At 43.5% G+C, this 144,179-nt stretch overlaps 1 protein-coding gene across 1 annotated transcript; it reads left to right on the top strand.

Annotated features, from left to right (window-relative positions):
- Positions 1 to 48,870: 48,870 nt before the first annotated feature.
- Positions 48,871 to 123,190, top strand: LRIG2 (leucine rich repeats and immunoglobulin like domains 2). Its single transcript, XM_060231213.1, has 18 exons — positions 48,871 to 49,195; positions 83,067 to 83,138; positions 86,085 to 86,159; positions 87,921 to 88,055; positions 89,542 to 89,685; positions 90,419 to 90,562; positions 92,061 to 92,204; positions 92,432 to 92,575; positions 96,507 to 96,587; positions 97,201 to 97,272; positions 97,400 to 97,468; positions 101,476 to 101,639; positions 104,253 to 104,573; positions 105,772 to 106,053; positions 113,513 to 113,962; positions 114,687 to 114,836; positions 118,214 to 118,498; positions 119,596 to 123,190. The coding sequence occupies exons 1-18, from the start codon at positions 48,978 to 48,980 to the stop codon at positions 119,823 to 119,825; spliced, it is 3,180 nt and encodes a 1,059-aa protein (XP_060087196.1). The 5' UTR covers positions 48,871 to 48,977; the 3' UTR covers positions 119,826 to 123,190.
- The last annotated feature ends 20,989 nt before the right edge of the window (positions 123,191 to 144,179 follow it).

The following is a 144,179-nucleotide window of genomic DNA, read 5'->3' as shown; positions in this document are numbered from 1 at the left end:
TTCTTTCCACCTCCAAACATCTCAATAAGATGGCATGTTCCACAATGTCAAATGCTGCTGATAGATCCAGTAAAAGCAATAGAGAAATGTGGCTCTTATCCACATTTAAATAGAGATCATCAGCTGAAGCTACCATCTATGCACCCTAGTCCATGCTGAAGCTAAACTGTAAAAAGGCCTAAAGCAGATCAGTTATCCAGGAAGACATCATGGAGTCATTCTGCCACCACTTCCTCTATCCTATTGCTAAAGAAAAGCAAATTAGAGACTGGGAAATAACTGACCACATTTTTCTCTAGTGAAGATTTTTTTTTAAGCAATGGGAGGATGAATGCCTGTTTTAGCAACTGAGAAACCTTGAAGAATTGTTGAGAGAGAGAGATAATTACTCAGCCCTGTTTGTCTGGCCAGAACACAGAAAGTGAACTGCAAGATTAGCGCCATTGCTCAATTACCATACATACAGGCTTCACATATGCTCAGATAACTAGCTAGAACTTCTAAGAACATAGTTTAGGTTGAAGCATGCAAAGTATAACAAGCAACCTTCTCTTTAATTACAAAAAAAAAGAATGAGGGCCCAGTCAACTCTGATTCATGAATGGGTCCCTAAATTAGACCACCCCTACAGTTTCCATGATGACATCAGAGATGGATAATTTTGATATCATCCCAGCCATTGTTACAGTGTTGTACGTGCACTTTGGGGAAATAATGTCCTCATAACAATGTGCATAACAGGGAAGTGTATTTTTCCCAGTCACTAACTGGTTCTCATTTTGGTGCAACAGACAGCTTAACTAGTAACTTGGCAACAGGGTGAACTTGTGGTCTGCTGGGCTTTGAGCATTTTATTAGCTACACTGGAGTCTCTCCATCTTTTTGCCTTGCTCCTTATTGCTGAGCCCCTCATTAGCGCAATTAATAAGCTGCTTCTCTCAAGGCAATCAAATGTCGGGCTCAACAGCAGCCAAAAGCTTTGGCAGTTCAAGCTGGGGGGATTCCGGGTCACACTGGGGAATTATAGGAACTGCTTTCATCTCTCACCATGGGTCCAAACAGGACTGGAATTGTAGGACTGGGATTCTCTCAGGTCATGATTATTTGTTGCTGCCTCTTTAGTAGAATAAATTGCAGACACCACTTGTCACAGGCTCATTGGAGAGACCCTGGCAGGACAAGCTGATATTATTACTGATGGGGTGCACAAAGCCCCATGCAAGACAATGTATTGGACTCATCTTTCCTTCAAGATCATACTCAGCACACGTATACACTTGCTGTGGGCACAATAGGCTTGTTTTGTTGTGGTTCATCCCAGGGCAGGGCTTGAAAGGTGTTGGGGGACTCAAAGCTTTACAGTGCCACAAAAGTGCATGGAAATGGTGGAGTGCTGAGCAATGACATGTGTCTTGGAGACTGACCTCAAATAGCACTGGCTCAATAACCCAGGCATCTCTACCTACCTAACTCATACCTTGGAAAAATACAGACATGGTAAACATCCTACTAACTCCTAGGAATCTCCAAGCTACAACCCACTCAAGTTGATCTGCTGTCTCTGAAGTCCAGTCTCCTCAAAGAAACCAGCTAATGTGATAATGTAACTTCCTGTACAACACTGGCCACATAGCCTGGGCCTTCCTCTTTCTCCTGGTAAGTCTCCCACTTGCCAGCTGATCAGTGGCAGGGGGCAGGGCTTGGTGGTATAGGACCCTGCCTTGCAACCCTAATGTCTCTTTCCTTAAAAACCCTACAGGGTCACCATGAGTAGGCTGTGGCTTGAAAGCAAAAAAAGGAGGATGTTTCAAGTCAAGATGTTTCAAATCTGGGGAGGAGACTTTAGCTCCGTCACCCCACATATCATTGTCTTAATTACGAACTGGTCCATATTTCCTGCGCATGGAACTCCCACAGTTTTTATGTTTATATGTTTTTATTGAATTATGTTATAACCAGGAATAAGGCCCATTGTGAGAAAAAATACAGCGGGCTCTAGAAAGAGGCTCTGGGTGAGTGCCTCCCCCACCCTTGCTGTCTTTCCACCCATCCAAAGTGGCAGTTTTCTATAGGAGAATTGATCTGACTTCAGCCATCTCCCCCCCCCCTTCCCTGCAGCCTCTACCTACCTACAGATTTTCTCCAGAGTGTGGACCAAAGCAACTTATATCATTCTCCTCTCTCCCTTTTGATCTGCACAACACCCCTGTGAGGTAGGTTAGACTGAAAGTCTGTGACTGGTCCAAAATCACAGTGTGAACCAAAGCAGGAGGGAAGCAACCTCAGCAGGGTATAATGACACAGAATCCGCCCTGTAAAACAGCCAGTTTCTCCACAGGAAGTGATTTCTGCCATTTGGAGAGCAGCTGTAATTCTGAGTGATCTCCAGCCCTCACCTGGAGATTGACAACAACGGTTCCCCAGGAGGAAGTGGCTGGTTTAGAAGGTGGGGTCTATGGCATTGTACCTGTTTGAGGTCCCATCCCTCCTCAACCCCCCCTCCAGGATACACCCCTCAAATCTCTGAGAGCCAGTTTGGTGTAGTGGTTAAGTGTGGGGTCTCTTATCTGGGAGAACCGGGTTTGATTCCCCACTCCTCCACTTGCACCTGCTGGCATGGCCTTGGGTCAGCCATAGCTCTGGCAGAGGTTGTCCTTGAAAGGGCAGCTGCTGTGAGAGCCCTCTCCAGCCCCACCCACCTCACAGGGTGTCTGTTGTGGGGGAGGAAGGTAAAGGAGATTGTGAGCCGCTCTGAGACTCTTCGGAGTGGAGGGCGGGATATAAATCCAATATCTTCTTCTCTAGGAATTTCCCAACCTGGAGTTGGCAACCCTATCTCCCTCAATTTATCTGCCCCCTCTGACTTCAGCTTTCCATCTCCTTTCCCTCCCTGCAGTCTCTACCTAGGAAAAGCACAGTCTTTCTCCACAGTGGGGAGGTGAAAGCAGCTTACATCATTCTCCCCCCCTTTACTTTGCACAACAACCCTGTGAGGTAGCTTGGTCTGAAAGTCTGTGACTGGTTTAAAATCACCCAGTCAGCTTCCACAGCAGGAACCTGGGTCCGGCAGCTCCCGTTCTGAAGTCCTAACTCCTATGCCACACTGGTTGTCATAGGGAGGGGGGAACCAAACAGTAGCAAGCACCCAGGCCTAGATAAGTCATGCCAGTCTGGTGGCATCAAGTAGCCCAGAGGGTGCTGCCAGGGCTAGGGTAGCCAGACTCTAGGTGGAGCATGAAGAACTCCTGGTATCACAACACAACTCCAGACAATAGATCTGTCCCGCCCAGGAGAAAAAAACTGCTTTGGAGGGTGGATTCTATGGCATTCTATTCAGCTGAGGACTCTCCCCTCCCCAAACCCTGCCCTCCTAAAACTCCAGCACAAAATCTCCAGGAATTTCCCAACAACCTGGAACTGGCAGCCCTAGTCAGAACCGGGCCCAATGAATTCTCCCTCAAATGCTGTTAGTGATAACTTTCAGACCAACACTGTCTCTCTGATAACATGGTTGGTCTTAAGCACAGGACTTCATTCTCTCTTTTTGTCTCTCTTGCTTTCCCTCCCCCCTTGCTCTTCCTTTCTCCCCCCCCCCCCCGCCCCATATCTGGTCTGCTGCTATAGAACACTATTTCTCCCCCTGTCTCTGGATGTTTCCCTTCCAGAGAAGGAGAGAGAGGAGCCCTCAGCCAATCAAGGGAAGGTTTTCTCTGGCTTTTTTCCTCCACCTCTGTCAGCCAATCAAGAGAATGCTTTCTCTGGTTGTTTCCCTCCTCCTCCTCCCTCCCTCCCTCAGTCAGTCAACGGAAGGGTTTCTTTCTCTCCTCTGTGAAGCAATGGCTTAGTCCTTGTCTGTCCTGGGGCTGGAGGGTGAGGACTGTTCTCCATTGGTATTGTAATGGTATAGTCTGATAAAATATGTTAAGAACAGCCAACAAAAATGTCTTTTAAAGTGAGTCCTGTAGGGCTATTAGAGATTGTAGTGACTAAAAAACACAAGCCTTTGTTTAGGGCAAGATGACATGTTTTGATGAGGTCTAATTCAGCACTTTCACATTGTAATAGTATGTCATCATGGGAGATAAGAATATCCCCCACAGGTTTCTAAATGTTGCTGTTTCTGCTGTTCAATTTGCTTTTATTTATTCTCTCATGCAGAAACCAGCACATTTGTCTAATATAAGAGGCTATAAAGTCATTGTTGATGTATGGCAGCATATATTAAACTGGATGGCATGCAAGTGGATGCTGGTCTGATCCAATAGGATTTCATGTTCTTTTCCATAGAGAAAAAGATGGGTGAGAGGAAGGTTAGAAAGCAGATGTTAAAACCTCTAGGACCATGTTAGAGGATAAGGACAGCAAGTAGCTATGTTGGTCTGTAGGCAAGTTCCAAGAACAAAAGCAATTTAGAATCTGTTGTGAGGAGTGACCAATATAGTTACAAAGCTGCAGACATCTCAAAATAGTGTGTAAGCTTCTGAGTTCTCTAGAGCTCTTCATCAGACTAGATGAGTAGTATGAAAATCCAAAGGGGGATGGGGAGAGCAAAGGAATTTTCTAGGTCATAGTGGCAAAGATGCAGCTCTTCACGTATTGTCTTAAAATGGAATTAGGACATGCCCCTCAGGCTACATTGGATGAGATTGTTCTGGGTACAAAGCAGGTTTCATGTCGCACTGATGATATTCTCCCATTGGGACTAATCAAAGCCAGCAGTTAGTCAGGCGTCTCTTCAGCCCTAAAGGAGATGCACAGGTCCCTTATAAGGCAAGGAGCAAAAGAAGGAGGAAGTTTAAACAAAGTCATGGGGCTGCAATTCCGACCATTAATCTTAATTACAGAGAGCTACAGCAGAGGATTTAAAAATAAGCAGAGCTAGATTTTTGTACAGACTAAGGGTACTACAGCTTAGAGCCTATATACAAAAAACATGAAATGTTTTAAATTACCATTTTGGGAAATGCTATGGAGCCTCTTAAACACAACATGATTTAAGGCCTCAGCGTATCTTAATCTAGCACTGTACTGAGGGGGAGCATGGCTACCAGACTCCCTCCACACATCTGGAATGTCTAACCCTTGCTTCACTCCATCTAGTTATGTATTCTGAAGGGACCTCTGTGTGTGTGCGCATGCGTGTGTGTGTGTGTGTGAGAGAGAGAGAGAGACCCTGATTTTTCTGATTTCCTGCTGTACATAGTATCTATGATATTATTTTAATTTTAATTTTACATTAATATAATAGTTAATAATGTATTGACTGGTTAATTGGCTTTTACCAATTAATTGGCATGTATCTTACTTTTATTGTATGCTGCTTTGAAATTCTATGGAAATTCTGTAAATAAATGCATCTGTTCATGAAAAGAGGGGAACAGCTAAGAAGTGCACCTGCTGCCACTGAGTGACAAATCTATTATATGGTCCTGCTAACACCAAGTGTTACATTCAGGCAATTCCCTTTCTTTGTCACAAATCTTCACCTTTTTTGCCTTTGAAGTATGAGATACTTTATGAGCCCATCTGATTTACACAGCCTTGTGCATATCGAAGGCAGGCTAGTTTAGTTTTAACTCAGGTTTTTAATGGAAACAGATCAGTAAAGAAACAGAGAAGTCAAAGGCAAGTCTGGGGGGAGAAACTTTATAAATATGACAAAATGGTCTCTGTTTTTAAAAATATTACACCATGATAGATTTGTTAGTATCTTGGTACTCCAAGATCCTCTACCTTTGCAGTATCCCCAGGTGGGGAGACATAATTTCCTGTCTCCTGGCTCCACCACCAAAGTCTCCTGGCTCCACCCCCAAATTTTAGTGGGCCAGGAAGGAGCAGCCTGGCGGGGTGTTTAAATGGGGAAGGGGCAGATTGCCTGCCTTTGCCCTCTCCCCACCAGGTGGGGGATGACAAAGGCAATTCCCAGGCTTCCTTCCCCACTTAAACACCCCCGGGGCAAGATGTTTAAATGGGATAAGAGAGGCAGATCCTCTGCCTTTGCAGTATCCCCAGGTGGGGAGACATAATTTCCTGTCTCCCGGCTCCACCACCAAAGTCTCCTGGCTCCACCCCCAAATTTTAGTGGGCCAGGAAGGAGCAGTGTAAAAATAACCAGGCCACGAAGGGGAAAAGTTTGGGAAACCTGCTCTACATTGTCTGTGACTTGATGGCACTTTGCACACACACACAGAGTGGACTTGCAAAGGTATCCTAAACAGACATGCACTCTTCAAAGCTCTATAACTTCTAAGAACACAGAATGGTGTAAGTCTGCTGAGGACTGTACACAGCTACCCCTCAGGAAACTGAAGGTTACTTGGATCCAGGATCCAGTGGGAGGCATCAATAGTTGCAAATCTTCCCTGTTTTCCCTTCACCTCAATAGTACCTTCTGACCTCAGGGAAGTCAGAAGGAAGTCTGGGATCCAGGATGACTGTGCTATAATACTGAGGGAATAAAGGCTGAAGTGAGGGAGTAAAGAAGCAAAATTGCCATTCCAGTCTCTTGCTTCTTCTATCAGTGGAGCTGTGCTGATAGAAGAGGTTGGAGGAAGCAATTTTGCCCCCTCCTCAGTGCAGTCCATCACCCATGTAGCTAGTATTACAGGAATCATCTTTCCCAGGGTCAGACGATTCTGCTGCAGGGAGAGGGCAGCATCAGCTGAGAATATCTGTGATCCTTGCACAAGTTAATATGTTTTTAATACTAGCAATGAGCTATGGTTCCTTGAAAACTGAGACTGGCCACTTGACTGATTTAGGAACTTGACTGGTGTCTGATGATGGGTCTTGAAGTCTTTCCAAGTAAAGCATATAGATAATGTAGCACAAAATACAGCAATCTCTGTACACATTCCCAGTCTATGAATGTTCACCAGACTGTATAACCCCTTTGATATAGTCAGTGAATGAACAGGGGTACAGCCAGCCAGACAGCCCCAGCAGGCCTGGATGGTGCTGGGGTTGCTCCTGAAAGTCCAGCTGGAAGCAGGGCTTTTTTTGTAGCAGGGACTCCTTTGCATATTAGGCCACACACCCCTGATGTAGTCAATCCTCCAGGAGCTTACAAGGCTCTTATTACAGGGCCTACTGTAAGCTCTTGGAGGATTGGCTACATCGGGGTGTGTGGCCTAATATGCAAAGGAGTTCCTGCTACAAAAAAAGCCCTGGCTGGAAGTAAACATGGCTAGGTTGGAAGGGGCACACAAGTGCCAGGGCCTTCAAAGAATAGAACAGGCCAGAAGGGGCGGGGCCAAAGGAGCAGCCCCAGAAGTGAAGGCCAGGGCTGCGAAAGGCCTACAGAAATAGGCACAGCAAAGTTCAAGAAAGCCTTGGGCGGAAGTGGCTCAGCAGGAGGTTCTGAAGATCTCACTAGCAGCAGAGTGAGAGAACATTGTATGGACCAAGAAAAGTCAGGGGAGTTACAGTCCAGGAAATGCCTCAATAGGCTCAGGGCAGGTATTAGAAGCCCAGGGACTCCCCACCCCCCGTCCCTAGCAAAGAGAGGATACTGAGGGGAAAGGGTACTGGCCTCTCAGACAGACTCTTGCTGAAACTATGGACTTATCTGGGAGGCAGTGGTCCCCATGATGTCACATCCTGTAAAAGGAATCCAAGAGCAAGGAAAAAGTGAATCATTTCCAAGGCCAAGGAGGAACCACTGAGAACCTGCTCAAAGCAAAGAATCTGGAAACCCTGTCTGAGGACACAGAAAGCCTAACAAGGGGAATGAAATGTGTGCCTCCTGTCCATGTGGTCTGCTGTCCATGCATACAGCTGAATATGTGTATAGACACGTGCTACCATGCTCAAATGCTACTGTGCTCAAGGAAAGTTCTTTGACTGCATAGACAGAGGGTTTTTTAAAATACAGTTTCAAATGCCATATAGAAACCCTGCATGCATACAGTTTGTATGCATATAAGGACAAAAACAAGAGTGTGTGCTATCCCCCCCCCCCCATTCTAAATATAATACACACATTTGTAACCCAGGGCAGGTAATTTCCCCCTACTTAGGGTTCCTTAATGCTCTAGTGTACACAAAGCTGATAAGTACAGGAGTGGTGGCTGGTCCAAAGCAGAAAGCCAAATGAACAGAAGCCCCATGGTCTTTACAAGATGCTTACATTTTCCCACTCCTGGATGATCTTTCAGCTCTTTCACGTATATTTTTGTTACGCAGATTGGGAGTTTGTTATTGCAAACATTGTACCTAACAAATTAGTCTGGACTTGCTGATGTCAAGGAAGGAAAGGTTAAAGCCCAAAGGTCAGCTTCTAGTGCAACTTGTATAATGTTTAGCATTTGGACTCTGATAAGCAAAGTTTGGTCACACTCAGGTCCAGAGGGAAAGGAGTATTCTACTAAGCCAGTGGAAGCAGAGGGCTGTCAGGACCAGCTTGTTTGTCTTGGGGTCAATGCTGAGTACTTTGTAATTGCGTTCTCAGGCAGTAATCATCGCTGTTTCTGCATCTAGCTCATGCCACCCCTGTATCCTATGTTCAGTTGAACTTTGCTCCAGCTTTTGAGTTTGTGGCCTTTGGATCATGTTGGAGCTTCAGGAAACTTTTCCACTGAAGGGACTGACTTTACCTCTCTCTGTCCCTGCCAGCTTTCACACGTCTACCCTGTAGCACAGTTGGATTGCTGCCTTTACATCAAAGGCATATGAAGTTTGCTTGCAAAACCCCCAAAACAAATTGAAAAATAACTTGTCTGATGCTTTTCTGGCACAGACTTCCTGTGTGTAGTTTGCATTTTGTGAGAAATAATTACAGTGCAAATTCTCCCATGCAAGATCTCTGGCAGGATACTGAACTGGTACAAGACTAAGATACTCACATCGATAATGAAATTGCCTCGCTTATGTTTGATTATGAGCAGTATCCACAAATTCTGAAAGGTTTTTCAATTCTTAATTTTTTTCCCTAAGCTGTATTGGAAATGTCCATGTGCATTCTCACAATGCTTTCCTACAGCTATCCCTATATTTCTTCCCCAGTCACCATCCTCTCTACTTCCTCAACATATATTTATTCATTTATAAAAGAAGTGCTTCTGTTTTCAAACCTGCTTGTGGGGGACCTCTAATACTCCTGCCCTGAGCCTGCCTTTGGTGGGGAGGGCAGGAAATAAATTAAATTAATAATAATACTCCAGGATTGCCAATTTTGTCTGCCTGACTTCAGGCATTCTAACTCAGATCACAAATACTTTGCACGTTCTAGCAAGAAACTCTTTTTCAATTAGGGGTCCCAAATCCCCCGCTAGGCCTGGAGACCTCCGATTTGGAGCCTCCTCCTCCCGCTGGCCATAAAAGGGAAAGCGGGGGGGGGGGAGGGGGAGAACGGCAGCCCTTCCCACCCAGCCCCGATCGCAGCAGCCAGAGCTCTTCCGTTTTCTCAGGCTGCTTCCCGCCCCCAGTCAGCTGGCCGGTGAAGGGAGGGGAGCCCAGCCACGCCCCCAAAGGACCATGTGCCTTTGCACCTCCGGAGGTGAGTGAGTTCTGTCTCCTGCATCAGATTTCCCAGAAAGGGGGGGGGGGCGGGGGGGGAGGGGGTGGAGAGGGAAACGTCTTCTCATAGGGTATAATGGGGAATTGATCTGGAGGTTTCGGGGGCTCTGGGGGAGCTGTTTTTTGAGGTAGAGGCACCAAATTTTCAATATAGTATCTAGTGCCTCTCCCCAAAGTATCCCCCAAATTTCAAAACGATTGGACCAGGGGGTCCAATTCTATGAGCCCCAAAAGAAGGTGCCCTTATCCTTCATTATTTCCTATGGAAGGAAGACATTTAAAAAGGTGTGCTGTCCCTTTAAATGTGATGGCCAGAACTCTCTTGGAGTTCAATTATGCTTGTCACACTCTTGTTCCTGGCTCCGCCCCAATGTCTCCTGGCTCCACCCCCAAAGTCTCCTGGCTCCACCCCCAAATTCTCCTGGCTCCACCCCCAAAGTCCCCAGATATTTCTTGAATTGGACTTGGCAACCCTATTTTCAATCCAGGAAGCTAAATATGCAACATGATAAATATCACCAACCAGTTAAAGCTTATGACTATCCAGGTGCAAAAGCAGTACACAAATCCAATTTTTAGTTGACCCTGTGCATACATAACCCAAGTGATGGGATGACACAGGTTCAAATTCCATTCAATCATGAAGGTCACTGGATGACCTTGGGAGAGTCACTCCTTTGGCCTAAACTATACCACAGGGTTGCTGACAGGAAAAATGGCAAAGAGGAAACTTGTGTATGTTGCCCTGACTTTTTGAGCTTCTCAGTGAAATTAAAAAAAAAAATGTGATACTAGCAGTTGCCCATTTTGAACACTGATCTTGTGCAAATGTAAATATTCAAAATGCTGGTTCTTTTACATTGCTATTAAATCATATGAAGTGCTGAGCTCAAGATCAGTGTGAACAATGTGAAAAAGTAAAGTTGATTTTAAAACATTTGGGGAAAAATAGGAGGGGGGATCAAGTCAATCCTGCATCACATGGACATAAAGTAGGAATGCTAGGTTCCAGGTGGGACCTTGGAATCCCCTGGAATTCTAGCTCATCTCCAGACTACAGAGATCAGTTACCCTGGAGAATATAGGTGCTTTGTGATCTCTATGGCATTTTACTGTGTCCTACCCAGGCTCTAACCCTCCCCCCCCAAAAAAAAAATCTCCAGGAGTTTCCCAGCATGGATCTGGCCACCCTACTCCCCCATCTCCTGCCAAGGGGACCAGGTAACCCTGGAACCCAAAAAGGAAAGATCAATATACAAAGAGAACATGCCCTTTTCTTCTTCAGTGGGATGTTTGGATTTCCAAATGTTTATCTTTTTTTAAAAAAAATATCTTCCTAGCACAATGAGCACTTTGTGAAATTATTTACTGCAGCCAAGTGTGTGAACTGATGCAATAGAAGGCAAGAACACAACTACAATCTTTATATAATACCATTCATAGGAATGAAAGTAAGCCCATAGGAGCCAGTGTGGAGAACCAGTGAGACAGTGGCCAAAGGGAGACCTTCCATCTTCTGCATCAAGCTTGCAGAGAGAGACTAGTATAGGTGATAAAACCTACAACTGATCTTTAAAATGGTGCTGCTCTGCATAGCAGGTGTCCAAACATGTTCTCTAGACCTGCTTTATGCCATGTATCTATTTATAGAATAATTTGGTCTTGTGAGTAGTTCAATGGGTGCTAAGATCTCAATTCACCATATTCTATAGACACATATACTTCAGTCTGTCTTCTAAAAGTGTTTTACTGTGTAATGTGGTAATATATTAGAGTATTTATCAGATTGGCTTCACCGTGCCACATTTTCCTGTGAAATTTATCTCCTTCACTCTATACAAAGGGGTGATATAACTCGGACTTCAGAAGCCCAAAATGAAATGAGGGAGGTTCAGTATTGTGAGCAAAGCAAAGGACATGGAAGATTGTGGCAATCATATATGTGAAGGTTATGCATATGGAGTGGCAGGAAAAAAACCACAGTATGTTCCAACCAGACCTGCTTTTAACAAGGACTTCAATAGGAAACTGTTTTCAAAGTCACTGTTCTCAGCATTCCTGTTGGATTAGGCACCACACCAGAATAGCATAAAATGATCTATCTCTGCTCTGAACCACATCAACATCCATTTAATCTCCAATGGACTGGTAGAGCGAAAGTAATCTACAGATTTTTAAATTTTGATGGGTGTTCTGGGAAATTGTTTTTCTAACAACTCCTTTGACCAATATATCTCTGAAGAATTATGAAATGGCCATCATACTTCATGATGAAATTTGCTGTAGAACTTAATCAACATACCTGGGTTATTAAATTATTCCTAATTTATTGTTTTTAAAATCTAATTTTGAAAGATCATTACTTTTTAAATTTCATACTCTGCCAAGATGACTTTCCCCTTAACAACAAAAACATACATAGCCCAGGTGCTTCTATATGCCAAATAATCTTCCTTTTCCATAATCTCTTGTCTAAACTGCCATAGAGAGGAAAGAAAACAGAGGAGTCTTACAGTACAATCCTAAACAGAGTTACTGTAGTCTAAACCCATTCATTTCAATGGGCTTAGACTGGAGCAACATTTCTTAGGATTGCACTGATAGTATTGTGTCATGTCAGCAACAGATGAATATATCTGAATGTCTCTTCTACTTAACAAAAAATTCATTTATTTACATTAAATGCTTGGAAGCTTCAGGGCATATGAGGATTATCCATATTGCTGCAGCAAGAGCAAAGGCACATGCATTGGAAACAGTTTCTACAAATTCTGCCTGCACCTTCCTCCTTATATCTCCATAATAAAATGACAACTGTGATTGCAAAGGAACAAAAATTTGAAATGGGAACATGTTTAGATTGTACAGCTCAATTTGCTGTCACTCAGTCATTTTCCATTGAAGAAAATACCTGTGCAATTATCGTAACATTTTTCAAAGTACACAAAAAGTCAGGCAGCAATGTTGATCTGTTCTAACCAGGCTAGTCTGATCTCTCATCAGATCTTGGAAGCTACACAGGGGCAGTCCTGAATCCTGATCAGTATTTGGAAGGGAGTCCACTAAAGAATACCAGGGTTGTGATGTGGAGACAGGCAATGGCAAACCATCTCTGAATGGTTTTTGCCTTGAAACCTCCACCAAGTTGTCATAAGAACATAAGAGAAGCCATGTTGGATCAGGCCAATGGCCCATCCAGTCCAACACTCTGGGTCACACAGTAGCAAAAAAACCAGGTGCCATTAGGAGTTCCATCAGTGGGGCCAGGACACTAGAAGCCCTCCCACTGTGCCTCTCCAAGTACCAAGAATACAGAGCATCACTGCCCCAGACAAAGAGTTCCATCAGTACACTGTAGCTAATACCCACTGATAGACCTCTGCTCCACATGTTTATCTAGCCCCCTCTTGAAGCTGTCTGTTTGTAGCCTGTTGCAGTGAAGTCCATGTGTTAATCACCCTTTGGGTCATAAATCATCTGTGACTTGATGGCAAAAAAGAAAGAAACCTGCTGTATTGGAGGGAATCCAAACAGGAATAGGGGCAATACCTTCCAAAAGACTAGCTTAAAATCACAGAGCAGTAAGTACTTTTAAAGTTACAACAATTTTTTTCTGAGGCTCAGTGTTCATCATAAATTTGACATTTCCATAGAACTTGTTGCTTCTTTGTTTCATTTTGTTTTGTAGTAATTTCCCCTCCTGCCTAAATAAGAATATGAATCCAGGTGAGCAGATAGTTAAGTGTTTGTAAATTGGATAAGAATGGTTCTCTCCCCCCCCCTTTTCGCATTCAATAAATGATTTGCATTGGTAAACATAGGAAAGTGGGCTAGTAGAAAAAGTTGTGGACCACTAACCTTTGTGGATCACTTGCTAGGGTGAACTATTACATCCTGGTTTAATTGGGACAGAGCAGCATGAGAACAAATGTGTAGTGTCTGAGAAACAGGCAGGGGCAGTTAGTTCAACTGGAATGTGGGAACATAGAGAATCCCCTGCAAGCTGGCTATATTTGTAAAAAGTTTAATTTCCAAACAGATTTATTTAGTGAAACAAGGCAGCTCACAATAATAGTTAATTGTTAAATAATTGCACAGGTCAAGCCTTTGTAGCAGACAATACATACCTTTGGATCTTGGAAGACATCCTTCTCACAATGGAACAGAGAGAATGGACACAATTGTCAATGATAATGACAATCAGAGATCCTATCTGAGGCATCAAGACATACAGAGACTGAACATGCATTTTCTCACCCTATGCAAATACTTGGATGTGCCACTGAGTCCAGAAACTTCAGCTATTTGCTCTTTTCATCCCCAAACCAAACTAGGTTGAAGTTTCAGAGTCAGAGAGGAAAGTGCTTAGGGTGCGCTGGCACGAGTAAACATGGCAGTCAATGTAAATTGACATTTTCTCAGTTCACTTTGTCTTTTAAGAACATAAGAGAAGCCATGTTGGATCAGGCCAATAGCCCATCCAGTCCAACACTCTGTATCACACAGTGGCCAATATATATACATACACACACACACACTGTAGCTAATAGCCACTGATGGACCTCTGCTCCATATTTTTATCCAATCCCCTCTTGAAGCTGGCTATGCTTGTAGCCGCCACCACCTGCTGTGGCAGTGAATTCCACATGTTAATCACCCTTTGGGTGAAGAAGTACTTCCTTTTATCCGTTTTAACCTATCTACTCAGCAATTTCATTGAATGCCCAAGAGTTCTTATATTGTGAGAAAGGGAGAAAAAGATTTCTTTACTTTCTCCATCCCATGCATAATCTTCTAAACCGCTATCATGTCACCCCGCAGTTGACGTTTCTCCAAGCGAAACACAAGTGTTATGCATAGGTTATATACAAAAGGGAGACTATTTCCTCTCCTGTCCCACACCGCTGATCAACCATAGAAAGCACTTTGGTGAACTTTCAGCAACCTGGGGGGGTTGGGGCTGAAGCAGAATATAAATGCATTAGTACTCATTTGTGGAGCTGGCATCTGGATGGGCACCATGAAGTTCTAAGGAACCATAAGGTGCTGAAAGACATAGGGCCTTCTATTATCAGCCATAATGTCAATGGATTGAATCCCACCTGCCGGGGTCTTTGAAGATCCACACACTGGATTTGATGGGGTAACTGTATCCTCAGTGTTCTATCATGCCAATCACATTTGAAACCAACGGATCTCGAAAAGAGCTGTTTGTTAAGATGCTTATCTGTGCTTGATTTTAGAAAGGTCTCAGCAATATTCTCTTCTATTCCTCTTCCAATTCTAGGGTTGTCAACTGTTTGGAGAAAAAAAGTTCTGTCCCTTTAATAAAGGCATAATGGGATATTTTTAGTAGGTGATGTTATTTATCTCTAAGCCATGATGTCTATTGGCATCCCTGTCATTCCTAGAATCCAATTCCAGTGTTCCAGGCCACTTGTATACATCTGAAAGCTCTGACAGTATACAAAGGTCTGAACATTCATCTGTGGAACAGATTATATATGCTAGGTTGGGGAAGCTCTTTATAATTACATAGCGTTTATGTACTTCAACTATTGAGTAGAACACTTAAGAATGTAAGAACATAAAAGAAGCAATGTTGGTTCGGGCCAATGGTCCATCCAGTCCAACACGCTATCACACAGTGGCCAAAAAGCTGGGTGCCATCAGGAGGTTCACGAGTGGGGCCAGGACACTAGAAGCTCTCCCACTGTTGCCCCCCCCCCCGCCAAGCACCAAGAATACAGAGCATCACTTGCTCTAGACAGAGAGTTCCATCTATACATTGTGGCTAATAGTTACTGATGAACCTCTGCTCCAAATGTTTATCCAATCCCCTCTTGGAGCTGTTTATGCTTGTAGCTGCCACCACCTTATGTGGCAGTGAATTCCATGTGTTAAGCACTCTTTGGGTGAAGAAGTACTTTTTAAAATCCATTCTAACCTGACTACTCAGCAATTTCATTGAATGCCCATGAGTTCTTATATGGTGAGAAACGGAGAAAAGTACTTCTTTCTCTACCTTCTCTATCCCATGCATAATAGAATCATAGAGTTGGAAGGGGCCTCCAGGGTCATCTAGTCCAACCCCCTGCACAATGCAAGAAATTCACAAACACCTCCCCCTAAATTCACAGGATCTTCATTGCTGTCAGATGGCCATCTAGCCTCTGTTTAAAAACCTCCAAGGAAGTAGAGCCCACCACCTCCTGAAGAAGCCTGTTCCACTGAGGAATCACTCTAACGGTCAGGAAGTTCTTCCTAATGTTGAGCTGGAAACTCTTTTGATTTAATTTCAACCCATTGGTTCTGATCCTACCTTCCGGGGCCACAGAAAACAATTCCACACCATCCTCTATATCAGGGGTGGCCAACGGTAGCTCTCCAGATGTTTATTGCCTACAACTCCTATCAGCTCCAGCCAGCATGGCCAATGGCTGGGGCTGATGGGAGTTGTAGGCAAAAAACATCTGGAGAGCTACCGTTGGCCACCCCTGCTCTATATGACAGCCCTTCAAGTACTTGAAGATGGTGATCATATCACCTCTCAGCCGCCTCCTCTCCAGGTTAAACATCCCCAGTTCCTTCAACCTTTCCTCATAGGACTTGGTCTCCAGACCTCTCACCATCTTCGTCGCCCTCCTCTGGACCTGTTCCAGCTTGTCTATATCCTTCTTAAAATGCGGTGCCCAAAACTGAACACAATACTCCAGATGAGGTCTTACCAGAGCAGAGTAAAGCGATATCATCACATCACGTGATCTGGACACTATACTTCTGTTGATATAGCCCAACATTGCATTTGCCTTTTTAATTTTGTAAGCCTCTATCATGTTATCCCTCAGTCGAAGTTTCTCCAAGCTAAAGAGCCCCAAGCATTTTAACCAGGCCTTGAATTCAGCAGAGGCTCATAGGAGCACTGCTCCTGAACCTTTCTGAGGGTTCCCCCTCCTCCTCCCCACCTACCTACCTTGTCCATTGAATAGTAGGTGCAGCTGCATAACAATCCCTGGATGAGCTCCACCACCCTGGTTTTAAATTTTCTTCATAGGGTAAGTGTTCCAACCCTTTAATAATTCTAGTTGCCTTTTCTGGACTTCATATAGATTATCTTGTGGCCCTTACAACAGCCTCGTTAATTAGGGTAGAATTATAACCATAGGGAGTTGAAAGAGAATAGCTTGCTTAACACTACTTAGTGGTTTGTAGTAAAGACATGATTCAGACTAGAGGCCTTTGATCACAGTTAATTCTTTAGCCAGCAGAACAAAGTATGAGTCCAGTTGCACCTTTAAGACCAACAAAGTTTTATTCAGGGTATAAGCTTTGTTCCACTGCTTCAGACTAACACGGTTATCCACCTAAATTATTCTCTATCCATCCTATGAAAGAGCAAGCTATGAATATTATAAAGCTATGAAATTCGAATACTCTGTCAGACCTTTATATCAAATTCTCTAGTGCCCTCTGCTGGTGCCTAGAGGAATCAAATCATCACAATACGAAAACATAGGACTACTCTGCCTGTTATATTTTTACAAAATATATGAAAACTTGTTTTAAGACATTCCCATATCTAAAATTGTTGCACTATGTATTATTAGTTTTCAGGGGCTGGATAGCTAGGTCAGCAGTGGTAGACTTCCTCAGAGACTGTAATACCTACTAGCAAAGTAACTAATTAACTGAGAAATTCCATTAACTATTGAGTTATGAAACTACAACTGGAAGCTAGGGGAAAGCACTCAGATATATCCCTCAGTTATTAAACTTGTTTGTTTAATTCCAAAATGTTTGTTATTCTGAAATATATTTCCCCAGTAAATGGACCGCAATCATCATAATCAAGAGTTTCCAAGTCTATAGGGCTAAACAAAGCCCTATAGGGCTAAGCAAAGTGTCTCAGCTGCAATAGGAGAAAGTGCTTGGATCTAGAACAGAGCTGCTGGTAAGGTGAGTGAGACCTGATTTGCTTTTCTAAAACTTCTGGGGAGCATTACCTAGGCTTGCTGTGGGAGGTAACTGTGTGTGTGCTTGGTGCCTGCTGGAGAGGGGTTTCTGATTGCTTTTGTGCGTCTTTTGTGTAGCTGTTGCTGAGTGAAAAGAGAGGGGTTTCTGATTGCTTTTGTGCGTCTTTTGTGTAGCTGTTGCTGAGTGAAAAGAGCTTGTTTACCTGGGGGTAATTGCTGGCCCCACCCTCTGCTGTTGCTCTGGCTGTTGAGTCAGAGGTGGGTGGGGGCTTGAGTCTTTAATTTGCAAGGCTCATCCTTGCCAGAGGCGCGAGCCAAAGGGCTCTTGGCCTGGGGGTCTAGCTTGGGGGTTCTATAGATAGGCGGGTAGTTACCCACAAGTAGTTTCAAGTGGCAGTTGGTAGTGGGATTTAAAGATACGTGAAGATAAAGAAAATTTCGAAATGGATTGCAGCAGTATGGCTGGTGAGGGAGCAGAGGCAGTGACGTGTAAAGACTGTGGGATGTTTGTATTTCTACCTGAGAGTAGCACAAATTACACTTGCAGCAAGTGTAAGTTAGTGGCCCTGCTGGAGGAGAAGATACAGGGACTGGAGGCACAATTGTCCACACGGCAGTGTATAAAGGACGGTGAGGATTTTCTTGACAAAACACATGAGGCGCTCTTGAAAGGACAAGAGGAGGGAGAGGAAATGGTATCTCAGCAATTAGAAGAGAACCCAACACAAGTGGAGGGTTCCTGGAAAAATGTAACCCGAAGGAGAAAGAAAATCAGGAGATGTTCTGAGCCCCTCTGCTCAGCAATAGGTTCCAGGATCTCCCCACAGTAACTGATTTTGAACAATTGGAACAAGGCCTACTTCCCCAGCCTCCATAAAGCTTGATTCTGTGGATAAGAAGCCTGGAACTTCTGCTCCCTAATATAGGAAGAGGAAGGTGGTGGTGATTGGAGACTCCTTGCTCAGAGGAGTGGAGCCCAAAGTGTGCCGACTGGACTTGTCATCCCGAGAGGTCTGCTGTCTGCCAGGAGCACGCATCCAGCATGTGACAGAAAGGATTGGAAGATTTATCAAGCCCACGGATTACTATCCTTTTTTGCTGATCCATGTGGGAACGAATGATGCTGCCCATCATAGCCCTGAACGTATTAAAAAAGACTATGTGGCTCTGGGTCAGAAGGTGAAGGAGCTGGGCATACAGGTTGTGTTCCCCTCAGTGCTTCCTGTTGAAGGCTGTGGCTTAGGACGAGAAAGAAGAATACTTCAAATAAACGACTGGCTACGTCGATGGTGTCGTCAGGAAAGATTCGGATTTCTGGATCATGGCTTACGCTTTCGAGATGGTGGTCTTCTATTGGGAGATGGTTTGCACCTTACGGGTAGGGAAAAGGGTGTTTGGTAACAGCCTTGCTAACCTAATAAGGAGGGCTTTAAGCTAAATTGTATGGAGGAACGAGACAATAATTCAAAGCCTCGTATGATGCCAGAAACTGGGGATAAAAACATTAAAGATTTGCAGAGAGTGGCGTATACGCTAAGTAATGTTAACTTGCAGGCTTGTACAGAAACCAAACCCTTGGGATGCATAAAACGTGGATTCCGATGTCTCTACACTAATACACAGAGTATGGGAAACAAACAAGAGGAACTGGAAGTCCTAATAAAGGAAGGAGGCTATGACATAATAGGCCTTACTGAAATGTGGTGGGATGACACTCACAACTGGAATATTAGGATTCAGGGGTACAACTTATTTAAAAGAGACAGGCAAATGAGAAAGGGCGAAGGTGTAGCAGTATATGCAAAGGAGATATATACTTGTGATGAAATATGTGAATCGGAGCATGGCAGCTCAGTTGAGAGTCTCTGGGTAAAAATAAAAGGAGTAAGACACAACAGTGATATTATTGTGGGGGTTTGCTATAGACCCCCAAGTCATGCAGAAGACTTGGATGAGATACTTCTACAGCAGATTGCAAAGTTCTCCAAGAGAAGGGATACAGTGATCATGGGAGAGTTCAATTACCCGGACATCTGTTGGAAGTCCAACTCTGCTAAAAATGAAAAGTCAAATAGATTCCTGACTTGTCTTGCTGACAACTTCCTTTCCCAAAAAGTGAAAAAGGAAACAAGGGGAAATGCTATCTTGGATTTGATTCTCACCAACAAGGAAGAATTGATTGAAGAAGTGGAAATAGTGGGCACCTTGGGCAGTAGTGACCATGTGATTTTGGAATTTACAGTCTTAGGGAAGGGAAAAGCTATACGTAGTCAGACTTATAGGTTGGACTTCAGAAAGGCAAACTTTGATAAACTTAGAACTATGCTGGGTAACATCCCATGGTCAGAAATACTTAGGAGGAAGGGGGTTCAGGAGGGGTGGGAGTTTCTTAAAAGTGAAATACTGAAAGCGTAATCACAGACGATTCCTATGAGAAGAAAAAATGGAAAAAGTCTAAAGAAGCCGAAGAGGCTCCATAAACAGCTCTCTAAAGACTTGAGAAATAAAAAAGACTCCTTTAGGAATTAGAAGGAGGACCTTATAACCAAGGATGAATATAAAGAAATCACCAGTGCTTGTAGAGAAAAAGTTAGGAAAGCTAAAGCTCAGTATGAGTTTAGGCTGGCCAAAGATGCTAAAAACAACAAAAAAGGGTTCTTTTCTTATGTTCAGAGTAAGAAAAAAGAGCAAGGACATGGTAGGTGAGGGCAAGAAAGTGAAATTGTAACAGGTAATGAAGAGAGGGTGGAACTGCTCAATTCCTATTTTTCCTCAGTCTTCTCTTCTGTGGGAAACAGTGCTCAACCATTGTAAAAAAAGAACATATAAGGAGGGTATGAAGTTCCAACTTAGGATCAGCATAGGGGTAGTACATAAACACCTAGCTTCTTTAAATGAAACTAAGTTCTCAGGGCCAGATGAATTGCATCCAAGGGTTCTAAAAGAGCTTGCGGATGTAATTTCTGAGCCTCTGGCTATTATTTTTGAGAATTCTTGGAGAACAGGAGAGGTGCCGGAAGATTGGAGGCAGGCAAATGTTGTCCCCATCTTCAAGAAGGGGAAAAAGAGGATCTGGGTACCTACCAACCCGTCAGCTTGATGTCTATACCTGAAAAAGTTTTAGAACAAATCATCAAATCATTCCAGTCCTGGAGCATTTAGAAAGAATGGATGTGCTTACTAAGAGCCAGCATGGTTTTCTCAAGAACAAGTCATGTCAGACTAACCTGATCTCTTTTTTTTTGAGAAAGTGACTACCTTGCTGGATCGGGGGAATGCTGTAGACATCGTTTATCTTGATTTCAGTAAGGCTTTTGATAAGATTCCACATACTATCCTTGTCGACAAGTTGGTAAAATGTGGTTTGGATCCTGTTACCGTTAGGTGGATCTGTAACTGGTTGACAGATCGCACCCAAAGAGTGCTTGTGAATGGTTCCTCATCCTCTTGGAGAGGAGTGACAAGTGGAGTGCCTCAATGATCTGTCCTGGGACCTGTTTTGTTCAACATCTTTATCAATGATTGGATGAAGGAATAGAGGGAATGCTTATTAAATTTGCAGATGATACTAAATTGGGAGGGGTTGCAAACACAGAAGAAGACAGAAACAGGATACAGGATGACCTTGACAGGCTGGAAAACTGGGCTAAAACCAATAAAATGAATTTTAACAGAGATAAATGTAAAGTCCTGCATTTAGGTAGGAAAAATCCTATGCATGGTTATAGAATGAGGGAGACTTGTCTTAGCAGTAGTACGTCAGAAAAGGATCTAGGGGTCTTAGTGGATCATACGTTGAACATGAGTCAACATTGTGATGTGGTGGCTAAAAAGGCAAATGCAATTTTGGGCTGTATCAACAGAAGTATAGTGTCCAGATCACGAGATGTGATGGTATCGCTTTACTCTGCTCTGGTAAGACCTCACCTGGAGTATTGTGTTCAGTTTTGGGCACCACATTTTAAGAAGGATATAGACAAGCTGGAACATGTCCAGAGGAGGGCGACGAAGATGGTGAGGGGTCTGGAGACCAAGTCCTATGAGGAAAGGTTGAAGGAGCTGGAGATATTTAGCCTGGAGGCGGCTGAGAGGTGATATGATCACCATCTTCAAGTACTTGAAAGGCTGTCATATAGAGCAGGGGTGGCCAACGGTAGCTCTCCAGATGTTTTTTGCCTACAACTCCCATCAGCCCCAGCCATTGGCCATGCTGGCTGGAGCTGATAGGAGTTGTAGGCAAAAAACATCTGGAGAGCTACCGTTGGCCACCCCTGATATAAAGGATGGTGTGGAATTGTTTTCTGTGGCCCCGGAAGGTAGGATCAGAACCAATGGGTTGAAATTAAATCAAAAGAGTTTCCGGCTCAACATTAGGAAGAACTTCCAGACCGTTAGAGCCGGTTAGTGGAACCGGCTTTTTTCGGGAGGTGGTGGGCTCTCCTTCCTTGGAGATTTTTAAACGGAGGCTAGATGGCCATCTGACAGCAATGAAGATCCTGTGAATTTAGGGGGAGGTATTTGTGAGTTTCCTGCATTGTGCAGAGGGTTGGACTAGATGACCCTAGAGGTCCCTTCCAACTCTATGATTCTATGAAAGAAGGCATGTAAACAAGGAACAAAAAAGAAGGAAAGAAGAAAAAAACCCATTTTTTGCAACTTTAGATAAGATTTTCTGATATCTTCTCCTTTTTATCTGCACAGCAAACCTGTGAAGTAGGTAATGTTGACTAACCTAAAATCCCCCAGTGAGCTTCTACAGGAGAATGGGATTCGAACCTGGGTCTCCTGGACCTTCCTCTAAAGCTGCAGGGGTATCAAATTCATGACGGCAGGATCTGATATAAATGAGACCTTGTTGAGCTGGAACATGTCAGGTTGGGCCGGGCCATGTGTATACCTATTTAAGATTAGGTAGCAGAGATATAAACTTTATAAAGGACCCAGACAAACACAACTAAAACATGCTTAAAACGTTAGCACTTCTTAAAGGTTGGTCTTTAAGGTGCTCTCTTTGTATCTCTCCCATGGAAGTATAGATTTTTTTTTTACTACATTGTGACTTGTCATGCTATTATTTCTTGTTTTATATTTTCATATTAAGCAATGTCCTTGAAATGTGTTTAACATTTGCATTTTATTTTCCTTTTTACCCCTTTTCAATTCTGTATGCCCTTAAATGGCAAAATAAAAATATATTAGTTTTCCTATGTGGAGGCTACTGGGGGGAGAGACAAAGCTTAAGACAGAGAGGCAGATAAAGGTACTGTGAGGCAAAGTGTTTTCTTCCCCCCTTCTCTCTGGTTGCCCTTAAGGGTTAATATGGATGGTTTGGGGTCTGAACTGTTGTGTAGGTGCTGTGAATTAATTTTGGCCTGCATTTCTCTTATCATCTTCAGGGTCATAGATGGAAGACTGGTACTTGGATTCTCAGGTAGGCTTGCCAGTCTTCAGGTTTTGTAGGCTCCTTCCCACTGCCGTCCAGCTGGCTAGTGGGGGAAAGCCCCTCCCCAACAGCCACTATGTGCCTTTAAACCTTGGCAGGCTTAGAAGATGCTTGTGACTGTGAGTTTTGGGACATGTATGTGCCTTTAAATCTCAGCAGTAGGAAAATGGGAGCAAGACAAGCAGGCAGAGCCATGAGTGTGTGAAGCTGTAAGAAAGGCAGAGAGCAGAGTTTCTCTGTTTTGCATTCACTTCAAAAGTCATTTCTACAGTAAAATGAATAGGAAAGAGCTAGAACCTGACTATGGAATGGAGAAAAACTCCACCCCCTAGGCTGTTCTCCTTCCCTGTTCCTGTCTGAAGAAGCTGGTTGAAATACAGCAGATTGTTATATTCAGTAACTCTCATGAATAAATCGCCCTAGTGAGGTCACAAAACTGTGGGCTTGCAAACTCTTTATTTTGGCTGCTTTGTGAGTGGGTGTGCATGTTCCTTTAAAAAGCCATGCTTGGAAATGCTTCTGAAGTCTGACAAGGGGATTTATGGGGACGTGATCAAGTTTACTTTCATTATATTTATTTATTTAAGGAATGGGAAAGTCTCCTTGTTCCACCCCCAAAGACCCCAGATCTGGCAACCCTATTCTCAGGGGAACTTGTGGTCTGTGCTGGGAGGGGAGAGGTTGAGAGTTGTGAGGTAATTTCCCAGAGAGTTTGCTTGAAGACTTCTGATTGGATGTCATCATCTCCTGATATGCATGGCCAGAAACTATAATTTCAACTATGGACCAGAATAGAGGAAGTTAGCAGAGATTTTAATTATTATAGGTTGCAACTATGCTTTGCAATTGCTAGGGATGTAGATAGGGTTGCCAAGTCCGACTCAAAAAATATCTGGGGACTTTGGGGGTGGAGCCAGGAGCAAGGATGTGACAAGCACGATTAAACTCCAAAAAGAATTTTGGTGATCACGTTTAAAGGGACCATGCTCCTTTTAAATGCCTTCCTTCCATAGGAAATAATGGAGGATAGGGGCACCTTCTTGGGGGGTACATAGAATTGGACCTCCTGGTCCAATTATTTTGAAACTTGGAGGTAGTTTTGAGGAGAGCCACTGGATGTTATGTTGAAATTTTGATGTCTCTTTCTCAAAAAAAACATCCACTCTGGAGCCTCAGATACCCATGGATCAATTCTCCATTATACTCTATGGAATCAATCATAGGGTATAATGGAGTGCCCAGCGGCAATTTCCCTCCCCCCAAACTTTCTGATGACCCTGAAGCAGGAGTAGGGCCTTCAAACCGTGGGATCCCCTGCCCCCAATTGGGGACTGGCAACCCTAGATGTAGACCACGCTGAATTGAGGCTTTCCTACAGAAACTAAGGTTTGTGTCACCTAATACAGTTCTTTTGAATAACAGGTAGTTAGAGCTAGCTTTAGTTATTTTCTGCTCTGTATAATTTCAGAGTAATGTGCTGGAAATAAATTTATCTTTATTAATATTTCATAAATAAACTTTATAATTATTTTTAGAACAGCAGTCTGGTTTTTGTGTGCTTTTGCCCTGGGAACCCACCAATTTGGTCATTGGCTTCCTTGCCAGGCAGGTTGGCTGTTGAGTGGGAAGGAGATACGGTTACCAACTTCAGGCTAGGAAATTGCTGGAGTTTTGTGGGGTGGAGCCTGGGGAAGGTTGGTTTTGAAGGGGGAGGATCCTAAGAAGGGTACTATGTCATAGACTCCACCCTCCAAAGCAGCCATTTACTGCAGGGAAAGTAAGGCTGCCAACATCTTGAGAGGCTGGCAATCACCTGGAATTACAACTGATTTCTAGATGACAGAGATCAGTTCCCCTGCAGGAAATAGCTGCTTTGGAAGGTAGACTTTATGCCATTATACCCAGCTGATGTTGTTTCCCTCAAGCCTCACCCTTCAAAGGCTCCATCCCCCAAATCTCCAGGAATTTTCCAACCTGGAGGTGGCAATCCCAGAAGGAGAAAAGAAGTAGGAGAAGAGCAAAGGCTCTGCAAGCTTTCAGGGAAAGGAAAGAGGAAATAGTGGAAGGGGGATAGGGTTGCCAGGTCCGACTCAGGAAATATCTGGGGACTTTGGGGGTGGAGCCAGGAGTAAGGTTGTGGCAAGCATGATGGAACTCTGAAGGGAGTTCTGGCCATTAATTTAAAGGGACCACACTTCTTTTAAATGTCTTCCCTCCACTGGAAATAATGGAGAATAGGGGCACCTTCTTTTGAGGCTCATAGGGGCCCTGGTTCAAACTTTTTGAAACTTGGGCATGTTTTGAGGAGAGGCACCAGATGCTATGCAAAAAATCTGATGCCTTTAAGTAAAAAAACAGCACCCCCCTCCAGAACCTCAGATACCCATGTATCAGTTCCCCATTATACCCTATGGGAACTAGTGGAAGAAGAAGAAGAAGAAGATATTGGATTTCTATCCCGCCCTCCACTCCGAAGAGTCTCAGAGCGGCTCACAATCTCCTTTACCTTCCTCCCCCACAACAGACACCCTGTGAGGTGGGTGGGGCTGGAGAGGGCTCTCACAGCAGCTGCCCTTTCAAGGACAACCTCTACCAGAGCTATGGCTGACCCAAGGCCATCTCAGCAGGTGCAAGTGGAGGAGTGGGGAATCAAACCCGGTTCTCCCAGATAAGAGTCCGCACACTTAACCACTACACCAAACTGGCTCTCCACAGGCTATGATGCAGTGCTCAGTGGCCATTACCCCCTCCCACACTTCATGATAACCCTGAAGTGAGGGAGGGCCTCTAAACCTGGGGATGCTCTGCCCCAATCTGGGGATTGGCAACCCTGGAAGGGGGGGGAATGAGATGCCTCCCACAAGTCCTTGTGGGTTCCTGCATGTTTAGGACTAATTCACATTTTCCAGGCACAAGATTGTTCCATCTTTGTTTTCTCATGTGGGGAGAGCATCTTTTTCCCCTCAAAAAATGTTTAAAAGTTCATGAGGAACATCTGTGTGTTTCTCCTTCATTTCCCTCTTGAGAGTCCTGGCACCTCTTTTTCCAAAAAAAGAAAAGACTCTGTGGTTTTCATTGATTTTATGAGCCCCTGTCAATTTTATCTCCTGCTGTCAGCTACCCTAGGGCACAATAGAAATCTTCAAATCAATAAAACAACCTCTGGCCATGAGTGGCATATGTGGGAGAAAGAAATGTTGTTGGTTTTTAAGTGCTTTTGTTTACTCTGTGTGTGAATTAATGGCCATGAAGGTCTCTGGGTAACCTGAGACCACTTTATGCCAGCATCATGTACCTCACAGGATTTTTGTGAAAAAAGAAATGGGATTGCTCCCTAAGCACATTAGAAGAAGGATGCATAATTAATGAATGATGGGAGACTTGGTGGGGAAAGAATGACATTTGCCACTTCACCCATAGAAAAGGTGCTGAATCCACATGAGTTTTTGTCATCAGAGCCATCACAGATGCAATCTGTCTACCAATCATGCCTCTCTTTTCCTCCTGAGCAGAAGCAACTGGATGATATGGAAGTGGATTCTCTGCAAAGGCTGTAGAGACCAACCACAGCATTTCCATTTTAGGGAGAAAGTATACGTTAGGAATAAACCATAAAATAAATGGGAGAAAACACAATAGATTTGTGGGTTTCGAAAAATACAATTCAGACCAAGTAGTTAATGGTGATATTAACAGTAAAATGCAGGGTGTTTCCTTTAATGCACATGGAATGCAATGATGTGCAGAAAATAATTGCCCTACTTCCATGCAGAAAAAGACTGCTGTGCAAAAAGATTGAACAATTTGCTTGTGCACAACGGTTCTGGAGGCAATCTCTAGTTCTTACAGTTCACTGCTTGAGAGCTTTCTGGGGCTCATGCATGAAATCACCTGTATACTACATTTAAATCAGGAGGAAACGAAGTACCCCTCCCCAAGTGCATCAACTTAGATTTAAGTCAGCCAGACAGGCACTGCCACTAGGCATTTGTACAGTGGGCCAGCTCGTCTTATCAAACAACAAACACAAAGCTGCCTGCTTGATTTTGATTGGAGAGCAGTTGTGATTGATGAGCTTTAAACTAGGCAGTGATGTCTATGGATGCCATGATCTTTGCAGTCTCCATGCAGGTGAACATGCCATTTTTGACATCGATGATCACTTGCAAACCGAGCCTTGGATCTGTTTAGCTTATAATTATCCTAGTTGGACATCCACCAAACAACTTTGTGGCTGAACAGTGGCAGCAGTGGTGAAATTTTGCTTCCTTGTCTTTCTGAAGTTTTGTCTACTTGCCTAATGGGTATTTTTGCATCTCCTTAGTAAATGAAATCGATTCTGTCCCAGGGCCATGGATGGCTAGGTCAGATAAAGGAACTATGACTACTATAAAGGCTATGCAAACAAATGGACATGCAGGACATAATCTTAATAACCCACATTTTAATGAACATAAACAAATATTCAAACATCCTTAGGGATGCCATTTGCTCAGATCCAGCAACATGATGGAAAGCATTATCAGCACCAAGGCCATTTTTTTGCAGGAGGAATAGAGGGCTGCCATCCATTGATCTAGGACTTACTTACACAATGCTTATTTATAATCACTGACAGACTGATTGATTTACTTCCTCTTTATTTAAATGATTAGCTGTGGAGTAGCATGCAGTGACAGGTCTATGTGGGAAGGATGAAACAAGAATTCTCATTGGGCTTTGTGACAAGGTGCATGCATGAAACACTGTACTAGACTTTGGGCATGCAAACAATAACTGGGCAAACATGCTCCATCTGCTTGCCAATAGCTAAACTGACTGATGAAAATTGGCTCGCTGGTCAAGATGGCCAAATGGACCAGTAGACAAACCAACAAATATTCAAAACATCCTTAGGGATGCCATTTGCTTAGATCCAGCAACATGATGGAAAGCATTATCAGGATCAAGGCCATTTTTTTGCAGGAGGAAGAATAGAGGGCTTCCATCCATTGGGCTAGGATTGTTTTCAGCCTATTACGATCTTGAAATAATCTGTTAGAATTGAGTCATTTATAAATACTTTTTTTTTTTGCAGTACAGGACCTTGCTTGGTCACATCATGTATCTGGGACAAGAAGGAATTCCTCTCCTCAAGTCAGTGGGGGCGGGGGGCAAAGATGACAGCAATGCTGTGAATGTGACATGGTCTGGTGCAGACCCACCTTTGCCATAAATCCACTGGCCAAGTCACTTTGAGCTTCAGTTTTCCATTTATAGTTGGGGAAAGTACAGTGATAGAGGTGAGAACTAGTGTGGTACAAATGATAAGAGTGTTGGGCTTGGACTGGGGATATCTATCTTGAAATTCCAACTCAGTCATAAAGTTCACTGAGTGGTTATATCTCAGTTTAACTGACTTACATGGTTGCTTTGCAGAAGACCCCAGCTTCAACACTCACATTTTCCAATTAAAAGGATCATGTAGTAGCTGATGTGAAAGACTTCTGCTTAAGAACCTAGAGAGTCACAATCAGCCAGAGGAGACAATACTGGCCATGATAGACCAATGGTCTATCTCAATATAAGAAAATCATGTGTTCAACCTCATTGGCTCTTGAAGAGAGGCAATGGTTCTGTGATAAAGCATCTGCTTTGTGTGTAGAAAGTCCCAGGCTCAATCTGTGGCATCTCCAGTTAAAAGAATCAAACATCAGGTAATGTGAAAATCTCTCAGGGAAAGAAGAAAATCCCATTTGGGCATTTCTAGTCATCAGGCAAACCCACAGATCTCTCCAGACAAAGGATCACAAAAGTTTTTCTTGTGTGAACTACTGGGCTGTAAAAGAATTTCCATTCTTCTGTGACAGCACTGGCTTCTGTGTTCTTGATTATACCAGTAAAATCATCAGTCTACCAGGTAACTGAAAGACAACCTAGACAAGATGGAGGGAGAGCTATAGTTTGATTTCTTCTTGTTTCTGAACCACCAAAGGAAGGCCCAAAATCAGAGTGAGTCAGTAATACCTCAGGAAAAAGGCATAGGGAATGGGATAACCCCTCTCCTCAAGCACCAGTGCTTCAGTCTGATTTTGGGCCTCCCTGTGGTAGAATCCCCCCCCCCCCACCTGCAGCTGATATTTGTCCCACAGAGACATACTGGCAGCTATGTGATACGTCTTTGTTTTCCCTCATGGACATAGCAACTCCAGTAGGAACAATTTAAATCTGCAATATGGTGCAGAGGTAGTGAATTACCCCTTACTGCCACAGCCCATGTCTCCCCACTTTTGTAAAATAAGCCCACAAAGAACCTGTCCATTGATCTCCTGCTACTCTGATGATCAGCATAAGTAAAACATGTTGGCCAGTTTTAATTGCTAACATAGACCACTGGGTGGCAGAGGAAGCCCAGACATCTCTCACTGGTAGCAAGCTCAAATGATTCATTGCTCTCCTTCAACCAAAAAAAAAAAAATAAACCTGCACCCACACAATGAAGAAATTTGATATCAGGAAGAAAGTATCACTGTACCCTTCTCTTGACATACTAATCTTAGGGAAAGGCCATGGCTCAGAGGAGAACATTTCAACCTTCCAAGACATTTGATGAGGGACCTCAAAGTAGCTGTTTTATTGCAAAACAATTTCAGAAACAGAGATTGCCTAGTTACATTACAACATTCAAGACAATGGAACTTCCAGGCTGTAACAGAAATACTGGTTTCTTATCTCACTACACATCCTAATGTCATTTCAGTTCTCATGTCTGCTGTGAACTTCTTTATTATACTGTATGCTAATTTGCTGTTATTCTCAGTTCTTACCAATCAATTTCATCCATTCTTAGCTATATTTACTGCTCAGTTACTTATGCATCTTGACTCTAATTGGCCCTACCTGGCAACAGCCTCCTTACCCTCTACCAGCCATGTAATGGCTGGTGACTTCTGTTTCAATGTATCTGAAGAAGTGTGTGCACACAAAAGCTTATGCCCAGAATAAAACTTTGTCGTAAAGATGCCACTGGACTCAAACTTTGTTCTTAAATCTTCTATGTGTATGGTTTCCGCCCCCTTACAATCTGAATGGTGGAGCCCATATACAGCTTTACCACATCAGTGAAAACTAGGCGTAAGGCTGCTATTTTGTGTATGCTTGTTAGGGAGAAGAATGTATTAAATTCAGCAGAATCTGCCTCTATATAAACACGCATCAGGCTGCGCGTCTCATAACCTTTAGGAGGTTCAGGATGAGAATTGTCAGTTGACATTTCCTCAGTCCTCATCAGAGATGGTCCCCTAATTCAAGTATTTATATATATTCTTTTCAGTTTTTCATACTTCATTAAAAAAATTAAAATATACAACAATAATAAAACAATTCAAAATAAACCAAATTCACTACATCCTATTTAGTCACCATGGTTATATTTGCAAAATTAACACTTGTTTTACAGGAGGGCTATAAATTTACCATTTCTATTATTTTTATACAAATTTGGATTTTCTCAATTCAAGTATCTATGAAAGTTAGGAGGAGATTACCATGGCCACTTGAAAAGAATAAGAAAGCAGGGGAGGCATTTGTGTGCTTGTGTGAGAATGAATGCATCTAGCTTTACATTTGGGAGAGAGAAAAGCAGAGTGCTAGAAGCTGCCTGAAGTGCCTTGGAGTGTTAGAACTCTCTCTTAGAACCTGATGTGAAATAGCAAATTTGCTGCCCTATAGGAGTACTTGTTTGCTTTGACTCTTGGTCTACTTGGACACTTGTAAATAACACAAATACCACAAAAGCACAGGAAGTCACCAGTGCTCCCTCTTCTTCCAAATGGAACCAAACCAGATATGCTACCATTTAAAATCAAATAAAATTCAGATGGGAAGAGCATAACATTATGGTGGATATTGGCTGACAATTACTGCTATGTGAGGTTGAAGCTTCTTTTGCAAATATGACATGGAATATGCTTACAATTTTTGAGATAATGTGTATATATCAAATGGGTAAACAATGCAGTCTAAGCTAGCAGAAGAACCATCTGCACTTAGTCATGTGTTCCTACACAACTGTTCCATGCACAACAGCAACTGGAAGTCATTGTTTCAGATCCTTATGGCATGGGTCTTAATGTATCAGTCAGCATCACTTCTGAATGCTGAGAGTTGTGTCCACACTGGCACAAAATATATCCAAACTTCATGTAACACTCAGTACAAACAGCAGCATGCAGATCATAAACATGCCACCTCGGTGCCTCTTCAGAGGGCTGACAATAAACACCAGCTACAGAATTGGAGAATAAGGAGAGAGGAAGTGAACACATATGAAGCTGCCTTGTACTGAGTCAGACCCTTTCTCCATCACAGTTATTATTGTCTACTCAGACTGGCAGTGGCTCTCCATGGTTTCAAACAGAGGTGTTTCACAACACCTACTGTTAGCTTCTTGGAAATGCCAGGGATTGAAACTTGGACTTTCTGCATGGAATATACTATGGTTTTAATAATTGCTTAATGTTTTATTCTAATACTGTTTTATAACAGATTATTGTATTTTATGATGTGAATTTGCTGTTAGCTGCCCTAAGCCTGTTTGCATGGAGGGCAGGATACAAATAGAAAACAAACAAACAAATGCCAAAAAGGTGCTCTGAGCCCAAGCCACATCCCCTTCCCAGGAAAGGTGAGGCCAGGATGAGGCAGGAAAAGCTTTGCTGGAGAAACCCATCTTGTAGAAGGTCATGGAAGAGAAGGAAGAAACAGAGATGGGGAAACCTTAGGCAAGCAACAAGTATGGGGAGAGAAGGAAGGAAGAGTAGGAAGCAGTTAAGTAGCCAGCAGACAGACCTAATATAGTAACAGGAGGAAAGCGCATACAAGAAAAAGAAAGGTGCAACACAAAGAAGAAGATATTGGATCTATATCCTGCCCTCCACTCTGAATCTCAGAGTGGCTCACAATCTCCTTTACCTTCCTTCCCCACAACAGACACCCTATAAGGGAGGTGGGGCTGAGAGAGTGCTCACAGAAGTTGCCATTTCAAGGACAACTCTGGGAGAGCTATCACTGACCCAAGACCATTCCAGCAGCTGCAAGTGAAGGAGTGGGGAATCAAACCCGGTTCTCCCAGAAAAAAGTCCACACACTTAACCACTACACCAAACTGGCTCTTGCCTGCTCTTACAAATATTTATTTATTCAAATTAGTTATGTTATACCTTTCAACCAATATTAGCAACCAAAGGAGCGTACAAAACCATAAAAACAAAACCACCACCACACATTTTTCAAAGAAGTGATGAGGCTAGCTACATTGGTTTTCTTTACATTTAGCCAATATCCTCACCCCAGCCTTCAGATGAACTGGCTGGTGCTGGAACTGTAGTATTTAAGGTTCTTTAGTGAGCCTGTTTCATATAACCCCTCCTGCAGTAGTACTTGCTGATAGGTGTTAACAGTCACTGAGAGGTGTGGTTTCTTTTCACCTAGGTCACATGCCCAAAGCAGACCTAGCAATTCCTTTTCTTGGCACTGATAAATCTAGTCAAAGCTACATCACAGCGCTCAGGATGATCTAAAAGCTGCTACCTCTTTATAATTGCAGTGGTCTAAGGTGATTTACAGTGCCATCCCAAGCAAGGGTTACACTCTTCTAAGTCCACTGAAGTCAGTGATCTTAGAAGGATGTAACTCTGCTTATAGTAGTAATGCTAGTCCAAAAGACCAATGACCAGAGCACTAAGATACATCCCACTAAAGGTCTGCCCAGCCACATATGCCTGTAAACGGCAACAGAACTCACTCTGCAAATTCTGTGCATGGAAGAATAATCTATGGCCATCAGAAGAGGAATATGAACTTTGGATTATCACACAAAAAATTGCTTCTTGCAGTTTCCATTCCATCCACCATGGCAAGAGAACAAGCCCAAAGGCTTTATGGGTACTGATAGAAATTGAAAGGTTTCCATAAATAGGTTCACAGGCTTGGTGGGAGCAGATTAGCAAGGAATGTGACAGGACAGGGAGGAGTTGTACTTCTTTGATTCCAGTAATTTATCAGACCTTATCACAGCCTGGGGAAGAAAAAAAAACCCTATATTATTACCAAGCTTTTAAAATGTCAACATGCCTTTAATTTAGGGGAGAAATATAAAGCCTGCTTGTCAGAAATGGCTTGTGCACTTCGATCACCTCAGGATCAAACATATATTTTCAGCTCACTATTTTCCATAGCAGCCCCCAAAACTGATGGACTATCAGTGATGTTTATGGTTACAGCCAAGACTGTTCAGCAGAAAGCTGGCCTCTAATGTTGCCAAACTCCAAGTAAGTGCTGCAGATCTCCCAGGATTATGACTGACCTTCCAGTTCCCCTGCAGAAAATGGCTTTTTTGGAAGGTGTTTTGTATGACATTATACCCCACCAAAGACCCTTGCCTCCCCAAAATCCACCATCTCCAGGCACTAGCCACAAATTTCCAGGAATTTTCCAACCTGGAGTTGGCAATCCTAGTTTCCTAATGTTCATTTCCCACACAACATCCAAAGAGCTAAAATTCTGAACAAAAAGGAAAGGTTCCAACATAGAATCAGTATAAGCATAAAAGAAAACAAGAGGCCCAAACCCATCCATTTTCAAAAGTATACAAAGAATGCATTTCCTTTCTCAGTGATTCAGAAAATGCAAGCTTTTAAGAAGCCTTTATCAAGACTCACAAAAGATGCCTTACTAAAAAATGAGGAAGAAAAATTGAGACTGGGGCAGTGGGGAAAGAGAGAGAAATCAGATGGTAGAAAAGGATTTGGACTACTGAAAGCTTCCAGTGGAGTCAAGCATAATCAAAACAACACCGGAGGCAGGTGATCAAACAGAGGGTGCAGTCACATCCTGGGTGGGTTACTCCCGCCCCTGAGAGGACCTGAGGGGGGTTGGCCTTTTCCTGTGTTTTGGCAACACCTGTCTATCCTGTCTTGCCAACAAACACTTGTTGGGAACTGTATGGAATGTTGCCTGGGAAGTTCCTGATGAGGCTTGAATACAGGAGGAACCCTGGAATTACTAACTATCCTTCCTGTGGGCAACAGGGAAGACTTTTCAGTGAACATCATATACAGTATGTCACAGAAGTGAGTACACCCCCTCACATTTTGTAAATATTGAAGTATATCTTTTCATGTGACAACATTGAAAATATTACACCTGGCTACAATGTAAAGTAGTGAGTCTACAGCTTGCATAACAGTGTAAATGTGCTGTCCCCTCAAAATTACACAACACACCGTCATTAATGTCTAAACTGCTGGCAACAAAGTGAGTACACCCCTAAGTGATAATGTCCAAATGGGGCCCAGGTAGCCATTTTCCCTCCCTGGTGTCATGTGACTCGTTAGTGGTACAAGGTATCAGGTGTGAAAGGGGAGCAGATTATCACTCTCACTCCCACATCCTGGTCACTGGAAGTTCCACATGGCACCTCATGGCAATGAGGATCTGAGGATCTGCAAAAACAGATGGTTTCTCTATGTAAAGATGGCCTAGGCTATAAGAAGATTGCCAAGACCCTGAAACTGAGCTGCAGCACAGTGGCCAAGACCATGCAGCGGTTTAACAGGACAGGTTCCACTCAGAACAGGCCTCACCATGGTCAACCAAAGAAGTTGAGTGCACGTGCTCAGCGTCATATCCAGAGGCTGGCTTTGAGAAATAGACGTATGAGTGCTGCCAGCATTGCTACAGAGGTTGAAGGGATGGGGGGTCAGACCATACGCCGCACCCTGCATCAAATTGGTCTGCAGGGCTGTTGTCCCAGAAGGAAGCCTCTTCTAAAGATGATGCACAAGAAAGCCCGCAAATGGTTTGCTGCAGACAAGCAGACTAAGGACATAGATTTCTGGAACCATGTCCTGTGGTCTGATGAGACCAAGATAAACTTATTTGGGTCAGATGGTGTCAAGCGTGTGTGGTGGCAACCAGGTGAGGAGTACAAAGACAAGTGTGTCTTGCCTACAGTCAAGCATGATGGTGGGAATGCCATGGTCTGCGGCTACATGAGTGCTGCCGGCACTGGGGAGCTACAGTTCATTGAGGGAACCATGAATGCTAACATGTACTGTGACATACTGAAGCAGAGCATGATCCCCTCCCTTCGGAGACTGGGCCGCAGGGCAGTATTCCAACATAACGACCCCAAACACACCTCCAAAATGACCACAGCCTTGCTAAAGAAGCTGAGGGTAAAGGTGATGGACTGGCCAAGCATGTCTCCAGACCTAAACCCTATTGAGCATCTGTGGGGCATCCTGAAACGGAAGGTGGAGGTGCACAAGGTCTCTAACATCCACCAGCTACATGACATCATCATGGAGGAGTGGAAGAGGACTCCAGTGGCAACCTGTGAAGCTCTGGTGAACTCTGTGCCTAAGAGGGTTAAGGCAGTACTGGAAAATAATGGTGGCTACAATAAATATTGACACTTTGGGCCCCATTTGACAGGACCTGATCTACGTTTTTTGAGGGGGGGGGACAAAATTAAAAGATGCCCCCTTTTGGGCCATTCTATCTTATGGTCCCATAGAATACAATGGACTCCATATCCAATTTGGCGCCCCCCCCGTCAGTGCCCGGGGCAAGCACCCCCCTCTGCCCCCTCCTAGCTCCGGCCCTGCCATTTGGACATTATCACTTAGGGGTGTACTCACTTTAGTTGCCAGCAGTTTAGACATTAATGGCTGTGTTGTGTAATTTTGAGAGGACAGCACATTTACACTGTTATACAAGCTGTAGACGCACTACTTTACATTGTAGCCAAGTGTCATTTCTTCAGTGTTGCCACATGAAAAGATATACATATTTACAAAATGTGAGAGGGTGTACTCACTTCTGTGACATACTGTATGATACTGAAGAGCAGCAACTCCCTTTATTCTATTTGGCATTGTTTTCCTCTATCTGCCACCCACCCACCCAACCCTAGCCCCTTCTGAAGACTCAGACTTATGAATGACAAGTGTCATGGCCAACCAGCAATGCAGCCCCACCTCCACCTCATCATGTTTCCAAAGTTCCATGGCAGCAGGATCGTAGCGCACACACATAATCCTGTCTTCCTAGTTTTGTTCTGCATTCCTACCTTTTGCAGGGGTGAAGGAGGAACACCATTTTTTTCCAGTATACATGGGATGGTGCCATGACTCAGTAATAAAGCATCTGCATTACATGCACCAGGTCCTTTTTCCAGTCCCCAACATCTCCGTCATAAATTATCAGGTTGCAGGTGATGGGAAATCTTGGCCACTGCCTGTCAGAGCAGACAATACTGACTTTGATGGACCAATGATCTGATTCAATAAAAGGCAGTTCCATGCATATCTGACTCCCCCCATATATGCAGAATCCTCCTTCATGTTTCTACGCAGTCCTGTTTTGTTGCTCTAGTGATGAGTGCCACCCAGTCTACAAGAAGAGGAAATGGCGATGACACTTCGTTGCATACATTAACTTATGTCATCCCTTTGTCTGAAAAAGAGTTATGGAAACAAGGAATACAAGGAATTAGGTCAGCAAAAGAGGTAGATCTCACAGTGACATACAGGCATCTTTCCCTCCCCTGGTTATCTGTATTCAGAGATGGGAGTGATTTGTAGGAAACATGTGAAGGAGAAAATGGTCCTGTGAGGACATGTTGTATGTCTGTGTTAAGTTTTTCAAAAGTTTTATTTTGAAATTAAACAAAACTAAGTTTGTACTTTATTTAATTTGTACCCCTCTTTCCCCCCCAATGGGAACCCAAAGCAGCTTACATCATTCTCCTCTCCTCCATTTTATTCTCACAGCAACCCTGAGAACTGAGAGACTGTGACTAGTCCAAGGTCACCCAGTGAGCTTCAACGGCATGAGTGGAGACTGCAACCTGATTCTCCCAGATACTAGTCTGACACTCTAAACCATTATGCCACACTGGCTCTCTAATTTCCTAACTGTAGCAGGTTTACAGGTCCTTTTGTCATCCCTTTTCTCACTCTCATATGATTTCCCTCCTCCCTTCCATGTTTTAGCTTTAGGTCAGTACTGAGGTTAAAGTTAACTGAGATTTGCTGTCATGGAAGGAAGGGGAGAGTTCATGTGACATGATACAGAACACACAAGCCTAAGCAGAATGCAGCTTACCTTCAAACAGGGTTTTTTTAAAAAATTATTGAATATACCTTACTTGAGCTATCTTGAGGTTCTTGGGCCTGACCTGTACATATATATGAAAAGTAACCCAGACAATAATCAACTCTCAAATCACTTAATGCATTTACATCAAATTATAAATTCTATATGGATTGTGGTCCTCAATGCATCAATACATCTTCTGTGGCACTTAGGACAGTCTGCTGCTGTCCTCATAGCCCTTTGAAGAGTCTCTGCATGAAACAGTGAGTTATTCTTTTGAATGTCAAGAGTCCTATCTTGCCATGAATGTATGACTCATGCTTTGCACCTGCAACTCCAGCTTTCTTTTGACTGTAACATATATGTAACTCTTTTGCCCTGGACAACAAGCAGGCTTCTCAGACAGTGAGCATTTCTCCCTTTTCATGAAGGCCATATGTTATCTGTCATACCAGTGTTTCTCAGGTTCTGTTTTTAGCACACTGCTCCAGGTGGGGATTCCTTTCTCTGGGAAAGTGTTTTGAATCTTGGTTCCCACTTTGCAGACCCACCAAATTTTGCTTACATAGTAAGGTAACAGTATAATTGTATGAACTGACCCTGAGAGGTCAGTTCTTCCAGAAGGTATCCTGGCTGTATCATGTCTCAAATAAAGGACCTTATTTGATTTACATCACAGAGGTGTGTTTTTGAGAACTGTGCAGAACTTGACATAGAAGCCCAAGTGAATTTCTAGAACAGGGAAATGATCTTGATGGTTGTGACCACTGATCCTAGCACTTTTTCCTGCTGAACAAAGCCCAGTTTGTCCCATGATATATTGGGAACCTTGGGGTGAAGAGATCCCAGGGACAACAAATGTCAGTGGAGTAAATTTTGAAATGATTATGATTGAACACAGCCCACTATACAGCCGACTTGGTGGCTGAGATGGCAGTCAAGAAATCTCACTTCAATGAGATGTACAGCTCCCCAATAGCCTAAACCAGCCTGATCTTGTCAGAGCTTGGAAGCTACGTAAGGCTGGTACTAGGGTGAGAGACCACCTAAGAAGATGGAGGCTGCTATGCAAAGGAAACCAATGGCATACAACCTCTGCTAATTTCTTGCCTTGAAAACCCCATGAGGTGGAACTTCATAAGGTTTCTGTGCATTGGTCGTAACTCAGCAGCACTTTACCTAATCAATATATAATGCAGAAAGTAGATTAGAAGGTAAAAACAATGCAGGAAAAACAGGGAATACCCATGATAATCATTACAGAGGACTATTCCATTATAAAAGTAGGTCTCCTGGGCTGTTCATACTACTATAGCTCCAATCTCCTTTTTTAAAATCCCCTCTTGAACATTATGGATTTGCACATTCTGCAGAATGGCAGAAGTTTGAGAACCTTCCTGTGGATGCTATGGGGAAACAGGGTGTACAGAGCGAAAAAGGTACACAGCCATCTCGATAACTACCCAGTGAGCCTTCTCTTTCTACTCTCCCAAATGCACTCTCTCTGGGTATTTTCACTGGCACCAGCTAACCAATTTTCCTTTAGGGTTTCAGCTTGAAGGTTCAGCTCAGGCACTCTCTACCACTTTGCTGATGAAAGTGTGGCCAGGAGACGCTGCCTGCCTCTGTGAGAGCACCCCCCAGGAATAATGGGGTCCCCAGCTCTGGAAACAAAATGGATGCTGCTAGTCAGAAACAGGCCAAGGGAAGACACTCCTTGCAAAATGTCAGAAAGACATAGTTTGAGCTGTTCTGATTACCACATAGGCATCCTCCTGGTCTGGTCTCCCCCCCCCCCCACCCAACAGAATGCATAAGAACAATGGGGTTCACAGGTAAGTATGACTCATGACTTAATCCTTGGCTATTGATTGATGGCCCATCCCCAAGGCTCCTTACTCCAACTCAGCTCCTTCTAGTTACTTCTATGCTAATGTCTGCCATATTGCACAAATTCTCTGTCTTCTACACTGACTCCCTTTCATAGTGTCAAAATCAAACAAATTAAAAACATTAAACTCATCATGACCCATTCTCACACACATTACTGTGTCAGCCTCACCTATTGTTTCAAGTTGGGAATCCATTCAGGTGCCCAGGAAAAGTCCATCAACGACCATTAAGGTCTTCATAGTTACAGGAGGATCTCACCCCTCAAAACCCTATATAAACTGGGTCTAAATCACATTACAATGTGCATTCTGTAGGGCACCATTATACAGTTTGTACCCCCCCCCCCAATTACTCTCTGTAATTGGGTCTATTAGGAGTGTCATGTTAGTCGTGCATGCCCTTCTCTTAGTTTTTCTGCTGAATGGACGTCTGCACTTCTGGACCAGGTAGTATCACCCTCTCCAACAATCCTTAAAAATCCCTATTGATCACCTCTATTTTTCCTAGCCTCTTGATTGTCTGTATTGTACTGCTTGTGTGTGTGTGTGTGAATGTATTTTCTACATATTTTGATAGTAAACATTTAAAAACTATTTTTGCTCTGGAGTTTTTCTTTCTAAAAGAGGACATCTGTATTATTGGAGAAAATATGTGTCCCGCCCGGCCTGGGTTGGGACTTGGGTGGCCACCCCCACGTGCGGCCAGCAGACCTGCCCCCCCAACACCCCTGCTGGCCCGAGACTTGGCCAATGCCAAGCCACCACTTACCTGCTTGGGGATTGGGGAGGCAGCCAGCGCGAAGAGGCAGCTCCAGCTCGCCCCCTCCCCAGGAGCCGGAGAGGCATCATCGCAGTAACCAGCTGGCTGGGATGCCTGTCAAGCAAGGCTCCAGGCCCAGGGGAGAGTGGCTGGGGATGGCCAGCAAGCGAAAGGAGGGAGCACATGGGCCCCAGGAAGGCAGGTGGGGGAAACACTGACCAGGAGCCAAGCTTGCCACAGTGGCAGCTTGTGCCTCCACGTCAGAGTCCTCCCAGGTCAGAGGGGCCTGATTGCCAAGCAGGCAACGCCCCCTGCGTCGCAGCTTAAGTCTGGGGCTGGAGCCCAGAGGGGGGGCCCAGGGAAGGAGGGAGGGGCGGGGAGAGCACAATAAAAGGACAACTGTTGCAGGAGGTCAGGGAGGAAGTGAGACTAACGCAAGGCAAGGGCTGCAGAGGGAGGGGGAGAAGAGTCAGTATCATAATGCCCCTGTATAAATCAATGGTGTGGTTTCATTTGGAGTACTGTGTGCAATTCTGGTCACCGCACCTCAAAAAGGATATTATAGCATTGGAAAAAGTGCAGAAAAGGGCAACTATAATGATTAAAAGTTTGGAACACTTTCCCTATGAAGAAAGGTTAAAACGCTTGGGGCTCTTTAGCTTGGAGAAATGTCGACTGCGGGGTGACATGATAGAGTTTTACAAGATTATGCATGGGATGGAGAAAGCAGAGAAAGAAGTCCTTTTCTCCCTTTCTCACAATACAAGAACTCGTGGGCATTCAATGAAATTGCTGAGCAGTCAGGTTAAAACGGATAAAAGGAAGTACTTCTTCACCCAAAGGGTGATTAACATGTGGAATTCACTGCCACAGGAGGTGGTGGCAGCTACAAGCATAGCCAGCTTCAAGAGGGGATTGAATAAAAATATGGAGTAAATGTCCATCAGTGACTATTAGCCACAGTTTGTGTGTGTGTGTGTGTGTATTGGCCACTGTGTGATATAGAGTGTTGGACTGCATGGGCCATTGGCCTGATCCAACATGGCTTCTCTTTAAAAAAAAAAAGTCCAGTAGCGTCCAGCTGGGGAGGGGAGTTTTGGGTGACATAACCCACTCCCTCCCAATTCTGAGGCCTCCTCCAGCCACAATGGAGAGGGCACCCAGGGACCCACTGGGTGACAGCGATACCAGGACCCCCGAGGGGACGCAAGGGAGAGACTGACTAGATCCTTGTGCTATTAGCTCTACCTAGGTCTCCCTCCTGCTAATTTCCCCATAAAAAGAGGAGACTCCCAAGGATTTCCAGTAACAAAAGACTTAGCTCCATGTTTCATCTCCCCCTCCTTTCACAATCATTACTGAGGGGACCCAAAAGGTTTATTTGAATACAGGAGAGTAGGGTTGAAAACTGCCATTCCTTGCTTCTATTCCTCGTATGTATGAGCAGTGCAAGGGGCACTATGATCAGAACAGCTGCACTGAAGATGAGAAGTTTAATAAGAAAATAAAAGTCCCACAGCATATTTGCATGCACAACAGACTGAAAAAGGATGAAGAGAAATGTGAATAAAATGCAAATACTCTAAATCCTGATTATAAATTGTAAGAAGAGATAGGCACTATAATTCTTGGAGTTACGAACATTTAGAAATCGGCCATTATGTTGTTTTTTGGTATACAGACACCATCCTCTGTTTAGTATCGAGAGACCATGTGGTTCTGGCTACTTCTTGGAGAAGGTGGATTCTTTCTCCCTCCTTAGTGTGTACAATGGCCCTAAGCTCAAAAGGCTGAGAGTGCTTAAGAGAGCTTCCACCATGTGCTCAGGTATTTTATTTTCTGCCTCACCCACCCTCTGGCAGTCTGTCACCACCACCCCCTTTCTCTTCTGGTTTGCAAGAAATGTCCAGTTTGTCTCCAAAAGTTCTATAGTTTAGGTGGAACTCTGGCTGTCCATTGCCCTTCTTGGACCAGGGGCATTTTCCATTTTAAATGCTACTGACTGGCTCTGAGGTGCCCATTCCTAGTTTGTTTCTCCACTTTCTTCCAGTTCATCGAGTCCATCATGGCCTCTGTGCCTATGGTGGTAGAAAGTGCTGTCAAGTCACAGTCAATTTGTGGTGACAGACTGCAAACTCTAAAATTATCCTTTGAAACAGCCAATTTTGGCATTAATCCTGGGGAATAAGACATTTCACCACAGACCCTAATATTTGTTCTAATTATTAGCTGCTCACAAATTTGCCCTTTCTAGGCAACATGAATGAGTGGTACTAGGTGGGGGCTAGGCACTTTTGGACGACACATCATCTGGACAGTGGACCCATGTCAGTCCAGCTTCAGACCAGGGTTTGGTTCAGAAATTACTTTAGTTGCTCTGACACATCATCTATATCAAGGAAAGGATCTCTTGCCAATGTTTTGTACCAGCGATTGTATCATCCTTTGGAATGCCTGAGTTGTGGCAACATGCTACAGTGGTTCCATTCAGGCCTGGAAGATATATCCAGCAAGGAAGCACTGAAAGACTGTAACTCAAGCGCATGGCCCATAGAGCTCTGTTTTGTCCCCCATGCTATTTAACATCTACATTGCAACTGCTAATAGCACCTAACTCTTATTTCTTCTTTTCATTACAATCAGATGAGGTGGAGTAAGTGCTAAACAGGTTTCTAGAGTCATTAATGATCTAGTTGAGATTGAATACATTGATGCTTAATCCAGAAGATAGAGATGCTGTGATAGGGTTTTTATCTGACTAGGGAGATGGTATTCAGCCAGTGCTAGATGTGTTGCACTCCCTCTCAAGGAAGACGTTCACAACTTAGACTTTTATATCAAGTCTTATCTTTGAGTGCACAAGTAAAATCTGTAACTCAGGGCACTTTTTATCAACCCTGCGCCCTTCTTTGAAATGAATGACTTCCAAAGATATTTACAGTCTGGTTGAATCAGGGACAGATTACGGTACATGCAGTGGTGTGTGGGGCTGCCTTTGAGGACTACTTGGAAACTTCATCTAGTTCAAAATGCAAGTGAAGATCCTGTTAAGACAGACACAACACAGTAAACAGATGATGCCCATGTTGCAAGAACTATACTGGATCTCAGTTTGTTCTCAAGTGCAATTCAAAGTGCTGGCTTTATCCTATAGTTTTCAGTGGCCTGGGCCCAGAGTATCTGAAGGAACTCCTGCCATCAGACTCTTTTCTGTACCACTAGCATCCCACTCCAGCATTACAGATAAGGCAGTGGCAATCAGAGGTAGGGCCTTTTCTGCTGTCATTCTGTGCTGTTGGAATTCCCTCCCTAGAGAGGTCTGACTGGTACCTTCATCCAGCACTGATCTTTATGTAACTTTTTAACAAACGTTTTTACCTAATTCCTCAGTTATAGTTTGTTCTATGGTTCTGGATGGATGGTTTTTCAGTTGTATTGTGTTTTGACCTTTGGCTTTGTTATAATAATAATAATAATAATAACTTTTATTTCTATCCCGCCCTCCCCGCCTAGGCGGCTCAGGGCGGCTAACAACAACTTACACATTAACATAATTATAAAACTTTAAATTTAACAATTAAAATTAAACATAAAAACCAGTCAGTTAAATTAAAATACATGATTTTCATTGGACTAAATATATATGAGTATATCTGGCAGCGATAGAGCTGTTATGGCGCTGGTTCTGCCAGTTTAGATAGTCTTATGGATGGCGGTTCTTACACCAAGCAACTCAGCAGTCAGTGTCATTATAGGCTTGCCTAAAAAGGGCGGTCTTGCAGGCCCTGCGGAACTGGCCGAGGTCCCGCAGGGCCCGCACCTCCTCCGGAAGCTGGTTCCACAATGCCGGTGCAGCCGCTGAAAAGGCCCGTACTCTAGTATGTTGGAGTTTGACCTCTCTCGGCCCAGGGATGGTCATTTTGTTTTTACCCACTGACTCAGTGCCCTCTGGGGTTCATATGGGGAGAGACGGTCCCTTAGGTAGGCTGGTCCTCGGCCATATAGGGCTTTAAAGGTGATAACCAACACTTTGTACTGGACTCGGTAGATAATTGGTAGCCAGTGCAGTCCGCGCAGCCCCGGCCGTATGTGCTCCCATTTCGAGAGCCCTAACAGTAGCCTGGCCGACGCGTTCTGCACCAGCTGTAACTTCCGAGTCCGGCACAGAGGTAGCCCCAAGTAGAGGGCATTACAGTAGTCCAATCTTGAGGTGACCGTTGCATGGATCACTGTTGCGAGGTCCCGGCGCTCCAGGAAGGGGGCCAACTGCCTTGCCCGCTTCAGATGGAAGAATGCTGACTTGGCAGTGGCTGCTATCTGGGCCTCCATTGATAATGAAGGCTCCAGTAAAACACCCAGACTTTTTACCTGGCGCGCTGGTTCCAATGGTGCGCCATCGAAAGTTGGGAGAGCTATTTCCCCTCCCCGAGCGCCACGACCCACACAAAGGACCTCTGTCTTCGCTGGATTCAATTTCAACCCACTCAATCTGAGCCACGTCGCCACAGCCTGTTAGCTGGTTTGTCTGTTATTGACCACTCTGCCATGCTATTTTTGGTATTGTGTTTCCTTATGTTGGTTTTTCATCGTATTACCTGTAAACTACTTTAAGATGTTTGTACTAAAACAATGAGATAGCAATATTTTAATTAAACATTATCACTCTGAATGGCTGAATCATGAATTTGAGAACACACTGAACACTTGTGAAATCATAACTGTCTAATGAAACTGCTAGATTTAATACCAAATATTTATATCCTATGCAGATGGCAGAGGAAAAACTGAAGTACCCTTTGTACTATTCCTTTGTTACAGTTCCATCTGTTACAGTTTTAACACAGGAAATCACAAATCCTAATTAAGACATAAGAGAGAAAAAGCACACAAACTTGAAAAATGAGGAAAAGAGCCAATTTAGCTGCGAAGGAACCACTATGGGAGCGAACATGTCAGAAAACACCAATAAAGTGACAACTGCATGCCTGCTAAGAGTAAAATATAATGCATCATTGCTCAGTAGAAACTAAAGCCAAGAGCAATTTCTATTAAAAACAAATGGGAGATATTCAAGTAAGTTTGGAGAATTTGCATTATCTCAAATCAAGTATTAGTTCAAGCTATACCTCTGACACAAAGCAAGATTTTCATGTCCAAAAGTATACAATGCCTTTGGTGATCTAACAAAAGTAAATCACTTGATTTCATTAAACAAAAATAAGTTATGCATTTCATTTTCTTCCACAGAAGCCAACAGTACACAGAAGTGCTCAACTTGAGTAGATAGATTATAGCTACTATTAACAGCTCAGTTTGTGCTATCTATAAATTCTTAACCGTTGTAACCATGATGGCTGCCATTTTATTTTCTCGGTAGGGATCATGTGCCTTTAACAAAGACAGATCTAAAAAATTCAAGCGCAGGGGTGCTGGGATGGGATATGTAATTTGCTAAATTTCTTTCTGACATGCAGCAGTTAAAGGTATGTGAGCCCTGCCAACCCTTAGCATAGGCTTTGTTCTTACTCTAAAACTGGAGGATGATAATTTAAGGTACAGCTTTTCTCTTGTATAATACTGCTTTGATCCAATGGCTTAAAACCAAGCTCAAAGGTTTATCAGATATGTTCCAGTGTGAGTTCATTCCAGTACACTCTTATTACAAGTTACACAGGCACACCTGAAATATTAAATGAGGACACACCTTTCTGATGACTTCCCAACTATACATCACATCTAGCATTTGAGATGGATCTGCTATCCATTTGGCATAATTCTGTTTTCCTGTTTCAGTAAGGAAGTTATTTTGCATGTCCTTTTAAAAAGACTAAATCTAAATTACCACTGTAACATGCTACTTTCTCAGGACATCCTATAAGAACATGAGTAGCCCTACTGGGTCAGACTCATCATGGGTCTTCTAGTCCAGAATCCATTTTTTCCCAACAATAGCCAGACAGATGCCAGAGGGAAGCCCACAAGCAAAGCCCACAGACAATGCCTTTACCTGCTTTACCCAGCATCCTGTGATCAGAGGAATTCTGCCTCTGAAAGTGAAGTCCCATTCAGTTATCACAGCTGATAGCCAAAGCTATATTATCCAACAATCTGTCTAGTGCTTTTAAAGCCATCTAGGCCAGTGTCATCACCACAGCTCATGGCAGTGAATTCCACAAGTCAACTACCTACTGCATGAAACAGTAGTTCCCTTTGTCTTGAATCTACAGCATACTTTCTTTGAGTGAACCCAAGCTGTAATATTTGGGAAAACAGGGAAAGACCTCTGGCTATCCACTTTCTCTCCACCATAAATAATTTCATAGTCCTCTGTCCTGTCTGTCCTCATTCACCCTTTTCCTAAACTAGAAAGTCCCATATAGTGTACCCTTGGAGTTCCAACCTCATCGTTGTTTTGGCTGCTATTTTTCTAGCTCTTTAATATTAATTTTAGATGCCAGGACCAGAACATTATACTCTATTCTAAATGACCAAGCCTTGTACTGCCATACTGACAGTGTTATTCTCAACTACCTTTTTTTAAAAAAAAAGATCCCTTGCATGGAATTAACTTTTTTTCTTGGCCACTGCACACTGAGTCAACTTTTTCATTAAGACATCCAACAGAATCCAAAGGCTTTTTCCTTGGTCTGTCACAATTACTTCAGCCTCTATTTGCATTTATGCAGAATTGGGATTTTTCCACTGTACTCCTTTTTGCACTTACATTGAATTTTTTGTGCCATTTCATTGCCTTTTCATCCACTTTGAGAAGGCCCTTTCGGAACTCCTTTCAACCCACTTGTGTTTTCACCATCAGAGGATGGAAGGGAGTGATTTTCCGCCACCCCCCTCCTTGCAGACTTCATGTTGCTCCAGAGAGTCATTCACCCTGGAGCAGTAGCTTTTGGGTCATATATTGGGCTGCAGTGGGAAGGTAAGGTGGGGAAATCCCACTCCATATCCTAAAATCCAACCACAGAAATCTCTGGTGGATCTAAGCCTAAACAAGTCTAGCAAGAGCACCAGCAGCAAGCAAGATATTTATTTGCAAGGCTGCTTCCTCACACGTTTGCTATCTAGGATAATCTTGTTGGATTGGAAGAGCATAGAGGCTTCTGGTTTGAGGCCTGGCTCTGCATAGCTGAGGGACAGCTGCCCTTGGGATTAGAATCTTGACACTGTTGCCTGTTGGGGCAGATTTCCTGGTTGAAGCCTGTGGATCTAGTAGTTTAAAGTCTGAGGGGATTCTAGTAGCATGAGGGATCTCCTGAGCCTCCAGGTCTTCATCAGAAATGATTCCCAGACCTCCTACTCTCCCTCTGCTCCTGGGTCCAGCCCTGGATGGGACTTGAGAGGCAGTTTGGAAGCAATAACAATGAAATAATTGTCTTTTCTCAAGAAGGTCTTTTTGGCCACTGCTGTAAAACCACGTTCATGTTTGGTCACCCAAACATGTATCACAAACAGACTTTTCCCCCTGGACTGACTCCCCATGTTTCTTGTGCACAATCAGTATTTCTTGCCATCTACAAAGTATAATTGCAGCAATATTTGTTTAAACATACAAACGTCTTTCTGCTTGCATCCAGAGCAAAGAATAGTGAAAACACCACAGCTGCAACACTGATGTCCAAACATCTTTTTTAAAGTAGACTTGCGCAATTTCAAGCTGTTACGGACTTTAGCAAAATACTGGCTGCATCTTACCTAGCACTTTTACATATTGTCAAGACAGAAAGCCAATATGTTTTGTTTCAGATTAGCAGGCAAGGGATACCACTGTACCACATACACATGCTTTGTTTGCTCTAATGCCATTTAACTAAATAGTAATTTTTTTCTTTCAAGCAGCTGGACTCTGAAGTATGGTTAAGACAGGCAGTGCAGGCTAATTTCAACATCCCACTCCTACATGTTTACTCAAAGCTGGTATGGTGGTTAGTGTCAGATTAGTACCCAGGCCCATAGCTATGGATGGGCAGGCCTATTCAAACCTCCCCTTCCCTCTGTAGGGTCCCTGTATTGGAGAGTGAAGGGGAGAGAGAGAGAGAGAGAGAGAGAGAGAGAGAGAGCGCAACAGCGATAGTGAGGGGGAAAGCGAGATCGAAAGAGCAACAGCAAAGGGGGAAGCCACAAGAAGAGGGGAAGAGAGAGAGAGCAAGAAGGACAGGGAGGGGGAGAGCAAGAGAGTGACAGTGAGAGAGAGCAACAGTGGGAAAGAGAGCTGGGCCTGGGCGGGCTGGCCGCTGGAGGGAAGAAGCAGCCAAGCCCTAAGGCCCCCTCACCAAATTTTTAATTAATCTCCCAGGCCCCTCCACCCAACATTTTCTGGCTATGGGCCTGGGGTACCTGGTAAATCCAGGTTCAAATTCCTATTCTGCCAGTGATTCTTGGGTCAGCTGCACACACACAGCCTAATCTACCTCACAGGGTGGTTGTTGTGAGGGTAAAACAGAGCAATGGAGAACAGTGAAAACAGCTTTGGGGAGAACAGCAGTTAAAGAATAGAGTTCAATTGGATTTAATCCCAGACCTTAAAAAAAAACAGCATCATGCGAACATTACAGGCTAACGAATTTATTGCATTGTAAGATTTCTGGGGCTCTGGCCAATGAAAAGCTTTACCTCTTAGTACCAAAGGTGTCACAAGTCTCCATGGTTCTGAGAATACGATGCTAAACAACAACGCTTTTCGATTACCGTATGGGCCCAATCCATGATCTCCTTCCCTATGCTCAGGCTACAAAACCAACCGGTGCATGGCCCATCCTCCCGTGTCCGTCGCAAGGCCAACAGAGCGACGTTAGAAAAATTGTCACGCAATTGGGGGGAGGGGAGATCGGGCTATTGATTTTGGAACCCCCCCCCCCCCGAAGAAATGGATAAATAAAGGCTGCACGCTTTAAGGAAGACAGGCTCTTCAAAACTGTTGGTTTACTTCCGAGTAAACGTGCACGAGGAAGAGCAACCTACAAAGCACCCTTAGCATAGCTTATATTTCCCGCTGCAGAGAACATTTATGCCCTTTCTATGCTCCGCCCGTATTCACTTTATCCCGCCTCCTCATCCCAGCAGCCGCTTTCTTCCACCCCGGTTATGGCTTCCTGGGGCGCATGCGCAGAGTCGATCCAGGCCCTAGCTGTCTCCTCCTCTCGGCGCTCGCTCTGCGCATAGGCGGGGGGGGGGGGGGTGAAGTCGAGTTCGTAGCGGGGCGGCCTGGTTGGGCCTTTGGTGCGGGGAAGAAAGGGAAGATGAGGCCGGGCTCGGGCTTTGGACTGGGGGCGCCCGTGCCGCCGCCTCTGGCGGTGCTGCTGCTTCTCCTCTTCCAGGAGGCGGCTGGAGAGCCCTGCGCCAACGCCTCGCCCTGCTCTTGCCGGCGAGGGCTGTTGGATTGTAGCCGTCTCGGTCTGTCGGGCCGGAGCCTGGAACCGGGCCTGCTTTCTTCCTTGCCTCTCGGCACTACCGCGTTGTGAGTATTTTTCCTGCCCGGCTGCGCCTCCTTAATTCTCTAGCATTGTGGGGCTGTGAGTTGTCTGAGGAGTTGTATCAAGGAGTAGCCGTCGACACGGCAGGTGCCTTCCCGTGGCTAAGCAGAGTCATGGTCTGTGAAATCATGTTCCTTTCCTTTATTATTGATGTCTTCACTTGGGGGGGCCAAACTCTAGAGAATAGGATTGGGTATTTGTTTTCACACGCACGGGCATATGTACGCACCGCACGGAAGGCAGGTGATTGTGTGGATAAACCTCGATGTGTCGGGGTAGGATAGCAAGTGCCAGCTTCCCCAAAAATGGAATCTCTTTTATTCTTTCTCTCCCCCCCCCCCCTTTTCATTCTGTATGGAGGGGTTTTGATGTTTGTTTTGTTTGAATATCTGGAAGGATTCGGCGATCCAGCAGTCTTAAATGTGTTGCAGCAAAGTAGTTTGTCGCGTTGTGGCATCTGTAATTGGCCTTTCAGACCACCGGATTTCATTTGTCTCCTATGGAAGTTCATATGGGCTTGTTTGTTGGCAGTGGTTGAGATTTGCACTAAAAGTATTCTAAAATAAAACATGCTGTTCTTTTCTGTGGGGTTGTGGAGTGCTAGAAAATTGGCCAGTAAGGGGTAGCTGTCAATGGTACTTCAAGGCTACTTGGTGAATGTTACCAGCTACACGGGAATCTGAACATACCATGCATTTGTAACTGAATGTCACTAAGGTTGCTGCTTTTAAGCATATTAGGTCATCTGTGGCTGAACAATGAATTAAATGTATATGATGGTATTTTTCATTAAGTAGATTACTGAATTGTTGTTCCTTTATTTACAAACCACCTTGAACAGGAATCTGGAGAGGTAGTACAAAAATGTCCTAAATCTACTCTGTGCCCGAGAAGCTGAGGTTGGCCACATGTTTATCTCCCTTCATTTTGTGCTCATAACTACCTTAGGTGGCTATAGCAGCTTAAAGTTAAGAGTCTGTGACTGTCCTAAAGTCCCTGGATAGATTCCATGCAGGGCCAGCTCTATGGGGCTTAGCGCCCTAGGAAGCCTTGCTGCTCCCTGCTCCCCAGCAATGCCACATCCGCCGCCCCCCCTGCAGCACCGTCCCCCACCCGCAGCACCACCTCATCCCTCCTTGTCTCTCTATTTTAATGTCTGGAACCATGGTAAAGCGCCTTGCTCGTCCGTCCCGCTGCTGCTAACCTCACGCTGATCGTGAGTGCGCCAGAGGGTGGCATAGGAGGTGGCAGCCTCTGGCACGGTTTTACCCACCGATTAGTTGATTGGCGGGGGGGAAGAGGCCTTTCAAGAGCCCCAGAACCCAGCACTTTACCGCAGTTCCAGGCATTAAAATAGAGAGGGAGAGAGGGAGAAGGAAGCTGGGGAGGCAAATAGGTATTTGCCTAGGGGATGGGGGGGGGGAGGCCAAATTTGGTTGCCTAGTTTGCCTAGTGGGCAAGCTGGCCCTGACTCCATGGCAGAGTGTGGATTTGAACTGTTGATCACTCTTGTCTGTTGCATGTCTTGGGGTAGAAGTTAGATGGGCCGTCAGTTACTGGTGCTTAAGGATATCTTAATGGATATTGGGGTAGATCATGGTATTTTTTCATTTTGAAAAATCTATTAAAGTGGCTTGGGTCTCAGTTTTTACTGAGTGCTTCAACCTCTGTGGCTCTGATTCCTAGTTTCTGAAAGGCAAGCTTTAAAGCATTTTCTGAAAAGAAACATTAATCCTTCTGTACTTTTCAAGAAATATCCCAGTTAGTTGTCATGTAAACATGCAAACTTCCCCAGAGTATCCTTGGGATTGTAGATTGGTAAAAACGTGATTAATTTTATGTTTGATCTCTACCCCCCCCCCCTTCACAGAACTACAGTTCCCAAGGTTCCCTGGAGGGAAGGAAATGACTGTTAAATTAGTATGTGCCCAGAGTATACAATGCATTTATTTTGTAAATTATGTAGATGTCTCATTGGTGGTTAAAAGAACCATGTGCTAAGTACTGTTGAATAATACAAAATAATGTTTTTAAATCTCATATGGAAAACTAGTCCGATAGTGTTGGTGTGCATTAGTGTGTTTGTGACGCATGTGAGTATTCATACTCCTTTCTGCAGAATGCTATTTGTCAATTCTATTCCCAATGCTACCATCTATATAGATATCACATATGCAGTATTCCTAACCTTTTATATTCAGATTAAATGAATAGGTTCACATATGCCAAGTTATGTAAAACGTTTAAATTTTGAGACTGGTTCTTAATAGTGTTTCTTCTCTTGCCACTATTTGCAGAAAGTAGTTGCTAATTAAAGGACATGGAATAAATCTGATGCACTCTAGGAAATGTAAGTCAAACCAAGTGACTGAGTTGATCATGCCTCTGAACATAACCAGAGAGCAAGAGGGTAGGATAAAGTAACCCCCTAAATAAGAAAATGTCTCACAGCCCTTTAAAGAATAACAGTTGTTTTGCACATCCTTTGTCACATTCTCTTGCCATATTACATGCACATGTATGAGGGGAAAAATTGCAAACAGTTGGACAAAAAAGCACCCAGAGTGGTAAGAAGAATAAGAGATTGGATATATATCCTGCCCTTCACTTGGAGTCTCAGAATGGCTTACAATCTCCTTTCCCTTCCCCACAACAGACACCTTATGAGATAGGTGTGGCTGAGAGAGCTCTGACAGAAACTGCTGTTGAACAGAACAGCTCTGAGAGATGTGTGACTGACTTAGTCATACCAGCAGGTACAAGGGGAGGAGTGGGTAATCAAACCCAGTTCTCCCAGATAAGAGTCTGTGCACTTAACCACTACGTCAAACTGGATCTTCAGTAAGCAGCAGTACTGCAGTCCAAGCTCTGCTCATGACCTGAGTTCAATCATGGCAGAAACTGAGTTCAGATAGCCAACTCAAGGTTGACTCAGCCTCCCATCCTTCTGAGGTCAGTAAAATGAGTTCCCAGCTTGCTAGGGTAAAGTGCAGATGAATGGAGAAGGCAATGGTAAACCACACCATAACAAAACGTCTGCCAAGAAAACATCATGATGTGATGTCACCCCATGGGTTAGTAATAACTCAGTGCTGGCACAGGGGACTACTTTTACCCATATTTGCCATATTAGAAGTAACATTTCCTTTAGCACGTGAGCACCAAGAAGTACTTACAGAACAATACACGTGACTGTATTATAGTCTAATTTTAAATCTACCATGTCGATGCTTTGATTAGGATATTTGCAGTCTGATCTTGTGTGTGTTTACTTAGAAGAATGTCCCACTGAGTTCAGTGAAAATTGTTCCTGTGTAGGAGTACATACAGTTGCAGCCATAAATGCACAGCATGATAAATACTTTCTGCCCTGTTTGATTAGGTAAATCTTGAACAGCTGTTAGCCATTCTTTAAATTTAATTGGAAAAATGGCTTTTCCTTTTAAAGTGCCATTGTTGCTTATGATTCCTATTTCAAAAATGGTGTGCTACTAAGTGTAGGTCAGAGATGTCAAACTCATTTGTCACAACAGCTAGATCTTACATAAATGTTACTTCGTTGGCCCAGGCCATGTGTGCTATAAAATGCAATACAAGATACCAGAGATATAAACTTTATAAAGGTGACTTCAGATGCCAAATGGCAATTGCAGGTGAATGACAATAGCAGGCTTGATTGGATTAGATGTGATATACAGAGGAATAGTAGGCATGGAGGTAATGCATTGGTAACGAGACTGGAAATCTTGGTCTCAGTTCGGTCCAGGAGAATTCAGTCCAGCAGGTTGCAAAGAATAAATGGGAATAAGTCTGATATTAGAAATTACAACATTCAAAAAACATTGGGAGAATGTTTAACCTTCCAGGATGTTCAGTTGCTGACCTAAGTAGTTCTCTTACAAAGGAATTTCAAAGGGGGATTAGAAAGAGAGACTGCTAAATTGCAACTGATAATGAAGCTCAAGACAGTACATCCTCCAGGACTGAACTGAGAGCTAGGTTTCCTGACTCATTACCAATGCCTGCTATTGTCATTTGGCATCTGAAATCCCTCCATTCTCAAAGTTATGAGGACCAATGAATTCACATTCTAGCTGTATCTGAAGAAGTGAGGAGTGAGTCATGAAAGCTCACACCCTGCCACAAATTCCATCGTGTGCTAATAGACTCTTGTTCCTTTCCACTAATAAAGATTGCAATTTGTGCTGTTAGGTTTCTTTTTTTTCTTCATCTGTTTAAACTGGAGAGGGGGATCTCCCCAAGTGAAGTAATGTGTTGATTTCAGACTGATCAAAATCTACCCAGTGCTATTGATAATAATGAAACAGTTTTAAAAAAACCAAGGAGGAAGGAAGAAGGGCAGCCAGCAAGGTGGGAGGGGAGAAAGGGAGACGTGCTGAACTGGAACATTTGGAACCATAGATATATATATTTTAAATACCTAGCCATTTATTTACAGTAATTAAACAATGGAATCCAATCCAGGTGATCTAATCCTAATCAGGGTCTTTTTGAAAGAAAATAAAAACAGGAAAATCTAATCTTTTAAAAAACTTTTCAGAGTAAGGCAAAATATTTTCCTTTTAATTCTCATCCCAATGCACTCAACGTGCGTGTGTGAGAGAGAGAGCGATCAAGTCTCAAAGAAAACAGCAAAGCACAATGATCTCAGTGTAAATTGTGCTTGTCAGAAGAATCTTCCATCCCTCAGGAGGAGGTGGCGGAGGCATTTAAAAGCACTCCCTTCCCTGCCTGAGTCACCCTGCCATGGTGGGGTGACTTAGCAATGGAGGGGGAGGTATGGACTATGGATCAGTCTGTTAAAAAGGTCTGTGGAAATTTGTAGTCTGTGAAGCCCACGGGCCACGAACCTATGCAGGGCTGGCCCTAGACTGTCTGGCAATACTAGGCAAGGCTAACTTCTGGTGCCTCCTCACCGCACTGATAACATCACCAAGTCACATGGGGACACCCAATTCAGCACTCCCAGAAGGCCAGCGCCTTAGGCAGTCGCCTAGTTTGCCTTGTGGCAGGGCCTGCCTGCCTATAGACCATTTTTCTGGTCCCTGCCCATCCCTATGCACATTAAAATTTGAGTGTAATTTTGTATTCTTGTTTGAAGCCTTCCGTTCAGTTAAGAGAGCTGTAAGAGCTATATTCTATTTTTGTTGGTTTAATTTTTTTTTTTACTAGTTGTCCTTGATTGAACATGGTGATAGTTTCTTCTCTGTCTCATGGCTAGATAGCCTCATGGATGGCTGCTTCAGTGGTAGTATGTACTTATGGTTATAGAGGTGCTATAACAGTGACTATTGGATTCTTTTGTCAACACACAAGTGATGTTTATTTTCTACTGGTTCTAAGTCTTTAACCTGTTATTCACCTATAAGAGGGCTTAGTTCTCTTATCTCAAAAGCTCCTAAGTAAGAACATAAGAAAATTGCTTTTGGATTAAACCAGTAGTTCCATCTAGTCCAACATCCTGTCTTACATAGTGGCCAACCAGTTCCTTGGGAAGACCAACAACAGAGCACTGAGGCTAATGCCTTCCACTGAAGCTGCCTCCTGGTGCTGGTACTCAGAGGTGTACTGCCTCTGAACGTGGATGCTTCCTTTTAGTCACCATGACTAGTAGCCATTAATAGACCTATCCTCCATAAATCTGTCTAATCCCCTATTAAAACTGTCTATGCCTGCGGCTGTCTCTGAATCCTCTGGTAGTAAAGTCCATATTCTCCCTCTGAGTCGGAGGCCATCTTGGGTGCTTTCCACCATCTTGTCAGGGGGGCAGGAAATAGAATAATTCTTCTTCCTAGACCCTGGAGCACCCAGATCTCCTCGGTTTCTTTCCTGCCTCTAGAGCAACTAGCTAGTTTAGCTTTTAGAAGATAGGAACCTAATTCTTCCTTTTTTCCCAACCTTACTCCTCTAACAGTCTTCTGAAATTCCAATCGGTTACACTGAGCTACTTTCACTTTCCATCTGCCTTCACACCTCCACAGTAGCTGAGAGAGCGGCGCGGCTGCTTTTAAAGCGGCTGACTTTTTGTTTTCCTTGCCTTCACATGCGGAGTGCGGCAAAGAGCGGCAGATGGAAAATTTCAGGGATGAGTTCCTAGAAGACGCGTCCTCCGTAAGTCCTTGCACTGAGGCTGTGGGAGTGGACCCCGGGACCGGCATGTCTTTCCAGCTTGCTGCGGTTCCCGGCAACGTTGCCCGTTTTAGTGACTTTAGTCACCATGGGCTGAAATGTCCAGGGGCTTCAACGGAAGGGTTTGAAGTTCCTCCCCACCAGAGGCTCGAATCTGACAGCAGCCATTTTAAAGGAGGATTTTTGGCGCGCATTTCGCCAGACAGGCGCCAGGAGCCTTATGCTTTGCCCCTTGGGACAGTTACCAATCTTCCGGCAGGAGACAATACAGGAGGCCACCCCCTATCGGAGCACGCCTCAACGATCGACCCAGCCCTAATACAACGAAGTGGTAATGTACTGTACCCTAAAGTGCCATTTTCTATTGAATTTATGACTATGCTGGGTAAGTGGGCGTCAACGTGGCAGATGAGGTTCAATGTGGCCAAGTGCAAAGTAATGCACATTGGGGCCAAGAATCCCAGCTGCAAATACAAGTTGATGGGGTGTGAACTGGCAGAGACTGACCAAGAGAGAGATCTTGGGATTGTGGTATATAACTCACTGAAAATGTCAAGACAGTGTGCGATTGCAATAAAAAAGGCCAATGCCATGCTGGGTATTATTAGGAAGGGAACTGAAAACAAATCAGCCAGTATCATAATGCTCCTATATAAATTGATGGTGCGGTCTCATTTGGAATACTGTGTGCAATTCTGGTCACCACACCTCAAAAAGGATATTATAGCATTAAAAAAAGTGCAGAAAAGGGCAACTAGAATGATTACAGGTTTGGAACACTTTCCCTATGAAGAAAGGTTAAAACGCTTGGGGCTCTTTAGCTTGGAGAAACGTCGACTGCGGGGTGACATGATAGAGGTTTACAAGATTATGCATGGGATGGAGAAGGTAGAGAAAGAAGTACTTTTCTCCCTTTCTCACAATACAAGAACTCATGAGCATTCAATGAAATTGCTGAGCAGTCGGGTTAGAACGGATAAAAGGAGGTACTTCTTCACCCAAAGGGTGATTAACATGTGGAATTCACTGCCACAGGAGGTGGTGGCGGCTGCAAACATAGCCGGCTTCAAGAGGGGGGTAGATAAAAATATGGAGCAGAGGTCCATCAGTGGCTATTAGCCACAGTGTGTGTGTGTGTGTGTGTATATATTTTTTTACCACTGTGTGATACAGCGTGTTGGACTGGATGGGCCATTGGCCTGATCCAACATGGCTTCTCTTATGTTCTTATGCTCCAACAAACTATTAGAGCAGAAATGTTTAATGCCTGTCAATCAGAGGCTATGGGCATGGGGTCAGTGGGATCCAGATCTCCTTCCCTTCCTTCTTCCTCCTCAAGGCCCCCAGAGAAAAATCTTTCCAGAGAGCGCAACTAGCCAACTAAGGCAGCCAGAAAAGAGATCACTAACTCTAGATTGTTTGAGGAACATTCAGAGGAGAATCATTTGGATGTGGAGTCACAATCCAAAGATCAAGAGAGTTTTATTTCAGATGAGGAGGTGGAGAATGTCTGTGTCCCTGAGCAGTCAGTTCACTGCTTTAAAGCTGATTACTATCAGTATTTGTTAACCAGGGTCATGGCAGCACTGGCGCTCCAAGATTCTGCCTCTGGGGAGGAGAATCCCAGTACCGATACCAATCCCAGGAATAAAACTACTGGGGATAGGGAGTTTTTCCCAGGCTCACACGCACTACCAAGGTTTTCCCTTTTCCACAATTCTTTGAGAGACAATTAAAAGCTGAATGGGGAAAACCTAACACTAATCGGCAGTTTCCTGCCTTTGTAAAAAAGTTATATGATTTGCCTGTTTTTGCAAACGAAATGTTGCAGGTTCCAGTAGTGGACGCACCAGTGACGGCTCTTCAAAATCCGGGTTTGGTGTCAGAAGACGGGCATAGTTCCATTAGAGACAACTGGGACAAGAAACTTGACCTAGCACTAAAAAGATCACACGAGGCAGCAACTATGGCAATTAAGGCATGTACTGCATTATCTGTTGTATCTAGAGCAGCCATAGTCTGGGCTAGAAGTCTCTCTCAACTGCTACCAAAAATAATAAGAAATTGATGGAGGGAACCACCAGACTACTTAAAGCGGCAGAGTTCACGGCTGACCCTTCTCTAGATGCCCTCACCTTCTGTTCCAGAGGTCTGGCGTCAGGGGCAGTAGCCAGAAGAGGCATCTGACTTAGAGCATGTCCTGCAGACAACCATTCCAAACAAATCGTGATATCGTATCCATTTCAAGGAGAAAAGCTCTTTGGTAGTGCCTTAGATAAGATCTTAGCGGAAACCAAAGACAAAAAGAAAGCCATGCCAAGGAACATTCGCAGAACTGACAGAAGAAGCTTCTTTTCTCGGTCCTTTCGTTCCTCACACACATTGGCCAGATCAAGATCCTATGCAGATAACAAGAGATCATCCTGGAACCAACCAAGACAACCCTTCAGAAAAGGGTTCAATAATCCTAGATTCAACAAGCAGAATTCAGAGCGTAGAGACAAGCAGGACCGTGAGCCAAAATTCAACAAGGTGTGACCGGACTTCAACTCCAGTAGGGGGAAGACTTCAATATTTTCAAGACGCTTGGGAGGCTTCCCAAACAGATGGCTGGACATTAGAAATCGTGTCATGCGGGTATGCAATAGAATTCAAAAGCATTCCACCGGAACGTTTTCTGGTGTCCCCGATCCGGAAGAACTCTACAAAAAGATCTATAATGAACAAGGCCATCACACATCTCTTAGAGATCAATGCCATAGAACACGTTCCAACAGATCAGAGGGGTCGAGGTGTTTATTCAGTATTCTTCACGGTTCCCAAGAAAAACAGGGACTGGGGAGCAATACTTGATCTAAAGTTTCTCAACAGATTCATTCATCTACAACACTTTCGTATGGAGACCCTGAAGTCAATCTCAGAGGTCTTACAACCAGGAGAGTTCCTCACCTCACTGGATCTCACGGAAGCTTATTTGCACATTCCGATCCAGCTATCTGATCGCTGGTTCCTTCGGTTTTGTGTGGGGAACAGACACTTTCAATTCAGAGCGCTTCCCTTCGGTCTAGCCACGGCCCCCAGGGTATTCATGAAGGTGATGGTAAATGTTGTGGCACATCTCGGACAACAGGGGATACACGTTCATCCATACCTAGACGACCCCGGAAAGCTCTGTTGGATGTCCAAGCAACTATGCAGTGTCTACAGGAACACAGCTTTCTTATAAATATAGCCAAGAGCTCTCTAGAACCAACACAAAGGTTGGAACACTTGGGGATGATTATAGATACACGAAAGAACTCTATCTTCCGAACGACAAGATACAGAAAACCAAGCAACTCGTGAATTTAGTCATTTGGAACACTCACACTCCATTATTGACTTTAGCCAAATTGATGGGTTTGCTCATCTCAAACATAGGTGCAGTTCAGTGGGGCAGATTACATACAAAATCGTTACAAAGGTTAATCCGCCCTTACAAGTACCAGATTATGACAAAACAGAATCCACAGATCAAGGTCACATTAGAGGTCAAGAAATCTCTGATGTGGTGGTCCAGGAATTCCAATCTGCGACAAGGGAGAGTTTACTATCTTCCCAGAGAGATGCAGCTGTTCACAGATGCCAGTCTGTCAGGTTGGGGAGCAACGCTCGACAACATACCAACACAGGGTCGATGGTTACCGTCAGAAACCCAACTGCCGATCAATGTATTGGAACTACGAGCAATACGCCTAGCCCTATTATTCTTCACCGATCAGGTACAGAAACAGCATGTACTAGTAAGAACAGACAATGTGGCTGCGAAGTCCTACCTGAACCATCAGGGGGGCTCGAGGTCATCAGCTCTGTCCAGGGAAGCAAAGACATTATTCAACTGGGCGGAACACCACCTTCTTTCCATCAGGGCAGAACACATCAAGGACATTGCCAATGTTCAAGCAGATTGGCTCAGCCGAACAACCATAGAACCAGGGGAATGGAGATTAAAGACGTCAATATTCCAGCAGATAGTCGAACAGTTTGGTCAACCTATAATGGACCTGTTTGCTTCTCATGACAACTACCAGGTAACAACCTTTTGCACCAGATTTTTTCACCCGGCTGCGGCAGCGGTGGACGCACTGACAGTGAGTTGGCCTCAGGGCCTACTGTATGCCTTCCCCTGATTCCAGTGTTATCAAGGTTTCTTCAACAGGTACAACATCAGAAAGCACGGGTCATATTAGTAGCCCCGTGGTGGCCACGACGCCCATGGTTCTCATCTATCCAAAGGCTATCAACCACTCAGCCTCTCCGGCTAGAAATCATTCCAGACGTGTTGATGCAGGGTCCAGTTTGGCATCCACATCCAGATTGGCTGCAGTTGACCATGTGGAAATTCAACGGTCTACATTCCTGAAGTTAGGTTATTCTTCAAAGATCACTGACACATTATTGGCCTCAAGAAAGAAGTCCACCATTAGAATTTACAATACCACTTGGAAAGCTTTTCATAGGTGGTGTCGCAGAAAAGCAAAAGATCCACTAAATCCATCATTTCAAGACATATTGGAATACCTACAAGATGGATTACAATCTGGACTGAAACCAGCCACCTTACGGAGACAGGTAGCAGCTCTACCTTCCATATTGGGACTGATACAAGGTAAAGATCCCTCCAAGCATGCACATGTACAGAGGTTCTTAAGGGGAGCCACCCTCAAGCACCCTCCGCAGACTCAAAGGTTTCCGACATGGCGTCTACACACTGTCTTGTCCGCACTCACTAAAACACCCTTTGAGCCTATTCAAGGCATTTCTCTAAGATGGTTACGCTTAAAGACAATCTTCTTAATAGTGATCACTTCAGCAAGAAGGGTGTCGGAGATCAATGCACTGCCTGTAAAGAAAGAACTTTGTATTTTTCACAAAGACAAAGTAGTTCTTTGTACAGATCCTACTTTTCAACCCAAGATTGTGTCAAAATTTCACAAGTCTCAAGAACTTCACTTGCCATCATTTTGTCCAGACCCTAAACATCCTAGGGAGCGAATGTGGCATAACTTAGATGTCAGACGCTTTCTAAAAACATATTTAATCAGGACTGAACCAATCCGGAAAACGGATGCTATGTTCATTAACATTGCACAACCAAGATTGGGCCAAAAGATGTTAACTTCAGCCATCAGCTATACTATTAAACAATGTATTGCGGAAGCCTATAGAGCAATGAAATTAGAAGTAACCAGAGGTATTACAGCACATTCAGCTAGAAGTAGACGAGGTGTGCAGGGCCCTAACATGGTCCTCTATCTCAACATTTGTCCGATACTACAAATTAAACTCCTACAGTTCAGCAGAAGCAGCATTTGGCAGAAAGGTTTTACAACATGTGGTCCTAGAAGAGAGGGATGACCCACCCAGTCATTAATTTACTGCTATAGGAGATCCCAAGATGGCCTCCGACTTAGAGGGAGAATGACCATTGGTACTTACCGTGAGGGGTCATTCTCCTCTGAGTACAGGAGGACATCTTGCCCACCACGTTGCATCGCTCATTCTAGGGTCTATTCTGCTATATATATTCCATTTTCTTCTGCTGCTCTACAGTTCTTTACAGTTCTTTATAGTTCCTTATGTTATGCTTTTTGCATATTAACTGACTGTTATTACTGTTTCCTTATTGTGAGTAAGGTTGATAGTTTAGAGACTGCTTATCGGAGTATCCCAACTGAGGAGATCTAGGTGCTCCAGGGTCAAGGAAGAGGAAGAAGAATTATTCTATTTCCTGCTTCCCTGACAAGATGGTGGAAAGCACCCAAGATGTCCTCCTGTACTCAGAGGAGAATGACCCCTCACGGTAAGTACCAATGGTCGTTTTAATCATTTGCTGTGTATGGAAGTATTACCTTTCGTCTGTCCTGAATCTATGGCTCATCAGCTTCACTGGATGCCTTCAAGTTCTAGTATTTTGGGAGGAGAAAAATTTCTCTTCATCAACTCTTTCTAGTCAATTTTTAATCCACCAGAGAACCTGTCCTCTTATCCCATGATTGCTGAGTTTATTCAGGAGTCTTTGGTGAGGTATCTTGTCAAAAGCCTTTTGAAAATTCAGGTATATAATGTCTATTGTGTCACCATGATTTAGAAGTAATGGCGTAAAAAAAGAAAGGTCCTCTTATGGATGGGTAACTGGTTAAAGGAAAATAAACTGAGGGCAGAAGGGAAGCATCCTATTGTTTACTTCCCTCCATTATGAAAATGGACTTTTCACTTCCACCCTCAGATAACTAATAAATCAGAACTGAGCAGTGAAATAGCTGTATAAAATACCCAGTAATTTAGAATGGTAGAAACCATAAACAGTGTGTGAAAAATTCCAGAAAGATTTCTCATGTGCAGATTGGGCAATAAAATGGCAAAGAAAATTCAATGTAAGATTCAGTGTAGGTAAGCTTATAGTGATGCGTGTTGGGGCAAAAATAAACCTTATTTATGCTGACAGGGTCTGAACTGGCAGTGATGATTCAAGTAAGAGATCTTGGCTAACAGATTGCTGACGATATCAACTCATTAAATGGTGATACTGATAAAAGCAAGCTGTAAAAAAGGATGGAAATAAAATGACTTCTATCTTAATGCCTTCATATAAATCTGCAGATAAATTTATTTTTGCAGTATTTTATATTGTTCTAGTTATTACAGCTAAAAAAAAATACATTGTAATGTTGAAAGATGTTAAGAAAAGAAGCTAAGTAACATACAGCTTTTTAAAGCGGAGGTGGAAGAGATGGCTAAGGAGAAAATGTTATAGTTTTATAAAATTGCATCTGGGATCACCTAGTGATGCTGATCAGTAGTAAACTAGAGCAGATAAAATGAAATACTTTTTCCACAGCCAGGAGACTGTAAACTTGTTTGATTTGTTCATTGCAGCATTCAGCCCCTTTCCCTCTCTAGTGAACATCCTTCTCCCAGTTCTACACAGTCTTTCCCATAGTATCATGATGCATTTTGTGTGCCTTCCAGGGTTTCCCTGACTTTTCTCCAGTCTTTCTGAAACCTGTTTTGCTACAAAATTTTTGCAAAAGAGCACATCGAAGCCTGGATGGTTGCCATGTGGGGCTGGGAAAGTTTGGATTTTTTTTATCCATCCACATTGCAGCCATTTTCCCTAACCCTGTCCTGCCTAGGCATGTTACCTAATATGAGTTACCTTTTTCAATATGCTACATAATCTAATATTGATATTGTTGCATTGATGTTATTTGGTTAGCCTTAGGTGGTCACTTTTGGAAAGTTAACAAGGAAAGTGTATGTGCACAACAACACCAGCACTAGTTTGTGTGCTCTCCCTCCCTCCTTCCCTCCCTCATTGTGGAGCAGGGATATGCAACAAGCCCAGATCCTACAGCTTGTTAGCTAAAAGCATTTTTGCTATGGTGTCTGCATTCACTTTTTTGAGCTGAAAAGAGTGAGCGCTGAGAGTGTCAGCAACTACTATTCTCCTGTTCAATAAGACAACACAGGAAATAGTAGCAGGGAGCATATGAAAGGATGTTGAGACTGGCATCAGTTCACTGCTGTGGTGTGTTTAGTTGTTTGCACATGCCATTGCTGCATCAGCTCACCTTTCTGGTAGAAAAATGTGTCATCTATAAGAGAAGGCAGAGCTGACTGGAAGAGGGTAGGTAATACTTCAAATAGGGATGTGCACTGGGATATTTCTGGTCTGAATAAATATCCACAAAATACCTTAACTATTTTCTGGATATATTCTGGTGTCTGACATTTTCCGCAATACTGGTAAATGGGTCCTGAAAAATTCTGGAAAGATTTGTGAGTAACTGGGAATATTGGGGCCATCATGTTAAGGCTCCCAGAAGTGTTCCCCCCCCCACACACACTCTTTAATTTTACTGTGTGTGTTATTGTCTTCTTGCCAGGGCTTGGTGTCATCTTGCCAGATTGGTTTGGCTTGGATTCTGTGTTTTGAAATTGGTTCTGATACAACATTTTGTTCTTTGCTCGAGTTGGTTTGCATTGAATTCCTATTTTGGCATTAGCTTGAATTCTATGATTTGGATTCCTATTTTGACATTAACTTGAATTCTATGATTTGACATTTCTGGTTGTGCAGCAGTGTTCCTTGTTAAATTGGTTTTGTTTGAATTCTGTGATTTGACATTTGTTATTTCAGGTTTTCCATATTGTTCCATGCTTCTGCTGGGATTCCTGGGTTCTGCGTTGGTCTTGGGACTTGTTGGTTCTGTTTGTATTGGGAGGCTTTTGTCAGTGTTAGCTTTGCTTGCTCTTGTGTGTCTAGTTATTGTTTGCTATGGAGAAAGCATGGATTTTTTTCTCTCTCATAAATAGTGGAGGATGGCTGTTCAGGAGCCCATGGAATTAACTTGAAATTTCAAGGTTATTTAGTGGATAGGCACCGGCAGCTCCATTGCAATTTTGGTGCCTTTTGCTCAAAAAAACAGCCCCTTCCAGCCACCCTGGAAAGATTCCTCATAGGGAATCACAGACTAATATTGGAATTCCCCCTGGGGGGAACCCTTGGACCCAGTTACCAAAATAGTATTTGGAACTAAGATAACTGGGGATACTGCTATTTTTTAGTGATTGATACCTGGATCACAAATACCAGTTTTTATCACCATGGTGCACATCCCTATTTCCAAGGACAACTTGGTCTTGTCCACAGGCTACAGGAAAGCTGTGCTTGTATTCCCTTTTCCCTTGTGATTCCCACTTGCTTGGGATTATAACACTGTTCACTTGTTTGATACCTTTGGAGTACTTAGCTGAAAAACTCAGATCCTTTTGGGTAGAATGACATGGTAAAAATAGACAAAGGTCAACTTGAATTTTGAATTCAGCTGACTATTAAAGCATTATTCAGCTTTAAAGCATTAAGCATTGTTCAGTTGAAACATTATTTTGTTTCTAGTTTTTTCACCCCCTGTAGGATCAGAGAAGGGTGCCAAATTACAGTGGAAAAGGGATCAGTGTGTTACCATTGATTCTTAATGAATATTAATGCCATTTATCTTGATAACCCATTAATGAGATATTTTCAGTTTGCACAACATTGTTTAAGGGTCCAGTTTAACCACCTGAGAATCACAGTCTGCAAACCTAGTCCTCATTGATGTTTAGAACCCATGATGAGTTGTTTGGACCTGAAAAAGAAGCTGTGGCTGGATGAAGGCAACAGTTTTGAAGAAGGGAGATTAACATTTAAGGAGTTTAAAATAAGAACATAAGAGCATAAGAGAAGCCATGTTGGATCAGGCCAGTGGTCCATCCAGTCCAACACTCTGTGTCACACAGTGGCTAAAAAACCCTCGGTGCCATCAGGAGTTCCATCAGTGGGGCCCTCCCACTGTGCCCCCCAAGCACCTAGAATACAGAGCATCATTGCCCCAGACAGAGTTCCAACAATACCCTGTGGCTTATAGCCACTGATGGACCTCTGCTCCATATGTTAATCCAATCCCCTCTTTAAGCTGTCTATGCTTGCAGCCTCCACCACCTCTTGCGGCAGTGAATTCCATGTGTTAATCACCCTTTGGGTGAGGAAGTACTTTTATCTGTTCTAGCCCAACTGCTCAGCAATTTCATTGAATGTCCATGAGTGTGATCTGTCAACCAGTTACAGATCTACCTAATGGTAACGGATCCAAACCACATTTTACCAATTTGTTAACAAGGATAGTATGTGGAGCCCTATCAAAAGCCTTACTGAAATCAAGATAAACTATGTCTATAAAGTTTATCAAAAGCTTTTTGGAAGTCAAGGTACACAACATCTATTGGGTTCCCTTTGTCCACATGTTTGCTCACCCCCCTCAAAGAACAGATTAGATAGATTAATGGAGAATAGGTTCATCAATGGCTGCTAGCTAGCTGTGGTGTCTAAAGAGAACCTCTATATTCAGAAAATCTTTGAAACCCAGAGCTAGGAGGCAACATAAGGGGACAGTCTCTTTGCCCCAGTTGCCACTCCCATGGATTCTAGTTCAGGGATGTCAAACATGCAGCCCGGGGGGCCAAATTAGGCCCCCGAGCAACTGGCTGTCATCTGCTTCCTTCTCCCTACCTCTTGCTTCCTTCTGCATAACAGCTTGCTTTGCAAGGCTTGCTCAATCACACAGGAGCTATAGAGCAAAACCTCTATTTTCTCTGTTGGCTGAGGCGCCTCCCTTGGGGATGAAGGGGGGAAGGTAGAGCTTGTTTTTCCAGGCTTTCTCAATCATACAGCAGAGCTACTGAGCCAAGCCTCTCTTCTTTCTATTGACTGAAGCTCCCCCCCCCCTCCTGGCTCCCTGGTGAAGGAAGGAAAGAACCACAGCTTTCTTTGTCCAGTTCCCTGAATCCCATGGGAGAGATACAAAGAAAACACCTTTAAAACCAACAAGTGCTAAAGTTTTAAGCATGTTTTAAGTTTTTTTTAAAAAAAATACGTTTGTCTGTGTCCTATATAAAGTTTATGTCTCTGCTACCTAATCTTAAACAGGTATACACATGGTCTGGCCCGACATCGCTCGGCCCAATTTGACATGACCTGGCCCAACAAGGTCTCATTTATGTTAGATTTGGCCCTCTTAGCAAATGAGTTTGACACCTGTGTACTGATTGGCCTCTGTGTGAACAGAGTGCTGGACTTGATGGACCACTGGTCTGATTCAATGCATCTCTTTTGATTATTTTCACCATTTATGTGATTGAAAGTACCCCCCCCCCCCTCATTTATGTGATTGAAAATAATTGAAATAAACGGAGGAAAAGTTTGGCTGCCACAATCCTAACCCAGATTTTTTTTTTCTCTCTCCCCACCCAAACGAGTGATGGATTTTTAAGACAAAATACATGTCAGAAGGGCATTTCCCCCCCTAATTTATGGAACACAGTTGTTATGGCCCTTTGGTTACAAACCTGTGATGGATTGTACAGCTTCAGATTGTAAATGCAGGCCATATTATTTATAAATATGTTAGGGAAAAGGCTAGCCTTAAACCCTGCAGCCAGTCACATGGTTTCTGTGTAGAGGGAAAGGTTTGTGCAGAAGAGTACTGAATGATGTGAGGCAGTCTAAAGTGGTTCATCCTGGCACAGGTTTATTGCCTCAGTTAGTATTAAGCTACAGTAACTTTAATTACTCTAAGTGCTTTTCAAGGTCTAAGGTGGTATGGTATATTCACAGACAGTTCTTTGACAAACACATGGTTACTTTTTGTAAGCCCCCAAAGGGGTTTGCAGCAATTCTCAGATGTTTCCACGTTCAGAATAATTTTTACTACAGAAACTGAGAAATGAAGTTCAGGAGATGTAAAACTGTAGTTTCAGTGGGGAAATGCTGCCTTCCAAACGTACATTATAAAATTCGGACATTTCTGCCATTCATAACACACTAGCTAGATGATAGGCTGCATGTGGGTTTTTTCCTTTATGATAAACAGTGGAAAGGTGGTATTAAAAAAAATACAAAGTATATCCATTTCAATACACATATAATACATAAATAATGTTTACTATCTAGATATTTATAACACACACAAACTTTCATCACATCTCTTTCAGAGTATGGATAAAATTATACTGTGCAAAATTGTTCCTTTTTGAAAAATAATTGTTGTACTGGAAAACAAAAAAATGCACTTCCATGGATTTGTATAATAATAGAATCATAGAGTTGAAAGGGTCATCTATTCCAACCTCCAGGGAATTCACAATTACCTCCCCCCTTCACACACCCAGTGACCCATGCTCCAAGCCCAGAGGATGGAGGTGTGGGGGGGGACCTCTCCAGGATCCCTGGCCAAACTGGACTGGAGAAAAATTGCTGCCTGAATCCATAGTGGTGAACAGCATTTCCCTGGGCATATATGAAGGGGGCATGAAAACTAAGCACTGTTGCAACCCTTCCTGCCCTCCTTCTCATGATCTGCCTAAGTTCACAGAATCAGCATTGCTGTCAGATGGCCATCTAGCCTCTGTTTAAAAACCTTTAAGGAAGGAAGGCCTACCACATTCCAAAGAAATATGTTCCACTGAGGAGCCGCTCTGTCAGGGAGTTCTTCCTGATGTTTAGTCAAAAACTCTTCTGATTAAATTCCAACCCATTGGTTCTGGTCCTACCTTCTGGGGCCACAGAAAACAATTCCACACCAGCCTTCGTATGACAGCCCTTCAAGTACTTGAAGATGGTGATCATATCGCCTCTCAGCCGCCTCCTCTCCAGGCTAAACATACCCAGATCCTTCAACCTTTCTTCATAGGACTTGATCTCCAGACCCTCACCATCTTTGTTGTCCTTCTCTGGACATGTTCCAGCTTGTTTATATCCTTCTTAAATTGTGGTGCCAAAACTGAAGGCAATATTTATAATACATAATGAGGGCAGGTTTTAGCTTCCCAAAGAACTTCCATCCAAAGTAAGGAAGAGAAGTGTGTGTGGAGCTGCTTGGCAACTAGCACAGTGGGATGCAGTGGCTTTGTAGCATTATGTAATCTCATGAGTACTGTAAACAATAATTACATACATATGTTCTCTGTGGCTGTGCAGGCATTATGACACACTGTGCGTGTGTGGTGCAGCCAACCTTCTTTATGATTGCCATCATGCACCGTCTGCATCCAAATAGCCAGTTACAGTATGCAAAGCATTAATATTTAATTAATTGAACTGCAGATAACTTGATTGTGAAAGACTAAAATTAGTTTCCAGATGTTTTGCTTCTCAGTATAACTTCTGTTGTAAGTGCTGTTTTTGCCCTTGACATATCTTTCCATTAGTTCTTAACCTGCAGAAAAAAAGCAGCGAGGGATTTTGCTGGCAGCGTTAAAAGACTCACTGGTATTTTTTGGCCATGAATGATGAATGTTTCTGGTCTGAGAACAGCAAATTAACTACTATCATGGGGATAGTTTATCCCAAAAGCTGAGAAAAACAAAGGTTGAGACTCTACAGTGGAATATTTAACTACTTAAACTGATTCCTGTTTTCTTTACTACTAATTAGGTTTTGTGACTACCTCCAGCACTGTTTTCAATAGTGCAAAATAAAGTCTCCTAGTATAAAAAAGGTATCTGAATTAACAGAATCTAAAAGTTTAAATACTGCAAACAGTTTAATAAAAATAAGCAGTGAGGAACACCTGTTTTGTGGAAGTTCTGTTCTATTAGAGCTTGAGAAAATTGCCACAAAAACATATTCATCTGTTAAATGGAATAATCCTGCATTCCTCCAGTAGCACATGAATCCCTAGGTGTATGAAAGATATTTGTCCTAGGTCCAAGACTATTTTCATTCCTTTGTGAGAACAGCAAGAAAGTAGAACAGCAAGTCAGAGGAACAAGGAAGAATATTATGCCATCAACTTGTAAGCAAACAGACCATTAATGAATGCTGTATAGCAGGGTTTCTCAGACGTCATAATGCAGACAGCTCCTTAATAAGATTATCTCAAATTCCTGCCTCATTTGTAGTCAAATAACATCTCTGTGGCAACTACAGCAATAGCTGGCTTAAAAAAGTGTTATTAGAAAGTCATTTATGTTAGGTCTGGAAATGAAAGCCATTTATGTTAGGTCTAATCTAATGTCATATGTCAGGCAGGATAATTTGCTTTTGCTTGCTGTTAATGTTAAAAACCTATCGTGATGGTTGTGAAAGAGTAGATTTTGTTGTCAGAGAGTGGAATCCATTAATTGGTTTACATTCTGCTGACAACAGGAAATTGGCAAGGCAGTTTGAATTTCTCTGTGACCAAGATGATCTCTGAATCCTGTTTACACTTGTGTAGATTGTAGGTTTTGGATGGATACATCAAATGTGAAAGGGAATTTGGACTTCTTTCAGTGTCCAAGTATCCCTTTTCTTTTAATCTATTTTATTTATTTAAAGCATTTATAGTTTGTCTTTCCTCCCAAATAGCGGCAAATATAAAAAAATTAAAACATTTCAACAAAGTATATATAAAATAAAAAGTTCAATTAAAAAGCACACACACCACAACCAGAGATTAGGATGCAATAACCTTTATTGGAGATAAAACAAAAAAACACCCTTCTCTCTCTGCTGGAAGAAAATGAGAAAGAGGGAGGGAGGGGGAGAGGGAGCAGGAGAGAGAGAGAGATCTGGAAAGGGCGTTCTAAAGTTTTGGCATCGCAACAAAGAAGACCCTTCTTGGGTTACCACCCATCTCACCTCAGACAGTGGAGACAATCAAAGCAGGGCCTCTAAAGATGACTGGATTGGGTTAATGTACGCTGACCTCAAGCCATATAGGTCTTTAAAGATCAATATCAGCACCTTGAATTGAGCCAAGAAGCAAATTGGAAGGCAGTGTAAATGGAACAAAAATGGAGTGATGTGGTTCCTACAATGCACTCCAGTCAGCCTTCTGGCTGCAGCATTCTGTACCTACTGTGACTTCTGGACAGTCTTAAAGAACAGTACCAACTATAGCTCATGGCAGTAATCTAATCTAGATGTTACCAGAGCATGCACCACAGTGACAACATCTTTTCCATCTAGAAAGGGCCAAATCTGGTGAAAGGCACCACTGGCCACTGCAGCCAACTTTTTACCCAACAGGAAGCTTATTCTCAGCTGCCACCCCCAATTTACAAACATGCTGCTTTAGGGAGAGTTCAACCCATCCATAACAGGACATATTCCAACTCCTGTTGGGAGTAGTGCTGCTGTATTCAATTCATTTTCAGTTTGTTAACCCTTGCCTAATACAAAAGCCACCTCCAGATGCCTGTTCATTGTTTCCACAGTTTTCCAGGGATCTGCTGGAAGCATATGATAGAGCTGTCACCTGCATATTAACTTGTTTTGCTATTAACTTGTTTTGGTGTTCTCTCCTGTAACAATGGACCATCTAATAGAAACAGCAATCAAACCCTTCAACAAATCTAGATACATGCTTTGTCCTTGTATACATTCAAGCACTACAGTCACAGGACCCAATAATGTAAGTTATGCCTTTTGAGCTTGTTTACTTGCTCATCCTCCAATATAATTTTTAAAAATTTTATTTACTTTAGTCTGCCTTTCTCAAGGTGGATTACGGAGTATAAAACAGTGCAGTCAGACATTAAGAACCAAAAAGGTTAAGAAGATTTAAATGTATAGGCCCGATAATTCTTTTAGTCAAGTTGAAAACATTAAATATTAAGAGATATTAAAAATATACATGTATTTATTATGAAGTGAATTAAAAAAAAGATATTGGCCCTGGTAACAGCCTCCACTAAGAATCAAATTGTATAGCATCAACCAAAAATGATCACTATTGACCCTGACCATATGCATTTCAGCCCACTGGCCTTCCTCAGTGGTTAAACAAAACGATATTTCAGAATGGCTCGTGACATTACAATGCAACAATCATTTCTTATAAATTGACTCAGATGAATATTTTTGATGATTATTGTCTGTAATCAAAGGCAAATATATTAATCAGATGCCTCATTCTGGATAGCTTACTGCCATAGTCTGGTATACTTTCCTATAGTAATTGTTCAATTGTGTGCCTTTCTCACTTGATCAGAAAAATACAATGCAGCCAGGAGCCAATAGTGATGTAATATTGACATCATGAAACAGCCAATGAACAATGTAATAGGAATAGGATGATGGAATTAGGCAGCAATGTGAACAGCAAACTGTCTAAGGCAATAAATAATACCAACAATTAATAATACATTAATGTTGGGCATTTTTTCCTGCTTAATTGTTTCAGGGAAATGTTCTAGTGTGACTATGTCCCTAGTTGTGTGCTGTGCTCTTTGTTTGATGTATCAAATAGAAGGAAGGGACAGTTTAGACATGGAATGAGTTTGCTGCTTATAAAGGAACAGTGTCGCAGCATATTATAGGAGCCTCTCTGCAGAAATATTTTAATGAAGCAACTGACATGCAGTTGATGCTTCAAATGTGCTAGCCTCGTATTCGAAGATTAGTGCAGGTTTCTTGCTTCATCCTTGCTTTGCCAGGCAGGGAAACAATATAAAGAGTTGTCTGATTTAGAGGCAAACTGAAAGATTAATTGTATGACTTTTTCAAAAAGGCAGGAGAGCCAATCTTCCAGTTTCTCATGGAGTTTGGTCCTAAGTTTCAGGACTAACTTCTTGTTCATAATCTGTGAATTATTTAAAGCCTTAGGGCACTGAAGAGCTACATAAACAGCATCTCTTACTATATGATCCTGGTATTCTTAATAATTCATTGGCTATTACAGCAGAATCCCTGTAGGCTAGCATATGTGGATGCTTGGTTTATAACTGTAGCAAGACTATTTCATCTTCCTCTATTGCAGCTGGTGTATGGTTTTCTCATTAATATTCTAAGCATTGGGATGAGATATCTGAAAACCAAAGAGTGAACACAAGTTTTAACAGGACTTGTCCTGGCCACCGCGCTCTACCGCCTCTCAGTCCCCACATGGCCCGGACCTCACCGGACCCCTGGCACGGCAGCAGGAGTGGGCCTGATACCACCCTCTGCCCAAAGACCGTCCCCAGCACACCCCGGTGCCCACCTACCGTCATGCCTGGCGGTGGGCATCCTGGAGCATCGGCGGAGGTGCAAGCTGGCCGTCACCGGAGCGCTCGGTCGAGGACAGGCTGTGTGTCGGCACCTCAGCCCTCCTCCAGGGTGGAAGTGACACTCCTCCCAGCCACCCAGGAAGGCGGGGGAGGGAAGGAGACACCCCCAGACAGCCCTGAATCCTCCAGGCCGGCCGCAGCTGGTGCAACCGGGGCCATGCCTTTTGACATGGCCTCAGAGGGTGGGGCCAGCAGCAAAGGAGGCAGACTAGGGCGGGGAGAAGGGGGATGGGAGGGAAGTGTCGCCAACGGCCAGGGATGGCTGGTGACGGACAGACGCACCAGGGAATGGGGAAGGCAGGTGTTTGAAGGCACAGAGGTGTAGGGAGGATAAAAAGAGGCAGCACTGGTGGTCGGGGAGGAGAGAAAACAGAGAATTGACAGGCGACCCCAGAGAGAGAGAAGCCCGGTGCCTGACTCCATGGAGGTGGTGGTGGCATGCAGTAACGTCCACTTGCCTTCATAATCTGAGGCCACAAGCGCCCTTCACCTCCTTACAACCCCTTTTGCACCACGGCTGCCCCGAGGGGCGGGGCCGCTGGAAGGGGACTGCACAGGACTGTTAATATAACCTTATGCTAGTGCCTTAAAAGGGATTTTGACTGGAGTTTCTTCTGGAAGAGAGAAATGAACAAGAGTCTATTAGCATCTTAAAGACTAACAAAATTTATGGCAGGGTTGGAGCTTTCATGAGTCACTGCTGCTCACTTCTTCAGGTAGTTTCTTGAAAGTTCATACACTTCTACAGTCAGACCAACATAGCTACCCATCTTGACTTACATAGAATAGACAATGTCCAAGCATAGTCAGAATACCAAAGCACTCCTTATGTTAACCTTTGTGTGTCAGGTTTGGTCAAATTCCCATTAAACAATCCTTCCTCTATGTTTTCCCCCCTATATAATAAAAGCTGTTTGTGATGGAGGAGCAGCATTCTTCTTAGGAAAGAAGACATTAGGGATGGGCACAAACCAGGAAAATGGTGGTTCGTGAGAAATCATGAACCATGGTTTGCAAATCTCTACAAATTTTTCTGTTTGCTGAACCAGTTTGTAGTTTGTTGGGTTCGTGACTGAGTATCCAAAAGATGTTCATGGACACCCTCTCCAATATCCAGGGTCTGTTTCCCAACCCTTCCTTTGCTGCCTCCATGAACAGGCCTCAATTTGGCCTTCTCCCCTCTGCAAAAACACCTTCCTGGAATGCTAGAGACCAACTTCTTTCACTGTTTACACCTCCTGGCCTTCCTTTACCAACTCCAAGGGTCATCCTGTCAGCACAATCCCTGCTAGCACAGTCCCTGTAAAGACCCAAATGGTTTGAAGATCTCCTTGCACATGTACTTGCCCAATAATTAACATCTGGACTTGGTTGGGGTGGTGACCCAGCTTTGGAACTTTCACTTTAGGAACAGTTGACTGTTATCACCATTGTGGTATTCTAGGTTCAGATGCAAGCTGTATAGTTCTTAAGAGCTTTTGATAGTAATTGACTTTTAAAAAAATGTTCTACTGTTGGATTTGTATAGCCTTTCTGTTTATTCTTTGGTTGTAAGCAGCTGCTTTTCTTTCTGGATTAATTCGGCATGTACTTTACTACTATGTTACCAATCATGAAGCTAATCTTTGGAAGATCTATTCACAGTTTTATCCAGGGTGTAACAGCGTCATGTCATAGCACTCAGATAGTATATAATGTAATTCAGAATGTGAAGTTGATCACTCAAGAGTTTGTATTATATATAGTTTTGAGAAGGAAATAATCATTCATTGGATTTAATCTGTAAATTTAGCAATAAAGTATTCACACTGGTTTCTGGTTATCTCTTGGGCCACTTTGTTCATTTATTTATTTATAGCCTTGCTAGCAAGGCAGATTACAAAACATAAAAGCACATACCCAGTAAACAATGCATTTGTACTAGGGTACAAAATCAGAAAACAATGCAAAGAAAAATGTATAAAATATGGCATGCCATAAACAGCAGAGAGAATAGTTTACAAAAGTGGGGGACATTGTTATAGGAGCAAGATAATATGTACAACAAATTGTGTGGTAGACTACAATCCTTTTTCCTTTATTAAAAGTAGTACTAGCTTTGAATGTGTCAAATTGAACCTGATGCACTTAGACTACTCAGAGTTTTTAAAAAAGATGATACATGAAGTTTAGTATGCCTGCCTCCCATCTTGAATGAAAAACTGCTGTTGGGGTGGCACCTCAATTTGAACAAAGAATAAATATATTGTTTATAAGAAAGGTGTTAAAAATGCAAGTAGCTGTTGCAGACATCAGCTAAATTCTAAGAACTGGAACAAAACTGAAAACAGCAGTGGGAAAGTGGCTAATACTTGACTGATAGATAGGTATGACTTCAGCCAGCTGAGGCAGAATTTTCTGTTTTAATGGAGACGTTGTTCAAACATGCAAGCATCAATCAACAGTTTGCTTGCTATGACAAGATAAACTGCTTACCAACTCTGCTATCTGGACTGTTTCAGAAACTTGCTGTAGGTGCCAGCCCTACTCTCTCATACTGTGCTTGAGCTGTCAGTACAAGTATCATGTGTTTCATCTCTCCCCTGGAGGACAGCCAAATACATTAACAAGGGGGGAAGTTTGCTTTGAGCTTGATATGCTTGTGATTGTTCTAGAAGCCCCAGTTATTAATTCAGGGTGCTAGGAATCAAAGATGATTCTTGCAGCAGTCAAAAGCAGCATTCTCCCCTTTCCAAAATAAAAAACCCACAAAATCTAAACTGGTCTAGGGACAAAATATGAGGTCTGTTCTGCTCCAAATGGCTTTCTTCCAGAGACAGTGAAGGATCCAATGAAGTGCCAATTAAGATGGTTGTCAAACACAGATTCCCCCCACTTTCCTTTCCAGAAGCAGCTCTCTAAGTATCCCCACGAAAATAGCTAATGCTGAAGGTCATAAGATTTGTGTGTTCTAAATCCTTGTGGCCTATGGCAGGGGTGGCTAAGGGTAGCTATCCAGATGTTTTTTGTCTACAGCTCCCATCAGCCCCAGCAAGCATGGCCAATGGCTGGGGCTGATGGGAGTTGTAGGCAAAAAACATCTGGAGAGCTACCGTTGGCCACCCCTGGCCTATGGGATAAAGTTAGGAAGGGGCCTGGGTGAACTGTGTTCCTACCTTGTTTTTGCATCAGAGAAGTCTCATGCCAGTGGAAGCTCCTCTGAAAGAAGAGAAAAAATAGGGCAGCTCCATTACCTTCTCACAGCTCTCCCTGGGTTCATTGCATTTTGACCACTTATCATCTGCGATCTCCAACATCAGCTTTATAGAAATTTCAGGATAATTGAGGAAACTGGGTCAGGGCAGGAAAGATCTTTCAGTCATGCTTGGTTAGATTCAGTCCATTATCATAGGACTCATGTTCCTCTTCATTTCTGGATTCTGGGAAATTGTCTGGTAATTGTCATTGGTAGAAAACTATTTACAGACAAGGCATTTTATTTATTGTAAAATGCCTTGAGTCTGAGTTAAAAAGGGGGGGGGGGGTAGATAAAAGAATCCCAGCTTCAGGAATATGATAAAAGGGCCTGATCTACTACAGACAGGACATACCTTCCAGAGATCATAGGTATAGACAACTTTAAAAGGGGATTAGACAGGTTTATGGAGGGCAGGTCTGTCAGCAGCTACTTTCCTATCAAGCATAAATAACTTTAACTGATTTAACAAGCTAAAATTTACAACTTAGCTAGTATAAAAAATTGTACTGTTTGTCATGTTTATGGAACTTAAAAGGATAAATATCTTAAATGTCTAAGTAAAAGCCGGTTTGGCATAGTGGTTAAGTGTGCGGACTCTTATCTGGGAGAACCGGGTTTGATTCCCCACTCCTCCACTTGCAGCTGCTGGAATGGCCTTGGGTCAGCCATAGCTCTTGTAGGAGTTGTCCTTGAAAGGGCAGCTGCTGTAAGAGCTCTCTCAGCTCCACCTACCTCACAGGACATCTGTTGTGGGGAGGGGGGAAGGTAAAGGAGATTGTGACCACTCTGAGATTCAGAGTATAGGGTGGAATATAAATCCAATATAATCATCTTCTAAAAGTGTTCCTGAAATTTAAGAAAGAGTTGCAAGCTATTTCACCCTGTGTTACCATAACACAAGACAGAACATTTTGATGTATGAAAGTTAGGAAAATATAAAAGGTGAAAGCATGAAACAAGTTATGTAGTAAACACAAGGAAGTATTCTATTTGGATAGAAACTCTCTGAAAGAATCATAATTAGGGGTATTCGTTTGGATCTACCTGAACTGAAAATACACCAGAAAAATACCCTTATGGGTATTTTTATGTATATTTTGGCATCCCAAATGTATCTGGGTATTCTGGGGAAAACTGGGAGAATATTCCTCCAAAAATACCAGTTATATTTGGGGATTACTGGTAGATTGGAAAACAGGAGAGGCAAGAGCAGATCGTTCCACCTATCTTTAAGCTGTTTGTCAGGCTTCTACTGCAATCCCTTTAAAGTTTAGATAGAAGAGTTGGCTGTGCTGGTGGGAACAAACTGTTCCCGCTAGCACAGCTTGGGTCTGCAGGAGAAGCTGTCCCATCCAGGATTTGCATGCCTTGGGGAGTGATCTGGGTCTGGCTCATTCTGCAGTGTGACTTAAACCAGGCTAGGGGAGAAGCTGCCTGAGCGAGGATCCGTGTGCCTCAGGGAGTGATCTCCTTGAGGCATGCAGATCCTGGAACTAGTTTGTTCTGCAGTGTGATTTAAACTGCAGGAGAAGCTGTCTCAGACAGGATCTGTATGACTCAGAGAGTGATCTCCCTGTGGCATGCAGATCCAGGAGTTGGCTATTCTTGCAGCATGGTTTAAAACGTAAGCTGCAGGAGAAGCCATGCCCAGCCAGGATCTGCATCCAGTGGGATCTGCCTGGTTTAAACTGGGCTCAGGTGAAGCTGTCCCAGCCAAGATCTGCATGCCTTGGGGAGTATTCTCCCTGAGGCACACAGTTTGAACCAAACTGCAGGAGAACCTGCCCCAACCAGGTTCTGTGCTCTTCAGGGAGTGATCTTGCTGGCTGTCATATACAAAGGCCTTCATGGCTTTGGTTTTTCATACCTGCAGAGCCATCTCTCCGCCTGTGCTCCTCCATGACAGCTTCATATATCTGAGCAGGGCCACCCTGCAAGATCAACAGCTGCTTGTACATGTGCATTCTTTGTTGTGGCTCATATCTTATGGAATGCCCTACAATCAGGAAGGCTCCCATTCTTTTGGTTTTCTGCATTTCCTGCACAAGAAACAGGACGGTATTATAACAACATGGTTCAGATAGAAGCTTGGGTTTAAAGGTTTAGGAACTGTAGACTATATATCACGGTGTATAATTTGTACTATCTATTCTAGTAAGGAGATTCCTGCTATGTAATTTTGCTTTCAATTATTGTTTCATATTTTATTTATTTCTTATGTTTATTTCTTTAAAAAAATTTCTTACATTTTTTTTATTTCTTAAAAAATGTTTTTATTGTATTTTTTTGTTTTATTATATGTTGTACTCTGCCCTGAGCCTTACAGGGAATGGGCGGAATAGAAATTTACTAAAATAAATAAATTATATTTGACTTATATCCCACCCTTCCCTGCATAGCAGGACTCAGGGTAGGTAACATTAATAATCAAACAATATTAAAGCAATAAATATAAATTAATAAATTAAATATGAACCAAGGATTAAAACCAATATAATACAATTAAAACTTATAATCAGATGGCAAGCAATCCATCCCAGTAGAGATTCTGCTTTAAGTATGCCCCTGGATAAATCAAAGTAAAACAAAATAAAGCATTTTCTTTTGGTTGTATTGATTGTATTGACTTATCCTGTGTAATCTCCCTTGAGTCTCAGAGACTGATGGACTGAAATAGTAAATGTTTGGATTTACTATTAACAATAAAATTGAAAACACTGTGCATTATCATTAAACATTAAACCATATTCATTGTTGCTAAAATTATTTACATAAATCTTTAAAATAGCATATATGTCTAGAGTAGAAGAGATTTTTTAGTTATCACACAGATTTCCTATTTTTTTTCCTCTTGGAAAAGATGAGAAAGGACCTCAGATCTTTTCATGCTGTACATTCTGAATGAATGAATTTTCTCAGTCCAAAAGAAAATATTTCATAAAGATTTTTTTCAGCCTTTCCCAAAATTTCCCAATTTTTCTATTTTAAAAATTGAAAAATGTCTTTGTCCCGCCCAGCCCGGGTGGGGACTGCGCGGAGGAGACCCCCCCGGCGCCTGCCAGCCATTCCAAGCCCTCGTCGTCGCCCCAAGAGCCTTCCCCACCTCTCCAAGCCCCCGTGGCGGCCCTCACCTCGACTGACGGGGCACCAGCAGCCACCCAAGCGGCGCCTCCCAGACGACGAGCCCGACTCCGAGTCCACGAAGTCTGGCCAGGGCAAGACGCCGGGGAGCAAGAGGGAGAAGCTGAGCCCAGCACCGGGCCAGGAGGAGGAGAGCCGTTCGTCTCGTCGCAGCGCGAGACGCCCCATCGCAGCACGCAGCCGAGGGCTAGGATGCCCGAGGCACGCCCAGTCAGCCCAGCCCTGGCTCGCCTCTCCCAGGCGTCTGGGGCTTCGAAGGGGGGAGGAGCCAGAGAGGGGCAGGACCCAGGAAGTGGGAAGGTTGGGTCGGGAAGCATAAAAGGAGGGAGGGAGGAGGTCTCTGAGGAAGCTGGCTGATGCTCAAAGAGGCTTCCTCGCGAGAGAGAGGGACAGGAGCCGCAGCACAGCCAGGAGGGGAAGGGGGGCCTGCGGTGAAATAACCCAGTGCCCACCCCCCTGTTTCTGAGACCTCCGGGGAACGCCCCAGAGTGCCCGGGAGGGGCAATGGCGACGCCGGGAGACCGGGAGGGGTACCGAAGACCCGACAGTCTTCTTACTGCTATCTGGTTTGTGTGTGAAAATCCTTGTTTTAAGAAGCATTTCACTCATTCCAAAAGATAATTTTTTTCATAGGAATTTTTCATTTCTGCCCTAGTGTTTCCATTTTTTAATATCATAAAACCTGAGAAAACCCTTGAGGAAATGGAGGAAAAGTTTTGCCCTGATTTTCACTTACCTTCACATCTGTAATCCTTTCTGTCTTGCTTTCTGTTAAGCTTAGAACTACTGTGTCTCCTTTCATTTCAAATCCCTCCTGCACACCCTCCTTTATCATGTGAATAGATTGGAACATGTTTTCTTACTGTGTTAATGACTAGCTCCCTCCTCCCCTTAGTTTAAGTATTTATATCAAGAGCTCATGGAATAAAGACACGTTTTCTTATACTTTATAAAACATATATAGCAAGAAGAAGAGTGTTTTCTGTACATTTTCAAATAGCTGAAGTTTAATTTAGATTTCTTCAGAATGTAAAAGCTGGCATTTAGGAAGCTTCCAGGTGTTTCTCAGTCTCTGGTCTTTTTCCGCATTCTCAGCTTTGTTGTTGTTCAGTCGCATCCAAGTCCGACTCTTTGTGACACCATGGACCAAGTCATGCAACGCCCTCCTGTCTTCCACCATCCTCTGAAGCCCGCTCAAATTCATGTTAGTTACATCACTAATGTTGTCCAACCATCTCATCTTTTATCGTCCCCTTTTGCCTTCTGTTTTTTCCAGCATTAGGGTCTTCTCCAGTGAGTGCTCCCTTCTCATTTGGTGGCAGAGTTGATTCTCCATTGACCATGGTACCCTTCTGAACCACCTGGCTGGAATGGGCTTGGAAGACACTGTGTTAGAAGGATTTTGTTGTTGCTCAGTCGCACAGTCGAGTCCGACTCTTTGCGACTCCATGGACAAAGTCACGGCAGACCCTCCTGTCTTCCACCATCCTCCGAAGTCTGCTCAAATTTGTTTTTGTTACATCAGTAACACTGTGCAGCCATCTCATCTTTTGCCGTCCCCTTCTTTTGCCTTCTGTCTTTCCCAGCATCAGGATCTTCTCCAGTGAGTGCTCCCTTCTCATTTGGTGGCCAAAGTATTTGAGCTTCAGCTTCAGCATCTGACCTTCCAGGGAACAGTCTGGGTTGATTTCCCTTAGGACTGACTGATTTGACCTTCTTGCAGTCCAAGAGACTCTCAAGAGTCTTCTCCTGTACCACAGTTCAAAAGCATCTATTCTTCTGAGCTCAGCCTTCGTTATTTTTATTTATTTATTTACATTAGACTTTATCGCGCCCTCTCCGCAAGCGGACTCAGGGCGGCTTACAACAGCCATTTACACGATTTAAAACAATAAGTCAATAAAATATATAAAACATTAATACAATTAAAATTTAAAAACTATTCCACGGTGCTGTACCATTACTATGTTGGCGGTTCTGCTTTTCAGACAGTTGGTCACCGGGAACTCTAGCTGATGTCAGGTGGCAGCTCTCTCTCAGTTTAAGCATCGAAGGCCTGTCGAAACAATTTGGTCTTACAGGCCCTGCGGAGTTTAGGAAGGTCCCGCAGGGCCCTTATGGCCTCCGGGAGAGCATTCCATAACTCTGGTGCTGCCACCGAGAATGCCCTGGCTCGTGTCAAACGCAACCTGGCCTCCTTTGGTCCAGGGGTGGACAGCAGATTTTTTGTCCCTGAATGCAGTGCTCTCTGGGGGATATATGGGGAAAGGCGGTCCCACAGGTAAACAGGTCCCTGACCATAAAGGGCTTTAAAGGTCAATACCAACACCCTGAAACAGATTCGGAACACAATAGGTAGCCAGTGCAGCTCTTTCAGCACTGGCTGAACGTGCTCCCATCAAGGAAGCCTCATTAACAGCTATGCCGCAGTATTCTGCACTAACTGTAGTTTCCAAGTCAGTGTCAAGGGTAGCCCCATGTAGAGAGCATTACAGTGATCTATTCTTGAGGTGACCGTAGCATGGATCACCATTGCTAAGTCATTGTGCTCCAGAAAAGGAGCCAGCTGCCACACCCGCCGAAGATGAAAAAAGGTGGATCTAATAGTGCCTGCTACCTGGGCCTCCATCTTAAGGGAGGACTCAAGGAGCACGCCCAAGCTCTTGACCTTAGGGGCCGGTATCAATGGCACCCCGTCTAGAGCCGGCAGCTGGACCCCTCCCCTTGGACCACCCTGGCTTAGATAGAGAACCTCTGTCTTCGTCGGATTCAATTTCAGCTGACTCAGCCTGAGCCAGGATGCTACGGCTTGAAGAGCCAGGTCCAGATTTTCCAAGGTACAGTTGGACTGGCCACCCATCAGTAGATAGAGCTGGGTGTCGTCTGCGTATTGATGACAACCCAGTCCATACCTCCTGACAATCTGGGCAAGGGGGTGCATATAGATGTTAAATAACATCGGGGACAGAACCGCACCCTGAGATATACCACATGTGAGTGAGTGCCTCTGGGATGACTCCTCCCCTATCACCACCCTTTGTCCCCGATCTTGGAGAAAGGAGGTCAACCACTGTAAGGCGGACCCCTGAATCCCCACGTTGGCAACCACGTTATGGTCCAAGTCTCACAGCCATACATTACTAGGAATACCATCGCTTTGACTATACGGACTTTTGTTGGCAGGGTGATGTCTCTACTTTTTATTATACTGCCTAGGTTTGCCATAGCTGTCCTCCCAAGGAGTAAGTGTTTTGGCTACAGTCACCATCTGCAGTGATCTTGGATCCCAGGAATATGAAGTCTGTCACTACTTCCACGTCTTCTCCTTTTATTTGCCAAGGAGTGATGGATCTGGATGCCATGATCTTAGTTTTTTTGATGTTTAGTTTTAAGCCTACTTTTGTGCTCTCCTCTTTCACCCTCAACAAGAGGTTCTTTAGGTCCTCTTCACTTTCTGCCATTAGAGTGGTGTCGTCTGCATATCTGAGGTTGTTGATGTTTTCCCCGGCAATCTCAATTCTCAGCTTACTCATAGTTTCCTTGACAGTTGATCCACAAGCATTGGAATCTGTTTGGGCATAATTCTTCCACATGCCTGCCCTCCCTGTGTATTCTCACAGTTGCGGGGTCAAGTTTCTTTTTTCCGCACATGCCTTCAATAATGAGGATTTCCAAGGGAGGGTGCTGTCATAATTAGTGAGATCATAGCACCCCCTTGTTTTTTTTTAAAGTTCCTAAAATATCCATATATTGATGTAGTGTTGTAATTATAGCAAATCCTCTGAATTCCCAGCTTTCATTTTTTAAAAAGTAAGTCCCTAGCTTGTTCCATCACTGAGATTTAAGGGAAAAGGCATTTCTTCATGAGAGAAGCAACTAAAGGCATTTCTTCATGAGAGAAGCAAAAAAAAAAAAGCTGGGAACTCAAAGAACCTGCGTAAACTATCATTACAACACTACATTGATATATTGATATTTTTGGTTCTTTTTTTTAAAGAACAAACTATATTTCCTCGAGGGGGGAGTGCTTTAACAGTGATGACAGACCAGTGTTTGAAATGTGGGTGGGACAAAAAAAACCCAACAGAAATGTTATGCATGAGAGAAAAGCCAGCTCCATAACTTCAGTTATCCATGATGGCTTCATCTTCAGTTTGAGCAATCAAGGACTGCACATCTTAGTTCTTCAGGTCTCTTGTCACTTGCTAGATTTAATCCCCATGTTTGAACTCTACCCCATCTGTTGAAGACAAATGAAGGATTGAATCCAGCTGAGAATATCTGTTGCCCAGGAGCGAGGGTGATTTTTACTGATTCCCCCAGCTCCTACCTCTTGCTGTTCTTGAGAAGCAGCATTAGGGGTAGTTTGAGGTATCACAGAAGGGGAGAGGCTCTGAGAGTTTTGCTCTGGTAATGGAACTGCCTTCTGTCAGCTGAGCTTTTGTGTGCATTTCCCCCAACTTTTCAATGCTTGCTTATAGTAAATATGCAGTAAGTACAGAACAAGGATGAAGTGATGTGGAACAATACTGTACCGATTCAAAATTGTATCTGATTCAAAAGTCAGTTGGAACCACAACATGCTCTCTGCAATGTTACATGTTGCCAGCTTACAAATAACTGCTTTCAGTTGGGACTTATTAGTCAAATTTTAAGCATTTTGAATTATTTAGACCTTCAAAATAACTTGTCATTTTCTGTTTATGCTGCAGAGACTTGAGTCATAACCATTTGTTATCCTCTAACTGGAGCATTGGTTCATCATCTCAAGGACTACAAGAAGTGTAAGTTATTCTGAGTTCTCTGTCTTATGTGGCAAGGGATTTTGTGGTGACTGTAATGTAACATCAGATAGTGATTAGCTGAGCTGCCCTAATGTTACAAAAGGATTAGATATACCTGGAAATTAAGTCAAAAAAGCAGAAGCCTAGGAAAGAAGACTGTAAGTTGGCAGAGGATATGATGGTACAGAGGAAGGCTTCTGAGATAGAAAGGAAACCAAGTAAATGGATTGACTAGGGAAACAATGCATGTGGTCCAGTACTGCAGTGATGAGGGACTGTAGTTCACATATTGACAGGAAATAACCAGCAAAATCTTGGGCTGTAGTCTTGTAATCATTATGTATGGTTTATATCAGGGTGAACATTGTGAACAACATAATCAGTTAAAGCAGGGGTCTGCAGCATGTGGCCTTTGAGCCAAATGTAGCTTAGTGTGGACATATATGTCTCTTCTTTTTTTTAAAAAAAAGAAATCTCTTAAGGCAGTGGTACTTGCTCCATGAATAGCAGAGGGCCACATTCAGAATTATCATCAACCAAAAGAGTTGCATTTACTTCCTTCCCTAGCATGAGACCTACACCTCAGGGAGTTTCACAGCTTTTCTCATTCTCTGGTGGCATCTGTTTGATGGTCCCCCTCCCCACCAGGCAACATAGCAGCAGGAGGCAACATTCTCAAGCCACTGAGTAGCACTGCTTCTTAGAGAAGCGCTAAGAAAAGAGATTTTTGGCCACTGATCACCTCTATCATTTCCAAGGGCAGACATATACAAGTGGGCTAAAGAATTGCAGAGTGTTCTTATCTTAACTTATGGAGACCTCAGGTGTACCACTTCCTAATAAAGCAAAGCTGGGGTTTAGGCTGCATAACCTTAATGGACTATTAACAGATCAGTTACTATGTTTTATAGTTTCACTAAGCCAAATTTATTTTTATTTAACTTATTTTTTTTACAAAATAAGTGTCTCACCTTTCTGGCCTGACAGAAAGCCACATTTTAGAACCATTAAAATCACATGCACACCCAAACATGGATAATTAAAACAATTGAAAACAGGCTTAAAATACATTTTAAAAGCAATCAGACTATTGGTTAGGCTTTCTGTACTGGTTCTTTGTTGATGTCTTGCTCTGAGTTTTGCTGTAGTTTGGCTCTTTAATTATAAACGGTTGCTGGCCCCTGAGTTAAAGTGTCACATTGTGTTTGTGTGTAAACAGTTATGACTCAGTTCTGTGATTCCCTACCAGCTGTAGTTGAGACTTTGCACTTTAGTTGCTTAATTTCCAGTTACAGGGATGGAGCAGTAGTAGTGTTCAGATGGTTTTGGAAATGATTCTTGGTTAATTTAGACTTTAAACATTAGCAGTAAAAGTCTGTAGATGAAGATTCCCAAACGTCTTTATGTGCCTGTCTTTCCAGAGAACAGGAGAATTCCAGTATGGGAGATCCTTTGCTTACCAGTATTCCTCACCAGTTGTCATCGTAGTGAAAAGTAAAACAGGAGTTCAGTGGGACCCTGAAGACTATCCTAAGTTATTTCCGCATAAGCCTCCTCTCTTCATCAGATGCTGGAATAAACATTGTTAGTCTTTAAGGTTCCACACAACTCCTGTTTTATTTTGCTACTGCAGCTACCCATCTGGAGTTATCATTATAATAAGAACATAAGAGAAGCCATGTTGGATCAGGCCAACGGCCCATCAAGTCCAACACTCTGTGTCACACAGTGGCAAAAAATTTTATATACACACATACACTGTGGCTAATAGCCACTGATGGACCTGTGCTCCATATTTTTATCTAAACCCCTCTTGAAGGTGGCTATACTTGTGGCCGCCACCACCTCCTGTGGCAGTGAATTCCACATGTTAATCACCCTTTGGGTGAAGAAGTACTTCCTTTTATCCGTTTTAACCTTTCTGCTCAGCAATTTCATCGAATGCCCACGAGTTCTTGTATTGTGAGAAAGGGAGAAAAGTACTTCTTTCTCTACTTTCTCCATCCCATGCATTATCTTGTAAACCTCTATCTTGTCACCCCGCAGTCGACGTTTCTCCAAGCTAAAGAGTCCCAAGCGTTTCAACCTTTCTTCATAGGGAAAGTGCTCCAGCCCTTTAATCATTCTAGTTGCCCTTCTCTGGACTTTTTCCAATGCTATAATATCCTTTTTGAGGTGCGGCGACCAGAACTGCACACAGTACTCCAAATGAGACCGCACCATCGATTTATACAGGGGCATTATGATACTGGCTGATTTGTTTTCAATTCCCTTCCTAATAATTCCCAGCATGGCGTTGGCCTTTTTTATTGCAGACGCACACTGTCTGCAATAAAACATTATGAAAGGCAATACATTCGGATTTTAATCTTTTAGCTTCATCCTCATGGCTTTTTTTCCACGAGCATCATATCTTTAGTGTTCAGTTTGGTGTAGTGGTTAAATGTGTGGACTCTTATCTCGAAGAACTGGATTTGATTCCCCACTTCTTCACTTGCACCTGCTGGAATGGCCTTGGGTCAGCCATAGCTTTGGCATAGGTTGTCCTTGAAAGGGCAGCTGCTGTGAGAGTCCTCTTAGCCCCACCCACCTCACAGGGTGTCTGTTGTGGGAGAGGAAGATAAAGGAGATTGTGAGTCGCTATGAGACTCGGAGTGGAGGGTGGTATATAAATCCAATATCATCATCTTCTTTGTCTCAGTCATTTCTTGCTAGCTGAGTTTCACCAAAACAACTGGTATTGCTCATTTCTGTTATCTGTTTCTTTAGAATTCTGTGACTGTTCGTACTTCCGTTAGAGTTAGCTTTTGAGGAATATGTCAGCTTTGCTTCTTGCAGGTGTCATTTACTAAGCTGAAATATTCATTAAATGCAAGTGAAATGTTTTGTATGTCTCATTGACCTTTTCTGTTTTCATAGTGCTAGTAAAGAAATCTCTTTTTTCAGGAAGATGAATTACAACGAGCTAACTGACATTCCTTTCTTTGGTGAATTGACTTCCAACATCACACTTCTCTCACTGTATGTAAATATTTTGCATTTTTTAATGCCATTGAGCTTATATAACTTAGGGAAAGTCTCCTACTGAGAAAGTTGTTAAAGGGAGCAGAGGTATGAATGAATATTTGAAAACTACGTGTAAGTTTTCACATGAATTATTAAATACCTTTGGGCAGCACAAGATTGGTTAGTAATGTTTTCTATTCAGAGCTGCTTTAATCAACTTCTGATGACTGATATCTGTCATGCTTTCAAGGCAACAGTCCACACTTTGGGAAAGCCTGTTCTGAAGCCACATTTTCTACATTAAATAATTCTAATCCTGGACAATTTGCAGTAGTCTCAACTATAGAATGGGGTTCTGTTTTCAGTTTAGTTTTTAGAGCAATTTCTGTCAACATGAAATTAAAACGTTATTTTAGAGCAATGGTCCCCAACCTTTTTGGCCCCAGGGACTGACTCCAAGGCTAGCCCGCCGACTGTGGCCCAGAGCAAGGAGGGTGAGGGGACCCAATTCGGCCTTCCCCCCTGTGGCGCCTCCTCCCTCCTGTTTTCCTCCCCCATTTTCCTCCTCCCTGGCCCCTGTGCAGCCTCACCGCTTCCTCCTCCCCCCATTTTCCTCCTCTCTCCTTCCCCCCTGTGCAGCCTCGCCACCTCTTAAAGGTGCAGCTTGACTCCTACTTCAGACCAACACGGCTGCCCACCTGGATCTATCCTCCTCCCCCCCCCCCCCCCCGTTTTCTTCCCTCGCCTCCCCTGTGCAGCCTCGTCACCTCTCCCCCCCCCCCCGTTTTCTCCATTTTAAGGCTGGAGAAGGGGTGGTGAAGTCCTCCCAGGCCGCCCCCCCCGCCAAACAGCTGCGGGGGAAAAACCGCTACAGCCAGTGGCAGCCAAGTGCACATTGCGCCCATGGCAGGCACCCCCCCCCCAAAGCGCTTAAAACCCTACCCCCGCCCCGTGGCTTTCTCCTTCCCTTCCTGTCCTGTCACCTTCCCCTGCCCACAATAACAGCGCACTGCCGACGCCAGGTCAGGGAGGGAAGAGGCGACGGGACAGGAAGGAAAGGGAAGGAAGGGGCGGGTGGCGGTGGCAGGCTCAGAGGAGGAAGCAGACACGCCTTGGCCAGCAGGACGGGGCGGGGGGAGGCAACAGGAAGGGAAGCGAAAGAGGTGACAGAGGAGGAGGCAGGCACACCACGGCTGCAGAGCCCAGGTGCAGGGGGACGGGAGGCAAAGGGACGGGAAGGGCAGCTGACGGCCGGCAGCAGCAGCAAGTGACGCTGCCCTTGCCTCCTTCCCACTTGAGGAGGAGGCAAGGGCAGCATTGCTTGAAGCTGCTGCAGCAGCTTTCCCGATCGATCAGCTGATCAGTGGGAGGGGGAGGAGGGGGGGAGGCTGTGCGGGGGGGGCAAAGGAGGGAGGAGGAAACGAGGAGGAGGAGGCCCACGGGGGGGCGGCGAGGCTGGGCGGCCCATGGAAAACAGGCAGCAGCCCACTACCGGTCCCCGGCACAGGGGTTGGGGACCCCTGTTTTAGAGGACAGATGATGCAACAACCTTTCTGAAGCTAAGAATCTAGGTCTGTTCAGTGCCTGAGAAGGGGAGACCTCCAAAGTATTCCCTGTAAACTGTCTTGAGCTCCATGATGAATGGGATGAAAAATTATTAACTGTAACATTTATTTTGTATAGCAGCACAAGAACATTTAGTGTTAGTTCATTATGCAGCTTATTTTCACCAATGATTAGTGATGGAATTTATGGTTCTCTCTCTTCTGTTTTTAGAGTACATAACAGAGTTCCAGAGATAATCCCTGAACAGCTTCAGCTTTATGTTTCCTTGGATAACCTTGACCTCAGCTCTAACTTAATATCGGAAATCAAAGCCTCTTCATTCCCACGAATGCAGCTCAAGTATCTGTAAGTAGGAGAGTTCAACATTCCATCTGCAGTCCATTCTTAACAATGCATGTAGGAAAGGTCCCCTGTGCAAGCACCATTCATTTCCGACTCTGGGGTGACGTTGCTTTCACAACATTTTCACAGCAGACTTTTTACAGGGTGGTTTGCCATTTCCTTCCCCAGTCATCTACACTTCCCCCCCTCAGCAAGCTGGGTACTCATTTTACCAATCACAGAAGGATGGAAGTCTGAGTCAACTTTGAGTTGGCTACCTGAAAACTCAGCTGTCGCCAGAGATCGAACTCATCAATTAGTTAAATAGTTATAAATTTGTTCTGATTCTAATGTAGGTGTCCCCAGGGCTTTTTTTGGTAGAAAAAGCCCAGCAGGAACTCATTTGCATATTATGCCACACCCCTCAATGTCACCATTGTTTCACATAGTTTTTTATAGAAAAAGCCCAGCAGAAATTCATTTGCATATTAGGCTACACACACACACCCCCGACACCAAGCCAACCGGAACTGCGTTCCTGTTGGGTGTCCCCAATCTTTTTTGAGCATATGGGCACCTTTGACAGGCTGGTGAGTGCAACCACAAAATGGCTGTTGCAGGAGAAAGAGCCAATCACAATATGACTGCTCTGACTGGGCAGAGCCAATGACAGAATGTCAGTAAATGAGGGAACTCTGTTTAACAGGATGTCTTTTAAAATGAGCATAGTGTTTAAAAATATTTTCTTGTATACATACTGCTTACCTTCAGTCACACAGGTTCTTTGTGCTGTCATTGCACTTATTAACAATCTGCACAGTCTATCAGATCTGCAGTGGCTAGTCAGAAGCCTGACTGGGTAATGGCCCCACCCCTTTCTAAAAACATTTTAGAAAATGTCAGTGGGTATTATGGAACTCATGGTGCCATATTCTAAAGTTTTAGTGAGCCAGGATCTTGTAACCAGGCATTGTCACTGCTTACTCAGTACTGTGGTACTAACATGAAATTTTCTCCCCCCTCCAGGAATTGATTTGATTTAGCTCATCTTATGCTATCATTCATACTTTTTAGAATATCATTGTAACTGCTAACAATTCACTTTTGTCAGTAGGCAAAGATTCAGCATCCTTACTTAAGGGTTGTCTAGAAGGCTGTGGACACTCATAAGAACATAAGAGAAGCCATGTTGGATCAGGCCATTGGCCTATCCAGTCTAACACTCTGTGTAACACAGTGGCCAAAAAAACCCAAGTGCCATCAGGAGGTCCACCAGTGGAGCCAGGGCACTAGAAGCCCTCCCACTATTGCCCCCCCTCCAGAACCAAGAATACAGAGCATCACTGCCCTAGACAGAGAGTTCCAATGATAAACTGTGGCTTGAATTTCTTTTTCATTGTCTGATCAGGCCTTACCACAGCTGCCAAGGATCAGTTCTTCTGCAATTTGTCAAATACAAATTTAACACTGGAAGATTTTTTTTTATTAAAAAAACCCCCTTCTGTTCCAGGAACCTGAGCAACAATAGAATAACAACTTTGGAAGCTGGCTGCTTTGATAATATATCCAGCTCACTCATCATCATAAAACTGAACAGAAATCGAATCAGCGTGATTCCATCAAAGACTTTCAGGCTGCCTCATGTGCAACTCTTGTAAGTGACAATACCCCATGAATTCAGAACCTTGATGCTGAACACATTGATTGCAGACAGCATGAGGGTTGCTTTAATATTTGTATCAACAGTCCAAGAAATGGAGCTTTCATTGGGCCAACTAGTAATACGCAAACACAATGAGAGAAGTGTTTTGCATACCTAGAGCTGCTCTTCAGGTCGAGGCATTCTGAGCATTCCCTTCAGAAAAGTAACATGAACAGGCTGAAGATAAATTGTTTGAGTTGAATAATCTTTAAAACCAAGGTACAAAAGGATTCAAATGAAAAACTCCACAGTGATTATTTTCACAAGTATGGCTTTTTGTAGTTTAAGCATTATACCAAAGACAATGGTGCAAAAAACATAGGAAGAATATATAAAATACGGTAAGACTTCCTTGGCTTCAGTACTAGCTGCACTTCACAATATTGTTACAAAGAGAAAGCAGTTAGAGCTGATCACAGTAGGTGTAGAATTGTTTGAGCTCAAATATATGGTATTACATGGTCATCTTTCAGCAGGGTAGAGGGTTTTGATGTCACTCATGTATTTGATCAGTTGTTGAATTGCCTTTGTTAAATAGCTAATTATGATTCCCAGATGAGGTTAGAATTGTAATCATATTTGTCCCTTAGAAGAAGAAGCATGCAGGAAATATCAATCTCTTGGTTAAGCCAGCTGGTGTTAAAATGTTGCTGGGGGTTTTTGTTTGTTTGTTTGTTTGTTTTAGGGAACTCAAAAGAAACCGTATTAAAGTAATCGAGAGTCTTACGTTCCAAGGCTTGGACTCCTTAAAGTCATTAAAAATGCAGCGCAATGGGATTAGCAGGTTGATGGATGGTGCTTTATTTGGATTGGATAATATGGAAGAACTGTAAGTATCATTGTTTTGATTTCTTCATTAGAGATCCCAGGTGATACTGTGCTTCAGAGATGGATGAAATTGAGTTGTATGATAATTATAGTTATGGTTCCTCAATCCTCATAGCTTCATTGGAGCTTTTGTCTTCACATTATCTAGGAAGCTAGCTACAATGGAAACAAAAAGGAACACAATTACAGTCCTCTGTTGACCCCCTTGTGCTGGATCCTGTCTTAGAATATATCACTATTTTAGCAGTTGGTACTAGCATTTCTTTCTTTAATTCCTAAAGGTATTATTGTTGCAATGTATTGCTATGACAAATATGTCAGTATCTAGTTCTTGCATCTTACAAAAGGAGCTTGGGAGATCTAAGTTTTCAGTTAGCAGTAAACTCTCCTCTTAATTATTTTCTGCAGAACATTTATTTTTGTTCATTTATTTTCTTTATATTCTGTCTGCCTTGCTGAGAGTTAACGTGGATTACACAGTATAAAATAATGACGTCAAATAGACATCCACTGAACAGTGCAGCAGGACTAGGATTACTAAAACCAGAAACAGTGCAGTCTCAGTCATGATGTATTGTAAACAATGCAGAAAATGGAATTGCATAAGTAGAAGACAATCCAGTAAGAGCTGGATAATACATACATAAAGAATAGAATAGATAACAATGCTGGTGCCTTATTGTCATTTCCTTATTGATGTTCCAAACTGTGTTACGAAGTTGGTTGCTGGTATTTCCAATTTACAGAAGACAGAAAGATATGAAGAGCTTTAACAATGGCTAAAATGGGATTTGATTGTAAGTGTCTAGGACAGGGGTCCTCAAACTACGGCCCGCGGGCCAGATGTGGCCCGCTGAGGACGTTTATGTGGCCCGCCGGGTTATGGCAAAATCAGACCGGAAGTGACGTTCGACCTAAACTCGCGTTAGCAACGCACACTTCCGGCACTGGGCTGAGGTGGCGGAGACAGAGTGTGAGGTGATACCGAGGTGAGGTGAGTTCCCAGGCCGGGGTGTGTGGTGTGTGGAAGGGAGAGAGATGCAGAAGACGGAGAACTGACGGCCTGCGGCCTTGTACAGTAACGGCAGTCCGGCCCTCCAACAGTCTGAGGGACAGTGAACTGGCCCCCTATTTAAAAAGTTTGAGGACCCCTGGTCTAGGACTTAATTATATTGGACCATTTTCACTTTTTGTTTTGCTTGAGACTATAATTATGTTCAACACTTCATAGAATGGAAGTTTGGTTTCTCTAAAGTCTAGAATGACAGAGCTGAACAGAATTGCTGAATAACTTTTGCTTATGCCTCATTAGGTCAGTTTCCCCAAGACTGTTGCTCTTCAAGTTACCCATTTTATTTTTCTGTCAGCTGTAACGTGTGGCTTTTGAGTTAAAGTTCTTAATATTTGTAAAATTGCTTTGTGTTCCTCATCAAGAAGGTGCTATAAAATGCAGTGTTCATTTGAAGTGCCATATAAAACATTTCCTTTTGTTTCTCCAGAGATCTGGAGCACAATAACCTGACTGAAGTAAACAAGGGTTGGCTGTATGGTTTGAGAACATTACAACAGCTCTATGTCAGCCAGAATGCCATTAACAAGATAAGTCCAGATGCATGGGAGTTCTGCCAAAGGCTTTCTGAATTGTAAGTATTAGACTTCTCTCCCCTCCCCCCCCCCAACATGACTGGGGGGTTTTCATAATAAAATAAAATTAGTAGCAAGAATGTTTTTTCTGAAACTTAGTTAGGGAATATTACAGTTAATATCTTAAAAAAAAAATTGTTTTCTTTGTCTAGGTGAAACTAATATTTACATTTCCACATTCTGATCCCATTGAATTTTTTCCCTTTTATTATATGTTTCATTTCAGAGATCTCTCTTATAACCAACTGACCCGCCTGGATGAATCTGCTTTCATTGGAGTAAATTTATTGGAGAGGTTAAATTTGAGTGACAACAGAGTCAGTCACATCGCAGATGGTGTTTTTAAGGGACTCTCAAATCTGCAAACTTTGTAAGTTCACATATTTAACGGGAAAAATGAAAAATTTCACTTAGTATAATAATTCATTCTCTCAATAGGGAGCAGCCATATTCTTGTGGTGTTAGAAGGGCCTCTATCTTGTCATTACCACTTATTTAAAATGGATTAGATAATCTGTGTGAGAAGTAACCAGGCTGTTTTGCTGAGGAATTACTATTATTTTCCAAGTGCCCAGTTCTGTAGAGCTCAAATGTGCAGTTGCTTTTTTTCTTGTTACATGAGCAACACTTTTTCTGAGAAGGTCATCTTTTGAGTTTCCCAACACTTAAAAAAGCAGTGTACAGCTATTACAAAAATTCAGCTTTTTCTTTCTTGGTAGCAGAGCAATTGCAGTTTAAATTGCTATGTGATACATAGGTTTGTGTTGTTAATTTGTCAATGCCTGCACTGTCATTGAGCAGGAACACAGTTACTTGCATATCTATGTTCACCTTTCTGTAACTTTACCACCAGTACTTGGCCTGAAAATCGTCTATTCTCATGAGACCTGTAATAGATAGTTCTCAAGACGGGACGTGGCTTTTTACGTTTTGTATCTGTAAGAAGTGGCTGCCACAGGAGATGGAGCAGGATGCTCAGGAAGTCCAAAGTATGAGGGGAAAGGGGTAATTTTAAAAAATAGATTGGGAAAAATGAGTGAGAGAAAATGAAATCCGGTGGCCAATCAGAAACTCTGGTGGGCAAGAGCCCCACATAGCCCTACCTACTTTCCAAAAATACTTGTGTGCTGGAAAAAGTGCCCCATGACGACCACAGGCACCCCACTGGGGACCCCTGGCTTAGTCAGTTTCAGCTTATTCCATTATGTGTAATGTATTGGATACTGTGTTGTCACTTGAAAGACTAAGCAGCAAAAGCTGTGGGGGAAGGGAGGGGAGTGTATAATGACAACTTTCATATACTCTGAAATTGTTAAACATTTTGAAGAGGAGATGGCTAGTAGAACACATTCTGCAGCCTCAACAATCCTAATACCCCTCATCAGGTTTTCAGCTGGAAGCTTGTGGAAGTATGGAAATGAGAAAAGATTTTGAACTTGAAATTCTTGGACATTTTTTTGGGGAGAAATGTGTTCTACAAAGAGGAGATGGTTACTAGAAATTATGACAGTCTTCAAATGATAACGTTATTACAAGCAAGCATACTACATTAGGAAGAACTTCCTGACCATTAGAGCGGTTCCTCAGTGGAACAGGCTTCCTCGGGAGGTGGTGGGCTCTCCTTCCTTGGAGGTTTTTAAACAGAGGCTAGATGGCCATCTGACAGCAATGAAGATCCTGTGAATTTAGGGGGAAGTGTTTGTGAGTTTCCTGCATTGTGCAGGGGGTTGAACTAGATGACCCTAGAGGTCCCTTCCAACTCTATGATTCTATGCTATTACTTGCTTTCTGTAATCAATGAGAACAAGATTTAAGGGCAAAAGTTAAATGTGAATAATTCAAAATAATAATTTTATACGTTAGGCTCAAGAGAGACCTAGGAAGGTCACTTTTGTACAATTTGGAGTGAACAAAACTGTTATGGTAGCAATATTCTATTTTCTTTGCAGACTTGACTGTTTCTTAAATTGTCTTAGCATTTGTAAGCTTAATCTGTTGTTTCATTTAGAACATGTTCTAAAAGTCATTGTCTTCATAGAAACGTATGTAAGTAGTTGTTAGCCTTAGCACAAACTTTTAATTAATCATTTAATGCTAACCTTGTAGACATAATATACCACAAAAGAGGAAGAGTAAATTAGTGGCCTTTGGGATTTTAACTGGTGTTGAGTAGCTTCTTAGTTTAGGATTGCTTGTTGTTTCCCAGACTTTGAGGTAAAAGGGATTAATGATTTTAAGTGTTCCTATGTAATCAAGCATAAAGAGCAATCTCCAAAGGTCTACATAATAAGATTCTGCCTTAGGTTTTTGGAGTTAATGGTCCTTGCTCTGTTAGTGCCAGATAATACAGGAATGTGATATTTTTGAAGTCCAAGCAGGTGGTCATTTTATGGAATGTTTTATATTTTCGTGGCTCTGCAACATATAAGCTACCTCAGGGGGCCTAGTTTCAGACAGAGAAGCGGCATAGAAATAAATCTTTTAAAATGGTATGTACTAATATGAGTGTCTCTACTACAGGGCAGTGGTGCCTTAGTCTCTTAACTTTTCCCTGTAGTTAGTGGGGCTTGAACATTAAGTCATAACCTTTAAGCAGTGGAGGACTTACTGAACGATATCTGTAGCCTTTCATGAGCCAGCCATTGGGCATTGCATTGAGCTCTGCTGATGTCTCTGTAGTTAGTATGATCATGCCTCCAGCACCTCAGATCTTTCTAAGCCAAACTCTCATTTGGTTTTACAATATCAGTGCAACAAATGGGAGTTGTTTAATACTGCAATGTGTTGTTCTTTACTTTGGGGATGATCTATTGCCTATGGATAGTGTCAAAGTGCCACTTCCTGCATTTTAAAATGTTCTATTGATTGTTTTATATGCTCACTCTTGCTGATAAAATGCTGGCTAAGCTTTATATTTCTGTGTTCACTCAGCTATAAAAAGCAAGTGAGAATTGTTGTTCTGATAAATTCATGACCTGTCGTGTAAAGGAAATGCATTGCTAAATCTATTATACTTTAATGAAGTATCTTCCCCCTCCTGAACAAGGGCTTGCTGAATTTAGTTTATCAGCTTTGTTCTCTTGTATACTAGAGGCTGAAGTGTAACACAGAGGTCAAAAACAAATCCCATTAGCACATAACAGGATTTGTGAGCAGAACCACCCACACTTCACTCTGAGAAACTACTCTTTCATGCCCAGCAATTCTTCACCCAACCTACACATAATCTCTTAATATGCTGGCATTATTCCAGGCTTGCAACTCAAGAAGATTAAGCAATGTGCTAACAACATTAACTCACTTCCGTAAGTAAGTTTAGGAGGCTGTCCCATTTTATCACTTGTTCACTAGACTGACCAATGTTCCCCAGCTAAGAAGGAGCTACTGCTATGTGGGTTCAGGTTCTCTAGCATGTCCCCAGCTTTCTGTGACCAGTTTAATTCCATTAGCTTTCTGTGTGTACTTTAGGGTCACTTCATATTTTAAAAGCACCATGTGAACACACACCAAAACTGCTTTCAGATGATGGCATCCTACTTAAGTAACTTGGCCAGCATGTTATCATGACTGTGCCTAAATGTCTCTCCCCACATGTTCCCCAGAGAGCACTGAGGTCAGGAACACAAAATCTCCTCACTATCCCCGGGCCAAAAGAAGCCCGTCTGAAAGCCACCAGGGAAAGGGCTTTCTCCGTTATGGCCCCCGTATGGTGGAATCAGCTGCCGGAAGAGGTGAGGGCCCTGCGGGACTTGGCGCAGTTCCGCAGGGCCTGTAAGACGACCCTCTTCCGGCTAGCCTATACCTAGCCTACATTTAGCTAGGATAACAACTTGAGGAAACTGGCCAGCCATCTGTTCATAGGAAACTGAATTACTCTGTTTTAATGTTTTAACTGCTTAAATTATTTAACTGTTTTATATTTGAAATTGTTTACTTTTAAGTTTGATTAATTGTTGGAAGCCGCCCTGAGCCATTCGTGGGAAGGGCGGGATAGAAATCCCAAATAAATAAATAAATAAATAAATGTTACAGCCCTTGTCAGGATTACTGTCACATGGAAACAATTTTTGCCAGGTTTCATATGCTGACTGAAACCCATGAAGCAGCACTCAGCTTTCCAATTGAGTAAAATAGCAGAGTTTGTGTACTTGTGTGTATTTTGCAACTGTGAGAATTTGAATTTCAAAAAATTGTATAAAAATGTTAAATCCTGCAAAGGGGGAAGAAGTTATCTGGTGCTGGAGGGGTTTTTTTTTAAAGTTATCAGGCCTGCTCATTGTATTTTTTGCTTTATGTTTTAGAGATCTGCGAAATAATGAGATCTCCTGGGCCATAGAAGACTCAAATGAAGCATTTGTAGGACTTGACAGCCTCAATAAATTGTAAGCCTTACAAGCAATAGGATTGGCATGTCTGCTAGAAGAGAAATAAAGTCCAGAAAAATCTTTGAAAATTGATGTCACAGTCTGAATTGAAAGCAGTTTTAGTAACATTTCACATCACCCTTTCATCAAGAAATGTTCAGGCTGAGATTTGCAAATTTCTGTAATGGATCTTTTACAGAAGTTCTTTAAATGTACAAAATAAGGTTTGCTTTTACCTAATGAAGTCAGGCTGTCAGGAATGGTTCAACTGCTTTTTTAGACACTGCTGCAGAGGATTCTGTCTGTCAAGTTATAGGGGGAAAGTCCCTTAATCGGATGTGGTAAGAAGGGATTGAAGAAGGAGGGCTTGGTTGTATCCCCACATATTTGTCTTTTATGGTCTGTAATTGGTAGCTGTGTATGCACTACTCTTTCTCCATGCCCCTTTTATGTAAAGAGAGGGATGGAAGATTGCAACTTGAAGCTGACATCCCAAGGGGGAAGCATGATGATTTGTTCCCCTAGAAAAGCTACTTGAACACTTTTTCACCATGCTTTCTGATACTGTTCTGCTTGCTATTTTTTGTGTGACTTGTTTCAGTGTTAAGGCTTACTTTGTTCTGTGTTTTAGAATTCTGCAAGGGAACCAGATTAAGACCATCACAAAAAAAGCATTTGCTGGTCTTCAAGCTCTTCAATATCTGTAAGTATTTCTTGCAGCCTTTTCTCTCAGTGATGTGTTCTTTTCAAAAGTACAGAAATGTCCTAATGCTCTAAGGTGACATCTAAAATGAATTCTCATGAAGGCATAACTCTTGTTTAACTTGCAGAGATTTGAACAACAATGCAATAATGTCTATTCAAGAACATGCCTTTGACCAGCCTCTTCTTAAACAGCTGTAAGTATACATTCTTATTATTGTTCCTATGTTTATTTATATTTTACCCTTCTTTTCTATTTGATAGTAGCAATAAATAAAAAGATCAGTCTAGTGTTAAATGCAAACTGATGAAAATATGTAAAGTAAGTAAAGTAAAGTAAATTTATTTTTATATCCCGCCCTCCCCCACCAAACTGATACCAGTTTCTCCCTCTCTCTTCTGCATAGTGGCTCCATGCTGATGGAAGGGATGGTGTCAGTTGGGTGAGGTGGCGGGTGGGTAGGAAGGGCCTCACATGCTTTCCCGCTCTTTCAGCTAAGTTGCAAAGTAGCTGGCCACTAATGGAGTCCAAGATGCTATGAAGCATTTCACCTGTCTCAAATGTTCAATTTGAAAAATACTAATAATCAGAATAAACATTTTGTACCTCAGTTTCATTTTTTGTTCCTTAACTAATGCTTTAGGTATAAATTATGCTTTTGCCCCCCAACATCCAGTTAAATCTCCACTTCTCATTAGTACTATATATTAAATTTGGCTGTGATTTCTAGTAGTCTAGGGCAGGTTCCCCATCCTTCCACCTAAAGCAGCAGTTGGTTGTTCAAGCTATATTGGTTATTTCTAGAGTGACAGAAGTGGTGTTTTTCCTGGTTTAATAAAATTACTTTTGGACATTTTTCTCTGTGTTACAGTTTTAATTAATGGTATAGTATCAACTTGAAAGTCAAAATTTCAGTTAATGGTCTCCTGTAAAATACATATTAAAATGAAAAATATTCTTAAACTATGTACTAAAACTTTTAAACCAGGAATTAGGTGAATCAAGATGGCACAGGGGAGAAAATTACTCCTTGAAAAAAACTGTGGTTCTTAGCAGTTCCATATTTCACCCAAAATAAGGCATTTGTTCAAGCATGGTGACTGAACAACTAAAAGTTGTGATGGTCTATCACAGTTGAAGGTCCTCAAACATGCCAATTTCTGCCCAAATACAGAATATCAGCCCTTCTTGAGGCTGTGTCACTCCAAATGCTTTTTGATAGAACTGTCTTTTGTCTACGTCAGCATGCTTTCAGATGATTGAACTCAGGCTCAGGAACAGTCTTATCATATGCCCAGCAGGCCTTCTTTTTGAATATTGTGGATTATCATAGTGATAGCTAGTAGGACATCTAACAAACCTATTCATAGATCTGCAAGAAAAATGACAGTATGTGATAGAAAATGAAGGAATTCTAGCCTTGCAAGAGAATGAGAGAACCTTGCGTATTCCAAGATAACAGTTGTCACAATGCTTTCTGGGCAATTAAGGTCTATGTGTGTGCTATGAAAGCTATTACTTCCTTGTGGAAAATAGTTCTATAGTATTTTCTCAAATAAAACATTTTATGACTGGCAGATAGGCAAGGTTTTCTGCTCAGTGATCTGCAGAACCATAGCTTTTCTTCCCTTCATAAAATCCTATTAGAATTCTGTAAAACAAAGTGTTTTAATATCATAATTTAACATCTACATGCGCCCCCTTGCCCAGATTGCCCGAAGGTACGGGCTCGGGTGTCACCAATATGCTGATGACACCCAGCTCTATCTGCTTATGGATGGCCGGCCCGCCTGCGCCCCAGAAAATTTGGACCGAGCGTTACAGGCAGTGGCTAGGTGGTTTAGGCTGAGCGGGCTGAAGCTGAATCCGGCGAAGACAGAGGTCCTGTGCCTTGGTCGCTGCGGCCCGGGAAGGGAAATCCCCCTGCCAGTTTTTGACGGCGCGCCACTAACAGCGTCGGGCAGGGTTAAGAGCCTGGGGGTGCTGTTGGAGCCTTCACTGACAATGGAGGCCCAGATAGCAGCCACTGCCAAGTCCGCGTTTTTTCACCTTCGGCGGGCGAAGCAGTTGGCCCCCTTCCTGGAACGTGACGACCTGGCAACAGTGATTCATGCTACGGTCACCTCGAGGTTAGACTACTGTAATGCCCTCTACATGGGGCTACCCTTGTGCCGGACCCGGAAACTGCAGTTGGTGCAGAACGCTGCTGCCCGGCTGTTATTAGGGCTCCCAAGACGGGAGCACATTCGGCCGGGGCTCCGGGATCTGCACTGGCTGCCAGTAATATTCCGAGTCCGGTACAAGGTGTTGGTTATTACCTTTAAAGCCCTATATGGCCTAGGACCTGTCTACCTTAGGGACCGTCTTTCCCCACACGTTCCCCAGAGAGTACTACGCTCGGGTTCACAAAACCTGCTGATAGTCCCCGGGCCAAAGGAGGCCCGTCTAAAATCCACCAGGGATCGGGCCTTCTCAGTAACGGCACCTTATTGGTGGAACCAGCTGCCGGAGGAGGTGCGGGCCCTGCGGGACCTAGGGCAGTTCCGCAGGGCCTGTAAGACAGCCCTCTTCCGGCAGGCCTATAATACTGACTGACAAGGAAATCTTTTGGATGGAACAAAATGCATCTGTAGACCGCCGGTTTTTATCTATCTTGCTTTTATTAATTTATGGTTTTAATTTTACTTGTAAGTGTTTTAAATTGTAGTATTTGTATTATCATGTTGTAAGCCGCCCTGAGACACTTCGGTGCGAAGGGCGGGGTATAAATCCCAATATAAATAAATAAATAAATAATTAGTTAAACCATTATTAAATTAATTGATTCTTCCCAAATGAATGAGGTTTTTTAAAAAAGCCTCTCCTCCGCAGGGGAGTCAGAATCCAGCACCTCCTTCATGTATTAGTCAATTGAAGGATTTCTTTCATTATCTCTTGGGTTAAGTGCATCAAGTCAGAGACTAAAATGGCCTGATGTGGCTTTTTACCAGTTATTCAAAAAATGAGTCTCAAAAAGGGAGCCATTTCTAAAAATATTAAAATTTTATTGCAGCTTCAGATTTTCACTTTGTCTGCATTTCATTGCTACCAAGGAATTATTATTTTGAGTTTTTGTGAATTCAGTATACAGTTGACCCAAAGACATCTGCATGATGCATCACAGGACATTGGTTTGCTCTCTGACATACCACATCTAAGACAAGACCGACAAAATGTCAAAGTAGTGACAATTTCATTTTTTTTAATATTGTAAATAATTTCATCTAAAACCTTTTTTTTTTAAATTTAAAATTAATTTTAAGATTGATGGTTGTGAGGCTGTATTCAAGATCTTACAAGGCTGTGGTCTCCTTATCTGGCAACATAGAGAAAAACAGTAGATTATAAGAAAACATTGTGATCCTGACAGAATGAAACATATCCCTTTCCTTTGTGCACAGCTTTCCTTCCTCTCTTGTATTTGGTATGAAATTACTGTTCCTGGTATAATACCAGTGGAAGGAAAGTATGATTCTGCAGTATACTTTTTTAAAAATGATATAAAATCACTTTCAAGTGAATCTTACCAAGCCTCAGTTATCTGGCACAATCCACTTTTTCTGAACACAGTGTAATGAGAGGAATGTAAGGGAGATATTATTATTATTATTAACAACAGCAACTTGATTAATAACCCCATCCTAGCTCACACTGGGCTCAGGGCAATATACCTCTAGGCAATATACAATATGTATTAAAACAATATATAATTTAAAACCAACACAGCAAATTAATTAAAAACTCAGATGGCACCCTATAAATTTTCTACATTTTGGATTACCAGGATGTCATATGGCGGGGGGGGGGGGGGAGGAAAAATTATAAAGCATTGGGAGTGGCGGGGAGGAAAGAAAGGTGCCAGCTAAATAACAGACGGTTGCAGCCCTCAACCAAAAGCCTGGCAGAACATCTCTGCCTTAACAGGCTCTGCGGAGCTGCAGTGGACATGAGAGCTACTCAGAATACAGCTAGGATCTTTCACAGTGCAGATCAAAGATGCATTGTTGAGATGACAGCTTAAGAATTTTTGAGGAAATGAGATGTCTTTTAGGTGGACTAAATACTTCAGCAAGTATACTGGCTGGGTAGATGGAGAAGCTTGCTAATGGAAAATGAGATAAATTGTTCAGGCAACTAATTTTCCTTTTGCTTTTATGTTCTCAGGGTATTGAACACCAGCAGCTTACTTTGTGACTGCCAGCTGAAGTGGCTGGTCCCATGGCTGACCCAACACCACTTCCAGGATGCTGTCAATGTGGCTTGTGCTCACCCAGCATGGCTTGCTGGACAGAACATGCTCAGCGTGGACCTTGAAGACTTAGTTTGTGGTTTGTGCTTTTAATGGCATTTAAAATATGATGGATCCCCATTTTGAAAATGAAGAAATCTAAAAAAGGAGATGGAATTTTATTGATTTGCTAGCTGTATGTTGACTTGAATGGATTTTTCTTCTATGGTTTATAGGCTTCCCAATCCCCAGGTCCCAGCAGGGGATCCCCTGGTTTTTTAGGCTTCCCCCCCATCCCCAGCCATCTGGCTGGTGGGGAAGCCCCGCCCCCACAGCCACTATGCATCTCTAGATCTTGGGCAGGTTTAGAAACCTGCAAACAGGTCTGTTTCAAAATGTGTGTGTGTCTGTGTACCTTTAAAGTTGAGCAGGAAGTACTTCATGGGAAGGGTCAGCAACACAGTTTGTTTTGCTTTCGTTTCAGAGTAGCTAAGAGAGTGTGTGTGTGAGAGAGAGAGAGAGAGCAGTATAGCCCCTGTTCTTTTCAGATGTCGTTGTGGAGGAACCAGACCCAGTAAGTGTGTGTGTGAGAGAGAGGGTTGCCAATCCCCAGGTTTGGAGGGCTTCTCCCACCCCCCTCACTTTAGGGTCATCAGAAAGCGGTGGAGGTGGGGAGGGAAATGTCTACTGGGCAATTATTCCCTATGGAGAACGATTCCCATAGGAAATAATGGGGAATTGATCCGCAGGTATCAGGGGCTCGGGGGGCGGGGCTGTTTTTTGAGGTAGAGGCACCAAATCTTCAGTATAGCATCTAGTGCCTCTCCCCAAAATACCTCCCAAGTTTCAAAATGATTGGACCAGGGGATCCAATTCTGTGAGCCCCAAAAGAAGGTGCCCCTATCCTTCATTTTTTCCTATGGAAGGAAGGCATTTAAAAAGGTGTGCTGTTCCTTTAAATGTGATGGCCAGAACTCCCTTGGAGTTCAATTATGCTTGTCACACCCTTGCTCCTGGCTCCACCCCAAAGTCTCCTGGCTCCACCCCCAAAGTCCCCAGATATTTCTTGAATTGGACTTGGTAACCCTAATGGCTTAGGATTCCTAGCAGTGCAGTGTAGTAATAAAAATGATATTTCCAGATTCCATGGATTAACTTGGAACACCCTTTCAAGTTAATATAGTGACATTTTGCTCTGATCTGGATAGCCCAGGCAAGCCTTATCTTGTCACATCTTGGAAGCTAAGCAAGTACTTGAATGGGAGACCTCCTTGGAATACCAGAAGTCAGGAGGTGGGGCAGGTTTTATTCAGCCATCTCCCTGAATATGCTTCAGGCCCCTAATAGAGGTCAGTCACCAGAGGTTGCCATGATTTCGAGGTGCACACACTCACACATATAAATTAAAAATACCTAAAATTAAATACAGTGACATTGCCAGTCAGGATTTTTCATGGCCCATGGAAACGGTTTTTGTTGGGACCATGGTAGTCACTCTGTAATATATGGGAATGTGTCAAGTTGAAATTCTGGGAAACACAAAAGGACAGGGGGAGAGAAGTGGGGGGTTTTGTCCAGACTCGTTGGGAGCCAGTTAAGTCTCAGTGGGGCTGCCTTAGGGGCTTTCCTCTGTCCCATGAGTGGAAAAACAACACAGTCTGAGAAACTGAATTGTCCAGTGTCCTGCTGTTTGGCCATACGTGTTGGAAATTACCTTCCTTGTACCCTCAGAAGTATAAAAATCTTGGATGAGGAAGAGCCTTGAATGGTCCTGTTTGGTAAAGCCTCAGTAATTTCAAACCAGAGCCTTTATTGAAGTTTGTCTTTAGTTTTCTCCTCCACCCCAGTCTTCACAGGTGGAATTTGTAGATCTTTTTGTATTTGGTCCAAATAGGTTACCTAACTTCAGCTTACTGTAAATGCCCCTCCTTGAACTTCATTCATATACCACTGTAGCCACTGTCTCTAGTTTGTAGTGCTTTCATTTTTGTTGGAACCACTGAATTAAGTTGTGCAATTGCTGTAGAGGTTTACTTTGATATTTCTTGGTAGCTTAAGAATTTTGAGGACAGTAGGTGTCTTTAAGTGGACAGAATCGGGCAACTCCAGGATCAAGAGGGTTTTATATTTCTTCCTTCCAGGAGCTCTATCAATAAAACCCATACACCCAGTACATAATACTCCACCACCGCCCCCCCCCCCAAATGAAATAAGTATGTGTAGACACCTAAATATTCATTGGACAAGAGAATTCATATTGCCCAGGCAGTATGTCCTGATTATTGAAGATCATTATTCATACAGTAAGTTACCAATCACTTGCAGGAAAGAAGAAGCTATATATGATTATCCATCCTTTTTCTAAATGGGCTAAAACTTCTAGCTGTAGAGAACTTTGCACAACTGTGCCCCAGTTAATTTTTTCTTTAGCACATTCCAGAGAGATGAAATAAAAGGATCCCTGCCAAAGTTCCATCATCCCCTTAGAACATTGCTTTTTTTTCAGTTGTTTATGCTCTAACATTGATACAACCCTGCTTCACAGCTTCATACCCGCATAGCCAATTCTGGTGTGAAAGCAGAGATAGCAGTTTGAGAAAGTAGCTGTGTGAACAAGTTGAACTCAACTGAACAGCATTACAACTTGTCTCAGACAGTATTGCATCACATGCTAAAGGAGAGAGGAACAGTAATCTTGATCTCTTTTTCACAGATGACTTTCCCAAGCCACAGATCAAAGTGCATCCTGAGAGTACCATTGCACTTAGAGGCACCAATGTTACCCTGACTTGCAAGGCAGTGAGCAGCAGTGATTCACCCATATCTACCACCTGGAGGAAGGACAGTGAAATTCTGTATGATGCAGACATACAGAATTTCGCCAGGTACCAGCAGCAAGATGGAGAAGTTCTGGAGTACACTACTGTCCTGCATGTTTTCAATGTGAACTTCACTGATGAAGGACAATACCAGTGCATCATTTCTAACCACTTTGGTTCCAACTATTCCAACAAGGCCAAGCTGACTGTCAATGGTATGCTGTGATGTTTTTGTTTCTTTCTCTTCTAAAAGATTTGAAAATTAGTTTGTACAAAACCTTGCAGTGTATGTATCTGGAGAGCCAGCTTGATATAGTGGTTAAGAGTGGTGAACTGTAATCTGGAAAACTGGGTTTGATTCCCCACTGTTCCATGTGAAGCCTGCTGGGTGAATTTGGGCCAGTCACAGTTCTCCCAGAACACTCAGCCCCACCTACCCCACAAGGTGCCTGTTGTGGGGAGAGGAAGAGAAGTTGATTGTAAGCTGCTTTGAGACTTCTAAAGGTAGAGAAAAGCAGGGTATAAAGCCAACTCTTCTTCTTCCAAGTGGAGAAAGCACCGAGTTTTCCCCTCTTTTGAATACACTGTTCTACAGAAAGCTTTTAAACTAGAGTTTTGATAACTGATGCAGAAACCCTTTGTAAATATTCTTGGTTGAGAGTCTTCAGAGGTACCTTCTGGTCAAACAGCAGCATTTTTCAGAAGAGTAGTTTCCATTTGGGAAATGGAAATGCTTGAACCCGCTGTAATTCATTTGCTCACATTGCCAGAACTTTCTCTCAAAGACCGCTTTGGCATTGGGCTGTATCAAAGAAACATTTTCAGCCATTTTACTATGCTGTATCAATTAAGGTTCTCCTGTTCATTTGCTGAAAGTACAGCAGGAGCCAAAGTATTCCCTTGTGTATTTTAAAGTATCACAGCTGGGTTCTCATAAAGAGAATTAGCATGCCTTACCCTATCTGCATCTGTCCAATGAGATTGTCTAGGCTAGGGAAGGTTTTGACCCCTGTTTTGCCTGAAGGAAGTTATCTTCATTCTCATACTCCATTCTAACCAGCATTAAAGAATGTTAGCTGGGCAGAAGGAGAGCTCTTGAGGATTGGGATGGTCTTAAAACTAAGTAGACAAACTCATTTATCATTCACCTCTAAAGAATTGGTTAATTTCTGCCAGTAACCTCAGATTGTAAGAAATGGACATGCAACCAATAGGATATGCAAGCTCAGTGTAACATGATTGTGTGTGTGTGTTTTAAAGTCTGCCTGGATGAAGTAATTCGTAAAAAAGTGGTGGAATCATGGTAGCTTTTGCATTTCATGGAAATTGCCTTAAAACAGTAAGAGTGTACTCCATTCTGGACAGCAGGAATTGTTGCAAAACTTGGTAATTGTAATGTGTCTCTTCGTTCAGAGCTGCCTTCTTTTGTGAAGACACCTATGGATCTAACTATCCGAACTCGAGCCATGGCTAAATTGGAGTGTGCTGCAGAAGGCCACCCCCCGCCTCAGATTTCTTGGCAGAAGGATGGAGGCACAGACTTCCCTGCTGCTCGTGAAAGGCGCATGCATGTGATGCCGGAAGATGATGTCTTTTTCATCGCAAATGTGAAGATTGAAGACATGGGGATCTACAGCTGCATGGCCCAAAATGTGGCAGGAGGTCTATCAGCAAACGCAACCTTGACTGTGTTAGGTAACACAGCAGCTTCATAAGATGCTTTGAAAGCACTTTCAGTATTAGTATTGCCTGCTTGCATATTACTTTCTCTCTTCTATGGGCAGTGCAGTCAGAAGCAGATCTTAAGATCATGTACCTTGTCCCCAGCTTTGTTCACCTATGTATAATGTGAGACCAAATCAGAACCTGGGATCACCCCTGGATGCTTTTTGTTTGTTTGTTTCAATGTCAAGGTTTAAGGAGATTCCACTTTCAGAAAACGACAAGATCATTGTTTAGGTCTTTTCTTCTGCACACATTGAGGGGAAGCCTGAAATCTGTTCTCAAATTCACTTTATATGTCTGACACTTTTTTCTTTTTGTACTATTTTCCTCACTTTTGCAATCTTAGTCTTATTGCAGTCTTTATTGGATGTCTTATTGCATTTATATTGTGTTCTTCCTTGAGTCTCAGCAAAAAAGGTAGGTTGCAAATAAACTGAATATATAAATTAGGGGGGTGGGTTAGTTGAACAGCCTGGATAATTTGTTGAATTAAGTTAACAATGAACTGTTCTTACTCTAAGGAGGAGGATGGAATGGGTGATTCCTACTAATTGCTCAGGGAGGCCTGACCAAACTCTTCAACTTTCTGTCTCCCAGGTGGGAGTCATCCTGGCTCAGTTTGCTTTCTGCCTCGTTAGGAAGTGCAGCTTTGGAGCAGAGCTCTTCACTCTTTTTTACTTGCTTTTTATACCAATTTCACACCTAAGGGAGAGTTCCCTAACCTCTCCAGACTCTGTCTCTTCACACCTTCTTTCACACCTCTTCTTGACTCTGCTGCAACTTTTGTCTTTGCAATTTTTTTCTCTGCTCCTCTTCCTTCCTTGGAAGAACATGGAAGACAATGGCCCAGCGGTGAGCCTCAGAGGGTCATAAAGTGAATGAAATACGTCTGAAAATGTTGGAAATCCTCTCCTCCCCACTTCTGTCTCTTGTGAAGAGAACTCCCCTGCTGAATCTAGGCCGGAGTGGTTTAAGTAACGGACCATAAAAAGGCATGAAAATGGCTCTTCAGGCACAAATGGCTTTCATGGCTGCCAGTTTGGCCCCTGGGGGCTATGATGGCACACTTAGCACCCTGGTTAGACCCCCCCTCCCCCAGCTCTCTTGGCTGCCAGTTCAACCCCTGGAGGTTATGACGGCACACCTGTCTCCCCCATTCTACATCCCCTGGCGCTCTCAGCTGCCAGTTCACAATACATAGCTTACAATAAAAAAATTTACATTAAAAACATTAAACAGTTTAAAAATAATTTGGTGCTAGTGTCGATATAGATTTAAGATGGCGTTCAATGATCTTAAGCATCCATTGGATCTAGAGTCTCGGTGGTGGCAGTCAGCATTTCAATTAAATGCTAACTAAAATAGTGTCATCTTACAAGCTTTGCGGAACTGGGCAAGTTTGGCCCCTGAAGGGCTACGAAGGCAAGCCCTCTATTGGACCTTCCACTGAACCAGAGGAACTCCTTGACCTCAAGCATACTTCAGGGGAAAAGGTGTTATCTCCCCCCCCCCCCCGCCCCAGTTTCAAGGTTGTGGGCAGGTGGAATCAGTGTTCAGCTAAGATTATGCAATCTTCTAAAGAGAGCCATGAGAAAGGAGCTGCAAGGTATGCTTGAGCACTCTTCTTCACCCCATCCCAGGGACCCAAGCACTCCAATTCAATGTCACCCTTTTCCGCCCATGTGCAAGGGTTTACACTTAGGTCAGGGCACACTTCACCTTGTTGGAACCCTCACTCTCAGTGGCTTACCAAGGCAGCCCACAAAGCCTTTTCCTTCCCTGACACCACTGCCAGGGTTCAGGGCAGCCCCTTAGAATGGACAGCCCCTCATCGCTGAGAGCCAGTCTGGTGTAGTGATTAAGTGCGTGGACTCTTATTTGGGAGAACCAGGTTTGATTCCCCGCTCCTCCTCCTACACCTGCTGATGTGACCTTAGGTTAGCCACAAGTTCTCTCAGAGCTGTTCTGCTCAAGAGCAGTTATGGGTGAGCTTTCTCAACCCCACCTACCTTACTGGGTGTCTGTTGTGGGGAGGAGAAGGGGAAGGAGATTGTAAGTCATTCTGAGGCTCCTTCAGGTAGTGAAGGCCGAGGTATCAATCAATTTGTCTTCTCTCAATCACAGTCAGAGCCAAAAAGGGAAGTTGGGGAGTTTTCCTCAGAGGAGGTGCCCATATTTTCTGACCAACCAGCACACCTGTTCAACCCAAACAACTACCAGTCCCTCTTATTCAAAGCCATCCTGGCCTTAGACCTCACAGAAATTCCTGACCCTAGAGAGAAACCTTCAGGAGGTAAATCCAGGCCTTATGAGGAACAAGGAATTTTTTCCCCCAGGGCTCCTTAGGTTTCCCAGTTTTTTCAAAAAGCTGAAGGGAGAGTGGGCCAACAGGAGGTTCCCAAAGCTTTATTCCTTAGCTCCTCATGCTATCTGTGATATTCTTGCAGGTTTCCATAGTGGACACTCCAGTAGCAGCACTATAATCCACTGGCCTGGTCTCAGAGGATGGTGTTTGATCCTTAAAGGATGGATTGGGCAGAAAGCAGACTGTGCACTGCAGAAGTCCCATGAGGCCACTGCAATGACCATCAGGGCAGCAACCAACTCTGCTGTTATCTCTAGAGGAGCCCCTGTGTGGACCCTGAAACTTGTCCAACTCACTCCCAGCAACAGCTAAGGGGCAATAGAGGGCACCAGCTGCATTCTCACCTAGTGGATACCTCCCTCCACACAGTGACCTTTGCATCCTGCTCCATGGTAGCTGCTCTACGGCCAGGTGCACTCCATGGCTTCATGTCTGGCAAGCAGATCTCCATTGAAAACCCATAATAATAACCTACTCACTCGAGGGTGGAAGGCTATTTGAGGATTGTCTTGACAAGATCCTGGTGGAAACTAGATATAACGAAGACCATGACCAGATGCCCAGGGAGGGATGATAGAAAATCCTTTCCTGCTCATTCCTTTTGTTTCCATCACACATAATTCTGGATTAATCCAGATCAGAGGAGGGCCCGGTGATCAAGTCCTGAAGCCCCTTTTAAGAGGCCTCTGTGCCAATAGATCCTCCCAGCTTCATTCCTACAGGTACAACAAGCCAGAGCAGCTGGCCAAGCAAGGAAACCAGGATGCCAGAGACATTCCTGTGGGTGACTGGCTTCAGGAATTCCATCCCAGTGACTTCAGCCTCAACCAGACCACTAGGTTCTGCAAACTGTTCATTTGGGCTGGGCCATAAAGTCCCAGAATTTTCTCAGACTGCCTCCTTCAGTGTCCCAGATCTCTCTCTCTCAAAAAAGAAAAAGAAAGAAAGATATATATATACCAAAGGTATGATCTATAGAGCCAGTTCCCTCCTGTGAGCATTGCTCAGGAGTTTACTCCATATTTTTCTCAGTGCCCAAGAGACATGGGGACTGAAAAGCCGTTCTTGACCTGCAATATGTGAACAGGTTACTTCTGCGTGGAGATCCAATGATCCAGCAGACCTCCACCTATCTCACAGAAGCCTATTTGCACATTCCCATGTTTCTAGGACACTGCAGGTTTCTCCAGTTTGCCTCCAGTTCAGAATTCTTCCCTTTAGCCTAGCATCGGCTTCTTGGGTCTTATCCAAGGTCCTCATAGCTCTAGTGGCCCTGATCCATCAGCAAGGAAACTAAATCCATTCTTATCTGAAAACATCCTGATCTGTTCTCCCATTCAGGGGTTAGCAATCAAGGACCCCATCAGAACCATCAGCTTTTGGAAATACGTGGCTTCACTTTAACAAGGAACTGGGCAGTCTTACCCTGTCACAGAGGCTACAACACTTTGGCATGATCATTGGCACACATCACAATATGCTGCACCCCCTTCCCCACAACAAACAAGGCCTCCCAGATTTCGAGCTTGGCTGAAAGATTTGGTCAAAGCCGAGGCTATCCAAATGATGTCACCAGAGCCTCATTACCTCATGCATAGGGATAGTTCCATGGGTGTGATTACCTGCTGGACTACTTCAGTGGTTCCTCCAGCTCTATCAAATAGAGATCCTGCAGAGAAGCAGCGTAATCCCAGACTGAAAATGGTCTCTGAGACAGAACGTGGTCTGGTGGGCTGACCCCTATAACTGAGATGGGACCAACTCTATGTCTTGTACAACTAGACCATAAGTCTCTCCAGCTGAGCAGTGTCATTTCTCAGCCATCCAGCCCAAGGCATATGGACATTAAAGGAAAGATGATGGACATCAATGCCTTGAAACTCGGAGCCATCAGGAAAGCACTCAGCAGAAAACATCCAGAGACTCCTGAACATCCTGGCAGATTTGTTGAGCAGGCAGATCACTGAAAAAAACAAATGGTCCATAAAATTGAAGATCTTCCTATTAATTGCAGTGCAGATTGAAATGTTGGAAGTGGATCTGTTTGCCTTGGCATCCAGTGTTCAAGTACCAAGATTTTTCTCCAGATCCCATCTCCCTCAGAATGAATGGATGCTTTAATCTCTCTCTGGCCCAAGGGCCTACTGTATACCCCTCCATCTCTCCCAGTGATCCTAGATTCATCAGGTGCAGATAGAGGCTTCAGATTGGCCCTGAAGACCATGATTTCCATCCTTGGTGGAACACTCAGTTCAGGCCTCCTGGGAGTTTTTCATGAGCCAAGACATATTGCACCAGGGGCCGGTTTGGCACCTGTATCTGGAGTGGTTCCATCTGACAGTGGTTCTTGAACCTTGGCTACTCCTCAGAGGTCACAAAGACCATCATGGCTTCCACAAGATGCATTTACAATATGCATGGGAAATAATCTTATCAAGGTGGTTCCAGTGCAAACATATCAACCCTTAACCCTGGCCTGAGCCGTTGGTCGGCTCTCCTTCAGAGGGTGTTTATCAGAAACTGCAAATTATCTACCCTTTGTTACTAGTAGCAGCTATCACCACAATCCTACCTTATGTAACTGGCATCCCTTACATAACTGACATCCTGATATATTTTGCTTTCTCCAAGTACAGATAAACCCTACTTTGGTCTACAGATTGCCTTCATGGAGACTGTATGGAGTTGTTTTGGCTCTCACTAATCCTTTCGAATTCTTAACTGAGGATTCCCCTAAAATGGCTGCAGATGAAAAACCTTCTTTCTCTCAACGTTGATTTTGGCTAGAAGGTTGTTAAAACCGGAAGACTTGTCAGCCAGAAAAGTGTCTTCCACAAGGGCAAGGTCGTGCTCAGACTAGATCCCACCTTTATCACCCAGGTGAACCCAACTTTTCACAGGAGTCAGGAGTGTCACCTCCCTTCTTTCTGCCCACATCTAGCCACCCTAAGGAGAGAGAGTGGCTCTTCTCACACCTCCAGAGGACCCTCAGAATCTACCCCCAACGAATAAAATCCATCAAAGATGGACTCCTTTTCCATGATGATAACAGCCCCAAAGAAGGGAAGATCAGCCATCAATTATGCCAGTGCATCTCCCATGCCTACAAGGCAGGAATCACAGTCCACTCACTAAGGAGTGCAGCTGCTACCATAGCCTTGATCATCATGCCTCAGAGGAGGAAATTCCTTCCTTAATTCCTTCTCCTCAACTGACATTACCTTTGAGCATAGAGTGCTGCAAGATATGGTGGAAGATCATCAATTCCCAACTGTCGCTGAGACACTGCTATTGGAAGTCCCATTCCAAGATGCCCTCCTCTCAGAATGAGAATAGAACTCTTGATACTCACTTTGCGGGTTCCTTCTGCTCTGAGGTTAGGACAGCATCTTGTCCCCTCCCCACATCCCTCCCCCCCTCCCCCCCCAAAAAAAACAACCCAGAAAGAATGTTTACAAAAGTAGGATCCTGAGTTTGATTAATTCCATGTACTTGAGCTGCAGAGGAAGATGGCTGCTGGCTCTTCTTTAACCCCACTCATCTCTCTCCTCAACATCATTCTTCTAACAGTAACTTACCTGTTATACTTACTGTTTTATTTCTTTTCTGTTCCTTCCTGTTCCTGTGATCATTAGTTCATGAAGTAACCAAATTGAACCAGAGCAACTCTCACCAGGGAGACAGGGAGTCAAAGAGAAGCTGGATTCAGGTAGCCAGCCCAAGATTGACTCAGCCTTCCATCCTTCCAAGGTCGGTAAAATGAGTACCCAGCTTGCTGGGAGGAAAGTGTAACAGACTGCGGAAGGCAATGGCAAACCACCCCGTAAAAAGTCTGCCATGAAAACGTTGTAAAAGCAACGTCACCCCAGAGTCGGAAACGACTGGTGTTTGCACAAGGGGACCTTTCCTTTCCTCTGAGCAATTGGTGGGAGTCATCTATTCTGAGATGCCCTTCTCAGAGCATAAGGAGCCCTCAAGGTTCCATTTCGGGTATGTTTCTTAAAAAGTATGCCAATAAATATTTAACTGTGTAATGTAAAAACAAACCAAAAAAATCACAAGCTTTCTTTCTTCACTTAAAAGTTGCAATCTAGGAAGAAACTAGTCTAATATTTCCCCTACAATGTATGATATTTCTGTGGCAAATACTTTTAGAGTATTGCCTGCTGCTGACCCACTTTATCTTGGACAATTTGAAAAATGTCTGGTTTTATTTGCTGTCACTATTCTGTTTATTGCTGAAAGAACAAAGCTGCTCTTTGCATCTCCCATCAGGCAGTGATGCATATGGAGCTTTATGTAATTGCCTTGACCAGAAAAATTGCATGGGAAACCATTAAGGGTTTTAGAGCATGTTTTGTAGGCAATGCAAGGGACTAGCAAAAAATAAAATTGTAAAATTGGTTAAAATACCCCCTGAAAAACAACTCTTCCAAGTAAAACTGTTTTTCTCATAGTTTTATTCAGTAGCTGCTGGTTTTGGTTCATCTCAGCTTTGTCCAGTTAAATTTAACAGAATATCCTCACCCAGCTACATACAATGTTACATCAGGGGTGCCCAGCATGGTGCCCATGCATGTCATGGTGCCTGCTGAAGCTTTTCTGGTGCCCACCAAGTGTTTTTACAAAGTAGGTGTGGCCATGTGTGGCTTTTGTCTTCTGATTGGCCACTAGATAATTGATTGTGCAAATTAAAGTAACATTGTTTCAGTTGCCACTGCTGTGTTGCTTTTTTTCTCTCTCCCCCCCTCTTTCATTTGCATTTTTAAAACTATCCTTTCCTGTACGTGTACTTCCTTTGTGCATGTGGCTCTGCCTCCTGTGGCTGCCATTTGGTGGTTCAGCCCATCACCATGTGTCAGAATTCCAAAGGTGCCCATGGCATAAAAATGTTATAGACCCTGGTGTGCAGAATAAAAGACAAGCACCTCACTTTTATCCATGATCTATATTCTGTTTAGTCAGTCTTCAAAAATCACAGTTGGCATATGTGTAGTAGCCATGTTCCTTCACTGTGTGTCTCTTTGATAATACAACTTTAAAGTTGTTTCCTCTTTCTTTCAGAAACACCTTCATTTGTCAGACCTCTGGAGGACAGGACTGTGGCCCGAGGAGAAACAGCTGTGTTGCAGTGCATTGCTGGTGGCAGTCCCGCCCCTCGCGTAAACTGGACCAAAGATGACGGGCCTCTAACTGTAACAGAGCGGCATTTCTTTGCTGCTGCCAACCAGCTGCTCATCATTGTAGATGCTGGCTTAGAGGATGCTGGGAAATATACCTGTATCATATCCAATACACTTGGTACAGAACGTGGTCACATCTACCTGCATGTCATATCCCCACCAAACTGTGACTCTACCCAGAATGGTACTGGGATTGAAGATGATGGCTGGACAACAGTTGGCATTGTGATTATCGTTGTGGTTTGCTGTGTTGTGGGCACCTCTCTAGTATGGGTTATTGTTATCTACCATATGAGGAGGAAGAGTGAAGACTACAGCATAACTAGCACAGGTTGGGCACCTTCAGACTTAATTGTTCATTGTTTAATTTGCATCAGTGTATTTGGTTTTGATAAGTCTGGTAGAAAGGTAGGTAGAAAGAGAATCCTCCTCTACACATGACAGCACAGGTATGGGAGTCTGCTGTCAGTAGTTCTTCATACTGCTTGGTCTGAAGTTCTTGTTATCTGATCGTCCCCCTCCATTTTACAATGTGCTGTTCAAATGCCAAAAGTTTTGTACAAATGCAGGGGTAGATTTAGCATGTAAGCACCAAAGTGAGCAAAGTGCAGGAAAGGGGGTGACTGGAGAGCACTGCAGATCAGTGAATAAGCATAGGGTAAAATGTGGTCTGGCTGCTTGTATCTCACCACTTTTATTTATGTTCTGTAATTTTTTCCCTCTGTGGGCGGGGGAGGGGGGATTGCTGCTGTTGACATCTCTACAGCTTACCTATTTTATTATAGCTAGAAAAAAGGGGTGTTGAATTGAGTGGGAAATTGAAGTCATTTTTGAAGCTGTAAAAGAAGGCAGTAGATCAGCATTAGAAAATACTGCAAAAATGTGTTTTTCTATCTTAACTGGATAACTCTCTCTTGTATTCTGCAAGATTACTTCCCTTGGCAATATACCCTGTTATCATCAGTTTGATGGACATCTATTTGCTTGAATAGCTTTGTTGCCATAGTGATGTTTATGGTATACCGCTATTGTTTGGTTGTTTATTTCTCTTTCAGAGGAGGTAAATTTGCCTGCTGATATTCCTAGTTACTTATCCTCCCAGGGGACTCTGTCCGAGCCACAGGAAGGCTACAGCAATTCTGAGGCAGGAAGCAATCAGCAGCTGATGCCTCCTGCGAGTGGTTATGCTCACAAAGGCACAGAGGGTAAGTCTTGGATCCTTTTGCAAGAGGGGCAATAGCCACTGTTTTCTACAGTCTGTCCACTGGCCACTTTCTGGTGATTCACTCAATGCCTGCTGGTTGCTGGGCATCTTCTAAAGAATTCTGAACTAGATGGACCATACTTTCTTCCAGTAAGACACTTCTTAAAAAAGAATATGTTTGGAATCTCTGAATACAGATTAGTTATGTCTTAACTTTGAAAAGATCCGGGGTTGGACCCAGCTATCTTTTCTGGAAAGGAGGAAGGATCCCCTTTGACCACCCAAAAATGGATTATGCTTAGGATCAAGGGGCTTGTATGGACAAAAGCCATGTGAGACAGGGACTGCAGTGAAGGGAGGAATTGGGTGAGATTGAGTGGAACCCCCTTCCCAGGTATGCACTTTTCCTTTCTAAATCATGGTGATTATAGGGTTTTTTTAAAATGCAAGACTGAAGCCAGCCCACCTAGCCAACTCATCTTAATTCCAGCAGCACTTAAGTACAATTGTTAGAGATTCTCTGTGACCATGCTGCTTAATAGACAATGGACTGTGACAACAATATAGTAGATGAACCTTTGTCAGGAGGTTTTCTGTAGCCTTCTGAGAAGATAAAACCTACTTATGTAGAGGAGAGCTAGCATGTGCACTGCATGTTTTCTTAACAATTAATGCAGTCCAGAATGCATCTGAAGAAGTGTGCTCACACACAAAAGCTTATACGCAGAATTAAACTATGTTGTCTTAAAGGTGCCACTGGACTCAAACTTTGTTCTGTTGCTTCAGACCAACATGGCCAACCACCTGAATCTAATCAGTTCTTTGTTTACCAAAATCCACTGTTGCTGTAGCAGCCACAATCCACAACCGAAAGGCCCCATTCCCTCTGGATTCCAACACTGTTTCTGCTAAATAAGACATCCTTAGCATTTGGCCATCAGATGAGCTAGGAACAAGTGCATGTTTTCTTTATCATGTTCATGTGTTGAGAAAAGGCCTTTTCTGAGGAGTTTTAATTCTGAGTTTTGTAGGACCCCTTGAACTTGGACTGGAAGTAACTAGGAGTTTATACCTGTCCTATGAAGCTAATAAGCATGCTTCCATTCTTTTGGGTCAAATGAAATTTTTTACTGACTTCAAGAACAACTCCATACAGATCATGGTCACAGTAATCTAGTTACAAAAGCATGTATGACAGTATCAAAACATTTTTTTTTGCTGCAGCTGGCATTGACAGTCAGTAACTGAATATCCAGAAGCATCACTAGATCCAGGGCAGCTTTCCAAACTGCATTCCTAAGCCTGGAGGAGAGGGTGTTTGAAGGGCAGGAAAAGCATAGGCTTCCTTATTAATTTGATTAATCTCTGTTTGATGTGTACTGAGCATCAGTTTTAGTTCTCTTCTAGTCTATTACTGATGTCAGACACTTAATAGAACCTGCTGAAACTTCTGGATCTGCAAGAAAAGACAAGTGAAGCTGGATGTCATTAGCACATTGATGATACCTTGAATCCCTGGATAGCTTCTCCCAGCTGTCTAATGCTATGTTGAACAACAAAGAGAACCCTAGAGGATGAAATCCAGTGGAGCAAACATGATCCAGTCACCTCCTAGACTGGTTTTCTCCTTGTCACGCAGTAAAGAAATACTTGGGGGAGAGGTGTTTTTACCAATATGTTCCTGTTTTGGGGCAAGACACCCAATTCAAAAAGAAGTCTTCTTGCCTTTTGAAAGCTTCCCTGCCTCATTCATTAGTTGTGCTGCTTTTATCTTTGTAGTAGTGCTCAGTCCAAGCTGTTTCGTGAACAATTTTATGTCCCCTGAAAAGGTGCCACTCTTTCCTCCCCTGCCCAGGGTACTCAAGGAGAGAAAGTACCTTCCAACCACACTCTATGATGTGTTGCTCTGGCAGTGTGACCCTGCCAGACAAAGAGGAATAAGTTCCTCTTCCTTCCACCGTTCAGAATGAGAGAAATGAAGCTCCATTTGGAAAGGTAGAAGAAAGAAGAAGGTGTTGACCAGTTACCGAGGCAGGTGGGCTGAATGACACACCAACTCTTGCTGCACTGAGGTGGCAAACAGCAAAACCACCCATGCAACACGTTAAAATGGGAAAGTTGACCTGGTTACCTCAGCAGCTTTAGCTCAAAGGCTCTTGGCATTAGTGAATAAACACCTCCACATTACCTTTCTCCAAATGACCTTTTCATGTACTTTTCCTGTGGCTCTTTGATCTCTCTTTAAATAACTCATTTAATTTTTGTATATTTTCTGCCAAGTTCTGTCCATCCCTACGTTTGAGAATTGGAAACATTTAGACCTTCATCTCTAAATCATGCTGAACCAAATGCTCCCAAGCTCTTGTCAACTGTCCCCAAGAAATCCCTTTGAGAGCTATTTTGTAACCTTTTTGGTATCTGTAGTTGCTGTGCTTCATATTCTCTAACAAAGAAGGAGAGAGGAGCAGCACTAACAGCCATAGGAGAAAAACAAAAACAGAAGCAAATGCCTCACAGATGCCTGAAAACAAATTTATAATGGCGTAGCACATTCAGTCCAAAAGAATATTCTTTAGAAGTGAGAAACATGCTATGATGCTAGCTCACTTCTAGCAAGGAGCTCTCTCAAAATATGAGAGCAGCTTGGTTCCCATGCCATTCCGGTTGGCACATTTCTTTTAGACAAGCTCAGTCTCAGAACTCATTCTTATCAAATGTAAAATCTTTCCTTGCAATGCCACCCATCTCATCCACGCTTAAATCACAGAGCTCTCCCTATCTCCCTGGACATGGAACATTTAGAGGGCTTAAGGGATAATTTTCCAGTATTTTGATAGGTTGCCCTTCTGCCCTGAGACTGTCCTCCCTGTAAATTTAGAGTATCTGTGCATAGAGAGATGAGTGGAGAGAGTAGAGACTTTTCAGCTGCACTCCTAAAGCTTCTCCGTCTTTGCTTCTTCAGCTTCAAGAGAGCTTATCGTATGAAGATATAACCAGAGTTAGCTAGCAGTTATACTCATTGTAAAATACTGAATTACCCCTGCCCTCCATGATTTAGCTGAGTTCTTTGCTTTTTTTAAAAAAAAGTCAAGCCCTGTATTGTGAGGTTAAGATTAAGGGAGATAGGGAGAAGATGTTTATCTGCCCAGCCTCCTCTCTCATTGCTGCTCAGACAGATGCCAACTTACCTGGTTTATTTTTTCCTCTGAATGTTGTTGCTGGTCCTCTTTCACGCCTACATAGCTGTTTTCCAAGCACACAGTTCCAGCCCACTGATGTTAATGTTGATATTTGCTCTCCTGCAACTGGCAGGGGCTTCTGTAGTGACAGGTGTTGCATCATAGCATCCCAATGTAACCACTGTTATTCTTTCATTAGGAGGCACAGGGCCGTTGGTGATCTGTTCAGATTGCTATGACAATGCCAATATCTACTCCAGAACAAGAGAGTATTGTCCTTATGCATACATCACTGATGAAGACCCACTTGATCAAACACTATCCAGTCTTATGGTGCAGATGTCCAAAGAACCTTACTCAGTGTGCGCACAGCATGAAGCCCCTGCTATGGACAGTATCTCAGCTGACAGAGACATGTCAGTCTTTCTTACCAATCATGACAGAATGCATGAAAGGAAGCCCTGCTCCCAACCCTGTAACACTGGTAAGTGTTTGTGCTGTTCTTAGTCTTGATGCTGAAATGGCTTCCATTTTCTTCTGGAGATGGTATATCACAGATAACTGCAGTCCAGTCTCTGAAGGGTTGTCTAGTACAAGACCCATTGAGCAGGTCTGCTAACTTCCTAATTAAGAACAGCCCATTTTATTTTGTTCTAAGTTCCAATGAAACTGGATTGCAGGGTCTAAGCATCCATGTCTTGTTTGCCAATCATAAGACATAAAGCCAAAGAGCAAAGCTGGGAGAAAGCCACCTTTGATTTTCACAGAAAACTGTCAGTTCCATATAGCTATGTAGATTCAGACAATAAGTCATATCCGAACTGTGTGCAGAACAGTGCTTGCAAACCAGGACTTTCCTGTTTTCCCCTTCCCTCTGCACCTGCAGAAATACTGCTGTGGGGTTCAGCAGACCCCCAGAAGGGCTTAATGTGGCAATCCGGAGGTGGGACTTAATGAAAATCCTTTTCCTTTCTCCATTAGCAGACATGCTTTTCCAGCAGCAAAAAACAACAGCTGGATAACACTTGTTTCTGACTGAGTGCTGTTCATGGTATTTCATTGTACTTGGAAGTAAACTGGAGCAGAATATTTTTCTGCAGGAAACTTTGTGCTGCAGGGGTCTCCCAACATGGTGTCATAGTGCCCACCAAGATTTTTTTTTTAAGTGGGTGGGGTCAGGTGGAGCTTTTGCCTAGCAATCCTTCTCTGGGCCACTGGAGATATGATTGCAAGTTTTTAAAAATGTTGCTTTAGAAGTAGCTGGTTCCACAGCACAGGGATCTTCACTAGATGTCTGAAGGTAAGCTGAGGCAGCCATTTTGTGGCCATGCCCACCACACTGTGTTAAAATTCTATAGTTGCCCACAGGCACAAAAACTTTGGGGATCTCTGTTGTAATATCTACAGAATGACTATTCTTGCATGTATGCTGATTGTTGTGGTATTTTGTTGTACTAGGCATACCTTCAGCAGAGGCTGCTTGTAAGAATGTGTGTTGCTGACAAAAATCTTTAAAGGTTTGGAGAATCTTGGTGTCATTTCTGTTGTCTTAAATTTAGACCTCTTTTAATTTCTTTCTAGATCCTTTTCAGCTGCCTTTATGGGGCATCAATAAAGATCTTGGGATGCCACATCCTCATTTCTCACCTCAGCCCAAGACCCACGATGTGCCTCAAGTTCTGCAAAATGAGGGCATCTCAGAGAATGACCTTGAGCAGGTGATTTCCCCCCAACCTCACCACAGGCTCCATGAACATAACTTTGATTTTAACAGGACTCGGAACATACAGGAATATCATGAAACAACATAAATGGCATCCAAGCAGGAAGCCTTAGCAGCAAGTTTGAAGCAGTTGACAATGTCTTCACTACCTCAGGATTCGCCTCATGGCCAAAGATGCTCCATGCTTGCAGCAGAGTCTGAGCGGACCAGCCCAGTGACTAGTGCCCTGAGCAAAGAGTCTAATGACAGAAATCCTTTCTTCTATAAGGCTCAGCTGTCATGGTTCTGAATGTTGGACAGAAAAGAACAAATATTACTCTTAGCAAAGGAACTGCTGATGCAAGGTACATTTGTTGCATGGGAACAGGCCCATGAAAGCTTCATGTTCTCTTTCCTGCTGAAGAAGCCAACTTTAAAGAGCCCCCTTGCAAAGTCCCCTAGTAATCATAAGCATGAACCTTCGGGTCCTTCTGACCACTAACAGGAACTTGCCTCAGTGTGTACAGTCACAACTTTTACTTACCCTTTCTCTGGCTAAAGAGAATGTAGCTGTAAATATGTTTCCATAATATAAATATTTTGTATACAGGCTGAAATGTAAACTTTTTATTATGCCAAAAAGTACACAATATCCAATTGTTCTGGCATCTGCCAGCCACTCTGCAAGAGACTGGAAAGAATTCAGCTTCCCAGGACTGAAGCCGTAATAGCCAGTCCATATCATCATGTTTTTCATACTGTGATTACCATTATCACAATATCTCAATCAGTATTCTGTGTAGGTCTCTGCACATTGTTAGCCATGAGTATGGACAGAAACTGTAAATGGAAACAGGAGATTGCACATGATGAATTATCAGCCCTTCAGGTCTAAGCAGGGTTGGGTGTATGGCTCACTGGAGTTCTGAGGATGTCATTTTCTAAATGTCCTGGTTGCAGGGTGACAGCACTGTTTTTGAGGCTCAAGCCTATGGTTTGTATTGTGGCTATACTGGTCCAAACATGCATGTTCATTACTTGTTGAAATGAAGGTGTGTGTGTGTGAGCTATCACAGGTTGACAGTTGCAGTTGCCTTAAACACAGAGCCTTTGAATAGAGTCTGTTTTGCACGTACAACTCTGAAAAATCAAGGAATGAGTAAGTATGCCTGAAATGGTCCTAAGCATTGATAGGCTGAACATCTGGGATTAACCTTAGAGGATCTCCTGATCCTCCCAGGTGACGCAGCAGCAGCAGGATGGATTTTGTCACACTTCATAACATGCTGTTGTATCCCAAAGTGAAATGTCAGCCATGGCACAAAATCCTAACCAAGGTGATTATATGGGGAAACTGCAGCAGATAAAGGAAGACTAATCTCAGGTTAAAGAAGAGAGGCAAGATGTTGCTGATGTGACAATTCATTGTTTTGGATAGCAACATAAAGACATCTGAGAAGCTGTAAATGTGACATCACAGGCAATTATATTAGCCATTTGCTATTTTCCAGAAAAATGTGTGTAAACTGCCTTATATATGCGTGTGTATATGCAAATTTGCCGCAACCTGAGTTCTTTGTAGCGCAAAGGTTTTTCCACACAGTTCAGTACAGGTATTATCTGAATTGTATTGTTTTACACTAAAATGATGTGGACACAGAAGGACCTGCCAGGAAATTTGTGATCCCAGTCATTTGGAAGAATTTGCATACAGTTGACTTAGTCAGGCTCGGCTAATTGTAGTGGGAACTTTCTTTTTAGACTTGGGTGTTCTCTTGTGGCTGTATGTGTCCTGTTACATGAAGCAGAAAGTTCTGGCTGGAAACAATGGTACTTTTTTTTACCTATGAATGCTCAATTTCCCAGCGGACTTGTCCCAGTTACTCTGAGCAGCCAAGCCGGTACCAAAGCTATACAAATGACAACTCCTTTTGTGATTCCCCATTGCCTTGGGGAAGGGGGGAGCAGTGGAAAATGCCAGCCTGCATGTTGCTTAGTCCTGTTAGATATTGGAGCCGAAAGTCTTACAGGTTTCTTCCCCATTTCGCGCAGAGGCCTTCAGGAGTATCTGAAATTTTCAAAGCAAAATCAGCTTGTTGTCCACAAGAAGCCCAAATTCTTTGCGGGGAGAAGGGAGGGGTTGGGTTTTGTCCTTCATCACTGTCAGGTGTTAGCTTCAAAGGACTGAATGTATGCTTGCTCCTCACTGCCTTCCCTCCCAGCTGCTTGCTGCTATATTTTATGTGACAGCCTGTATCTGATCTAAAGCAGAAAAAGTTAAAATACTGAATATGCAATACTGGGGAGGAGAGAGGAGAACCAACCTGTCATCCAGATAGCACAGGCATTTCAGCCCCAGATGTTCAACTTAAGGTGATGGAGCTACAGAAGAAGTGTGCTACTTAAACTGTCTGTTGTGAAATACTAAGTGCTTTCAGGATGGAAATTAGGCAGTAACTAAAACTGACTTGCCTAACATATTTGGAGAGAAAGCAATGTGTTATTAATCAGTATTTTGAAATTAAGTGAAAAGAATGTAATTCTGTGGTTAGAAATCATACAGCAAGGGAGGACGGTTTTACAGTTCTAATCTTATCTTGCTGATTCTGCATGTTCAGCAGTGCATGCCTCTAGGACAGTTAAAACGTTTCTCTACTACCTAACATACAGCTGTTCTTGTAAATGAGTTCTTAGTGGAGAAAAAAGCCTTAAGTTAGATCTGCCTGTGGAAAATCCATTATGCAAACTGATGAGAGTTTTATCCTGCATCTGTGTGCACTTCTAGAGTGAACTATGTCAGGATGCAGAGCGCCCATTGCATGAATTGTGGTGGAATGCTCATTCTAGAAACTAGAATAATACAAATATGGATAGAGTAATTTGCCAGCCCAAATCCCTGTTGCTGTGTTCTGGTTCACAGCTAAAGTTGGAAGGTCATCCTGTGAAATGATTCACAGGTTTAGAGGAGGAAATTAATTTATCAACATGGCTGGATCTTTACATGGCTTGTGGGATTGGAGTTACATTCATGATTATGAACAGGTGTGTTGCAGAGGAAAGAATTTCAGGATTATGAAATGTACCATTCAGATGTGTATTGGAAAAGCCACCTTGATTTAATAGGTGAGCACTTCCTCCCAAACAAAAGGTTCTGTAAGGGCTTTTCTTTGTAACTGGAGCAAGAACACTTATTTTGAAATATATTTCATCTCTCTCTCTCTCCCCCAAGGGATCTGTGTCTTATCTTGTAGAGAGGAAAGTTATTTCACAAATGCTCCTCTTCTTAACAATGCCAAAGTAATCGTAGTTGGACATTTCTAGGGCAGTGCAAATCAATGGTTCCTTGCTTGCAGTTGTCCTTACCGTGTATGTTTTTATATTTTCTCAATTATAAGAATGTATATTTTGTATAGCATGTGTAATATGTTTGTCTACTGTAATATGTCTACAGTCAATAAAATTACACACAGTCAACTTGTTTGGGTTTTTTGCAATATACATAGACTGAGAGTCTTCTAAAGGAGAAGGGGGTGGGTATGTCGCTTAGGTTCTGCTGCTATACAGCTACTATTAACTGAGTCCACCATGAATATGCATAACACCATCACCCTTTCCTTCAGTTCCCTGGGATTAGGGTTAAGTGGTTGCCTTCGGTTTGCTGAATAAGTGGAAGGAGACTGAACATGAAGGATGCTCATCCTTCCTGTTTCTTCTGGGTCCTGCTTGCCAGTGGCTTGACAATGAGCTGCCTCCAAGTAAAAAACAACAGAACCCTTGGGTATTAATCACTGATATTGCAGCCTTGCACTTATATTAGAATGATGAGAGTAGTTTACTCATCTACCTGAAGTTCTGTCATATGCAGAGAGGAAAGATCCACATGTGATTCTGCAAATAAATAAGTCACTGAGCTCTAAATGCTGAATACTGTTCTAAATAAGGTCATGTCTCATAATTAGCATCTGAGTTCCTAATCTGCATGATAGGGAAACAAGTGCATCCTTTGCTTTTACTTTACATCTAGGACCTTGTTATATGAGTGTTGAGGTCTATGGCAAAGGCTTCTCTTTGCTGTAATGCTGCTGTTGTATGTATCCTGCCAACTGGTGACTATTAATGTAATGGCTTATGGCACATAGTTGCTGTAATGTCCTGTGTGATGCTGTGAAACTCTCCATATCAAAAATAGTAGCCAACACTATAGATGACACTGTGGACGGTCATATTCTATCCTGAATTTCCTATTCAAGTACATGGAAAAAGGAGACTGCCTTGCAGCTAAAAAAAGCCTTGTATGTTGCATGCAGGTATAGCAGAACTGTGCTTCACAAACAGCCTCTGCTTTGTGTTTGCTTTGATAGCTAGTTAGCCTGACTTCAACCATTGTCCACCAAACGAACAAATGACCAGATCTGACCACTTTTTAAAATGGGTGTGAGCTTATTGCTTATTCGCCATGTTCTGCAGAATGATCACCTGCAGCCCTAGCTAAAAAGGAGTTATTGATGCATCTCATGAGGTGAATGAATGTGCAGTTCACAAAGTAGTCCTTAATTACTGAGGTGATCTTTTTATCTGTGTTAAACATTGGCAGTTATATCAAAGGAGAGACCACCTGTGCTGTAAGAGAAAAGCAAAATATCTGAGATGACTAGCCTGTCACCCCTCCCTAAACCCCCTTTCCTTCTGTATCTAAGATGAGACTGTTCCCCAGGGTGTTGCTGCCATTTGGCAGGAGCATTCAGTGGGGATGCAGGTGTCACATCCAGGGAAGAAGGTCACAGATCTTGACAGGCTGGAAAGCTGGGTTAAAACAAATACAATGAATTTTAACAGGGATAAATGTAATGTTTTGCATTTAGGCAGGAAAAATCCAGTGCATCATTATAGGATGAGGGAGACTTGTCTTGGCAATAGAATGTTCAAAAAAGATCTAGGGGTCTTATGGGCCATACACTGAATATGAGTCAGCATCAGCAGTGTGATGCAGTAGCTAAAAAGGTAAATGCAATTTTGGACTGTTACCAACAGGTATATAGTGTCTGCTCTGGATAGACCTCACCTAGAGTATTGTGTTCAGTTTGGGGTACCACAGTTTAAGGAAGATATAGACAAGCTGGAACGTGTCCAGAGGAGAGCAATGAAGATGGTGAGGGGTCTGGAGACAAAGTCCTATGAGGAAAGGCTGAAGCTGCAGGGTATGTTTTGCCTGAAGAGACAATAGAGGTGATATTTGAAGGGCTGTCATATAGAGGATGGTGAGTTGTTTGGACCAGAATCAATGGGTTGAAATTAAGAGTTTTTGACTAAGCATTAGGAAGAAGTTTCTGACAGCAATTCCACAGTGGAACAGGCTTCCTCAGAAGGTTGTGGGTTCTCCTTTGGACATTTGTAAACAGAAGTTAGATAGCCATCTGACAGCAATGCTGATTCTGTGAATGTACACAGATCATGAGGGGGATGGCAGGAAGGATTGCATCAGTGCTTCTCATCCCTTCTTACACACCCAGGAAAATGCAGATCGCCACTTAGTGGTCAGGCAGCAATTTTTCTCCAGGTCAGTTTTGCCAGGGATCCTGGAAGGTTTTTTTTTTTAATTGCCATCTTCTGGGCATGGAGGAGGTGTCAATAGGGGTATGTGGGGAGAGGTATTTGTGGGTTTCCTGCATTGTGGGTTGGGCTAGATGAGCCTGGAGGTCCCTTCCAACTCTTGATTCTGTAAGACAATGAAGTCTGACAGGTCTGCTTGTATAAATAACCAGCAAGCTACCAGTTAATGGTTTCTACCACACCTTTATATTGGTCCCCAAATCCTTACTTAAGGTGTGGGGAAGACCTCCCACTAGTTTGGGAATTATGCCAATGGGTGAGTGTGAGTTCTTGGATCAGTCAAGAAACTTGAAGCAATTATTCTTTTCCTGTTCCTGACCTTACTGAAAGAGCAAGGAGGGGGTGGATCCTGGTGTTCACTGATGAGCAGCAAGGCATTTCACATAGGTAGGGAATGTGTCCAAATAACTATTTAAGCTTTCATTTTTGCCTTTGCGGGTTTTGAGTAGTTTTTGACTTCATAATTAGATCTCTACTTATTCCAACATGCATACACCTGTCCTTCATACTTTTTTGTATCCAAATAAATGCTTTTACCTGGAATAAGTTGCTGCTACTGAGCTCTATGCACAGGCTTGCATACCCCTCAGGACTTATTTATTTATTTGTTTATTACTTTACATTTATATCCCGCCCTCTCCACAAGCAGACTCAGGGCAACTAACAATCAATTAAATAAAACAATTTAAAACCAATAAAATACATTTAAAACAGTTTGTGGTGCTATACACTTGATATGGCGGGATCTTTCTCCCCCCCCCCCCCCATCTCCCCAATCTTAGGGAAGCAAGGAAAAGGTGAACTTTCTGCTTTAGTGTCTTGTCTTCACCAAAGCCAAGTCAGACTGCTGTCCTGGGTCCTGAATGATCAGGACAAGGTGGAGTTTGCATCACATTTTTATCCAAACCCTGCTGCTAGTAACAATACAGATCACTAGCACACACAGTCATTGGAAAGGTTCTGGGTTACTGAGAAGAGTGTGAGGAGGCATGGATAAGACATCATTGCTTAAGGGACTCCAGTAACAGCCAGCAACAAGTTCCATGCAGACAGCATATTAAGTTTCAAAGATGTATTGGGGGTTACCATTTTTAATGGAAAATAAAAAAGACTTCTGGGTTAGCTGGGAGGATGCTTCACAATTCAAAGTAGAATGATCCCATTTCTGAGGATTTATGCTCACTGAATGCATGCATGTGTTGTGGCAGGTACTCAGAATTTGATAATTGAGTGTTTATTTACCACGGCTTCATTCCAGCCTCCATATTCCATCTGGAACAACAAATTGCTCTCCATCAAATTCAAACGGATACACCTTTTACTGATTTTGATAACCCATAATCATACATAATCCATGTAGGCTACCCTGAATGCCTTTGGAGGGAGGATGGGATATAAATTCTATGAGGTGCTTTGAACAAGAGAGTTCTCAGGAGAGCCAGTTTGGTGTAGTGGTTAAGTGTGCGGACTCTTATCTGGGAGAACCGGGTTTGATTCCCCACTCCTCCACTTGCACCTGCTAGCATGGCCTTGGGTCAGCCATAGCTCTGGCAGAGGTTGTCCTTGAAAGGGCAGCTGCTGTGAGAGCCCTCTCCAGCCCCACCCACCTCACAGGGTGTCTGTTGTGGGGGAGGAAGGGAAAGGAGATTGTGAGCCGCTCTGAGACTCTTCGGAGTGGAGGGCGGGTTATAAATCCAATATCTTCTTCTTTTACTACAGCACGAGTGAAAACTGTTACCTTTCCCATAGCAGGTTTAGAATTCATTATGATTATGAACACTCTTGTGTTAGTATTCTACAACTTCGACCTAGTTTTTTCTGTCCTAATCCTAGAGCAAAATCCCATCTTTCTGACCTTATAAAGTGGAAGATTGTGTCTTCTGTATGAGCTCTGGAAATGCAAGGCAGCACAGCTGCAGGGAGCAATGGTTTGTTTGTGAGTGTTTGTCATTTGTTTGGCCTGGTGCTGCTTCTAAAGAAGAGAAGGAGCATCTGGGAATGTTTCCTCTGCTTTCTGCTACTCTGGCAGATTTGTGTCTGGAGGCCACCCATGGAACAGTTTTGCAGCAGTACCCACATTCAGATGGCTGGACCAGAACTGTACTTTTCCTGCGGGGCAAAGGCCTCTGCTTTACTGCCAGATGTCACACCAACTTCTCTTCATGAGAAACTGGCTGCAGCCTTGCTTGCTAAGAGTTTTTTGGCAGACAGGCAGCATCCTGACAATCTCAATGTGCTTAAACCATGCAGAAACAAATATAGGGACCAAACCCAAAGTGTATTTGAAACCATACCCACGCAGAGCTCAACTGCTGCACCTAAGTCTTTCTCAATAAAAAGGGGTCCTCTTTTCAGGTAGCCAGCAATTCCATTCTCAATTTTAAAAAGTTTTATTAGTTTCAGAAAAAGTAAGGGTAGGGGATAGGGGGAATAGAAAGCACAATACATTTTAACCTTATTCTGCATAAAAATACTTTCAAAGAATACAAGCTTACATCTGCAATACTTTCTTTACATGAATTGTCCCATATTATTATCTCCATGCTAAAGATAATCAACATTTTGAATTTTTATATAATAAATCTTTTGGTTAAGTTATCTATTAGTTTTGACAATTCCAGTAAAGGCAATTTTGTAATATAAAATACAGGGGGAAAGGGAGAAATAAGTTCACACCAGAGAAGCTTAAGAGTCTTGAGTGTCTAACCAGGCATAAAATTTCATCCAGTATTTTCTTGCTTCTTCCTTGGATCTCCCAGCCAACAGCTGGGATAGAAAGTCCAGCTCTGCTGTTTCCAGAATTTTTCCCACCAAGTCCATTTTCATGGGAATTTCCTGAGATTTCCATCTCTGCATCAAAAGAATCCTGGCTGCTGTGTTGAAATGTGCCAACAAATGTCTCATTTCTTTGAAATAGTCCTCAGGAAATATATTCAATAAAAATAGTTCTGGTTTGAATTGGATCTGTGTCTTCATAATCTTCTGTAGTATTTCGTGTACCATTTTCCAATAACCCTTCACTGTCTCACATGTCCACTACATATGATAAGCAATTCCATTCTCACCTCTGCAACAAATTCACTTAGGTGACCTCTCTCTCAGATAATAATACTGGTTGGTAGCAAATGAAAGGCAAAACCATGCTTTATACAAGGCAGTGGTCAGGCAATGTGCTACCAACACATGTATATCTATGAACAGGTTTGCTTTTTCCAAGAACAGCTTCAGGAGAACTGGTAAAACTATTCCAGGTCACTGTCACCAGTTTATCCAGAGAAACTCTGAAGAATTGAGGAACACCACCCAGATTATAATCCTGCTCTTTCAAGGGAAGTGCTACCTGAAGCACCACAGACTCTGTACTTATTTCTGAGTCAGTTTTACTTTTAATCTACAACACATCTATCTCATATGGATTAAACTTGTTTATTTTCCCATATAAAGTATTCCATTTCAGAATTTCCACTACTTACCATTTGAGAGGCTGAGCTAGGGAGCATCTGCATATGGGTGACATGGCCTTTCCTAGGAGTTTCATGTGGATGTGCAATAGTATGGAAGGAAGACTGGAACCCTGTAGAACCCCATCAACCAATGGTCAAAGGGATACTGCAGTCTTCTACCACCAGCTTCTGGACAGGCAAGAAAAATGAAGTTGAACCCTAGCACAAAACTGGGTTAGAGAGCCCTCCACTTTGAACCATGACTGATCTTGAACCTATGCTCTCATTGTTACTTTTGACCCTGAACTCATTATGAGCCCTATTTTTTTTTTTGTTTAGAGATTTGATTCTATTTCATGGCATTCAAGAAGTTTTCAATTCAGTTTCAGTTTATGGGGGAACCACTCTACACCAGTTTTTGGGCTAGAGTTCAGGGTCTGCTGGATTTCCAGCCATTGGTGGTACCTATCCACCAATGAAATTAAAAGATGCTTGCTCCTTGGGAAGACAGCAATGGCAAACCTGGGTAGTATAATAAAAAGTAGAGGCATCACCCTGCCAACAAAAGTCCGTATAGTCAAAGCGATGGTATTCCCAGTAGTAATGTATGGCTGTGAGAGCTGGACCATAAGGAAGGCCAAGTGCAGAAGAATAGATGCTTTTGAGATGTGGTGCTGGAGAAGACTCTTGAGAGTCCCTTGGACTTCAAGAAGATCAAATCAGTCAGTCCTAAGGGAAATCAACCCAGACTGTTCCCTGGAAGGTCAGATGCTGAAGCTGAAGCTCAAATACTTTGGCCACCAAATGAGAAGGGAGCACTCACTGGAGAAGATCCTGATGCTGGGAAAGACAAAAGGCAAAAGAAGGGGACAGCAAAAGATGAGATGGCTGGACAGTGTTACTGATGCAACAAACACAAATTTGAGCAGACTTCGGAGGATGGTGGAAGACAGGAGGGCCTGGCGTGACTTTGTCACAAAGAGTCAGACTCGACTGTGCGACTGAACAACAACAAAATCCTTCCAACATAGTGTCTCCCAAGCCCATTCCAGTCAGGTGGTTTAGAAGGGTACCATGGTCAATGGAGAATCAACAGGAATGCACCATTGTTAATAATTCCTGATTAGTATGTTATGTTAGTCTTTAGCAGCAAAATTAAAGAGGAGTCAAGTGGCACTTTAGGAACAAAATTTATTACGGTATAAGTGTTTGTCATGTTAGCCAAATTGCCTTCAGATCGAATTGGGGAATTAACAGGCAACTGGCAAGAGCAGAATCAGCAACCTGTGTCTATGGGAGTCAGACTTCCCCAGAGACCCAAATGAGATATGAGGAGATCGATTGCTAAAATTCAAGATGTTTTTATTAATAATAAGATCACACAATCATACAGTTACACTAGCATTCACACAATCATAACAGAACTAGGAATATACAGAGGTGAAAAATGGGATAAGGACATTTGCATTAGCACGATTGAAGCAGTGATCACAGGGTGATACCATTACCTGTCCAAAGAGAAGAGAAGATCTTAACAACAATGGAAGGAGGGAAGGGGGTAGCAAGAACCGACTAGCAGATCTCACCATAATGGACTCAGACCTGATCAGAGCCTGGGGGCTACCTTTGCTGGCAATCAAGTACCGGGTACTACCAGGAGAAGCCCAGAACACCCACTTACCTGACCTTAATTAGTAATTCATTATTTGAAGTCAAAAGGGGCAGTGACCATTGGGCAGTAGCCCCGATTGGAGGGGACATTTTATCTTGGCCCTCCTGATTGGTTCCCAGGGAGGACCAATGAAATCCAGGATTTTGTTACCAAGTCAGAATCTGGAGTCCAGATGCTAACCACCTCTAGGAAACTTTAGCAAAACAAAAAGAAGAAAGGAAAAACAATGGATGTGGACTGTTGGCTGCAGTCTTGATGGTAGGTATTGACTTACTGATGAATTAATGGCTCCCTCAATGTAACTGCCTTTCATCTGAACCAAAAGTTCTTCATATGCATAGACATTATTGCAGCTGTGTATGTGATGTACCTGCCTTGCAGTAATGGGGCTAGGAAGAAAATGTCTTTTCTCTATCCTCTTTCTGGAAAAATGACTCTGTATTATGCATGGCTCTGTATTAGTCTCTGGGATGAAACTCCCCATTCCTAGCAATATTTGGCTAAGTGCTAGGAGTTGAAATACAATCCACTGCAGATGACTACCCATAGTGCACAGTCCTTAGTGGGTAGTTATGGGGGATTTTGGGGAGACCACAACCTCTGGTATAAAGTGAGTCAGAGCTCACTTCATCAGACACTTTGCTAGGGGAGGCTTCATATGAGTTCTAGCTCATGAAAGTTTGTGAGTGTCGGAGCGGGAGTAGCAGAGTGAGGGAGATGACTTGCCCGACACAGGGCTTCAGGAAAGAAAATCAGGCAGACACGTGCAACTAGTGCCAAAAGGTGTATTAACATATATACACAACAAGTGCTCTCTTGTGCAGTCTATACAATATCACCTCCACGGACAAAGTGCTTCGCCTAACCACCATCTCACAGGGAGAGACCTGTGTGATGCACACACAGATCATATATAGTCCAAGCAGCCAATCCTGGCCATGCTGACTCAGCAGATTGCATCACTTGGCTTCTGCCGGCTCAAGCCGGTCTGCTGATCAGGTCACTGTGACCTAGCCTGGCAGCTAGATCACCAGCTGTCATACTGTGGCTGTCAGACTGGGTTTATGTAGATTCTTGCTCCAACACACCTCCTAATCTATTTAAACCCAGTGCACCAAAACACTTCACACAGTTTACATACATGTCCACCAGCAACATTACAGTTCATATTTACGTAGCTCGGAACCCTTTCCGGAATTCGTTCAGGAACTCATCATGATTGTAAAACACATCATCGTGTTCCTGTTCAGCCAGCTCTTTCAGACGCTTGGCTTCAGCCTCCTTCTCCCTTGCCTCGCACTCTGCCACCCAGGCTTTCCATTTCTTAGCCTTTTCTTTTAACATTTCCTCAAATCCGGGTGGGTCTGGATTGACAGTCAGAGTGACATAGGGACACTTGTACCTAGCGGGACGTTGGCCTTTGGTGGACCTGGCAGACACCCGTGGCCCTGTGCTTGGACCAGCTTTGTCTTCTTCGGGTTGCTCTGTTCCCACCTCCTGGGCTGGTTGCTCTGTCCCTGTAATTGGGTGTTGAACCTCCTGACTCTCACACTTTACCTCCAGTTCCTGCATTTGAGGCTCTGCCTCCTGACTCTGCTCGTCAGGCTCTGTGCCAGCATTCGGCTCACCTTCTCCAGCCCCACTGGGTGCCACCTCCTGGGCTGGAGTTCTGGGCTGCGCTCCCACATCGTTATCGCTACTTGGCAGCAGGACAAATTGTTTCTGCAAGGAGTGCAACCTTGGCCAGCTGCTTTCTTCATTGAACTGGGCACTCTTATTAAGTGTTATCTTGCTTTTGCTATTGCAGAAACGATAACACCTGGCCCTTGGCTTGTAGCCCAGAAAAATTAGGCTCTCTGCCCGGACATCCCCCTCCCCGCTACTCGTGGAGTGGATGCCAACCCGAGCCCGTGACCCAAAGACTTTTAAAGAACTCAAATCTGGGGTCTTGTTCAACAGTAACCTGTAAGGCACATTTTTCACAGTATTACACCAAACCCTGTTTTGCAAAAAAACAGCTGCATGTATGGTTTCTGCCCAATAGGTCATTGGCAGTTGTGCATCCTCTAACATGCAATACATCACATTCTGCAATACAGCCCCATGCCCATTTTCTCGGGGCGTTGCCGGGTTCGTCAGACGGTGGGCAATGCCCTTGTTCTCCAGCCAACGTTTCATCTGGTTAGATAAGAGTTCCCCCCCTCTGTCGGTTTGTACAGCTAGGAGATTAACCCCTAATTGTCTCTCCACTGCTTTGACCCACTTGGTGAATGTCTTATACACCTCAGACTCATGCACCATGGTGAAAACCCACGCGTACCTCGTGTGGTCGTCGGTGGCCACCAAGCAGTATCTCCTCCCCGACAGACTCTTTGGCAATGGGCCAATAACGTCTAAATGGACTAGTTCCAGGGCTCGTGTGCTTTCCCTTGAGCTTTCTTTAGCAACAGCACACGCCTTGCTTTTGGTCTTCTTGCAGACCTGGCAATCCGAGTAACATTTGCAAGGATTTACTTTCAAACTAGGCACAAGCTCCAGGGTTTTCTTTAACGCCCTAAATCCGCAGTGCCCGAGTCTCCTATGGAGCAAATGTATACAATTATTGTGCACAGGCTCATTCGACACCTGAGCCACCTGGGCACAATCACTCTGGACCACATACAGTTTACCTTCCCTCTTTCCTGTCACAAGCAACTTTCCCCCACCTCCCAGGATTTTGCAGCAGGTTTTCTCAAATCTCACCTGGTATCCCTGGTCAAACAGTGTGCTAACACTCAACAGGTTAGACTGCAGTGAGGGTACATACAACACATTTTGCAACATACATTTCAGTGCAGGAAATTCCACATTGCCTGAGCAAACAGAATTGGCAGTGATCCCATCAGCCAATCTCACATACTTATGCTCAGGACTGTCAATGTTTTTCAACAACTCCTTCTCGCAGCAGAGATGGCTCGTTGCCCCGGAGTCTAAAATCCAAGCAGACCCTGTGCTCTCTACTGCAGACGTGACCAGCCGGGTTGCTTCCTCACACGGGCTGGCGGTCCTCCGCTCTCGCCGCACACGCCCCCGCCTCTTCTCCCTCTCAGGGCAAGCTCGGAGCAGGTGCTGCGACGACCCGCATCCATAGCAGCGACGGTCTGCAAACGCAGTCGGCTCCACTTCCTCCACCTTCGGACGCCTGCCAGCAGCAAAAGCTGGCTCATTCTTGGCTGTCTTCCCGGACACACCGATAACAGCACGCTGCCTGGCCGACACCCCCGGACAGCTCACGGCCGCAATTCTCTCTTGGAAGTCAAGCAGGTGGGCACAGACGTATTCCATGGTCAGGGTCGCTACGTCCACCGTCTCCAGAGAAGTTATCAGGGGAGTGTACTCAGGTGGCAACGACGACAGCAAAATGTACACTCTGTCGTCTGGAGCTACAGTCTTGCCTCTTGCCTCCAGCTCAACGAAACAGTCCGTTAGCCGTTTGATGTGATCTTTCACACACCCTCCAGCCGGCATAACGGTGCGGAACATCCTCCTTGTCAAGGCCATGAGGGAACCAGCAGTGGTGCTAACATGCACCGCACTCAACGCGTCCCAGGCAGCCTTGGGAGTGTCCTTCCCTCGCACATAGACCAGCTGGTCATCTCCTATAGATAGCACTATGTTGGCCAGTGCCTTATCCGATAACACAGTCTCGGCAGGAGATAAGTCAGCAGGGGGGTTACTCGCGAACAGCCATTGCCCTTCACGCTTGAGGTAGTGTTGCATTCTCAGGCTCCACACCGCGTAGTTGGCTGAGGTGAGCTTCTCAACGGCTACTCCAAGCTGTTGCTGAGCCATCGTGCCGACTCCTCCTCACGGCTGGCTGCCGACGTCCCTCTGGCTCTCAAACAGAGAACGGTGGTGCTTCTGTGTCCTTCACCGGCGTTCCTCGCCTCCGGCTCTTTCCAAACTCACAGTCAGCTCAACTCTCAACTCTCTCCTCCGCGCAGCGGAACCGCCCTGGGCCCATAACCCTGTCGGAGCGGGAGTAGCAGAGTGAGGGAGATGACTTGCCCGACACAGGGCTTCAGGAAAGAAAATCAGGCAGACACGTGCAACTAGTGCCAAAAGGTGTATTAACATATATACACAACAAGTGCTCTCTTGTGCAGTCTATACAATATCACCTCCACGGACAAAGTGCTTCGCCTAACCACCATCTCACAGGGAGAGACCTGTGTGATGCACACACAGATCATATATAGTCCAAGCAGCCAATCCTGGCCATGCTGACTCAGCAGATTGCATCACTTGGCTTCTGCCGGCTCAAGCCGGTCTGCTGATCAGGTCACTGTGACCTAGCCTGGCAGCTAGATCACCAGCTGTCATACTGTGGCTGTCAGACTGGGTTTATGTAGATTCTTGCTCCAACAGTGAGGACCTCCACAAACTAAGTGAGTGGGTGACAATGTGGCAAATAAAGTTCAGTGTTGGCAAGTGTAAAGTAATACACACTGGGACAAAAAAAATCCCACCTTCACATATAGACTAATGGGATCTGAACTTGCTGTGACTGAGATCATTTTAGTGGATAGCTCAATAGTCAGTGCCTGTAGTAACAATGCTCAAATTTACAAAAAGAATGTCATGATAGAATTGCAGCTATGTTGCATTGGAATCTTTGCAAGAAATATGGCTTACCATCAGCCAGGAATTCATGGAAGCACTAGCCAGATAGGATCATGGAGAAACAAAAATTATTTGGGACTTCCGGTTACATACAGAGGAATATGTGGAACATGGCACCTTTGATATCACAAGTGCAGAAAAAAACAAGAAATAAAGTTTGGATCATTGACACCACAATCCCAGGTGAAAGCAGAACAGAAAAAAATGAACAAGAGAGGATCAAGAAATACCAAGACCTATGATCTGGGTTAAAGTGCCTCTGGGAGAAGAAAGTGGCCATTGTGCCAGTTGTCATTGGAGCCCCTAGAGCAGTGCCTAGAAGTCTCAAGAAACACGTGGACATTAAGCAAACAACACCAGCTCATCTCCTGAAGACAGTGTTGCTTGGAACAACAAGAATCCTGAAAGATACATCTACAATTCCCAAGAACTTGGCTAGATCTCAAATCGCAAAACACCATCTACCAATCAAATGTCTGACTGTGACAAATCATCATCACACCAGAAGACAGTGTTACTTGGAAAAGCAAGAATCCTGTGAAGATATCCCTGCAGTACCCAAGAACTTGAACACATGAAGTTGCCTTATCAGACCCTTGGTCCATCAATAGCAGTATTGTTTATTCACACTGGCAGTGGCTCCCAAGACTCTCAAGTAGAGGTCTTTCACATCACCTACTTCCTGTTCCTTTGTAATTGGAGATGCTGGGGATTGAACCTGGGACCCTCTACATGCTAAGCAGATGCTCTACCACTGAGCCATTGCTCCTCTCCTAGAGGGCAAGATGTTAAATTGCAGAACACCATCCAGCAGTCAAATATTTGACTCTGACAATTCATCGTCATCAGGGTTTTCTTTGTAAACTGGGGGTTCCAGAATCACATGTGAGTCAAGCACTGAGTTCCATGCTCTGCTCCTCACTGAACAGGGCAGACAAAAAGGCTATAAATGAAAATAAAATATATATCTAGGTCAGCTACTGCTGAGGATAGCAGAGGGAACTCAGATCTACTGAAAATAAGGTCATGCTTATTTAACAACCTCAGTTAGCCAAGCATATTTAAAAATTAACATTGCAGCCTAGTGTGACCAAGACTGAAGCTCTGGGCCTCCTGAGGAGGAGGGACAGCACAGTGCAAAGCAATTGCTTCCTCCCTGGGGTTGCCCTAATAGCATGCCTCTTTCAGTGGTTTTGTTTTTATCTGATCCTTGCCTTAATCCTTTGGTGGCTGGAAGATAATTGGATACTACATTATAGCCCATTTCTCTTGTTCTTAATTTCTGGCTGTTGGAGCTTAATGTTGTCTCCCTAAACAGCAGGTGGCCTCTTTACAAACTTCTCTGAACAGCAATGCTCTAGAATTAATGAGTCTCTACAGGTGGCAGGGACAGTCTGCCAGCAACAGGCTTCTTCTAGTGATGAGTGTGGATTGCTAAATGTAAGAATGGCACTCCTTACTAAGGAAAACAAATGTTTAATATGCAGCTTAGTGACCCTAGATGGCGCACTCGCACTAAGGATGCAGCTGTCAAAGGGCTGGACTGATTCTGATGTCCATGCTTATGTAACAGCTTGCTTCCATCTTTGGTAAGAGCAGCATGGGGGTAAAACAACAGTAGTACAAAAATACATTTAACACTCAGTAGGTCATTTCCAGAGAATGGGAATGATTCCCCCTGATGATGAGATCTTGGATTGCAGCAGTATTATTTCCTAGGATTCAGATCTTTGCAAGCATCACACAATGGCTTTGCAGCCTCCCTCTACTGCCTTTGACTGACTTGATGCCAGCCAATGAGCACACTCGCCACCTGTCTGCAGAATTTCAGTCTCATGTTTCCTTCAATCTACTTGCCTCTTCAGCTTTTAGTACAGTAAATATGCAATTTCTACTCATCAGTTGCACAGGACTCTGATACCTTTTCTCAAAGGTATGTTTGCATTGCTGAGATGTGTTTTTTCCCCTTGCAAATAAAAACAATGCTGACACAATTGAAACATAGAATGCATTAATACAGCTAGCAAACACACCTGATGGATAGGGACTATGACATGCAAGGGAGACAGGAAGCACCTATTTCGATTCTCTCCATTCCCCACCCCCATTTTGTGGCTTTTATGACCTCTAGGGGCTAATTTAAAGACCGTAGACTGCATTGTACTATACGCGCAGAGAGCATTTGTATAGTTCTTTTTTAAAAGTAGGAAAAATGTCAAGCATTTGCAAGGTAGTGCACTTAAAATTTGGGAAAACTGGGGAGACAGAGCCTTTTTAGAATCCAATTTTGCCTCATAATTTAACAATAATTTTCAGTTTCATGACTGAAGTGTGTCAAATGTCATAATCAAGAGGACTTTCCTTGATTAGTTAAAAGCAGTTGAAATTAGTGCAAAATTAACTAAATGCTATTGCAAGCCAGCTGCCAAATACAGTAGAATACTGATGTTGACTGCAAAATCCTTGATGCCAAATGCTGATGTTGCTAAATATTGACCCATCTGGAGAGCATTCAAATAATGATGGCCATTGGAATACAGAGTTTCTCTGAAGCTAATGAGGCTTGCTGCACAGCTGAAAATTTCTCTTCCTGCCTTAGTGACAATCTCTTACTTGCATTGCAAGTACTCCTTCTGTATCACTGGAGTATATATCTCCTATTAATGGCAGAGGGGAACATAATCCTGGTAGGATATCACAGGCTTTATCAAGGTTAGTACAAGTCTAGTGCTAGGGGAAATGTTCAGGCCTTTTTTGTTTGTTTGTTCTTTTAGCCATCTGAATAAGGCTAAAGAGTAGCCCTATACAGGTAACCTTCTGCACATTGCCTGATCACACAGGTCAGGAGACATGAGCTTGCCCCCACTGCTTCTGCACAACTGCCCAGTGGTCTGCCCAGTGAGAACACAGGGAGGCAGTGTTCATGCATATACATTCCCTCCCCCAAGATAAGCAACATTTGGAATGCAGCTTCACTGATCATGGGGACAGAGCATAAGTGTGGCTGCCTCTGCTGGGCATTCTCATCATGGAGACCAAATACTGAATGGAAGTGGGGGTGGGGGAGAAGGGGAAGAAGCATGCTCATATCCGCTTTCCTTCCCTGCACAGTCAGCCAACATGTGGATGGGTGATCTGTACAGGCCTAGTGAATGCAATTAATTACCATGTATTTGTGCAAACAAATTTGTATTCAGACAAGGTTTTGGACATGTCAGTTGTAGACAAAATAAGTTGCAACGAATAGAATGTCTGAATAAATCAGCACTCCTCAGACGTCTATAGTTTCCTCTGTCATCCTGCAATGTTCTGTGCTAAGATTCCTGGTTTAGAAAGTAATTAACCACAGTTCGCTGTGGCATTGAAATTCAGGTGCGTCAGCAAACTGGAATTTGTGTCTTTGCTACAAACCAAGATTCTAAACTATGGTTGAAGTCGTTTGAAGTTTTCCTGGTTTGAAAACTCAAGAAATTATTTCAATCTTAATCTTGGTACAGGGAAGAGGGTATCAAGGTAGGGTTGCCATCCTCCAGGTGGTTGATGGAGATCCCTTGTGATTGCAACTGATCTTCAGGTGATAGAGATCTTCACCTGGAGAAAATGGCCACTTTGGAATGTGGACTCTGGTATAACATCCCATTGAAGTCCCTCCCCTTCCCAAAGCCTGCTTCTCTCAGGCTTCACTCCAAAAATCTCCAAGCATTTCTCAACCCTGATCTGTCAACCCTAAATTGCACAAACTAAAGGATTTCTAGTTTATTCTCATCACAGATATCTTTGTGACATATGAATACAGCTGTAGGCTCAGGAACACTACAGTGGAAACTGCCCTGTTTCTGAAGATGCAGTATCTTCAAATATGTATACACAACAGCCAGGTCATATGTGTATTTGTATGAGAACCGAATAACTTCTGTGACTAATAGTATATATAATTATATATTTTATTTCTTATGTTGCACTTTGATATCAAAGGGGAAGGAACTGGGGATTTAGCTTAAAAAGGTAAAGGCAGTCAGTCCCCTGTGCAAGCACCAGTCGTTTCTGACTCTGGGGTGACATTGCTTTCGTAACGTTTTCACAGAAGACTTTTTATAGGGCGGTTTGCCATTTCCTTCCCCAGTCATCTATACTTTGCCCCCAGCAAGCTGGGTACTCATTCTACCGACCTCGGAAGGATGGAAGGCTGAGTCAACCTGGAGCCAGCTACCCGAACCCAGCTTCTGCTGGGATCGAACTCAGGTCATGAGCAGGGAGCTCAGAAGCTTAACTAGTGTATATTCCATTAACTGCAACTTATTTTCCTACAAGTGACATGCTCAAATCTTTTTGTGGAACCAGAGGAGTTTTGCATATTGCAAACAAGGCCCATTCACTATATGTTGGAGATAATTGCTTCCTCTCAACAATTTACCACAGGGACAGTTTCATGAATGTCCTTCCTTGCTTCAGTGCTCCAATAATTCATTAATGCGTCATCATACACAGAGTCCTAGAAATGAAATCCCTGAAACTGGCCAATCTGAGAAGAAGGCTTAATTGGTAGTCTTTCCTGCCCCATACCAATTTTCACAAAAAATGCAAACTCTGAACAGACAAGTTTAGTTGATATTCTTATTGGTATCACACTAAAGCTTAATCTTTCAACTCCACTTCTACTCAAGCAATATAAGAACTAAGTTGTCCCAGAGGTAAGGATTTCATTAAGCATTTGCTCCCTAAGGATGGAATAAAGAGTCAGACACAGAGTATTGGTATAAAATTGGGCCACTTTATTCAATATTCTAATAAACAGCAAGGGTACCCCACCAGCGGCCTGGCCAGGGCTAGGGGTCACCACGACTGCTCCCCTGCCATTAACGGGCGAGAGACCCAGCCCCCCAGCTGGAGCTGAGTGTTACTCAGCTCCCTCCAGGCAGGCCCAGCAGGGAGGCACACACCAGAAGGCCCAAACCCAGATGCACGTCTCACCAGAAAGGCACCCTCTAGCCGAGCCTCCCGGACAGTCTGCATTCTCCAAACCCGGGTCTTCAAGCCCGAAGGCTGATCATGCCAAACCCCAAATTCCCCAAAAGGGGGATGCTTCACAGTCTTCCCCTAGCCGCATAGTGCCCTAAACCCCAAAAACCTGCCACTACTAAGGCCAAGTCTCTACTTAGGGCTTAGCGCCCACCAGGAGGCGCAAAGCCACCCGCACCCCTTGCTGCAAATCTCTCAGGAAAAGCATATTACCCTTTTCCGAGAGATGGACCCCATCCCCTCTGTAGAGGTCAGAAAATTTCAACAAAATGTCCGGATGGGGCAAATAGTGGCCCAACCCCTTTTCCAGCACGTTCCTGATCTCCTTATTAGCCTTACATCGGGCCCTTTCTATAGCTACAGGGTCCCAAGCACAACGCCACATCAGGTGGGGCAGCATGGCTGACCAAATTATGGTGGTCCCAGGCCATCGCTCCCAAATGTGCTGGAAATCATTCCGGGCCTGCCAAACTAAGGCCTTGCCCTTTAAGAGTCCCAGATCATTACCTCCCAGGTGAACAATTAAAACCTGAGGAGGAGGACCCACACAATTTTTAAACAACAAAGGCAGCAGGCCCGGCCACTGAAGGCCCCGGCACCCCCGCCATTCGATACACACATGCTGGCTGAGTCCCAGCTGAGAGCCAACTGCAGTTCTCCGAGCCTGATGAGCGACCCAAAACACGTGGCTATGGCCACATACGAGAACTCTGCTCCTCTGGCCAGGAACAACAGCATCTAAAGAGAAAAAACAGTTAAACAAGAACAGAACCAACAATAAACAGACACCAAGTCACTCACAGCCTAATAAAAGGTCACATGTAAGCCTTATAGGCCGAGGAACACCACCTGCCAAATCTCTGAATGGAAGTGGAAGGATACCCCATGACAGCCGCTGTTGAGGCTGCCCCAATTCTAAAGGAGTGGGTCCCAAACCTCACCCCAGACAACCCCAACTCACCCTAAACCCATGACATTACTGCCCAAAACTGATGCTTCGTCAATGGGCTACCATTCGAATGTATAAATGAAAACCCCTCCATGGGCCCCCTAACTGCCAAATAAGCAGCCAATGCAGTAACTGGACACAGCTCAAGCTCTGAACAACTACCCAACTCAAGCACCATACCCTTCTGCAACTGATCCGTCTTAGAGCGACGGACAGTGATGACTGCCTTACCCGCGAATAGCTGCAGATCCCTTAACAACAGAGCCTTACCAGAAACATCGTTTCTTGACTGTGCCACCAGCTCACTTACTCTAAGAGCCCCCCAAAAAACTAACAAAGATGCAGCGTGAAACAAACATGCTTCAAATGACGAAGCACAAACCATGTCCCAAACCCTCTTCAAACCCCACAGAATCGAAGGAGACACAGGATTCCGCATATCAACCCTGGGACCGGCCTCTCTGGCCCACCCCTCCAGCATCTTTTGAATACGAAAGTCAGCTGTTTCTTCCCTATAACCCAGTGCCTTACTGACAAAAGCCAATGCAGACAGGCACCCCCTAATGGATCGCACGGCCAACCCCTTACCTCGCAGCGAAACACAGTAATGGAGCAATTCCTCCACCGGGAGGGCCCAAACCCTGCAATACCCTACCTCAGCCCTAAAGTCTTCAAACTGCTGCACAGCCCGTTTGTAAGACTTCCTGGTGCTTGGCGCAATGGCTAGACCTATCGCTCTGCAGGCCTCTGCTCTTCAATCAGCCATAGCTCCTGGGGCATTGGCACCGGCTCTCTGTTGGCATCTGGGGCCAGCTGACGAAACCTCTCCATCTGTTTACGAGATAGTGTCAGCCACCCCGTTACTCACCCCAGGAACATGGTTGGCTAAAAACAAAATGTTAAGCCGCAAAAAGCGCAGAGTGAAGGCCCTCACCAATCTCATAACCCGGCCAGATATGGATGAAAGGGAATTAATGACGTGGACCACCGCCATATTATCACAAAAATGGACAGTGTGATTGGCGATATCCTTGCCCCACAGCCAAACCGCAACTAAAATAGGAAAGAACTCGAGAAACGTAAGATCCCGGTTCACACCAACCTTTACCCAGGAGTCAGGCCAACTATCCGCGCACCAATGTCCACGGAAATAGACTCCAAAACCCATGGAACCAGCAGCATCAGACATGACCTGAAGCTCAGCTTCAAGCCTCATGTCGTCCCTCCAAAAAGAGACTCCATTAAAGGACTCCAAAAATTCCTGCCAAACCCTCAAATCATCCCTCATGCTGCAGGTGACCCTAGTTCTATGCTGAGGCAAGCGTAACCCTGCCATAGCATCGCACAGCCTTCTAAGAAAAGCCCTCCCAGGAGCAACCACTTTGCAAGCAAAGTTAAGGAGCCCAACTAGCTGTTGCAACTCCAACAAAGTGACCTTCTTTTTAAGAAGAAAGGTAGAAATCCTAGCCCTCAGCTCCACTATTTTCTGAAGAGGCACCCTAGACAACTGCGCAATAGTGTCAATCTCAATCCCCCAAAAGGTCAACCTATGGGTCAGACCTTCAGTTTTCTCAGGTGCTAAAGGAACCCCAAGCTCCACCGCCAGTTCAACAAAGCCAGACAGCAACTGCCCACAATGCCCAGTCCCCTCGGGACCCACAAAAAGGTAGTCATCCAAATAATGAACAACATCCTGCAAACCCACTTTCTCCCACACAGCCCAATCCAAAAATGTGCTGAAATGCTCAAAAGCCGAACATGACACAGAGCAGCCTATTGGCAATGTTCTATCCATGTAAAATTGACCCTCAAAAGAAAACCCTAGAAGTTCAAAATCATCAGGATGGACCGGTAAAAGGCGAAACACAGACTTAATGTCGCATTTCGCCAATTCTGCCCCCACTCTGCAACACCGCACCACGGCAATAGCCTGGTCAAAGCTGGTGTACCTAACAGAGCATAAGTGCTCCGGGATCTCATAATTCACGAATTTCCCCTTAGAAAAAGACAAACGGTGAAGCAAATGAAATTCACCAGGTGCCTTTTTAGGCACCACACCCAAAGGTGAGACTCTAAGAGTACTCTCTGGAGGATGTGAAAAAGGACCCAGTATCCTTCCCTCAGCCAGCTCTTTTGCAATCTTGCCCCTAACGATCTGCTCCAAGCCCTGAACTGACTTAAGGTTTCCTGACATAAACAGAACTCGAGGACCCTAAAAAGGGATCCTAAACCCAACTTTAAAACCTTCTAACAAATACAAACTATCAACCCTTCGAGGGTACCTTGACAGCCACTGCTCAAGAGGTCCCACCCTTATCGGGCTGGGCCCCTTTCTTAGCTGGAAAGGCACCTCCGCTCCCACCAGGCTTCTTCGTATTTTTAAGCCCACAGGCTCTAGGGCAGTTGTCAAATGAGTGGGAACCACCACATATGGAGCATTCGTGCTTGAACTGGCACGCCTTCCTATTACATACCCCAAGGGATCCAAATTCCCAGCAGAGCATGCGGGGTTGAACCGCCTGCCCCGCTGCACCGCGGGGAGAGCCTGATGAACCAGCAGCAGATGTGGATGACCTACTCACCAAGTGACCACTATCAGAGCGATCACCCAGATTAGGCCTAGCCAGGGACATAACCTGCAGCCAAAGCTGCTGATGGATCCGATCCCACTGAAGGGATGGATACAGGGCAGCCCTTATCCTAAATTCCTGGTCATATTGTAACCAGGCTGGTCCACTAAAGGCCATATAGCCTTTATAAATTATGTCCAAATACTGGAACAGGGATGCTGCCCGCCACGGCTGCGCCCTCGCAATCACCCCGGCATAAATACCCCAAGGTGAATCAAATGGTGAACCCAGGAAGCCAATTAGCCCAGGTCCTGTCCACCTTGGTTTTTTCAATTTTTCCTTCTCTTTCTCATCCAATTCTTCCTTGTCTTTTTTCTCAACCTCCCAAAAGAGAAGAGAAAAAATATCCACGTACTCCCCTTTTAATATTTTTCCCTAGTAGCGGGAAACAAGTGGTCCCCCAGCGGCAAGGCAACCTCCCAAAATGGCAAAGCAGCAAAAGGCACCATCCCATATGTTGACGGTGCCCTCATAAAGG

The sequence above is a fragment of the Heteronotia binoei genome, chromosome 2, assembly GCF_032191835.1.
Source record: "Heteronotia binoei isolate CCM8104 ecotype False Entrance Well chromosome 2, APGP_CSIRO_Hbin_v1, whole genome shotgun sequence".
Lineage (NCBI taxonomy): Eukaryota > Metazoa > Chordata > Lepidosauria > Squamata > Gekkonidae > Heteronotia > Heteronotia binoei.
Note: the sequence above shows the minus strand (reverse complement) of the source record. Positions and strands in the feature narration are given on the sequence as shown.

Excerpts from the sequence above, each read along its gene's own strand:
- LRIG2 (XM_060231213.1), top strand. The coding sequence starts at position 48,978 with ATGAGGCCGGGCTCGGGCTTTGGACTGGGGGCGCCCGTGCCGCCGCCT. Across the intron at positions 101,640-104,252 it reads CCTTGAAGACTTAGTTTGTG|ATGACTTTCCCAAGCCACAG; the intron begins GTTTGTGCTTTT and ends TCTTTTTCACAG. Across the intron at positions 114,837-118,213 it reads TGCTCACAAAGGCACAGAGG|GAGGCACAGGGCCGTTGGTG; the intron begins GTAAGTCTTGGA and ends TTCTTTCATTAG.